We start from the raw sequence: 117,922 nt of genomic DNA, 5'->3' as shown, positions 1-117,922 counted from the left end.
AGAGAACACAGTCTTTATTCTCATATGTAGAGTTTAATTCTACTTCCTTGGCGGTGGGCCTTGGGATCCAGTTGTGGTCTTGGGGTCCAGTGGACTTGGGGTCTAGCTGGTAGAGGTCAGACATTTGAAAGTGCCAAACATCTCCAAATACAAGTGCAATGAAAGACGTGACAGGGAGTATAACCTCCCAAAAAAGGAAAAACATTGAGGACCAGAGTTGAAAGAAATATTCTCCGGACGTGAAGATGAGCAGAAGCCCAGGGGTGGAAAATGACGCTGTTGCAGGAACAACAGCAAAACACAGTCAAATGTGAAGCTGGGCTGGGCTGGAGATGCCAGGTCAGGCTTAATGTGGTTCTCCCCACGAAATGCACGGATGGTTGAAACTGAGAAACGTTAAATCGTTAAATGTTGCAATAAGAATGAAGGATATTTAATTTTCAAACTTTTATAGATAATAATTGTTCTTGATCCTTGTTTACAGGGTTTATTAATGAGCAGGGTGTGTCTATTCAGGGATTCCCATACAGTCTGAGAGAAAATCATAATTTGCATAAAGTAATTTTAGTTTCTGTAGTACAGAATTGCCTTTGTCTTCACAAACTTAACCCACAACCACAAACATCTATATCTTAAAACTAGTACCCCTTAAAGATGAGAAAATAAGTGGAACATGTCCAGATAATGTTAACAATACACAATTTGCTGAAAAGGTCTATTCAGAGGAACTATGGAAAATAAAATAACACAGATAAGATATCATTGGATAAAGAATTTGAACATTTTCTGCTGGTAATGTGGGACCATTTAGAGTGTTTTGTTCTTCTAAGACATTCACGCCCACTAACTGTATTTAGGAAATGGAGAGTGCATGAAATTATACTCTGCAGAGAGCCTGCAGGAAAGTCTGGTCCACCATGGATAATTCGTTTGCAAAAACACTCCAGATTAATTGCATACAAGAGCATTAACTAGCAATTTAGACATAAAGAGGGAAGAGAGATACTCCCATGGGGGAGAAGTGATCACTTCCTCCGTAAAGAGCCAGGCTCTTTAAAAGCAGGTTAAGTTCTTGATCAAAAACCCTATAGATCCTTAGCAATTTAACATTTTAAAATATAAAAATTTCATCAATGAAAAAGAATCATCTTCAGAAAAATTGAGAAAGGTAAATATAAACTATCAATATGTTGATATTCTCATTCAAGTTAATTCAGGATCAAGATTTAATAATTTCAAACAACTAAAATCATGAATAACTATGGTTGAAAAGATACTTATTATTTAAGATTGCATTATTTAAGCTAGATTTCTGATGTTCTGAATTAAAAAGTGAATGTGTTTGAAGCATTTGAAATATATAAATTTCTAATTTGCCCCATGTTAACAATAATAATAATAATAATGTTAAAACATTTTTCATTTTAAGAAATAACCTATTAAGAAATCTATGATGAAAGAATGGTGTATTACATTGAAATTAATTAAACACATTTTGCTATACTGATAATAAAGTAAATGTTGCCATTTTAAATAAAAGTATTTCTGTGAGAAGGAATCACCTTTTATTAGGGAAACTCCTTCTACTGGGGAATATGTGAAGCATTTATTTATTCCAAATTATATTTTACTGCAGAACAATATTTGGTTCAACTTTTTTGGCCCAAATGGACCACAAACAGGGAAGGATTTGGACACAGTATCTGACTACATTTGCTAAAATTTTTTTTTAATTGATTTTACTTTTCCCTAGGAACATTTGCTTTTGGCTTAAAATAATGAAACATGCCCAAATATTTTTAAAGTTAAAAATAGTTAAATATCAAAAATGTGTGTTTTTTAAAGCAATAAGATTTATTTTAATTCAGTAAATTAGAATGGGTATTGATAGAACATTATGACATTGAAAATAAAAGATTCGGCTTTTATTCTTGTAGGTTTCATTATTTTTCTCACTTCCGTTTCCACTTTTTCAAAAGCATCTATGGAGTAACATATTAGGGCAGAGCCTTGTGCTCTATACTTTACAGCATGAATAATGAATCCTTAAAGACAAGGGCAAAGAAGACAAGTATATAGTCAGTGGAACATTATGTGTGATGTTAGAGGTCAGATATTATATTATAGACCAGCTTGATTAGACAAAAAATTCACAGAAGTGGCCAACTAGTAGCTGAGTTGAGGTTTTGAATGGCAGAAATCGCTTATCTGCATTCTTGCTTCTCACACCATAATTTAAACAAAATATGTAGGCATACAGATCTTATTGGTATAATTAACAGATCTAGCATAAATCATTTAAGCATTTTATTTACTGAATTGCTTTTTTTTTTCCTGCAGATGAGTTTATAGCTCCTGGTTTCACAACAGATCTGCCAGAACCACAGAACACAAGTGTCAGAAAGTAACTAAACTTATTAAGACCAAAGCCCATGTCCCAATTCAATTACAAAAGAGGAAAATACAGCCAAGAAATGTAAATCCACAGAGAGAAAATAATTGGAAAATGACAGGAACAAACCTGACTATAGTGATGGAATTTGTCCTCCTGGGCTTCTCTGACATTCCCAGGTTCCACTGGCTGCTTTTTGGGGTATTCTCAGTCATCTCTTTGGTCATCCTGTTGGGGAATGGCATCATAGTTCTGGTAACAAGAGCAGATGTTGCTCTTCAGACGCCCATGTATTTTTTCCTCAGCAATCTTTCCTTCCTAGAGATCTGTTATGTGTCTGTCACTCTTCCCAGGATGCTCATGGACCTTTGGACCCAGACAGGAAGTATTTCTTTTTTCAGCTGTGCCACACAAATGTGCTTCTTCCTTATGCTGGGAGCCACGGAGTGTTTCCTGCTGGCTGTGATGGCCTATGACTGCTACGTGGCCATTTGTAACCCTCTGCACTATCCCCTCGTCATGAACCACAGGGCCTGTGTCCAGCTGGTGGTGGCCTCCTGGATCAGTGGAGCTCCAGTCCAGATAGGACAAACATGGCAGATTTTCTCTGTGTCCTTTTGTGGTTCTAATCAAATCAGTCACTTCTTCTGTGACATCCCCCCATTACTGAAGCTGGCCTGTGGAGACATCTTTGTGAATGAGATGGTGGTCTATCTATTTGCTGTGTTGTTTGTCACTGTTCCCTTTTTGTTGATACTTAGTTTCTATATGAGAATTATCTCCACCATCATGAAGCTGCCATCAAACACAGGGCGGATCAAAGCCTTTTCCATGTGCTCTTCCCACATCACAGTGGTAGTTTTGTTCTATGGATCAGCCACTGTTGCTTATTTAAAACCTAAATCTGATCAGTATGCAGGAATAGACAAACTGCTCTCTCTTTTCTACACCATTTTGACTCCATTATTCAATCCTATGATATATAGTCTGCGGAACAAAGATGTTAGAAAGGCAATGAGGAAATTTCTTCCCAAATTATCAGCATTGTGAGACATTTGAAATAACATAGAAATTATTCTTTTATGAATTTAATTTGTATGTAGACTTAATTGAAATCTACTTTTCTGTATTGTCCTCAATTTTTAAGTAAGCTAATGATGTGATTTCCTTTTTAGCAGAGCCTCATGTCCTCACATTTATGTCAATTGTGTTCATTTATTTAGCAATGTTTTGCTTTTAAAGATCAGTTTCCACCTCACTGTAAACTAGTAAATTGAGATGTGTAACTAACAAGATGATGTTTTATGCAGTATGTGCTATAATTGAAATTATTCCATTTTTCTCTTTTTTTGGATGACTTTCTAGACACTACCTGAACACCCTCTATTACAAAAACCAAAATATTCTTTGATGCTGCAGAGTCATTTTTGATTTCTTTATAGAAATAAAAGCCTAAATGCCTAAGGAAATAAGTATAGGAAGGATTAATATAAATGATCAATGTGTAATATAATGCATATTGCAGCACTATTTTTCTAAGCAAAAAAATGAAAAAATGAATGGACATATTGAGAAATATTTTAATAAAAATTGTACATAAATATAATAGAAAATTATGGAATCATTAAAAAAATCATGCTACACCTATATGATAATGGCCCCCAATACACTATTTCTTCTTTTACCCATGATTTTTTTGTTATTCCTTCCCACATGGACTCTTTTTTGAGGGGGGTAATTAGTTTAATTAATTAATTAATGGCAGTACTGGGGATTGAACCCAGGACTTTGCACACGATAAGCACGCACTCTACCACTGAGCTCTACCCTCCCTCCTTTCCACCCTGATTCTCAATTGAGCCAACCTTTGGCTGATGGAACATGAGTGGTCCTTAGATATAATCTTCATAAATGCTAATACTTAGGCTCTGTTTTCTGAGGCAATAAATAATGGATTTAAAGTCCATGCTCTGGATAAAATAAAAAATTGGAAGGTACAGGAGAAATTCACCCTCTCAAATGGCATGGTAATGACACCAGGAATTTGGACACAGATCTGTGGTCACTGAGCCAAAGACAGATTAATTTGCTGCAAATGTATTGATCCAGGGATGAAGCAGAGTTCTTTGATCTGGAGTCAGGTAACTACATGGAGTGTGGATTGAGGTTATGCAAGCTATGGTTTAGCTATGGATGAGGTGTGTTTGTTCAAGCCAGTAAAATATAATTATAATGCTACTTACAAATGTTAACTATGGGAGCCTATCCAGTTTTAGTTATATGGGGATGAAAAATAACACTGTACATTTTAATATACAGAGTTACATGGCTATATGCCCATGTGTTTGTGTTTAAATAAACCCAGTATTTGTATATTGGAGTCCTAATCCCCTTACCTGAGAATTTAACTATTTGAAGAGAGGGTTTTTGAGGAGGTAATTAAATAAAAATTATATCTTTAAGCAACTATTAAATACTATATATAAAAATAGATTAAAAAAACAAAAGTCTTCTATTTAATATCTGGAACTATATTCAATATCTTGTAATAATCTTTACTGAAAAAATATGAAAATGAATATATGTATGTATATGCATGACTGGGACATTGTGCTGTACACCAGATATTGACACATTGTAACTGATGGCATGTCAATTAATTTTTTTTTTAATTTTATCTTTAGGGTGGGTCTTAATTCAATATGGCTGTCAATCTTATAAGAAGAGGAGATTAGGATACAGATGCCCAGAGAGAAAAGATCACAGGGAAACAGAAAAAGAAGATGAGCATTTGCAAGCTGAGGAGAGAGGGCCCAGAAGAAATCAAGCCGGGACACACCTTGATTTCAAATGCTTAGCATCCAGAACAGTGAAAAAATAGATTTCTGTTGTTTAGCAACACAGTCTTATGTACTCTGTTGTGGTAATCCAGACAAAATAATATAACCAGTATCAGTAGGCACATGTGTGTGCATGTGTGTGTGTAAACTTAGTAAGAAGCGGATGGATGATTATTTTCTGCATGTGTACACACTGCACAGGTGCTGTGTTGACTATGATCTTTATTTATGAAATGTCTGAGAAGAAACACAAGGCACTAATATACCAAAAAAAATCTTGTATTATAATTTTTAACATGAGGACAATAATATCAGTCTTAATTTCTTTCAGTTTAGCATTTAGTGTGCAAATATACCTTAGTGACAAATGATTTTTTCCCCACTCTCTTCATCACCTCTTTGACATCTTTGTTCCTTAAACTATAAATGATGGGATTCAGCATGGGAATTACAATGGTATAAAAAGTCGATGCTATCATGTCATGGTCCAAGGAGTAGCTGGAACTCGGTCTCACGTACATGAAGAGGATGGTTCCATGGTAAATGGACACTGCAGTTAGGTGAGAGCCGCACGTAGAAAAGGCCTTCCTTCTCCCTTCGGCAGAGTGCACCCTCAGGATGGCCAGCAGAATGAAGCCATAGGAGATCAGGACCATCAGGATAGTGACTGTCTCAACAGAGCCCACGAAGGAGAAGAGTAGAAGCTGGTTTGCATGAGTGTCAGAGCAAGAAAGAGCGAGGAGAGGAGGGATGTCACAAAAGACATGTCTAATTTGATTGGACTCACAGAAGGACAGGCTAAATGTGGCCACTGTGTGCACAGAAGCATGCAAGATGCCACCAACATAGGAGGCAGTGATGAGTGGCAAATAGACCCTGGGTGCCATGTGCACTGAATACAGGAGGGGGTTGTAGATTGCAACGTAGCGATCATACGCCATTGCGGACAAGAGGAAGCATTCTGTGGTCCCTAAAGCAATAAAGAGAAACATCTGGGCTGCGCATCCAAGATACGAAATGGTTTTATCCTCTGACAAGAAGCTGACTAACATTTTTGGGGTGACAACTGAGGAATAGCAGGCATCCAAGAATGATAACACACTCAGAAAGCAGTACATAGGGTTGTGGAGCCGAGAATCCATAATAACCAACATAACCAGTCCCAAATTTCCTATCAGAGTAAAAAGATAGATTGCTAGAAATAGTAAAAATAGGAAAGCTTGCAGCTCACAATCATCTGTGAAGCCCATCAGTATAAACATGGAGACTTCAGTCATATTTTTTATTGGAATCCTGAATAAATCTAAATCTGATGGCAACCCTGGCATATTAGTTTTGATTTTTAAGTTCTAAAGGCAATCTGTGGTGAAAATAGGGTCGTCACACTAACATCCCCTTAGATGTAATTCTTAGAAAGACACAGTGAAATCCTTTGCAGTGAGGGAATAGACAGTGATGAGGAAGTTTTGAGTCCACACGGATGCATTACCCTGTAAAATAAATTAAAGAAATTTTTTCATTCCATTGTTGGTTAGATTTGTCATGTTAAAAATAACACTAATTTATATGGTTAAAATTCCAGTTTATTTTCTGTTAAATTTATTGCCTACTGTTTTCCTATTATATCATTTCAAAAAATCACAAAGGGAAATGAATATAGGAATTTTTAAATCAGAAAATAGTGGGTTAGAAATTATACATTGAGTGCTAACCCTAGATTTTCTATAGTTTATGCCTTTCCTTAATGTTCACAACTGGTAAAATGGACACAAACATACTTACATCACAAGATGGTGTTGAATTTAAATGGTAAATGTCAGTGTGGAAATTCATAAATTTCAAAGTACTTCCAGATGACTAAATGGGATAAGTTAGACTCGCTTTTCAACTTGTCATACAAGGCAGCCTTTTCCAACCAAACCATCTGATATCCTCTCTTCTGACTATTTTCCCATCTTGTTAGTATTTCTAAAACAGTGGTGAACAGAACAGCAGACGTTACTTTGCCGGTAAATACAGCTTGTTGGCCAAGAAATACAGCATTTTGTTGTTGCGGTGGTTTTGTGGTTTGTTTTTCTGCTTCCCTTCTTTGAAAGACATACCATTAAGTTTGTCCATTTTGTCTTCCACAATTCATTATACTCATCATGTTTGTCAGATTTTAACTACGTGCCAATGTAAAGCCTTTTTCAATGCACACAGTCTTTATCCCTGCAAAGTCCTTGCGTGTATTTTTGAGACATATTTCTGTCAAAAATAAATTATGGCCATTCATTTCATATATTAGAGTTGCATCTCGAGTTTCTATAATTACTGTAAAATAAATATCACCTGATAATATATAATAAGCTTTCAGAACATATTGCTAAAAGAATTGCACCTTTATGAAGCCACACTGTGGTGTTTTATTACTGCCATATTTCCCTACATGGTCAGAGTGCTGCTTATTCCCTGGAGTCTGAAGAAAGGAAAGTGCGTAACAAATACACAGCTTGTTCAAGAGTCACCAGTATCTGGACCTAAAGCCCCCCTCTTTGAAACATAATTTAATATTGCACCTACCATATTTAGGGGCATGATTTCAGCCTGGTGACTCTTGTTTTTCCTCTGAGTGTCACAGACCGAAATGCAATAAAGGAGTGAAAACCTGCCCTGCTTAGGACAGAGTTGAATTCAGTGACCTACAAATGATTTAGATTCCTAACATGAAACTATATTTTTGCTTTATTGAGGCTCCCATATATCAAGAAGAGAAGAAGCAAAACAACTATTAGAGTAAAAATAAAATTGTACGTCTTTATTTTCACAGAAACATCTTTCCAGATTTACACAGAAAATTTTCCTAGTGCAATAATAATTAGCTTTATAAGTGTGGGTTCTAATAAAAACGAACAAAGAACATGACTTAATCCTCACAGATTTCTAGAGTAAAATAATATCATTAACTTAAATAGTGACTTCTGTGTTAATTGAGACAACTCACACATTACTTATGAGAAATCACATACATGAAATTTTAGCTTAGTTTGAATGATTATGTTAATAAAATAACTTATAAAACCATCAATTAATAACATGCAAATGTGTGAATGTATAGTTTAGGTATCATGAATAATACACTTATGTTTTAAAATTTTCTTGTTTTCTCTCTTTCACCTCTGTCTGTCTATCTATCTATGTATCTTCATTTCTCTCTCTCTTTCTCTTTTGCTCTTTTTCAAGAATGCATGGATAGTATACAAAACTATTTACTAAAGACAGTCAGAGACAAAACAGGAATTAGGCAGATACCTAAAAGCACAGTGGAAAGAAAGATATTCCACAAGCACATTTTGAAAACTGCGCCAATAGTTGGTCTGCAAAAATAACCCATTAAAAAATACAGTAGATCATTGACCAACACAGGTTTGAGCTACATGGACACACTTATATGTGGATTTTTTTTAACAAATATGTTGGAAAATTTTTTGAAGATTTGGAACAATTTGAAGAAAAATCTTGCAGGAAAACTGTGCAGCCTAGAAATATTGAAAAATTAAGGATTAATTAGGTATGTCATGAATGCATAAAATATACATAGATACTAGGCTATCTTTACATAGGCCTAAGATGAGTGATGTTAACAATAAAATTAACAATGTGTTACTGTTTTATAACTTGCTTTCAAAGATTTACATTTCCTTACAGGATGCCTCTCCTTTTGTAAATGAAGATATTGCACACACCGTATCATCACAGGTGCGTTTTTTATTGTAACAATGTTTTCAGTACTTTATGATAAATATGACTGTAATATTCTATGCCATAAATATTTTATCATGATTCATATCTTACTGTATAGACTAGGCTACCAGGAAGCAATCGTATTGCTGGTTCTTCATTACCAATACATGAATCATTTTGCTTGTAAATAAATATTAATTTATTTTTCACATTATCTTAAATTTTTGACGTCTGATGTTATTAATAGATATAACATCTAGTTTTGTATCATATAAGGCACTATTGATGTAAGTATTGACAAATGAGTCTTATTGTAAACAGACAATGTAAACTTACAGTATTGATAACTACAGTACAGTTCAGTAAATGAGTTTTCTCTACCTTATGACTTTCTTAACATTTTCTTTTCTCTAGCTTACTTTATTGTAGGAATACAGTATACAATACATATAACTTATAAAATACATGTGTTAATCCAATTTTTATGTTATCATCTGGTCAACAGTGGGCTATTAGTCATTAAGTATTGGGGGAGTCAAAAATTATATGTGGATTTTTGACTGCATGCGAGTCAGCACCTCCAACTTCAGCATTGCTTAAAGGTTGACCATACATATTAATTGACATACACAGGAAATTTTCAGCTGGATTACACATCTAACCTTTATTTAAATTATGTGTCCAAGATCCAACAATTGTGGAAGATTAAGAACATTATAGTTGAAATCGAAAATAATACTAAAATCTCAGATTTAGTACAGAGTGACAATGTGACCTTGGAAAAGTAAACTTACCCTTTCAAACTAAAGAATAAATAAGATGGTGCAAATTTCCAGACATATCTTTTACAACTATATAAACATGGCATAGTCACAGAGGGCTTATTTATGAGATGTGTTGAATATGTTTTATTAAATCAAAGCATTAATTATGTGTGAAGAATGCATATATATGAAATATGACTTCCAAATTTGACTTAATTACAACAGATAAACAGGGAGCCATAAAAATCAAATTTTCATCAAAGCATTGGACAAAGAATGGGCCCAAACCAGAAGCTAAGTATTGCTTCTTTCAGTCACACATGTCTGCTATACAACATTAATATATATTAAAATGCCATTTTAATGAGATAAAGCCCACTAAATACCAGTATTTAGTGGTATCAGACATTTTTAAAATGCATCTATCTCAACGCATTCTGACTTTAGGCATGTCAGTAAAATATCAGTATGTTTACTTAAATCTCACTGATAATTTTGCCCAAAATAACTTTCTTATAACCCTCAGTATCTCCCCATTTGAGCAATTATCAACTTCACTGCAGGGAGCTGGAGGAATGATAAACAAGATGTGTGCAGTTTATCTCCTGCATCCAAGATGCTCCATTACAGACATTTCTTCAACTAATATTTAAGGTAATTAGAACTGATTGTGTTTTTCCCTAGCTGGTACCATTCTGAGAGAGAGAGTCTACCAAAACAAAGATATGCAGCCCATATTTCTAATAAAATATCATCATTCTGGAAAACCAAAATCAAATAAGCTTCTCCCTTCTCAAACAATCGGAAAACATACAGTCTAAACATCCACGTGAACAGTATTGCAAACGCTAATCTTGAGAAGAGTGAAAGCTGGTGTAGCAGCTACCGCGTGTTACTAAGTGGATACTAGATGTTAGAAATGCTGGGAACTTTATCTTACATAATCTACATAGCAACCTGCAAAATAACTAATTCAGCATCCTTTCATAGACAAGAAAACAAAGGACAGGTTAGACATGTAAGCTAATCAAGTTCACATAATAAGTTACTAGCAGAACCAAGATGCAGATTCAAGATCTGCTGTTGCCACACATTAAGCTCTTTCCATTTGACCATACTGCAGACTCACTGGGACATGCCATAATTTGGAAATGTTATCCCCTAGAAATAAGGCCAAATAACTTCTTTAAGTATTTGATATCATGGATAAAGCCACCAAGGTTAAGGACCAGGATATTAAAACCAACCGAATCAAACAAAAACCAGAGTTGACTTCTAGATCAGTCAGCTTTCTAATAAAATAAATTTAAAACATATTTGTTTTCTTCTAGGAGAACAAAAAAATCATGATTCCAAAATGGCATATATCCAATGGCTGGTTGATAGTTAATTTTCTCTCCATTTAATAATTTTCTTAATTTAAATTAGACTTTTATTTCTACCAGCCTCATTCTAACTATTATCTTCCATCAAGGAAAATTAAACCAATTTTCTAATTTATATCTTTATTTATCTAAATATATTGAGAGTGTCTCTTATTTGTTCTGCTATGTTCCATGGTGTTTCTGATTCAACTTTTAATTCAATTTGAGTTAACTAGAAACTTCTACACAGAATATTAAAGAATAGAATCTAGTTCAGAAAAGATTATAGTTTCTAGATTATTTTATAAGTGATGAAAAACCTTTCCTCTTACCTGTGGAAATAAACTACACACTCAATGACAGTGTGCTCTGAATATTAGGCATTTGGACCCTTATACTAGGTTTCTGAGATCTTCTTGAGGTCTCCAGGGATGTCTCCAGGAGAAAACACACTAATTCTCCTCTGGGACAGAAAATTACCAAGCTGTTTTTACTTTTTTCCCATACTAAATGAGCAAATGGCTCTGGAACAATAAACTCTTGTATCAAAATCATTACATAAATACACCAAAACCTCTGGTATAAAATAATCCTTCAGTGGAAAATGAATATGTACAGAGCTGGAAAATAAACCTGTGATAGAGGACAGGACATAATCCTGGCTCTGACCCTAAATACCTAGGTTCCATGAAACCTGTCACTTCCTGGTAATATAACCTGTTACTTCTCTCAAAATCCTTTATACATGTGCACAATGAAATTACATGAAAGCATGAGCTATGACAGAATTCATTATCATTTGATAAAGATTACTATAGTTACTTAAATTTTAAAGGGCTACATTTCTAAGTGGTTTGAGAAATAAACTGCTTAACGATGCAATCTAAATATATTAAACTGCAGTGGGAAGTTTAAAAGAAGAGACGAACATACACAAGATCTTACGGTAGCTCACAGAGAAAAAAATGTGACAATGAATATATATGTTTATGTATAACTGAAAAATTGTGCTCTACACTGGAATTTGACACAACATTGTAAAATGATTATAAATCAATAAAAATGTTAAAAAAATAAAAGAAGAGACGAGATATAAATGCATGACTTGGAAGATGACAGGAGACGGTATGGTACAGAGGTGACTTTATATTCTATGTAACAGAACACCTGACATTAGAGATTTGGCAGAGACAGATGCCAAACTTTTTGAGTTGCCCAGAACTTTATCTTTTCTTAGGGTTCCATATATACTCTATAGATTAGTACCTGGCAAAGTGCTTAAGACATTTTCAAAAGATTGTGAAAAAGGCATAGATGCCTCCAGTCTACATTCAGAGATTCTAAATTAGTAATTAGGAAATGTTGATCATAGACTCTGAGTGTTAAAGAAAAGAAAGGATTAAAGGTGGGAAAGAAAGGAAAGGAAAGGAAAGGAGAGGAGAGGAAAGGAGGGGAGAGGGAGGAGAGGAGAGCAAGATGGGAAGAAAGAAAGAAGAAAAGAAAAAAATAAAGAAGAAAATAAAAGAAAGAAAGAAAGAGAGAAAGAAAGAGAAAAAAGAGAAAGAAAGAGAGAGAGAGAAAAGGAAAGAAAGAAAGAAAGAAAGAAAGAAAGAGAGAAAGAAAGAAAAGATTTCTGTAGCCAGCCCAATTGTAAACAAAGGCTCTACTTATTAAATGCAGTCCCAAATGTAGCCCCAATTAAACGTAAACAAGCAGTTTTACAGAAACAGAAAATGTAATTATATTTCTTTTTTTTTGAAAATGCAAAAGAACTAAGGAATTCAAAACAATTTTGAAAGTAAAAAATAGTATTGGAGGACTCCCATAATTGAACTTCAAGATTTAACACATAGCTAAGACAATCAAGATATTACATCATTCTAAGTGAAGCCAGGAAAAATTGTAACTTGCGCTTTTCATACCAAAATCTGCTATTACCTCTTTAGCATTCTAGATTTGTAGTGATTATTACATTTTACTTATTAATTATTCACTTATAAAGCACTTCAAAAAGATACTATGACACTGGTGAGAAGATAGACATTTAAATCAATGAAACCAAATATTTGTAGTCTTCATATATGTAATCACAGACATATACACATATCCACATGATGTGGAGATAGACACACAGATAGTCACAGTTTCCTGCTTGTGTAAAAGGCACATAGGTGATGGGTTGAATATAATCTTCATTTTAAAATATCCAAGAATGACAGAAAGGCACTAATACACTAAAACAGTTTAAATATAACTTTTTTGATATAACAACAATAAACATTAGGCTTAAATTCTTTCAATTTAATATTTAGTGTGAAAAATATACTTTATTAACAAGCCAATTTTTCCCAAACACTCTCTTCATGGCCTCTTTGACATCTTTGTCCCTCAGACTGTAGATGATGGGATTCAGCACGGGAATCACGATACTGTAAAATACAGACACTATCATGTCAAGGTCCAACATGAGTTGGAACCCAGTCTCATGTACATGAAGAGAACTGTACTGTGAAAAATGGGCACTGCAGTTAGGTGAGAGGCACACATAGAAGAGGCTTTCCTTCTCCCTTCGGCAGAATGCACCCTCAGGATGGCCAGCAGAATGAAGCCATAGGAGATCAGGACCATCAGGATAGTGACTGTCTCAACAGAGCCCACGAAGGAGAAGAGGAGAAGCTGGTTTGTGCGAGTGTCAGAGCAAGAAAGAGCGAGGAGAGGGGGGATGTCACAAAAGGCGTGTCTAATTTGATTGGACGCACAGAGGACAGGCTAAATGTGGCCACTGTGTGCACAGAAGCATGCAAGATGCCACCAATATAGGAAGCAGTGATGAGTGGCAAATAGACCCTGGATGCCATGTGCACTGAATACAGGAGGGGGTTGTAGATTGCTACGTAGCGATCATCTGCTGTTGTGGCCAAGAGGAAGCATTCTGTGGTCCCTAAAGTAACAAAGAGAAATTTCTGTGCTGTGCATCCAAGATATGAATGATTTTATTCTCTGACAGGAAATTGACCAACATTTTGGGGGTGACAACTGAAGAATAGCAGGCATCCAAGAATGATAACACCCTCAGAAAACAGTACATAGGGTTGTGGGGCCGAGAATCCACAATAACCAACATAACCAGTCCCAAATTTCCTATCAGAGTAAAAAGATAGATTGCTAGAAATAGTAAAAATAGGAAAGCTTGCAGCTCACAATCATCTGTGAAGCCCACCAATATAAACATGGTGTCTTCAGTCACATTTTTCAACTGAATCCTGTGAAAATCTAAATCTGACAGTGACCCTGACAGTTTAGTTTTTATTTTTAAGTTCTAAAGGCAATGGGTAATGAAAATTAAGTCCCCCCCACCCCGTCATATCCTTTTAGGTATAATTCTTAGAAGAACATAGTGAAATCCTTTGCAGTGAGGGAATAGGCAGTGATGAAGAAGTTGAATCCAAGTGGATGCATTACCCTGTACAGATAAATTAAAGAATTTAATTCATTCAGTTGTTGGTTAAATTTGTCACATTAAAAATAGCGCTGATTTCTGTGGTTTAATTTCCAGTTTATTCTCTTTTAAATTTACTACCTCCTGTTTTCATATCACATCATCTTAACATTCATAAAGACAGGTGAATATAGGAATTTATAATCCAAAAATATTGTGGTAGAAAGTACACACTTGAATGCTAATTCTAGATTTTTCTACAGTATGCCTGAAGTCCACAACCAGTAAAATGGAAACAAATACACTCACCTCACAAGACTGTGCTGAATTTAAATGATAAAAATCAATGTGAAAATTATTTAACTGTAAAATATCCCCAGATTACTAAGAAATAGGATAAATTAGACTTACTTTTCAACTTGCCATTTGAGGCAGCCTTTTCCAACCAACCATTTTATGTTCTCTTTATGGTTAACCTCATTTTTTGGTACTTCTGGGTGTGGTAAACAGATTTTATTCTGGAAATAAATGCACTTAGTTTGCAAACAAAATCAGAACATTGCTTTCTTGTTTCTTTTCTTTTTTTTTGTATTAAAGTTCTATTTCTTGAAACATATAAAAATAAGTTATTAATGTTTGGCCACTGTAGTTTATTTCATTGTTACTGATTTTCATATTTTAACTTAACACCATTCAAGCTTTTGCCCTATACATATACTCATTATTTCTGCAAAATCCTTCAGTATATTTTGAGACACATTTCTGTCAAAAATATTTCATGGCTATTTATTTAATATATTATGGTTGCTTATGAAGTTACTCCAATTACTATAAAAATAGCTGTACCTTTGTATGGGGGGGCATATGACCAATGGCTGTTTGATAAATACTCTCTCCATTTAATAATTTTTCTAAAAATTTAATAAAGACATTTAGTTATACTACCCTTATTCTGATTGTTATCTTCCACCAAGGTAATTAAAACAATTTCTAATTTATAGCTCTACTGAGCTAAGTATGCAGTGAGTCTTTCCTACTTCCCCTACTGTGTTCCAGTAAAATTCCGCATCCAATCCTTAATTCAATTCTGAATTAACTAGAAATTTCTATCTCAGGGTTAAATGTTAAAGCATAGAATCTAGTTTGAGATTCAAGATCATAGCTTCTAAAATATTTTCCAAGTAATGAAAACCTTCCCACTTACCTGTGAAAATAATCTGCTCACTCAATTAAAGGATGATATGAGTATTAAGCATTTGGACTCATACCAGTTCCTCTGGCTCTTCTTGATGCATCCTCAGGGATGCCTCAAGGACAAAACACACCAATTCTCTTATGGGATAGAAAAGTAACAAAACAATTCCTTTTTCCTTGTTCTTTTTCTTTTTTGTGAAGAGAAAATGCATGATTCTGGAGCAATGCCCTTTAGCCTCTGGTATAAAATGATCTCTCAGTGGAAGAAGAATATGCATAGGACTGGAAAAGATACCTAATTAATGATAGAAAACATAGACCCAGCTCTGATACCTTGTGGCTATATGCCATAGGGCTGATGGTTTTACTTCTCTGAAATCCAGTTCCCCTCCTTGGGAATGTAACTTGCTTACTTCTCTCAAAATTTTGTAAACATTTAAATAATGAAATAATATGAAAGCATAAACTTTGACAGACTTCATTATCATTAAATAAAGATTACTGTAGATACTCAAATTTTAAAGTGCTACACTTCTAAGGGATATGAAAGATAGATTTAAAATGTTCATTGAGATCTTAATAGAGGAGATACATAAATACATTAATAAGAAGTATTTCAGGAGAGATGGTACAGTATGCAAATAACTGTACTATTTTATGTAGTAAACTTTAGACTATTAGAGATCCGGCAGAGATAGAGATCAAATTTCTAATTCATATAGGGTCTTATGTTTTCTTGGGGATTCCATGTACTAATTTATGGATCAGTACCTGGTTATGTACTTAAAGAAATTCTTTTAAGAACTGTGAAACATACATAGATGTTGTTCTTTACCCAGATAGTCTAAATTAGTAGTTAAGGAATGTTGACCATGGAATCTGAATGAGGAAAGGAGAAAAGAAAGAGAGAGAGAGAGAAAAGAAAGGAGAAAAGAAAGGAAAGAAGGAAGGAAAGAAGGAAGGAAGGGAGGGAGAAAAAAAGAAAGAAAAACATAAAAAGAAAAAAGATACTGGGCTGAAAATAATCCAGTGTCCTGCAGCTACTGAGCAGATTAACTGAGTACGTCCGTCACCTTCACTCACTCCCCACCATGCTGTTCTATGGGGGACTTCCCTACATGTCCTCAGTGGTTGTGGCACCAACAAGAAGCTAATTTTTCATCAGATCTCATGTTCAGCAGATATTCTACCATCCCCAACAAGTTCACTGGTGATTAGGGCTTGTTTTATTGAAAAATAAGATATCTTATTAATAATTTATGTCACTGTGGATATCTTGTTCCTTTCTCTCTACATTTTTTCTTCTTTTCAAAAAGACATCAGCTAATAAAAATCACTGTCTGGTAAGCCTTTGGAAAGTCATTTCTGAATGACCCTGGCTTATATTTGTAGAAGTATTCACCATTCAATGCCCAATGATGTTAACTTTTGTGATTCAAAATTAACTTATAATTAACCTAAGGGCCAATTAACAAACTAGCAGAGATGAATATGGCCCTTAGGAGAACTGGAGTCTGAAAAAGTTAGTTTTTTTTTTTTTTTTTGCATTTCTCTGTTCTGTTTCTCTTCCTTTCAGCCCAGTTCTCTGTAGAAAAGCTTTAACTATATGGTAGGATCATACTAGTGACACCCTTATAATTTTATATCTTATTCTTTACTATTGCAAAGCATCTGAATTCATTTTTGCTTTTTCAAAGACATAATATGATCTGGATTTAACTATTTTGCCCCAATACAGAATCAGCTTTTTTCCAAGATTTCTGGACTTAACCGTTCATTCTTTTGGTGAAGAATAGACACTAAGACCAATGTACGAGGTAAATTTGTTGTATTTTTCTGAGTCCTCCTGGTTGAGAAAGATGACATTTGAAACGAGAAACATTTTAGTCCTAAACAAATAAATAGCAAAAAGTTACTGTTAAGAAAGCCAAAAGTTTTTGTTGTTGTTTTTTTTTCCCTTCAGATGTTTTCCATTAAAATACTGTCAACTCATTTGGATTCATTTTCAATCAGGCAGGACTGGTAAATGATGAGTGTGGCTCTTTTTTTTTTTTTTTTAATCTTTCTCTCCTTTAACATAATACTTGCAAAAACTATTTAGTTTTGACATAACCTAAATTTATCCAGCTAGTTCTTTTGTTGTCTAGGCGAATACCAAGGCATCAGCAATATGATCCAAAAAGACAAAGATATAAATGCATTAATGCAATAATTTCGAGGAAAGCGTATTATTAAGTGAGAGTGACTAATGATCAAATGGCTATACATGGTGCCCATGGAGAGGAATGACAGAAAAAAACTTACAAAGAAAGTCAGTGTTGTAGTGGTTATGGAAGGTCTCTATTTCAGTTTTCTGTTGCATTAAAAATTAGCTTAGAATAATATCGTTTTACTCTGTCTCATAAATGTGTGCGTCAAGAATCCAGGCGCAGCATAGCTGAAGGATTATTTTGTTTCACGTGGCGTTGACTGTGGTCATTCGAGGGTATTTAGATGGTGACTGGTCTAACCTGGAACATATAAAATGATTTCTCATTTTTAAATGATATGGTTACAGCAGTGTGTTAAAGACAAAAATCCAGTTTTGTGTTGTTTCATCTTACTGGGAAAAATATAAAAATATATTATTAGATAATTTAATTGAAGTTAATAAAATAAATCAAGTTCAAAAATGTGAATGATATTGTATTTGCAATATTTGGGTGGTGTTTAATTAGTTCGGACTGTCAGTGATTGAAGGATATTTTCCCACCATGACTGGAAATAAATGCACCTCATTTATAGCACCAATGACTCTCATCTAGAAAACAGATTTTATTTATCATTAAGTTAACAAAATAAAGAATAAGAAAAAGAAAAAAGAAGAGAAGAAAAAATTAAATATATATATTATATAGCTATAACTTGCTTACTTCTTGAGTGCAGGTCAGGAAGTGGGGAATTAAGAGAAAGTAAAAATTTCTATACTTCCTATTATTGTCAGATGATATAATGTATTTATATATAAAGAGAAAGTGTATCACAGAATCTAAAAGTCTACTAAGTAGAATTATTTTTGTGTGCATTTTTTCAGCTTTTGTGTTCTGCATTCTGATGAGCCAAAGCTAGATCATCTTTCTTTGCTTCAAAGTTATAAAAATGTGTACTCTGAACTCTTTCATTATTTCACTTTCTAAAACATGTCAATGTGTGTATCATTAGAAGCAGTTCCTATTGTAATATGAGATATGAATACAAATCTGTATTTCTTTCTCTAAGTTTTCCCAGCTGTCCCAATTACACGTTTTTAAAATGCCCATATTTTGCCAATTTGGTATGTAGTTTCTATTATATGATAAATTTTCAATTCTATTAGAGTTTTCTTCTCAACATTGTATTTTATGGCATCAGATTTCTCTATTCATGCATGATGCTGTGCCTGTTAATTACAAGGCTGTAGAACTCCTCTTCAGCGTGGCTACTTCTTGGATATGCACCTGCTGGCCTCCCACTCCTGTAATGTGCTCTGTCACGTCTGTGAAGCCTCTCTCACCACCCACTCCTCATGCACCTCCCATGATCTCCTCCACATGGCTCCTGACGTTTTGCAATTACCTTCACAGTCATTCTCTGTTATCACAATACTATAGGAGTTCCACCGATTGGAAATAGTTTCTCTTTGTAATCATAAAACCTTAGATATCATTTTTCACTGAAGAACAGGAAGCGAATCCTATTTTTGCCATGAGAAACTGACACCAAGCCAAGATGCTTAAATAATCTAAACATTGGAAATAATGTTTTTCCCCCAGAGTTGAAGCACAGAAGGCACAGATGATTTTTCTAGCATCTTTCCCACTATCACAGTTGGGAAATTCAAATATTTTATTTCATCCTATATGGAATTTGGTGTTATTTCTACTTCAAAGTGTTTTCACACTGGAAATGAAATTGAGGAAGGATGACAAAATGCTGCATTAAAAAGAAGAATCTCCCCCCATTAACATTAACAGGGGCTCCAAAGTTAAGTTTTAAACTGGATATAATAACCCAACAGCTATCTCTCGGGTTTCCCTGGTGCACATGTAGAAATCAATAAAATATAAGATTTATAGACCAAAATATTATTTGTCATCAGGGCATTTACAGCTATTACACAGACATAATCTTGAATTTTGATTAAGGAATCTACTACAGAAGAGAATATTTAAAAAACGTTCAGGAAAGTGGGACAGGGGCTTAGTTTAATAGAACAGAGGATCGATAAGGAGTGTTCACAACAGAGTACGAATTGGACGTGTGTCAGTTTTAGATGGACTCCCATTACACTGCTCAGCAACCTGCTGACGTCCAAGAAGTAAAATGTGCTGAGCTCTCTGTTCCATGGAGAGGCTGAAGATGAAGTACTCTGGGTGGAGCGAGTGCTATCTGGGAGAGACAAAATAAGCCAAGTCACAGAGAGCCAAATGATGATTTTAATTGGAGACACAATGTGTCTGGTCAAAGAGATCCCATGGGGTAGATGTAACTATTTATTAAGAAGCCCTTTATTTTTGGAAAGAACAGAATATTTTAACGGTCAGCTGGATGTCTGATTAAATAAGTGATTTCACCTAAAGTTATATAAATGTTTAAACCTTCTACAGTGATTAAATAAATCAGCATTATTTCAAATAAGAATGGTAAATATGAACTAACTTATACTTTTACTAGTTTTAGTTCATGATTTTTAAAACATTTACTATTTAATGTATACAGCAAATGTGTCATATTAAAGGAGCTTCTATATATTTGTGATTCAATTAAGTATAATTTATATTTAAGCAAAAATATTAAATAATGATATTAAATTATTTTAAAATACTAAGAACTGGAATAACATATATTTTTGTAAGCATGATAAATAATGGAGAAAAACTTGATTTTGAGCCAAGAGACAGTAGCAAGCATTTTTTAATTAATTTTAATCTTGATAATGTTTTAATGTGATTTAATATGAAATAATCCAGTTACTATAATTACATCTTTTGGGACTACCGGGAACATTTAGTTTAAAGAAAACAAAAATAAATGTTTTAAATGAAAAATGTGTAGCATAATGAAAGAATTTTCAGTTCAATACTGCTTTTTAAATTAATTTTCAGAGTTTAACTTGCTGATTAATATTCAATGACAAATGTAAGTGAAATAGGTAGAGCAGAGATATTGATATGACCAACATAAAAGTAACTTTTTATTGTCACATCTCCCCTTAATCATCTGGATTTTTCCAGGATACAGAGATTGGAGTTTAAAAATAGCAGTCTTAGAACATTCAGATTTATTTTCCATGATTAATAAGGATTAATAAACATTTACAAGCTAGAGGTATAATATAGATAATTTTGTGAGGGCACACAGAATAAATATTTGCTTTTTCTACTTTGTTCACTATTGAGAATAAGATATGCATATCTTACGTGTTTCAGAGTATACGTGCATAATTTAACTATCAGAAAGTCGGACTTGTACAGAAAGAAATTATGTTTCCAAGTCAGTATATGCACGTAATAAGAGAGAAATTATGTAAATTAAATCCTGTTGTTCTTAAAAGTGATAAATATGACTGGATTAATTCTCATGTATTCTCTTCTCCTTTTTAAAAGGGGTGATTTCATTTAAATAGTGCCTACATCTTCAGTTCATTGCTGGATCGAATACTGTTTAGCTATGCTGTAATTTTAATAGACCTATACTGATCCTTAGTGGAAAGGAGTCACAGCCCTTACCATGACATTATACCTGTGCTAAACTGGTGGGCAATGTTCAGTCCCACCAAGATGGAGAGATAAAAACAGACTGGGGCAAACGTGAGCCAAGAGATTTGTAGGGGATCCAAGAGATGCCTTGGGTGAAATAAGGAAGAGGACACTCACACTAAGATCTCTGAAAGTGCAGGGCCAGCCCTGAGCATGACTGGGGGCCTCTTAAATTTTGATGTTCTGGGAACCTCACTCCCCTCACTCTAGACCTGGCCCTGATGAAAGGGAAGAATGGAAAAAAGTGATTACCAACAGGAGACTCAATGGTCCTTTAAATACAATTGTATTACTTAATGTGCTTTAACACTGATGACTACAAAGAATATATTATAACTGTAATTTTATTATACAACTCTAAATAATATATAATCAGTTTTACTTGATAGGTGATGATTTTATCAATATTACCCCATGCAATTCTCACAAAAGAGGAAGCAGCATTTAGAAAGTCTATATAATTGCTTAATGTCACATGTATAATAAATCAAAGAAATCGGGTACCTGTTGTTTCTAAAACAAGAAAAGGCACTGACTTCCCATCACAAACCTGTGTGCAATTGGTCCGATTATCCAACTTAAGCAATTTTCAGTATCCTTATCTTTAAAGAACAGAGAGGTTAGAAAAAGTTACTAGACACTAATGAACTCACCTACAAAGCAGAAACAGACTCACGGGCATAGTAAACAATCTTATGGTTTCCAGGGGAAAAAGGATGGGAAGGTATAAATTTGGGAGTTTGAAATTTGCAGATGTTGATCACTTTATGTAAAAATTGACAAAAAACAAATTTCTTCTGTATAGCACAGGGAACTATATTCAATATCTTGTAATGACATTTAATGAAAAATAATGTGACAATGAATATATGAAACTGGGACATTATGCTGTGCACCAGAAATTGACACATTGCAACTGACTGTACTTCAATTAAAAAAATATTACTAAGGAACTGTTTTTTGAGGATCAACAAAGATAGTGGTGGTGCACAGAGTACAACGGGTAAAACTAAAAGCTGACATCTTTTGTCCCTGTGCACCGCCACCCCTGCCACACACAGAGGAAATGAACACCCTCCAGTCTGTCCCTATTTTCCCAGTGTTGACCCAGTTTAATGTTTTCATCTTTGTTAATGTTCTCAAGTTTATTTTTCTGAATAAAACCCTCTTACACTTTCCACTTAGTGTCCTACCAAAAGATACTTAATTCTCATGGACAATAACCTTCCTAAAAAATATTTTAACTATCTTATAATATGAACTGAAAAATAGATACATTTGTGTTTAAGATCAAGTGATGAGAGATGAATGAGGATTGAAAAAGGAAGCTGAATATGAGTGAGAAAAGACATTTTCTGATACAGGGCTGCTGAATGGGAAACGCACAGAGAAGCACAACAGGATTGCCAAGAAGTTCAGTTAATTAAATGTAAGATCATAGGGCAAAGCTCTGGGTCTTCTTCACAGCTGCCAATGATGTTCCAGTGGCTGTGCTGAGTAGAGTATACTTTGTTTATCATGAGCTTTATTCAAAAAATATACGGGATGTCTCTAAAGGAACCTAAAGTGGAGCTTTTACAGTGATAATCAGTAGGGTCTAAACTGGGAAAGTGAGAAATACATAAATGGAATCATTCTTAAATTAGAAACAATTGCAGTGGTCATGAAAGCCAGTCTGGACACCTGTGACAATCCGAAGAATGAGCAATGTCGGGAAGGAACAGTGAAAAGCGCATGGTGCCTTTCATCTTTCCACAGATGCAACACCAGGGAAAAGCACAGCAGAAAATCTAACACATGGACTGAACTTCTTTTCTTGGACTTTTGCTGACGCTCCTCATCTCCAGTGTTTTTCTGTTGGGGTTGTTCTTAGTCATCTGTATCACTACCCTAACAGGCAATAGCACCGTAATTCTAATGACAAAAGTGGGTCCTGACGGCCAGATCCCCATGGAGTCTTTCCTTGGCAGTTTTCCTTCTTTAAAATGGCTATGGATTCCATTACACTTGTCACAATGCTCGTTAATCTTAGGGGTCAAAGGGAGCTTTTTTTTTTTTTTTTAGTTTAGTCATGTAAACCTTTGAGCCTTGGTGTCTTCATCTGTGACATAAAATAAGGATATTAACAGAATTCAAGAATATGTTATTGCAAACATTTTACTAACAGAATGGTAGCTCGTTAAAATCATTTTTCTTTTCCGTTTTCCCAGATACTATTTAAAGCCATAATACGCTAATCACCTTTAAAAAAATATCCTAGATTGTCTAAGTATATCTCAATATAGGAGAAAGTTGGGTCTCTGTAGTTTTCAGTAATTAATCACCTAAAATATATTTGCTCACATACACTCTAGTTAAAATAATATATCCTCTGCTTTTGATATTTTTGACAATTGTCTATTCCCCACCTTTTAAATAAGTTACAGTTTTCAACTTTGATTTTCATGTATTTTATCTTAGATATAATATTAAAATGATACTTTTGAAATAAAAATGATCAATGACACATAGCAAGAGATTTGAGAATTGATATCATCGATGTAATTCGTTCAATTGTGTCATTGTTAATTAAACAGCCAACAGGTCAAAAGCATTTTTCAAATCTCTGCTGCATGTTTGGATAAGACAAATAAGGATCTTGCATTATGATGATTCATGATCACGATATTTATTTTGATGGGTAAACGCAACCAGAATCATTTCAAATAAAGTGTATGCAGAAACAGTAAGAGCTACAGCTGCACATGGGGAAGGGCGAGCGTGCCGTATTCTTATTTCTTTTCCTTGGAAAGGATCTAATTGAAGAGTAGGAAAATACCTAAAAAATGCAATACAAAATTTGGTGGTGTCCTACACCTGAGAAAACTGGGATGCAAATCCTTCTGTCTCAGGATTCCGTTTGTTAACATGAGGAATAAAATGGACTAATTTTGTTCTACACACAAATACATGAAACATAAGAACACATAATTCTCAAACATATCATTTTCATTTAAAATCAAACCTAGAAGTAAATATTAACTAGGTGGATATATTTAGATTTTAGCATAAGTTCTTTATTAGATTTCAGTTGTATACTTTGAGTCCAGAATATAAAATACTAAACATGAATGGGAAATAGAAATCTTATGTACTAATTCCCCCTAAATCCCTTTAGTTTATAGAATTATAAAACAGGTTAAAAATATAAAGGACTAATTTTCTATTTTCACAGATGGAACACCTAAAAGACCCAGTGGGAGAAAATTTCACTTCAGTGATGGAATTTGTTCTTTTGGGATTTTCTGATATTCCCAATCTGCAAGTATTTCTTTTTGGGATGTTTTTGCTTGTCTATGTGATAACTCTGTTGGGAAATGGCATCATTATTCTCATAACCAAGGCTGACCAGGCTCTCCAGACTCCCATGTATTTTTTCCTCAGTAATTTTTCCTTCTTAGAAATCTGTTATGTATCAGTCACTCTTCCTAGAATGCTCCTAAACCTCTGGACTCAGAGAAGACACATTTCTTTGTTTGCCTGCGCAACACAAATGAGTTTTGTCCTTATGTTTGGAAACATAGAGTGCCTGCTTCTCACCGTGATGGCCTATGACCGCTACGTGGCCATTTGTAACCCCCTGCACTATCCCCTCGTCATGAACCCCAGGGCCTGTGTCCAGCTGGTGGCGGCCTGCTGGATCACGGGGGTTCTGGTTGAGATAGGGCAGACATGCCAGATTTTCTCTCTGCCCTTTTGTGGATCCAACCAAATCAATCACTTCTTCTGTGACATCCCCCCAATACTCAAGCTGGCCTGTGCGGACACTTTTCTGAATGAGATATTGGTCTTCACAGTCGCAGTCCTATTTGTTATGACCCCTTTCCTGTTGATTCTTGGTTCCTACAGTAAAATCACCTCCACCATCCTGAGGTTGCCATCGGCAACGGGGAGAGCAAAGGCCTTCTCCACCTGCTCGTCTCATGTCACGGTTGTGACTTTATTCTTTGGATCTGCAGTCATTGCATATTTACGACCCAAATCCAGAAATTCTTCCAATACAGACAAGTTTCTCTCTCTTTTCTATACCATTGTGACCCCGATGTTTAACCCCCTGATATACACTCTGAGAAATAAGGATGTCTTGATGGCTTTGAGAAAATTGCTTCCTTAATGTTGAATGCATTAGCTGTCTGACTTGAACTCATTTTCTGGTTTCCTATTTAATTCTGCCATTTGTATAATCAGAAATTAAGGTCTAGTTTGCTTTTTCTACATTACTGTAGATTTCTTATTTTTATTCATTTCAGACCTTATTGTTTTATGCTGCACTTTCTGATATGGAGATTATATCCACAAGGTGTTTTGCTGATAAGAAAGTACGTATTTAGCCCATCTCATATTCAGTTCACAAATTTACTGGTGATCTGTGACTTTTTATGGGAAAATGTTGTACTTCATACCTAGGAGTTGATGTCATAAACCTTTTCTCCCCCAACACAATAATGAATATTTATGATACATTCCTCTCTATATTACTGTCTTTCTCTTTTTTATTTTTATAATGTTTTTAGATAATAAAGATTGTAAAACTTTAAGAACATTTGCTAAATATTTATGTGCTTATAATTTTAGACATTTAAGCTTTCAGCAAATTCAATTTAATTCTTTATGATTTACAGAACACCTAAGTAAAGATTAAAAATAGGAAGTCCACATAGTGATAATTAAAAGTTTTGGATGCAGCAATCAGTTTTTTACCCTGTGCTTCTCTCTGAATTCTTCTTTGTAGATATGCTTTGTCGATAGAGCTAAATCATGGTCCTTGCATCTCAATAATTTTTACCTTAAAATTTATTAATGCAAAAAATGTGAATGCATATTTGCTTTTCAGAGATATAATGTGTATGAGATTGAACTATTTTGTCCCCATATAGATTCATCCATTCCCTAAATTTTCTTCACTTATTTTTTATTCTTTCGATGGAGTATATAATTTGAATTAAAATAGAAATGCTTAAGATATACAGTGCATTATTTTCCCAAGTTTCCTAGTATTCATATTTATTTATTAATATAGTTGTAATAAATATTTTAACACAGTATCTTTAAAAATTGATATCTGGTATAAAAGTAAGAGATTTTACACACAAACACACACACATCTGTGCTCCACACACCTGCACACATACATGAACACACGTATTGAAAATGATAAATACAAGTCTGATCAATGATATTATTATGGATATCCCAGAGCAAGTTTTTCTGTTATTTTTGTCTTTGTTTAACTGAAATTGTCTGTTCAGTACTATGAACCTGTGTTCTCCATGGTTCTCCTATTTATAGTGAATAAAGAACTCCTCCATTTTCAGCATCGCATGCTTATCTAATAAATTCTTCTCATATGCAAGAAACGGATCTCTTAAGAACTGTCATATGTCACCAGGACTTATGGTTAAAAAAGAACATGGCAGAAGAGTCACCTTTGGTAATTCATTTGATCAGAAGCAGAGGTAGCTCTGCTCACCGGCCTAAGGACACCCCTTTTTCCAAGCTGGTAGGGAAGTGCATGGCCACTGTCTACTTGGAAAAGAGAGCAAGAATGTGTATTAACAACCCTGATGACAAACCTAAGTAGAAAAATCTATTCTGGTCAAGAGTACAGAAAAGAATAAATTAATCACCAAGATTTTTAGGTAATATGCCCATTGGACATTTCAAAAAATTAATGGATATGATTGGATACAGGGGAAGACTAGCAGAAGGAGAAAGATACCAACAGAAATAATTGCAGGAAAGTTTTCTGCAGAAAATATTGAACACAGACCAGCCAATGAGTGAAATGCAGAGGAAATCACAGCGGGACAGAATCATGAGCACATAAATTATGAGTATTTTAAGCCAGTAATTTTGAGGATGGTTTTTAAGCCCAGCACTGGATAACTGATACAGAGGCTAGCTCTGAGAAGTGGGGTGCTGTCAAAATAAAAATCTAAAACACGTGGCCTTGTGACCTGGTTGCAGGAAGAGATGAGAAGAGCTGAGAGTAAACTGTTGGAGGCTAAATAAATTACGAACAAGCTGTTAAGTGATGGTGGAGAAGTGGAGTTTTTTCTGCTATAAGAAGCTGCATAAATGACTAAGCATTGCTTTATAACAGCCAAAAGCATACAGACAAACAAAGCATGCACATTGATGCCTGCAGGAACCTGGAAGAGATTACATGTTCCCAATGAATTTGTGAATCTGGCTAAGAAAAATTCCAGGAGAAATTTTTAAGTGTGAATTTAATTATTTTAGAGGGCTCTGACCAGGAATGAAAACAAAATAGATAAACTAAATAGAGGACAGTTTAACTGACCAGCAGAATTTAGAGAAAATATAGAAAAGCCAAGACTTGCTGGGTTATCAACAAAAATGTGGCATACCCTCACTCTTTAGGAAAAGGATTAAATCAAGTGTGATTCTGTGCTGACTCCTCTGAAATCCTTAAGGCAGTGCTATCTCAGATTAAAAAAAAAAAAGGCTGTCTACCAATTTCCGATATATTGTCCTACAGCTGCCTCATATGTGCAAAGTAAAGAGAATTACATGTTGAAATGATGTATGGAAGTGGCTGTCAGATGTACTAAACCCAAATAAGAATCAGAGGAACCCACAAAGAAAGTTTAACTCATGGAAGCACCACCATGTGAACTGAAAGAGACTAAGACCATTCAAACCAAGAAGAGGTTTTTTTTCAAAACCCCAAGTGTTTTCAAAACAGTCTTAAAACAAACAAAATCCATACACAAAACAGTATAATAGCTGCAATGATCCATACCCACTAAAAAATTACTAGATATGCCACAAAGAGGAAAACATGATCCACAACAAGAAAAGAATTCAGTCAATAGGAACAAAACCACCAATAAAAAGGAATAATGGGATTAGTACCCAAGGGCATATATGAAATATTTGTAACTCTGAACAATTTCTTAAAGAGAAACATAAGCTCTATAAACAAAGAAATACAAGAAAAAAGAATTTTAATCTTTTGGAGATGATATATCTAAAACTAAATATCTAAGTTTATCTAATATATCTAAAATGTATCTAAAATACCTGAAATTAACATTTTACAGTGAGATTAATATTACAGTAAACTCTGCAGGGGAAAGTTTTAGTAAACTTGAAAATAGAAATGGAATCCATTTAAAATAATATAAACAGAACTCTGGAAACTTTCAGGACAGTATCATAAGAGTTGATGTACACATTATTGGTATCTCAGAAGAAAGGATATGGGGCAGGCTTGAAAAGTATTTGAATCATAACAACCAAACATTTAAAAAAATGATGAAATAAATCATTTGGGCAGCTAGAAATAAAGAAATGTGACTTACATGGAAAAGAAAAAAAAAGCTAATGAAACTATAAACCCCCAAATTCAATAAAGTGAACAATCTGCAAGAAACATAACCATGCAATATTGTCAATAAAATATATTATAAACAAGTACTAAAAAACAATGATAAAAAATAGAAGTAGCCAGATGAAAAATATATTATGACAGTGGAATGGATTTGATTAATGCAGCTTTCAATTTAGAAACTGTTTAGGACAGAGAGAATGGATTACATCTTCAAAGAGCTGGACAAAATAACTGTCAGTCTAGAATGATTTATCTAATGAGATGATTCTGCAAAACAGAAAGTGAAATTAAAAACTAGAAACTTTTTCACACAAACTGAAGGGAAAAAATATATCAGTAGCAGATTTACAAACAAGAAATATTAAAGGAGTTTTTCAAGTGGAAGAAAACACAGGTGAAAATCAACACAAAGAATGAATCAATCTCAAAATGAAAATAAGAGAGTTGACTTGCACACCATTTTTCATCTATTTAAATGTTCTTTAAACAATAAATAGCAATTGAAAGCAAAAAGCAGTGTATCATGGTATTTATAAATGAATAAGAATAAATTGTAAGGCAATAATACAAAACAAAAGATAGGATTGTAGATATAGGAGTATTTCCTTTTCAGGATGTTACATTTTACATAATATGGTATAATTTCTTTAATGATAGTCTGTGGTGGGCAGGGCTTTATATCGTAAACTTTATACCTTCAGCTAAGAAATTAACAAGGAATATTAGATAAAAACAAATGGCGGAGGTACAGAAAATGCTAAAAACATGCAAATCATAAAAAAGGCATAATAAGAAGGGAAAACAATGAACAAAAAATATGTGTGAGAAAAAAACACAAATTAAATTTAAATCCAGCCATAGTTATAATACCACTATTGAAATATATAGCAACCCAATTAGTGTACAGCATGGTGACTATAGGTAACAATATAGTTAACACTACTGTACTGAATGTTTAAAAGCCCCTAACAGAGATCTTAAAAGTTCTCACTACAAGAAAAAATTATGTAAGTTTGGATGGTGATGGATGTTAACTAAACACCGAAAAGTAATATAATTCTCTACGTCAAATATATCTCAATTCAAAAAGACAGATATTGACCGTGTGAAAACCTGTCATTTTTTGATCTACAATACCAAGCAACAAAAGAATATGCATCCTTTCAAAGGAAACATTTACCAAGATAGACCAACCGCTGGTCCACAGAGATCTCAGTACTTAGAAATTATATACAGGGTATGTTCTCTGGCTACAATTGAGTTAAATACCAATTTCATTTTTTGGTGTTATATGTGATGAGGATGGAAAGACAAATGTATTTCTGAGTGTGATGGACATGTTCTCAATCTTGATAGTGTGATGGTTTCACTGCTGTACAAATATGCACAACTTACCCCATTACAAACTGTAAATACATACTTTTATTATGTTTCGATATGTATCAATGAAGTTGTTTAAATCTGTATTAAATTATTGAAATTGAAATACAAAACCTTTTAGTAAATAAACTAAGAGAATCTATTACTAGCACACACACACACATATATATATATATGATGTGCCTTTGAGGGTCATTATTCTGTGACAGCCAAGAGATTTGACAAAACAGTGAGTCAATTAATTACTAACTGCCTCATATGTTGCATTTCCATTCTGGAAGTATACATAAACATTAGCAAACTGTTCCATATCCTAAATCAAGTAAAAAGAAAAGTGCCTCCAGGAAATCTCTGTCCTGTTCTACGCGGGGTCACATTTACAATTGTAAGTAAAATCAGATGACTAACTTGGCAAGCTACCTGCTTCCCTTCAGTGTGGTAAGGAATGATAGAAAACAATGGAAACAACCTTAGGAAGAAAATAAAATCAGCTCACTAATTAGAAATTGTTTCTAGAGGTTAGAAAATCAATTAATGAGAAACAAAAAGAGAAAAAAGATAGAAGGAAACAAGCTTTCTATGGAGATTTGGTGTAAAGCTAACCGTCCTGTGTCGGCAAACAGTGATGGCGGGCTCCGGCAGCCCAGGGCAGTAGCAGGCATTTATTCACGCTTATCTTGAGAAGCCGAGGCAGGGAAATATGAATGTTGTTATAGAAACTTTTGCATTAATGTTGTTTAAATAAAAATAATTTCAATATTAAAATGAGTAGCCTTCATTCTATGAGAACCTAGATTTAGCCAAGAATCCCCCTCTCCAACATCTTAAATTTTTCAACAAGACTCCTTGGATCCAAGATCATGATTATATGTTTATTCTATTTCTGTGACATAATTAATCACGGTAGGCATTATCACTAGGCTTATAGAAGAGAAACTGATACAAAAGAACAGCTGAGATACTCAAGGATGCACAGATTATAATAAATTAGAAGCAAAAACTAGTTATCTTAATTCCTCAACTAACTCTGTTTCATTACACGGCCATGTGCTTGCCCAAGAGTTAAGGGACAGAACAGCACTTCCACAGCTATTGTATCTTCAACACCACTGTCGTTGTCGCCATGGGGAATGTATTTACCTCTTAATACACACAAAGAAATACAGGGGGTAGATTCAGATATTTACTATATATGCATAAAAACAAAGATGACACAGACATCATGCTAACCAGGTGTAATGTTAAAATATAAGCCCTTGAAAATAAAAATTCAAACTCATAAACAAAATGTTACAATTCAAATGTAACCTCTTACAAAGAGACACTAATCTGAAGGGCAAAAATACCTACAAATATAGTTAAACCTATAAAGTGACATAACTGTTAGATAAATGATATCGTCCACAGGCATTAATGATAATTTTAAGAAATAGAGGCTGAGTATCAAACCAAAACAGAATAGTGGGTGTTTAGTGCAGTGTTGATAAGTCCCCCAAGACATTTTTCCTATTAGGGTATTTATGGTGAATTAGTTCTTGATTTTATCCATACCATCTGGTAAATTTTCTTATAAATAAGAGAAAGACAAAATCTGCAAGATTAGTTACATTTATACTGATCTGACTACAGCTTGAGGGCAGGCAGTGGTAGGTTTTCAATGTGTATGTATTACGATTGGGGATGTCAATAACTGAGCGTGAATCTTCGCTTTGGCTTGTCTTCTTTCCCCTTCTAAATTTCCAATGCATTTCTTTAAGTGTAAAAAAAAAAAAGTCACAGATTTTTTTCACTGCAACTTTGTTAATTCAAGTAAGCTCTAGCAAAGATTCTAGGTAGGACATGCATTTTGGGAATCGGCATGAAGCACAGTAATAAAATGTATTTAAAGCAGGATGAGAGAGCTATGTCACATGTTTGATGTTCCATTTTCCTAGACTCTGGGAAGTGGAAAGAAAAGATACAGAAGTTCAGCTTCCCTTGGATACACAGGGGAACATTTTCTTCATTCACACTGAGAAAATGGGTGCAATCAAAGGTTTTCATTCTGTTTTTTAAGTTATTTTCACAATTAAACACATGATTTATAAGTTAGAATTGGGTTCACTCCCTCAGCACATATCTAGTATAAACCTACCATTAAAAGTGAATATTTCACAAATACAAATGAAAATGCCAGTGTAATATTTGCAAATAATTTGCCAGTTGTAAAGACAAACTATTTTCTACACATTTTAAAACAAAATTCTAGCAGTTAAAATTGTCTAAAATTTTTAAAGATGGATAAATTTATAATGTGCTGTGAAAAGGAGGATTTTTCATAAAGAATGAAAAGTTAATTTTTTCATTAAAGATGCAGTCACAAGTGACTCCAGGCAAGGAACCTAAAATCATAATAATTGTGAATAATTACACTCTCAGTAAATATGGGTAGAGTGAAATTAAATTATATTTTGTGATAGCTTTGAGACAGATTTATTAAAAAGTGACCTTTAAGATGCCCACACTGGCTTCTTAAGTAATAATTTTTTCAAAGCTGCAGTCACATCCTTGTTCCTAAGGCTGTATATCATGGGGTTCAACATTGGAGTCACAATAGTGTAGAAAACAGACAGAGTTTTGTCGCTTCCTGCAGAATGATTTGACTTGGGCCGTAAGTAGGTGATGGTCACAGAGCCAAAGAATAAAAGTACAACTATGAGATGGGAGGAGCAGGTGGAGAAGGCTTTGGACCGACCCGTGGCTGAGGGCAACTTGAGGATGGTAGAAATTATTTTGATATAAGACCCAAGAATCAGTAGAAAAGGAATCATAGCAAATAATACAGCAACTACATAGACACACATCTCATTGAGTGACGTGTCCCCACAGGCCAGCGTGATCAGTGGGGGGATGTCACAGAAAAAGTGGTTGATTTGGTTTGAACCACAGAAGGGCAGTGAGAACACCTGGCATGTCTGCCCTATCTGGACCGGAACTCCACTGAGCCAGGCGCCCACAGCCAACTGGACGTACATCTTGTGGTTCATGACCAGAGGATAGTGCAGAGGGCTGCAAATGGACACGTAGCGGTCATAAGCCATCACAGCCAGAAGAAATGCCTCTGTGGCCCCCAGTACAAGGAAGAAGCACATTTGCGTGGCACAGCTCAGCAAAGAAATGCTTCTGTCTTGAGTCCAAAGGTTCACCAGAATCCTGGGAAGAGTGACAGACACATAGCAGATTTCTAGAGAGGAAAAATTGGCCAGAAAAAAATACATGGGTGTCTGCAGAACAGAGTCTACCCTCGTGATTATGATGATAAGACCATTTCCTGTTAAGATGAATATGTAGACGAGAAAGAAAAGACCAAATAGAAGCCCTTGGAGGTTTGGAAGGTCAGAAAATCCCAAGAAAACAAACACCATGACTGAAGAGAAATTGCCTTCTGCTTTTTGGTGTCTGGGCAGCATCTGTGAAAATAAAGAACTTAATATGTAAAGTCACTTTATCTGCCTGAGTTGCAGTTTGCTAAATGATGAAAAGTGTACCCTGTGCTTTTGAAAGTCGCAGTCACTAAGAATGAACCCTATAGAAACATCTAAATTTGATGTTAAGCTGTGTCTTAAAAAACTGTTCATTCTTTCGCTAAAAATTACCCATCAGAAAACATTCCTATCAGGAATTACATCTGCTGTGAAATGGCTGTGTTTTCTTGCTACTGATAATGAAATAAGTGATTCTAGGTTTTGTTATTCAGATTTGTGACCGGAATTTCAGAGTCTAACTGGAATGGTGTTAATGAAAATAAATTGAAAATAAAAATCATGAAAATGTTTTAGCAATAAGTTTGACACTTTTGTTTGGAAGGACATTTCCCATCAATTATCCTTTTTATGTTATTTTAAAAAATCATTGCGTTTATTCACATTTTGATTTAAGCTGTCTCAAATATTTTTTGAGGCATCATGTAATTGCAATAAAAATAAGCTGGAAAAAGTGACTTTAGGGGGTGACCTTTGTGACTTTTTTGTGTTCTGATAGTTGTTATAGTGAGTTTATTTCAGTTGAAAGACGTCATAAAGTAACTCAGTCATGAGGATAGTTATCAGATCTCAGATACTGGTTTTGCATTTGAGTGTTAATTCCTGTAATAAATAGACAAGTTTTTGATTCAAGACATAGCGTCAAAGGAAGAGAAATCGCAAAGGGTTTTGGAGTCCAAGCAGAAGGCAATCCTTCCATCTCATTTTGCCCATTTCCACCCTCTTTTACTAAAGTCCTCTATAAATTGCACAGAAATCCTTGTTCTTTTATCAGGTTCTCCTAGACCATCCACGTCTTCCATGAGCTCTAATGTCTCCCAACACACTTTCCCTCTCATAAACACATTGTCTAAATATGTCTGTGATACCAACAGCACATAGTCGAACTCTGTAAGTGCCTGATTCACAAAGTGCTTGAATAATGGAAAGTTCTTCATACTGGTGCTTTTGATAGGATTATCCATATGGTGCTGAATAAAGCACGTACACAAATTCGAGGATCGGAGGATTCCATTGAAGCATGCAGCTTCTTGCAGGCAGCCTTATGTGGAGGAAAACAGGGAGACACTATTTGAAATCAGCTTGCAAACCATCAGTGCACGTGGTAAAAATGGGACGCTGATGAGTGACTGCAGTGATTCATTGTATTAGGAGAATCCACAGACACTATTTTATTTAATCCTCAAGGTGGTGCAGAAGCAATCCTGTCACCCTTTTACTTAGACATAAACTTCAACTTAAAAATGTTATATAAATCAACCAAGATCACAGCAAGTAAATGGCATGACTGAGATTATGTTTCGGGCTCAAAATCCAAGTTCCTTTTATTCCAATGGGTAATATCAATGGACTGTAGAATGTAACATTTGCATATTATATCCTTCCTGCGATCTAAGGCATATAAATCACTCAACAAGCATTTGATCTACGAATGGATAGCAATTTCCATTATTAACCAGGTGTACTGTCTACCCCAGTGATGACTGGCGTGGGAAATGCTATTCTCATTATTGTATTTTGTGTTCACCTCCGTCTCTCCACTCATACAATTAAGTCCTGCCTCAGTTTTTCTCAAATAGGTGAAGATTTTGGAAAAACACAACAGAATGAAGTAAAATTTAAAAGTAATTTAAAAATAAATTAGAAATTAATAATCTACAACTGACTGAGGCACTAATTTGCTCAAACAGGATTTGAGGCAATTTCCAAATAAGAAGTAATAAGTATTTTTTTTTTAATTTCCACATGTATTGTGAATAATAAATAGTAATTGCATGGTAAAGTTTTTGAAATCTAGGAAGTAGAATATTAAGCAATCTCTCTCCAGTTTCTGTTTACCTCCTTAAATATTATAGTTGTATGAAATATTTCCTTGAAATAAAAATATTGAGAATTTTCTCTAGGAATTTGGAATTTTTTTCATTGTACAAAGTGATTCTTCCCCACTCTAAAAATCACTGTTATTCACAGTCCTCTTTTTCAGAAGCCCTTCAGTGTAAACAGTAAACAGAAACTTGATTCCCATGTCCTTTTAACGGAGGCTTGTTTTCTGCAGTTGGACACTTTTCTCAGGGACACAGGACAGTTTCTCTCTTCCTTAGCTTATGACCTCAGGGCTCGAAATCCCCTTGGCTGAGGACAAAGACAATCAGTTATACTTGTAGTCTGATTTTGTTGTATTTCATTAGCCAGAGAAGTATAATGTCAAAGGATTTTTCAGTGCCCTAAACTTTTAGATTCCTTTTCAAGATAATGTCTCTTTAGAAATAATGATTTTATTGATGGTAGTGTGCAAACTCATTTTTTTAAAATAGCCAATTACTGCTTTCTTCAGTAAATCTTCTTGTAGTAAAATATTTTTCAAAACTGTCTCAATTATTTTAAATAACTTTTGCTACATTATAACTAACAATACATCTTAAAATTGTTTTAATCATTTATTTCAGGGATTTTCTACAGGAAAATGTAGATGTTGCCTGAAATATAGTTTAACATACCCAGTTTAACATATTATTCCATTAATATCCTGTAAATATTTGGACTTTTTGAACTTTGATGTTTAAAATATAATTAGCTGAGAAAACTAATCTAAAATGTAAACAATGACTAAAAAGTTCATGCTTACCTTCATGGACTGGAATGGAATGATCTCTTTCTTTGATACAGAGTCTTTTAAATGTTGCTCTTTTTTTATTCTTATTTGTTATTGAAGTATGGTTGATTTACAGTGTCAGTTTCATGTGTACAGCAAAGCGATTCAGCCATACACACACGCGCGCGCACACACACACAAACACACACACACACACACATACACACACATATAATTTTGTTCTGTTGAAATTTAGTTTTAAACTAGTTGAATACCAGGAGTTGCAAATACCTTTCTAAACAATGTTCTCCTTCAAAGCAAATAGTGCTCTGTAAGTAAAAGTATATGTCTTTCTGTCTTGTGGGAATTAGTTCTCTCTGTTAATCACTTTTTAATTGGACCAAGTCATTATACTTGCCATGCAGATATTTTGGAAAGCGACCAAAATTGTCTCTGGCCATGGCATTCCTTTTCAGGGATGCCTTACTCTACCACTTGCGCAGGCATTTCGTCTTTCGTGTGCTTTGTTCTTTTCCCTTATAGGTGTCACCAGTAAATAATCAAACGTCTTCAGCTAATTAGATATTCTGTAGAGCTTTGAATAATTTCTTTCACAATTAGAAATGAAGAAATGGAAATGGAAATTTTTAAGTAATATTATTTATAACGCCAATAAAAATTAAAATTTTATGAATATATCCAACAAAACATGTTATTTTAATTTGTAGGCTGAAGACCACCTATAATGATAAAAGATTTTAAAGAAGACCTAAATCATGGACATAAGTACTTTGTTCATAGATCAAAAGACTTAACACAGTAAAAATGTCAATACTCATGAAATTAGTATGTACATTTAATTCAATTTCAAATAAAGTCTTTGCAAAATTATTTATAGATACAAAAAATCTGATGCAAAAGTGTACATATAGTGACAATGTAACTAAAATAACCAAATAATGTTTTAGATAATTTTGGAGGAAACATACAATTAAATTTTAAGATCATGCACAACTACAGCACCAGAGAGAGTGTGGTTTTGGTAAAGGTTGACAAATAAATTAATGTAACAGGAAGTTCCAGTAACAGACCCACACGAGTGATCAACTGAATTCACTGATAGACTTATGAAGGTATAATTTACATAGCATAAAATTTACTTGTTTTTTCTGTAAAATTCAATAACTGTTGTGTAAACATAGCAACTTGTACACCCATCATTAAAATACAATTTAGAACATTTTTGTCACTCCCGAAGGAAGCCTAGAGTTGGCATAAAATCGATTCTCTTTTCTGTCCCCAGCACTGGGCAAGCACTAATCTCTTTCTATCTATATATTTGCATTTTGTGGACATTTCATGTAAAGTGAATTATACCATATTTATTGTTTTGCATCTGATTTCTTTCATTTGCATAGCATGTCTGAGGTTCCTTCATGTACAGTTATGTGTCTGTAGTTTATTAGTTTTTTTGTTGCTGTTGTTTGTTTTTTAATTGAAGTATAGTCAGTTACAATGTGTCAATTTCTGATGTACAGAATGATGTTTCAATCATACATATACATACATATATTTGTTTTCCTATTCTGTTTCATTATAGGTTACTACAAGATATTGAAATATAATTCCCTGTGCTATACAGAAGAAATTTGTTTTTTATCTATTTTATATATAGTATTTAGTATTTGCAAATTTCAAACTCCCAGTTTATCCCTTCCCACCTCCTTTCCCCTGATAACCATTTCTTTGACTATATCTATGAGTCTGTTTCTGTTTTGTAGATAAGTTCATTACTGTGTTCTTTTTTTTTTTTTTTTGATTCTACATGTGAATGATATGATATTTTTCTTTCTCTTTCTGGCTTACTTCACTTAGAATGACAATCCCCAGATCCATTCCTATTGCTGCAAATGGCATTATTTTATTCTTTTTTATGGCAGAGTAGTATTCCATTGTAATTCATTAGTTTTTGCTGGTGAATGGTATTCTACAGTATGGATATAGGATATAGCAATGAATTTATTTATTTGTCACTTGAGGGACATCTGGATCATTTCCAGTTTGGGGCTATTATTAGCAATGTTTTTATGAGTTTTCATTTACAAATTTTTAGTGGACGTAGGTCCTCATTCCCATCAGTAATGCATAAGAGTTCCTATTTCTCCACAGCTTCTCAACTCTTGCTATTTTCTGTCTTTTTTATTACAGCCATGCTAGTGGGTGTGAAGATAAATCTCATCGTGGTTTTAATTTGATTTTCCATAATGAGCTAATATTTTGATTATTTTTGTATATGCTTATGATATTTTGGTGTAATAGCTATACAAAATGCAAATAGCTATATTTGCATATTTTGATGGGGTTATTTTCCTTTACTATAGAGTTTAAAGGTTTCTTTACATGTGCATTCAAGACCTTTACCAAACATAATGATATGCAAATATATTCTCTGTCTGTGGCTTGTCTTTCATTTTCTGAATGGTTTTGTTTAGAATGCAACAGTCTTAAATTTTGATGAAGTCCAATTTAATGTTTATTTTGTTTTATGGATTGTGCTTTTGGTGTATATCTGAAATTCTTTGCTTTAAACCATGACCAGAAAGTTTCTCTCAATGTTTTCTTTTAAAAGTTTTATAATTTTAACTATTACATTTAGGTCTGTGATTAAGGTTGTATTAATTGTATTGTATTAATTTTCTGTATTTCATGAGAGGTGGTTTAAAAAATTACATTTTGCATATATATTACTTATCACCCCAGCACTGCTTGCTTGTTGACAATTTTTTTCTGTGTTAAATTTTCTTGGTAACTTTGTTAAAAATAAATTCACTGATAACATTTGCATCTTTTTCACAACATCTTCATTTTATATCTTAAATAATATATAATTATAAATTTTGGATTTTACATGCTTATATATCTTAATAATCACAAAATACAAAAAGAGATGGAGAGAATTTAGAGAAGGAGTGGTATGTCCATTGGGTTGTTGTACCAAACTCCCAGAGAGGCAGGCAGAAAGGTTAGTTCAATTAGTGACCTGGGGAAGGAGCTGATCCCAAGGGTAAGAACTGTTCCCTATTGAAGAGCACTAACTGTTATGACAATAGAACATATTTTAGAGGGCAGTCACCCTCTGTTTCAAATAAAAGTGAATTCACTGTCAAAAAAAAAAAAATAGCCAACAACAACTTTCTCATTTTCTCTCTGTCTTTTAACTCAATCAGTAAAGGTAAGCATTATATTTAATTTCAATCCAAACAAGTAAGCATTACTCATTTTTATCCAATACCAAATTTAGTTTGACATATGTCTGTATATATTTAGCACCAGCAAAAGGACACTCATTACAGAGAATTTTTAAAAGAATCCTTTGTTTTTATGATTGGTTAATTTCAAAACATGGCTCAGATAGTCTTTTTTATTTTTCTGATTACCAGAGTTATATTATCAAATGAGACATTTAAAAATACTTTGTAGTATAATGGACCAGTATACTAAAGATTACCAGCCTCTTCATCATCATCGCAATCATCTTAGGTGATTACTATGTGTTAAGCGTATATTTGAGTAGTTTACGTGTATTAAATCTGGGGATATCCCATAAAAATTAATTGCATGTAACTAAGGAGTAAGATAGTGAATGGACTTTATTAAAAAGGATTTGCATTCTCCTAATATCAAAGAGATCCTTTGTTAAAATAAAGTTCTATGGTAAATGAATCAGAATATATTAAAGAGATACTGATATATTTTCATCTTCATCTTTAGAGAATTCTCCTAAGGGAAAATGGCTTCTGGACTGCATTCACCAATTTTAGATTCCTCTTTATTATCTTCAACTTGATTTTATAAACTTGCTCTAAAGAGTATTAAACACATTGTGATGTAGATGCTATACTTGATATCATATCATAATTCCCACACCAAAGAAAATCATTATTTTCATCAAAAAATTCAGAAAAATAATCACAAATTATTTGAGTTAAAAACAAAAGTGGCTATGTTTAGCTAAATTATTTAGTGTTCCCCTTTCTGAGTTGTATACATAGAAGCTCCTGAACGATTCCAGAAGTCAGGGAGAGCAACGGATATGTTGCAAGATTTGAGGAAATTTTTATAGGCGAGATTGAGTTTGGAAGATAAGTACAATTTGGATAGGATTTGAAAAGCTGTATTTATTACTTTGCACATGGTTTTACACTGATAATTCCATTTAATATTCATAAAACATTTTTCCATTTGACAAACAAAAAGGGGGGGGCCAAATTTCAGCAAATGTAGCACACTGCAGTCTTGATATCAGGTTCTCTTTTCTTACTTTTTCTGGCTTTTTCTTTGGCACCTTGCTTTTAGTATGACTTTCAAATGTACTTCCCCATAGTAAGGAATATATAGAAAGAATCAAAGATTGAGAGAAAACTTTACCTGAAAAGCCCACGCAATAAAGAGAATAAAGGAGATGGCAGTTTCTGAAGGTAAATAGATCATCAGATGTAGGTGAATCACGCATGCCAGTCTAAAAAGATTGGAGATTCACTCAACAAACAATTTTAATCCGTGCCCAAGTACTACACTCTACATTGAATTAAACAGGTGACCAAAACATGGTTAATGTGTCAGGATGAGATGTTAAAAAAATAAGAAAAGAAGACATGATTGTGTATTCTACACATGATATCATATCTTGGTAATGTCACCTATCAGCCAGTAGTTTCTGACCATTTTAAAGACTAAGTTATAGCATTTTTACATTTCTTATGATCCCATTTTCATTGAAAAAAATTATATAATAAAAGGGACAAGGTTCAAATGCCTTTAGTACCTTAATATGCAGTCAGGAATGCTGTAGATGGTAAAGGAAACTATTATTTAATTTATTTTTCTTAATCACAGAGAATCCTCAGGATGTCCAAGTTTTGCATGAACTGTTGATTGTGCCCCACATGTGTCTACATTTTTGTAGCTGAAACATTGACCGTTGTCCTCACTTAACACCCCTAGACCTAGAATATGGTGCTAGATGTGTCTCTTCCTTGCAGGGGCTAGTCTCTATTGACTTCCAAATTAGTTAACACATAAATTGAAAGTTATGTACATCACACTGCAAACAATGAAGTAGTTTGCTACTTCCAAAAGAATGAGTGAAAAGAGTATAAATTCTACACACACAAACACACACACACAACACAGAAGGCATGCTTGATATATATGAGGAAGAAGCAGGACAGGAGATTCAAATTTTGGTAGGAACCCTCTCTTACACCTTGGGGGCTATTTCAAAGAAGCAATCAAGTTGATTCACTTGTAATTTATTCAAGAAGTTAGTAAATCCCATTTTGCGAAACAAATATATTACACAGTGCATAGAAAGATGGCTAGAGTCGCAAAAGAAGCATATAATTTATTTATAACAAAAAGTATATAGTGAAGATGGGCAATCTTACCCCACCACATTCACATGCCTGAACTCAAACACACACGTGCTAGAAAAAAGAACGAATGAATTAAATGGGTTTAGAAGAACAATAGCAATTACTGAGGATATTGGTAATTAAGAAAGTTCTCAGAGATGAGTTGCAATTGATGTGTTTCATACAATAAGTGGGTGAGGAGTGAACATGCTAGTTAGAATTGCTTTCTTGAACATAACTGCTTGATGAACATGCCTCTTACTTTTTGAGTGTTTCTGGACAGGAAGGTCACTTTAGAGTTTCTTTCTTCCTCCCCCAAAAAATCTGAGTAAAAATTCTGAGTGCTGATTTTATATGGAGAATGTCAAAGCTAAATAGGACTTTGGAAATACCACAGTTAAACAATAACTTTTAGAAATTAACTTTATCTCCCCTAAAACTACTTTAGATGGCTTACAAAATACTTGCTTGTGAAATCAGATTAATTAGTTTTGAATTAATCATTGTAAAAAGAGAATTGAGAGGTAAGGAGAAACACTTAGCTGAAAGTACGAAATGATTTTTATAATTTAACATAAACTCAGATACTGCAGTTGGAGCGTTCAAATGAATAGCACATTACAACCACATATCTTCAGAAACAAAGAAATACTATAATCTGTAGCAGAAGTAAAAGATTAAAGGGATTGTTTTTCTTATAGATAGATTTAATAATAACGAAAAATACACTTCACCACACTTTCAGAGGACCTGGAAGTATAGATTTGGTTTTTAGAGGGAGTTGAAAAATCAGAAGGCATCCCATCCTGTTTACAGATAGAAAAAGAAGAGCCAATGAAAGTGAAATAATGGTGCCTCTGATTAAATCATCCCCACAGATGAGATGTGAAGAAATGGAAGCAGAAGACAACATTTCCACAGTGACACAGTTTGTACTCGTGGGATTTTCTGACCTTCCCAACCTCCAAGGGTTACTGTTTGGGGTGTTCTTCATCATTTACATCATTGTCTTAGGTGGAAATGGCCTCATCATAGTAATAACTAGGATTGACACTGCACTACAGAAACCCATGTATTTTTTCCTGGCAAATTTTTCCTCCTTGGAAATCTGTTACGTGTCCGTCACTCTCCCTAGGATGCTGGTGAACCTTTGGACTCAGGATAGAGGCATTTCTGTGCTGGACTGTGCCACGCAAATGTGCTTCTTCCTTATGCTGGGAACCACTGAGTGTCTCCTGCTGGCCGTGATGGCCTATGACCGCTACGTGGCTGTTTGTAACCCTCTGCACTATGCCCTGGTCATGAACCAGAAGGTGTGCATCCGGCTGGCTGTTGGCTCCTGGATCAGTGGGGTCCCGGTGCAGATAGCGCAAACGTGTCAGATTTTCTCTCTGCATTTCTGTCATTCTAACCGCATTGACCACTTCTTCTGTGACATACCCCCCGTTCTGAAGCTGGCCTGCGGAGACACTTCTGCGCATGAGCTGTCCGTCTGTGTAGTGGTTCTGTTGGATGCTGTCGTCCCTTTTGTGTTGATACTTGGCTCTTACGGCAAAATCATTTCCGCCCTTCTGAGGCTGCCAACAGCCAGAGGTCGGGCCAAAGCCTTCTCCACGTGTTCTTCCCACCTGCTGGTGGTGCTTTTATTTTTTGGATCTGCAACCATAACCTACTTAAGGCCAAAATCGAGTCATTCTCCAGGAACAGACAAACTGCTCTCTCTCTTCTACACCATAGTGACCCCCATGTTTAATCCCATGATTTACACCCTGAGGAACACGGATGTGATTGCAGCACTGAGAAAATTGTTCCTCAAAAAATTCTGAGATGAGTTTAATTGTATATGTTTTAGCTCCTTGCCAAAAGGTTATCAGAGAAATGTTTTCAGTCTCTACCTTACCCCAGTAAGTTAGCCTCTTCCAGTTTGTAACATACTTGTAGACGCTTTAAAATACTAACCCACAATTTACTGTGCTTAGATACATGTGAGGCACATGAATCTCTCTTCAGTGCTCTATTCCTAAAGAATAATCTTGCTCTATAAATAAAAGAGCAATGCACATCACTTGTTTTATATAAAAACTAAAACCACAATTCAGTCGGTTGAGATTTTGGGGACTTAAAGATACTGGTAAATACACAGCATTATTCATCTAAGTAATTGCTTAAATCTTCACACTTGTATTCGTCAACATTCTTTGATTCTACAGCACAGAACCTGGCCAATAAAAGTTGAAAAATGAATGTTTGTAGGAGGGATTGAATGAGAGAATGGACAGCTGAACACTGCTGTGCCCTACCTCAGACTCCTGGAAAAATCCAGACACTTCAGAGGACCTGCAAACGTTGGGAGCAGATTTATTTAACCCACTGTACACTCGTGTGGCATTGCTCCAGTCGTAACACCGAAGGGAATGCGTCCACGCATTTAGTTCTCTTCCTAAGTGCGTGATAGTAGGGGGCGTTCTTAGTTTTCTCAACCTGTTTTGCACACATTTCTACTTTGCACACATTTCTACATTCTACTTAGTAATTTTGGCCCCAGAATAATTTGCTTTGAATTATTTCACCTCTTTCATCATTGCACTCCAAACAGCTAATCTTATGCCAATTTATAATTAAAAAAAAATCTGTTAACGTAAAGTGTAGAAACTTGTTAAAAGCTATTTTCTGAATTTTCCAAAGTCCACACAATTGCACTCCAGTAGTGTGCCTTCCCTAATCGATTCCTGTGTTTTTAATCCTCTTTAAGGGGTTTGAAAGTTTTAAACCTTTGAACTGATGTTATCAAGGACAGTAAACGTCTGTCAATATAATCACTAATGCCTGTCCTCTCAATTTCATTCTTAAATCAGCAACTGACCTGAAGAGATTATTTGGTGCATCTGCTGGCATTTCTTCTGACAGTTACACCACTCGGTAGTTTTAGTTGTAATTGTACACGTGTGCGTGTCGACGTTAGCTGTGTCATTTTGTCATAGGAAATGCTCCTGGTGCATGCAAGTTTTCATACTTTTTATGAGTGTGGCATCGCTGAACACTGTGGGAGTTCCCAGGGTGCTTTTCTTTGCCATGCGTGTATTCAACACACCTTCATCAGATGTATGAACTCTTGTGGGTCTAAACAGCTGTGAAGACAGACACCTTTCATTAGGATTGTGCAGGAATTTGATATACTCTGAGTAGCAATGACAGAGTAATAAGCAATGTCTTAGGATGACCTGTTGATATTTCAAAAAAAAGAGTCACATATTTCTGAAGTTTTGGCTTTCAGATATTTGTCCTCCAGTCAGATATTTGAGAGCAGTATTGTACAAATCTATTATATTTTAAAAAAATCTATTTTGCTGCTCCTATGTGATTTTGGCATCATAACGCATTGTTACATCTGCAGGCTCTATAGGTTTTCTTTACAACTTGGCTCACAAAGCCTGTGATCCTGCAGCGTTGTTTGCAACAGTATCCCGAAGTGGGGAAAGCGACTTCAAGAGCCTGTGAGTAACAATACCCCTATCAGCACTGATCTCTGGTTACGTCCCAACCATCTTCCCTTGAAGATTCATACAATTGTGATAACCAGTTCTTATAACTAAAATTTTATCGTTAAAATAAAGTCAGCTAGATATTTACAAACAGCCTTATTAGGAGGAATGAGTTGGCCCCTCGTCTTGACAGGTTTCAGTTTACTATTTTTCAAATGTAGCCCAAGTTTAACAGTATTGTGCAAATATCATCATAACATTGGTGACATAACTACATTTATTTTGTCTTAACATCATTTGCCATCATCGTCCGCGTGTCCCTCTCTCTGATCTGTGTTACCCACACGCATGAGAGTGTCTGTACCCAGCAAGTGACTCTGTTGGGGCCACAAAGACCCCCTGCCAATATTTAACTGAGATTATTTCCGCACATCCAGGCTGGCCCTGGAGGTGAAGTTGTCAAGGGAGCTTGGTTGGTGAATGAGGATAAAATGTATTCTTTAAATTGGCTCAGGAATAACATCACATTGATGCTTCCATTAATTGACAATACTTTAAATTTCTTTGTAAGTTACACATAGTAAATTTTAAACTTACATGCCAATTAAAATGCATTTTTTTTTGCAGCAACATGGATGGACCTGGAGACGGTCATTCTAAGTGAAGTAAGCCAGGAAGAGAAAGAAAAATACCATATGAGATCACTTATATGTGGAAACTAAAAAATAACAGACAAGCAAACTTATTCACAAAACAGAAACAGATTCACAGACATAGAAAACAAACTTATGGTTACCAGGAGGGAAAGGGGTGGGAAGGGATAAATTGGGAGTTTGAGATTTACAGCTATAACTAATATATATGAAATAGATAAACAACAAGTTTATACTGTATGGCACAGGGAACTATGTATCTTATATCTTCAATATCTTATAGTAACTGTTGGTTGTTGGTTTCATTATTATTGAGTTTATATGTGTATAATATATATGTGTGTGTGGGTGGGTGTAAAAGACACAGTGCTCCATTAGATATGACATGTGCAAATATTCTATCCCAGGCTACACCTTGTCTTTTGATACCTTCATGTCTTTAACAGAGAATGAGAATGGAGAGAAACTCCCAGACAACAGACTCAAAGAAATAAATTATCCCCAAAAAACCTGAGTGCACATGACAGCAGGTTTGTCCCCATCAGACATTCAGATGAGACCGCAGCCCCTCTGATGCTTTGATTGGTGTCTTGCAAAGCAGCCAGAATCCTAATCCATTGAAAATATAAAGAAACAAAGATGTGTTATCTTAGATCACCGAGCTTGCTGCAGGCGATTATGCAGGAATGTGTCCAGAACACAAATACTGTTACTTGTTAGGGAAACGCTGCTGGGATAAAAACCTAAAAAGGCAGGGGTGTCTTTGTAAGTGGGGTTTGAGGGAAGGCAAGAATTTTGAGGAGCTGGATAGGGAAAGTCTAAATCACCTGGAATGGACAGTGAGGGCTCGAAAGAATGAGAGGAATTTGTTCCTGGAAACTGGAGGGAGGGACAGTCTTGTTACACAGACGCAGCTTCATAAAATTCTCTCTTGCAGTTTTATGGAAAGCAGAGCTTGTGATAAAGTTGGTTATAGCGATAAGATTTCCCGGCAAAATGTTGAAAGGGTGCCTAGAATCTTCTTACTGCTTTGGGTAAAATGTAACAGGAGAAAAATTAAGGAAAGAACCGATAAACAAGGTTCCAGTGTTTGAAAAATTTGAAAATTTTCTGAAACCATCAGAAGGTAAAAGCAAACAAAAAATCCTAAATTTTAAAAATGGCTTCTGAGCACAGGGCATGGGACTGAAGACTTGTACAATTTGTTGTTAAAACCTGAGCCATTTCAAGGGATCACAGAAGTGTTATCTCACACAATTAGCACTTTCAGGACATCAAGGATGTGGCTCCCAGACCATATGAGTCAGTCCACGGAGCCCCTAGGAAATGTCCATGAGCTGCCCTTCCGTATCTCATCAGGAACCTCAGTAGAGCAGTTCTTACTTCAAAAGAAACCAGCGAGTGTAGCTTTGTCAAAGGGAGTGAAACACTATGACATCCATGGGTGGTCACAAAGTATTGGAGAAAGTCGTTTCAACTAAAGCGTTGTCAGCTTAGGCTGCAGAGGGCAGAGGGCAGGGAGATTACAAAACGGAAGAGACCATCACCCCAATATTCTCCTGGGAGAAAGTACGACTGATCAGCTGCCAGCGTGTCCTCCCTTTTATATACAAGGAAGTGTAATAAAGTCTGTCTCTATATTGATATTCAACTGCGGACAGCCTTTTTTTGGCTTTATAACAGGATATAAGCTTTATGTATACAATATTATATTTTGACATCTGAATACTGTGCAGTGTGCTCACCACAAAATTTAAGCTTGCTCTGTCACCAGAGTTCACCTGCTTGACCCACCATCCCCTCCTGATACCTCATCTTCTCTGGTAACGACTACTCTGTTCTCGCAGCCATGTGTTTGCTCCGGTTTGTTCATTTTGATTGATTGATTGATTTAATGTTGTGGGTCACAACGCAGCGGGCTGGTAACGTGGGTTGGTAAAGAATTAGCAGAAACTGAGAGGAGCTTAGGAAAGTTTAACAGTTAACGCTGATGTGGGTGACACTGGGCCACACAGGGGAGAGGTGCCTGTGTGAGTGCCGCGGGTGGGCGTGCAGGGTCTTTCACTAGGGGGAGGGCACTGTGCACACAAGGAGTAGGGGCTGCATGATCAGTTTGTGCACAGACACTTGACTGGTTGTAAGATCTGTCAGGGACTTCTCTGAACAACAGGTTTTAGCAGTTTGACAAGGGCAGGATGTGAGACCTGTCCGCGGGAAGGGCTGTCTCCTGGGGCGATGGGTTTTGTTAAGGTAAACACACATCACGAAGTTTTATATCCTGCAGAGATGCAGGTATGCAAAGAGCCCTGCAGTGGGGAGTGGGGTTAAGGTGTCGCTAGGCTCCAGGCACCCAGAGAGCCCAGGGGTGGGGGTTTATGACTCTAGAGGGTGGCAGCTGGCTCTGCAATTAATATTCCACATGTGAGTGAAATCATAAGTATTTGTCTTTCTCCATAACATCCTCAAGGTCCATCCTCCCTGCTCCCATTCCCCCCACATCTGAACAAGCCGCTCAGAAAGCCTGGCGCTTCCTACTCCAGTGTCAGTGGGAAGTTCAAACCACATGACCCCGGACCCACACGCAGGCACCCTCAACCCACCCTGGTACCCTAACCGCCATAAAAACACCGAGCCACTCTCCTTTCCTTGCTCTCTGGAAGAGTTTGTGGACCAGCTTTGGAGCTGCCCTACTGTCTCCAGAAAACCTTGTTATATGAGTAATATGGATTTTCACCGTTTCTTTGTGTGTGTGTGTGTGTGTGTCGGGGGGGGCGGTGGATTGTAACCGAGCAGGACCCTGTGGGGCCTTCTCAGGACAGCCTGCTCCCCCACAGCCTCTGCTGTAGCTCAGCTCTGAAGTACCCAAGTAACAGTATCTCATGTGTATTCCCTGAGTTTTTCAGATGCTAAAAAACCACCACCAAAGGGAAGAAATTAACTACTTTATGATCGAGAGCACATGGCCCCAGACCGTCTGGTGCCCAGGGGTTGATAGTGTGGATCACCCTCTTACCCCAACATCAACCCATCAGAGGACTGCGCACAAGCTGATCCTGTACCCTGCGATCGCTCCGCCTTATCTGGCCTTTACATGTGCTTTGTTGAAACTCTTTGGGTATTTGTGAGTTTTTTTGAACATGAGACACCGGCCCTATTTGCTTGGCTCTGCAATAAACCTTTCTCTCTGCCAAACTCTGACATTTCGCAGCAAAAAGTCAGCGGAAGGGTGGATTTCTCTCCCTTTACTTGAGCTGGGACATTCGTCTTTCCTTCCCTCAGTGACTGATGCTCCTTGGACTCTCTGCTTGGCCGCCATAATCTCACAATCTGATTCCTGTAATAAATCTCTCTCCAGACAGATAGATACCCATCTTTGTATTCATCTATCTGTTTATTCTGTTTCTCTAGAGAACTGTCGTGTACTTTCCAAATGTCCCATCTCCACACACCATCACACTGTGGATTAGGGTTTCAACGTAAGAATTTTGGAAAGACAATTCATTCCATCGCACCCACATGGTTAAAACAGTTAAAATGGCCCAAAGTAAAATAAAACAGAGATTGCAAGTGTTTAAACCCATCATGTAACACCTGTTTAGAGAAGGTGTGATGATCCCCACTGCTTCTCCATTTTGTAGCCCAAGTTGGTCAGCTCTTAAGTTTGAAAATAACGAATGACACTATACTGCCACGATCTTAAGGCCATGGTCCCACCCCGCAGGGTCTCCATGGACAGACAGCGTTACTGACATTACCCACCATTCAGTGAGCAACTGTTAAAGATGTCGCAGCTGTAGATTTAGATAATATGTTCTCTTCAGTGCCTATTCCAACAGCATCTCAGAGGCAGTTTGCCTTCCCCTCTGAAGAACTATAACGCATCTTTACTTGGCTGCTCGTGGGGAAAATCTCAGTAGCCCGGCCAGTGAAGGGCTTTATATACACTTTAAAGGTCCTAGTGGGTGGGTACTGAGACCTACCCGTCTTGTGGCTGCGCAAGACAAGCCTCATATGTAAGTTATTACGTATTATTAAACCTGTCACCCCCAACCCTGGAGCGATCTGCTTCTTTCCTCAGCCTGTCCTTGCCCTCCATGTACGAGGGCCGCTTTCAGAGTCTGCTGGGGAAATTCTCAAGTCTGCAAGCCAACCGGGTCTGATCAGGCCCCCCAAGATGGCTATTGTCTCGCTCTCTGTACGTGCCCTGCTCACCAGCCCCTGTTTCTCCTACACCTACTCACATGACTGACCTTCCCTCTTAATCCTAGAGCCTAATCAGTGAACACCTACATACTAGCCCCCGCCAGCCCTAACTAGTGATTGTTCTAATCTTTAGCTAGTTTATCAAAGGGCAGTGAGGGGCGCGCCCCTTGCTGGTTTCTCTGGTAACCAGGGAGCCAACCTGACCTCAGTTCCATCTCTAACTGGTGACCTCCTCTCCCCTGGTAGGGAAGATGCTGCCATGTCCTGCCTGCCTTCTGCCGTCCATAAAGGGTGTCGTTCCAGGACACCTTTGCCTGGGATGTGTAAGATCCCCTGTTCAATAAACCACTGATGCCTCTGTCAGCGTCAGTGGCTCTTTCTTCGGTCTTCAGGCTGGGCATTTGCAAGCCTTGCAGGCTTGTAACAAGAACAAACACAGACAAAGAAGATCATCAAAGGGACTGGGCTGTAACCCCGACCACAGTAAGACTGCACCGGCTCAGTCACATTCCTGAGGACTCTTTGGCAAACCGAAAATTTGTCCCATCCTTACAACTATAAAGAATCAATTATCGACCTTCTTCACACCCATAATATTAAAACAAAAATGATGTCTTACAGATATTTTGAGATCTGGAAGCAATGCATTTTGGGGGGGGAAGGGTAATTAGGTTTGTTTGTTTGTTTGTTATTTTTATTATTTTAAGTAGAGGTATGGGACCGAACCTGGGACAACTTCGTGCATGCTAAGCATGCATTCGACCCCAAGCTCCACCCTTCCACCTTGGAAGCAACGTATTCTTGATTTACAACTTTTACCTAAGCTAATCTATGCTGGTTCTCACAAAGGTTCTTACATTTAATTGGGTCTTCTAAAAGCAGCTTCTGAAATCTGTCCGAATTACAATACAATTGGCACTCCTGTTAGTGCCTCCCAGAGGAGGCCTCTTTTATTTTAGAAGCTTTAGCAACCTTCCCTCCTGTGTGCTAGAGTCTTTGGATCACCCATGATGGTTGTAAGTTGCCCCAGGGCTTCTGGTGCAAGAAATTGCCCTCCTCAGCTGCGTGCTACACAAGATTGGGGTGACAATCGCTGGATGCATAAAAGAATCTCCTGGAAACAGAGGCTCTCACTAACTTGATGATTACACAGTTGTCTCTGGTGCCATCTAGTGTCTGGAGGATGTAAGAACTCTAGGCAAACAGAACGCATTCGTACATTCTCAAGCAATCCCAATGCCGAAGAGCATTTCCTTAAGGCTGCTTCACGGTGAGCGTTGTAGGTTTTTTGGGGGAAGCAGCATATATTTTCCCGATGGCCCTGTGTGTCACACAGGTTAACTTTGGGGGCTGACAATTTCTACTCTGTGTGATGTTTGTAATTGATCTTTTCTCTCCGAGAAGTTCTCAGTTGGAGCCAAAAACTAATGTGAAATATCACATCAATCTGTCAACTAAAACAAAATCACACACGTGCGAACTGTGGGTTAAGCTTTATTTGGGGCAAAATGAGGATCTAGCCCGGGAGACAGCATCTCAGCTCTGAGGAACTGCTCTGAAGAGGCAGAGGGGACCCAGTACTACATATGATTTCAGTGAAGGGGGGCACGTGCAGTCAGACACACACTTAGGCCGCAGCTGGCTGCTCGTTATGGGGAGCAGGTGTCACTGTTAACGATTTTAGTGCTTTTCTAGATAGGAGGCAAGAATTTGGGCTCATAAAATCTCCTCCTGAAAATATCTAATTATCTGAAGGCCTGTTCAGCCAGTTTTCCCAGAGCGCAGAGCGCCTCATTCCTGACCTCCATCCTGAACTCCTTTCAGGGTGTGTTGGAGGTCAGCGGCTGCAGGGCCTCGTGATTAGATCCAAGCAGAGTCAGATGCTCTCAGGCATATTTAAAGTCCTCCCATCTTTTCAGAAGATGCTTATCTAAAGACCTTCCATTTTCTTAGACAGCACTTGCTGATACCAAACTCTGCAGAATCTTCCACTGGGCTTACCCCTCAATATCACTAAAAATATCAGTTTTCAGTACTACTAATAACAGGTAACATCTCTGAGCTTCCATGTGGTTTTTAAAATAATTTAAATAATAATAGTTACATTTTAAAATATCTGAACTATTTCCAAAGAACCTCCACAACAAAGGGGGTCTTGTGTAGAATTCCACATATCATTAAAAACAACCACAATATTAATGACCGTGAAAATTGCGTATTCAAACTAGTACTAACAGAGTTGCTATTATAATCATCAAAGTATTTTAAAAAGTAAATTACAATAGCAATAACCTGCTAATTGTTCCCTAGGAGTCCCTTGGAAATGAGTATGTTTAGAATCCTTCAATTATTAGGTCCCTAATGACATAAGAATGTATGTAAAAGCCCTTGGTTCTATTGGTGAAATTATTCATCTGGGTAATCTGGGTAACTGGAAGACAGTGCCTTCCTTGGTAAGTAGCTTCCGTGGTTACCAGACTGGCTTTAAGGTGCAAAGATAGGCTTTTGTGGATCTGGGAGAAAGAACCACTGATTTATGTCTAAATAATTAAGAAATCACATTTATCAGTTTCATATGCACAAAGAAATCTGTCTTGTGTCACTCTTTCTTACATGGCTTATGCAGGGATCAGAAACACTTTTTGTTTAAATAAGCTATTTTGCTACAGATGAGAAAACTGAAGCATGGCTGACTACCTGATATTTGGAATTAATTTATTTTCTATTTTAACATTGTTTTGGTCTATATTTGGGAAGAATTTAGTGAATCCAAGCATTTTGATGGGATCTTTTTGTTCGGTCTCTTCTAAAGCAAGAATGCAAGATTTGCTATCTTCTGTTTTTACCTTCAGGCTTCTCTTCCCACTCACATTTCTCTACATAGAATTCTCAGGCTCTCAGTGGATGCTCCGTGTACGTCCCCAAGAGTCATGCTCTATGTTTTCAGTAAATATGTGAGTCATTCCTTTCTTCCTTCAGCGACTCAGTCTCACAGTCGCCACATTATTAAGGCTCCAACCACTCTCCTATTACTGTCATGAGCTTTGACCTGAGACACACTTGAATCTGAATTACACCTGTCCACTACCAGCTGAATGACTTGGAGTGTCACTCTAAGCTTCCATGTTCTTATGCAAGATATGGAATTAACAGGAATCTAGCTTATGGTAGAGCAAATGCATCAGAAAGCTTTGGAGTCAGGAGCTTGGGTCCAATCCTGTTTTCAAAACATCTTGGCTCTCAAATTCTCTGTGCCTTAGTTCCTTCATCAGTAAACAAAAAATGATAGTGACACTACCTACATCATAATTTTGTTAGTTTGTGACCATTAAATGAATTATATGTAAAGTGTTTAGAATATTGCATTCCACATCATAATTATTATATAAATGGGAGCTGTTATTAATAAATCCTTGCCATGTGGTGCTAGGCATAAGCTAAGAATAAAAGAGGAGTGGAGCAACTGAAACTGAACTTTGCTGTTTGTCAATTATGTGTCAGTCTGTCTAAAGTGTGACAGCTTGGAAGGATGGATAGATAGACAAACAGACAGCTAGATAGACAACTTCTCTAATTTGACCCATAGAGCAATTATGTGAGATATTTATTTTCATTATTATAGTACAGATTAAAATACATACATATATTATATGTGTTATATATATTATAATACAGATATGGTATATATGGTCCTGTATAGTATAATACTATGTATTATGGTACAGGATACATATTTTATGTTACATGCAAAATGTATATTATATATGTTTTATATATATATATATAATTGTGCAAGGTCATGCAGCCCCTAGGTAGCCAACATGAGATTCTATCCAAATTCTTATTAACTCTAAAGTCAGGTCTTATTTTTTTCTAAATACCTTGATTGCTTTGAAACCAGGTAAAATAGGAATAAATTAACTACTCTCCCAGCGTAGGGCTGCATCTCACTCGCGCTCTCTGGGGCACTAACGTAAGACAGCACACTAGCCCTTCTGAATCTCTTAGGCTTCTCTGTGCCCCTGTCAGAGGGTGGTTCTAATGACTGGATAATATACCAACTGTGAGGTTCTTACCACTATCACTGTCGTAATAATATTTACATAAAGGAGAGGAGGACCCCACACCACTTTGCTCTGGCCCACCGGGGCAACACCAGCATGGCTCACTGGATGTTTTGCTTGTTCGATTTCTCTATTTTCAAGCCCATCCTTTGAGGTTAAGATAAAATTTCTTGTACTGCAAGCCAGATTCAAATTCCTCCTACTCTCAGAAAAATCCTGACACTGCAGCAGCAGGAATGGACAGAATTCTTAGACCCAACACCTTGAATCATACTAACGTGCAAATAACTGGCAGCTGAATATTTGTGTTTGCTCACGTATCTAATCAGTGAGGAGGCTACGCTGAGTGTTTTTTTTTTCAATTAGATGTTAACTTGTGACTAAGTTTGTACCCACCTTACTCAATCAACTAATATTCACTGAGTGTGTGCTAGAAGCCAAGAATTATAACAACTGCCAAGGAGAAAAACAGTTAATGACTTTAATTACCTTGACTTAGTATCTTGACAGGATTTATGGAATGACCCTAAACTCTACACGCAGCTGATGCTTACTGACATTTATTTTTATTTTATTCATTTCCCTTTTATTTAGCATTTATTAAAAAAATGAGCTGGAGTATATTTCATTACACCATTCCAACCACTCTGTCAAGAGTACAACACACACTACCATCTATTAAATCTTAGACAGAAGGAGCAAATTGCTCTATAGTTATCATTCCAAGGTGTATTGTATAAGTCAATTTATTTTAATTTTATAAATACATATACTCTTTTATTTTATTTTATATATATCTATATACTCTTCACACCATAAGTTCACTCATTAATTTATTATTTCCTTTAATCTTTTGGGCCAGCTATTGTGCCATATTTGGGGTACAAAAAGGTAAGAAAAAAATCAGATGTGACCTTTACATCTCTGTCCAATAGAAGATATAGTCATTAATCAAACAAATAAAATGAGATACAGCTACTAAATTCTGAAATATAGTTCCCAAAGTCTATATTTGGAAGGAAATCTGGGCTGGGGGATTCTTTATTTGATTGCCTATTTGTTTACTGAAATAATAAAACAACCTTATAACTACAATTGTTTTTTCTTTCCATCAATATAACATTTTAGGATGTTAGACTCCTCATAAAAAGGAAACAACAGAGAATATGGAATTTATAGATGGAAACTATACCTTGGTGACTGAGTTTATTCTCTTAGGCTTTCCAACTCGCCCTGAACTACAGATCGTGCTGTTTCTCCTGTTTCTGACTTTGTACTGCATGATTTTAATGGGGAACATTGGATTGATGACGTTAATCAGGATCGATCCGCACCTTCAAACCCCCATGTATTTTTTCCTTAGTAACCTCTCCTTTGCAGACCTTTGTTATTCCTCAGTCATTGTTCCCAAAATGCTGGTCAATTTCCTCTCCAAGAACAAATCCATTTCCTATCATGGCTGCGCACTGCAGTTTGATTTTTTCTGTGCTTTTGCGGATACAGAATCCTTTATCTTGGCTGCCATGGCGTATGATCGTTACGTCGCCATCTGTAACCCTTTACTGTACACGGTTGTGATGTCTCGGGGCATCTGTATATGGCTGATTGTCTTGTCATACTTCGGAGGCAACGTGAGTTCCCTGGTTCACACATCCTTTGCGTTTATTCTGAAATACTGTGATAAAAATGTCATTAATCATTTTTTCTGTGACCTCCCTCCCCTGCTGAAGTTATCCTGCACAGACACATCAGTTAATGAGTTGCTTCTCTCCACATATGGCAGCTCAGTGGAAATTATCTGTTTCATCATCATTGTCATCTCCTACTTTTTCATTCTTCTCTCCGTCTTAAAGATCCGTTCTTCCAGTGGGAGGAAGAAAACCTCCACCTGTGCCTCTCACCTGACTCCGATGACCATCTACCAGGGGACTCTCCTCTTCATTTACTCACGACCCAGCTACCTGTATTCTCCCAACACTGATAAAATTATCTCAGTGTTCTACACTATCATCATCCCAGTGCTGAATCCCTTGATTTAAAGTTTGAGAAATAAAGATGTAAAAGACGCTGCTAAAAAAGTCATCAGATCAAAGATAGATTCTTCGTGACAGAAAGCGTTCCAAGATTCACCCAAATCTCCAATTACAAACTCTAGGAACCTGCAAAACCTTGGCAGCACGTACATAACTTTTCACACAAGGCATTTTATCAAACACTTGTTTTTCACACAGCCAAATGTGTTCCATAGCCCAAGATATAAGAAAACATTTAAAAGTTTCAAGATTGTTTCAAAATAATAGTTGGACCACTGTCCAACTATTTGGAGTTTGGAGTTAATGCTAAAATGGGTTGTATTGTGTTGTCTTAAGGGATATAGTACATACCTCAGAAGTATGTGTGTGTGCGTGTGTGTGTGTGTGTTCATGTGTAAACTATGTCATTTACAAGGGTATATTACTGGATTAGGGTGGAAGCCAGATTCCTTTGGTTCATATGCTAGCCTTGTACCTAACTAGTGAGTTGTATTTTGAACAAGTTACTTAATTTTTCTCTGCCTCAATTAACTGATCTGTAAAATGGGGAGAATATTGTGCCTTCAGCATGGATTGCTGCATGTTTAAATGCTGAGGATAGTACCTGAACCATTTCAAGTACTTTATAGTTGTTAAATATATATATGTATATATTTAATTAAAGTGCATATAGCACAGTAAGATGGTGAGAGGCAGGGACATTAGGAAAGCTACAATACAAAGTCAAATACATTTTCTTAAGTGCAGTTTGAGAATATATTGAAAATCTATACCCAATCTACTCCAAAGTAATTTGGAAGCATTTCCTAAGTAGCAGCTTGAAAAAATATAGGTTAATTGCAAGGCAAAATATTTGTGTTCCTCCCTATCTTTTATTTTTAATATATTAAAATTACTGAAAGTGCAGAACATCCTTCTCTGACATCTCAGAAACATGATCAGCTACCTAATAAGTAACCTGTGTCTTCAGGGACAAATCAACTCACATGACACTGGGAGGCACCACATGGAGAACGTGCATTTGAAGACTGAACTTAGAGGACATATGTCATCACAAAACATATTTCCATAGCTGATGCTTTTTCTGTATATTATGTATTAAATTATTTAATTTCCATTTGTATATCTTTTATGGTGAGGTACCTGTTCAAGTCATTTCCCCATTTTTAGTTCCGTTGTGTTTCTATTATTTATGAGAATGCTTTGTATATTCTGGCTGCAAATTCTTTGTCAGGTATATGGTTTGCAAATAGTTTCTTCAGTTTAGCTAGCTAGCTAGCATCTATCTATATTACACAATAGTACATAGTAGTAATAATGATTTTATAAAATCATATAATGGTAATAAATGACTAGGGAAAACATTTCTCTCTGATTATCTTTTATTCATACTGCTTCAGTTATCTTTTGTGACACAAACACTATCCCAAAATGTCTTGGTTTAAATAATAAACACTGGGCTACAGTCTACCTTTCTCACGTTGACTGAGGAGGTCACATGGTCTGCAAGAGAGGCTGTGCTGTGCTGGACAGTCTCTACAATGGCACAGGCATAAAAACAGCTACAAGAGTTGATTCAACTGGTCCCCTTTCTCTGTCCGTTTAGTCTCGTGGCCATTCACATGGTCTACCCAGAAAATTAGTTGGAATTCTTACGTGGCAGTTCATGGCTTTCAGGAACTGTCTTCGTAAAAGCTAGACTCAGTGTATAATTTTCATACCAACCTCTGTGGTTATAGCCACTAAAGGCCAGTAGCAGTTCAAAGAAGGTATAAGTAGTCACTATCTAAGGAAAATGTGTTAAAAAGAAAAAAAGTGCCGCCATCTTTAATCAGCCAAACTATCATCAACCCGTTGCAGAACTCTATTTTATATGTTCCAGGTGTTTTAATGTATAGCTTCTTAATAGTTAGGTAAATTAATGACTGTGTGTGTGTGATCTGTTATTTTTTGCTGTGCACGTACTTAGCAAACCCACTGAAGGAAGCGGCATTTGAACGGCGTGCATACAGAAAGGAGAGTGAAGACACACTTAGCATCCAGGTCACTAGGTCCAGGACCTTCGGAAGTACGCAAATGAGACCAGATACCAAGATGATACCGAGGTTTGAGAAGTATGGAAAATGTATTGCCACCTCTTGGGAAGGATTTGGAGAGGGTATGGAAGTAAAACTTCCAGTATTTCTCAGTTTTGCAAAGAACTAATATAGGTAACAGCAAGTTAAAATTATTTTTAGAAAAAAAAAAAGCAGAACTCTGATTTTTTTAGAAAAAGTAATATCCATGCCAAAAATCGTAAATGAATCATCCTTGCACATATGAGCTATACCATTAGGGAAAATAAATCCCTCATTCCAGTGTATTTCCATTCTTTTCCCATCACCCTCCATTTCTAGTAGCTTTAAATGCTTAACAATAAATATTTAGCAAGAATTATCTTTGCAAATCTTTTGTGCTAGGGACCTTGGGGAAAACCAAAAATAGACATTGATACTCCTAAAGCCTTAAGTGTAGTAGAGATATTCTTTGATGAATAAAATAAACATAAGTCAAGAAAGAGCGCATGAAGTGTAGAGAATGTGATAGAATCATAAAGTCAGTGACATGTCCCTGGATGGGATGTGGCTGGAGGACGGGAGTAAGACAATGTTTGGTGGTGAAAATGGCCTTGAAAAAAGAATGGTTACAGCATCATTATTCGTCACATTCAAAAAGTAGAACCAACCCAAATGTTCATCCAATTGATGAATAGATCAAAAACAGTTCATAAGTAAAATATGTTTTCAGCCCTAAAATGAAAAAATTTTGACACATGGAACAATATGGATGAAACTTGAAAATATTATGCTGAGTCAAAGAAAGATGATGCACACAAAACCACACATGCTTTATGATTTTGCATGTATGAGACGTCTGGGATAGGGAAACACATAAAATAAGAATGTAAATTAGTGGTGACCAGGGGCTGAGAGAGGGGAGAAACAGGAGCGATTGCTAACCAGTATGGGTCCCTAACTGGAGTGATGAAAATGTTCTGGAATTGGATAGTCCTGATGGCTGTAAAACCTTGAAAACATACAAAAAAAAGTGTACATGTTCAAAGGATGAATTTTACAGCATATCTATTATATTAAAAAATAATAATACTGAAGGGTAATAATACTGATAAATATGGTGGTGAAGGAGAATGTTTCAAAAACAGAAGAAACAAAATAAATAATACTAAAGTGCTGGAAATGATGGAGCAAGGTTCTACTGGAATTTCATTTGATTTCTGCTTTGGCCAGAGAAGGAGATAATTGTGAAGCGTATTATAAAAATCATTTGCAGTTCCCCTTCCCTGTGATCATAATGGTTACCAGAATGAACCAGGAAAGCACAGCTTTTCCTAAAGTTGTCTCTGAAATCCTGGGGGAACATACAGAACCCGAAATATAATTAACGACATGTTTGTATAACAACAAACCATAAAGGCAGTAGCTTCAGGGACTGAAGTCCCAAAAGTAGCCGGTAAAATAAAATGCCACCCGCCCACTCTTCAGCGACCCAGACCTCCTCATCTCAGGTGGGTTCCTGAGTCTCTAGATTTAAATACTATAGGAGATGGGGGAAAAAAGCTTACCTTTTTAGAAAAAAAAAGTGAGAGATTTATAAATGAATCATTGATGCCTGCTTACTCCAGTTAACAAGCACTGCAATTGGAGAGTCACAAAGGACACCGTCTTCTCAGAACTGAAAGACTTCGATTTATTAGTATCCACAAAATCACATGGAAATAATTATTCTCATCTAGTTTACTGTGAAGACTTTGCTTCTGTTCTCACTGGGTAAGTATCAATGCAAGTTTAAGGGGTCTTGCTGTTGTTGTTTTAATTCAAAAGTCGTTGAGGTTCCACATTACAAATACCAACGTGTGAAAATCAGACCATCATGGGAACCATAGGCCCTGTTTATTAAAGTACAAAAATATACCCATCACCTAATATTCCGATTCTTGTACATCCACAGAGACATACACACGTGTAAGCATATAGCACACACATAAATACACACAATCACAAGCGTGAGAAGCCTATGTACTTCTTTTGTTTTTTAAATTTTATTATTGGGGGTAATTAGGTTTATTTACTTATTTTAATGGAGGTACCAGAGATTGAACCCAGGATCTCCTGCACGCTAAACACACGCTCTACCACTGAGCTAGACCCTCCCCTTATTTCAGAAGCATTTACTATCCATCGTCCCATTTTCGTTTAATAGCATAAAAGTGCTTTTAAAATCCAAAGACATGTAAAGGTACGTGCTAAACAAGGCTGTTTTCTCTTCTGTTTAGGTTTTCCTTCAACGAGTCGAGAGATTCTACCTTTGGCATCAGACAGTTCGCGCAAATAGGTAATGGGTATTGTGGCAAAACAGTAATAAATGTCTAGAGAAAAGGTTGGTAATTCTTATTTAATGTCTCACCAAATGCTGAACACAACATAAACCAAAACCAGGAAAGATCATTATTTTCATTATGATTAGTCAACGATACACTCATTGTCTCTGCATCTAACACCGGCACTCAAACCAATTACGTTTTTGAGAGACAAGAATATTGTGATCACTTTCTGTATGCATCTGAACATTTTCAAGCACAGAAGATGCTCAGAGCAGTGTCTTACAGCCTGATAGGTCTCATGCTGATGTCTCTTCCCTATTGTTTTGAAGAGAAGAAGAGAAACAAATTTATCCAAACCTACTCCATGAAATAAGGAAATTAAGACTCCGAGAAGGGCTTGTAGAAAGTAACACACCTCATGAATGACACGCATATTTAGATCACAGTTTCCCTACTGTCTACCCGGGACAGTTTTACTTAGCACGGACTAGACAGCAATGCCTCTTTAATGCACGGGTGTAGGACTGGGTAATTTTCTGTGTATGAAAAGACAATTACACGAAGAAGTCGTGTTCTACTTCACAATGTTGTGTGGATGTCTGGAAATGTTACACATACATGTATCATTTTCTTAGAATTTTCTCAAAAGCTTGGACAAGAACCTTGAAGAATGGATAGAGGGAATTGTTCATCCTTGACTGAATTCATTTTCTTGGGAATCGCTGACAACACTGAAAACAAAGTGACCCTATTCACCATGTTTCTACTTGTTTATCTCCTTAGTCTCCTGGCCAATCTTGGAATGATCATCCTAATTAGACTGGATTCCAAGCTGCACACACCCATGTACTTTTTCCTCAGCCACCTCTCTTTCTGTGACCTCTGCTATTCCACAGCAATTGGCCCCAAGATGCTGGTAGATCTTTTAGCCAAGAACAAATCCATCCCCTTCCTTGGCTGTGCCCTGCAGTTCTTGGTCTCCTGTACCTTTGCAGATTCTGAGTGCCTCCTGCTGGCCGTGATGGCCTATGACCGGTACAAGGCCATCAGCAACCCCCTGCTCTACACAGTCAGCATGTCCGGCAGCGTGTGCTCCCTGCTCGTGGCGGGGGTGTACCTGGTGGGGATGGCGGATGCTTTGATACACACGACATTAGCCTTCCGCTTATGTTTCTGTGGCTCAAATGAGATTAACCATTTCTTCTGTGATGTTCCTCCTCTCCTATTGCTATCCTGCTCAGATACACAGGTCAATGAGTTAGTGATATTCACCGTTTTTGGCTTCATTGAACTGAGTACCATTTCAGGAGTCCTTGTCTCTTACTGTTACATTATCCTATCAGTGTTGAAGATCCACTCTGCTGAGGGGAGGCGCAAAGCTTTCTCCACCTGCACCTCCCACCTAACTGCTGTGGCCATTTTCCAGGGGACTATGCTCTTCACATATTTCCGGCCAAGTTCTTCCTACTCTCTGGATCAAGACAAAATGATCTCATTGTTTTACACCCTAGTGATTCCCATGTTAAACCCTCTGATTTACAGCCTACGGAACAAGGATGTAAAAGAGGCCTTGAAAAAACTGAAAACTGAAAGGTGGTTTTAAAGGTGTATATTATATACACACAGACACATTGTTTGCTGTTTTTGTAAAACCAAGTTGCATGATACAAAGCGAAGATGTCTTAAATACTTTAGATTAATGAATATTTGTTATGAAGCCCAATTTTAAGAAATGTTACAGTTCCCAAACAGAGCGTGCTTCATTATGTGTCCACAATTTACAGAAAGCCCCTCTTCTGTTTTTAAAACTTTTCAGGAGTTCGTTTATTTTGCCCAAAGTTCATTGTTCATTCTTTTATTCAAACAACTTTTCTATCATCCAAATATTTATTGTGTGTTTATTGAGAGATTTTTAAATAGTTAGGTCCTTTGAATGTTATGGTACACAATGGAATTCCTGAACTAATGAATATAAACTAGTGCTAAGAATCAGCGTTAACTAAACAGCCAAATAATTCATAATACGTCTCAAATTCATCATAAAATAAAAAAATACATGAGAGCTATAAATCCAAAGTAAAATTTCAAAAATTAGAAAAAAAAAGACCCCTTTGGGTAGAGATATTCAAGCTCAAATCTAAAACGATTTCAAATTTGAAGTGAAAAGAATGCTAGTAGGCAGAGGATGTGCCAGTGAGGAAGGTCCTGAGTGGACAAGCCCAGGTCTTCTAGAAGCAGAGGCTCCACGTTTGCCACAACACGGGAGGACGCTGAAGTCATTATGTTAAGTGAAGTAAGTCAGACAGAGAAAGGTAAGCACTCTAGGATCTCATATATATGTTGAATCTAAAAAGATTAGACTCATAGGAATAGAGTGTAGGTTGGTGGTTGCCGGGGGCTTGAAGGTGGAGGAAACAGGAGATGTTCAAATTGCATGAACTTTTTATTATATGGTCAATAAGCTGCAGTCATTTAATAGCCAGGTGACTCCACACTGCATTGTAAACTTGGAATTCACTAACAGTAGATCTTAAACGTTCTCATCACACACACACTAAAAATGGTAACACTGTGAAGTAAAAAATGTGTTAAGTAACCTTACTGTGGGAATCATTTCATAATGTATGCATTTATCACATCATCACATTGTATAAGTTATAGACTATTTGTCAATTTTATGTGAGTAAAGCCAGGAAAAAAGAAGAAAGGCATAAAAGTTGAAGTTAGAAGGACCAATGGAAGGCCCCTGGCAAAGTTCCTCTTTGTGTGTCATTATCAACTATTAATTCTTCTGTCACTTCCTCCAAGATAATTGCCTTCCCTTCTTTCCGTTTCTCAGCCCTGGTTGAATGTCCCTCTTTGTCTCTTTGTGTTTCACAATCATCAACTTAAAGTATTATTTAAATCACCCTTTCTGTGAGAATTCTTTGCTAAAGGGCTGAGCGTTCCACCTCTGTATCCAAAACATGGCATGTTGTCTGGGAAAAATGAGAAAATAATCAAATTTAGAATAAATTAAATACACCAGATAATATTCTTAAGTGTTAGTTATAACTCATGAACACAATGTTAACGGAGTGATGGTATCCCTTAAAGTTATATGTTTATATATTTCTGTATATAATACAGTGTGTATATGTGTGTGTGTGTGTGTATACACAACACTTTTTGGGATTGTACATGAAGTGGTGGAGACACTAACATAATGGATCTATAAAGATATGCATATCAATTACACCACGAGTAAAGAGATGTATGATTTTGGAATTTGACTATTTCATCAGACTTTGATCTTGTTTCCGGAAGGCTAAAGCACTGAACCTGGTTTGCTGAGAAAGTGTGGACGTGGCCATATATTTGAAAAATCATATAAAACTGAAGGACATTCTTAATCGTCCACCACAATTGTGAAAGCTAAAAGCCACTGATGGTTTTAGGTTTTCCAGCTGCCACTGTGAAATATCTCTTTGTGAAAGTATTTTTCAATGAAAGCAAAGCCTAAGAAAGTCCTCTGTCATTCAGGGTGGCGTCAGCGAGGTGCTATGTCATGTTAGGAAAAGATCTCATGGTAGGAAAAGCCTACAAATAATTCTTATTTTATATAAAAGTTGTTTTAAGTCTCACTCCAGCATATTTCATCAATTCTCCCAAACTCTTTAGGAATTGGGGCTTATGAGCAACTATAACATGGCAGAAGAACATTGTCTGAAACATACTGAAGTCCAAGCAAAATAGGCTGTGAAGAGATTGCCATGAATTTAAAGATTATAACATGTTATTCAAGTAACCATTTCCATCATATAAATGACATTTATTACATCTAAAGACCGATTTGATCTAAATATTGGCCCGTTTTATTACATCAAGTTGTAAGCTGCAAATAACCAATTATGGAAGTATTTTTAAATAATTCATAGCTCAAATAAAAGTTTGAGCAGGTATGTGTAATAACTTCTCTATCTTGGGATTCTATAAAACAGGAAAACCACACTAAAGACTTGGATGCTTTCTAACCTGCCTACTTCACTCCTCATTAGTGTACTTTCTTCTCAGTGTCTCCACATCCCATACTTCTCATACACCCACCCCTGTCTGATGGCAAATATTGTCCAAATGCAACATCACCAATGACCTTGTGTAGTGGGTTCATACTGCAGGCAAGTTCCTATATCCTGACCTCTTCCTACATCAGAGCCATTGAAATACTTAAGAATAAATGTGGCATAACAATGGTAGATGTGAGTCCATGTCTAAGGCAGAGAACAGAAAGATACAGTCAGGTGATAGGTATGTGGTCAGTATAACTAGTTTTGTGAAAACTAGAGTAGCAATGATGTTCAATAACCCGCTAAGTAGGACTTCTGTGCTAAAGTCAGAGACAGCAACTTTTAACCTCCCCCCATCTCTCTCTTGAGGACCGTGCTGGGAACCAGGTAGCACGGCCACTCTAAATTTAACTCATCCCTCTTCCTTTCTATCCCTCAGATCCCCTATGAGAAATGGACTTCACCTAGATTACCTGTGAGGTCCTTTCCCACTGGTGCAATCTGTCTCTGTAAAATATGACTTGATAGCTCTGTAAATCCATCCAAAAGGATTTGAAAAATTAAAAAAAAAAGAATCACTTCACCTTCAAAGAAAAAATTATCCTGTACATCTAGGCTGTTTTACCCTGAAATAGTGGTGACATGAAACCATCTAGATAGTATGATTCAAATAGTCAAACACCCTCAAACATGGTCTTTTTGAGGGGCTGATTTTCAAATTCAGAATCTCATATACTCATCACAGAAAAGGATATCCAACTTTATTAGCTTTCAGTAAATAAAAATTAAATAAAAAGCTAACAGTAAGAAAAGTAGTATCTAAAAAACAATGAGATATAAATAATTGAATTATCAGTTGTTGGTGACAATGTGAAACAACCATGGCTTTTACACTTTAACACTAGAATGAGACTGTCACTGCTCTTTGTAAAACTCTAAGCTGAGTTCACTAGAGCTGGACATATAATTACCCTCTGACTCAAAAGTGCCATTGTTAGAATTAAACACAAGAGAATTGAACGAATATGACCTCCCAAAGACATGCACAAACATATCCTCCATTGCATTATTTGCAGTAATACAGACCCAAAAACTCAGATTTTTCCAACACATTAGATCACGATTCAACAAAGTTTTCCTATGTGTTAAATGGCATATATGTTAGGGTTCTTAGCCTATATACTCTGTCACATCCACTGTGGCTTGCCCTGTGTCACAAAAGCAGTCATGAATATTATGTAAACAAACAGTGTGTCCCAGCTCCAGGAAAGTTTAAGGGCCGATTTTACTGATCACTTTTCTGAATTAAATAACTATATGTTGTTTGTACCTAGGAAATCTACAGAACAATGAGGATGGATAGACTACTTTGACGTACAAAAGTACAGAGAAATTTCACAGCAATAATACTGAGTAAAAGAAATCATATATAAAAGTGTAAAAGATGTATAATTTTTCTACTATATAATTAAAAAACATCAACTAATGTTATCACGTTGGGCATCCATTTGTGATGGGTGCAGGAATAATTTGAGAGGCTAGTCATGATCTTTTTTGGTTTGGCTCTAGATGCAGGATTCTTTCATTTCTAAAAATTAATGTTTTTAGATGAAAGTTTTCTGTATGTGTATTACACTCAAAAAAGGATTTCTATAAACAAAGTATATTCACCACCAGATTGTAAGCAACTGTTAATTTTTGTTTTTTTAACCTAACAGTTTCTTGTACAAAATAAGTGTTGGTTACATATTTGGGAAATTGATGTAGTGCATCGTTTCATGGAGTGTCTCAGCACATAATTAACCTCTGTGTTACTATTAGTGCTGCCGTTTGTAGAACAACACCGTCATTGTCCAGCCACTGATGCTCCTAGTCATTGTCCCAGCAGCAGGGAGACATAAGGAACTCTGGTGCCCCAACACGCAGTGAACTCTGTGTCACAAGACTCCGAGCTTTAGGAACAGAAAACTAGATTCTGAGGAAGGTACTTTTCTGGGTAGACATTTGCCAACACAAAATTGTTTTAGTGTCACCAGGGACACCAGGAAAATACTAAACACAATTTCTTTTTCTCACTTACTGTATCTGAGGAATACATTTTTTCCCTAAGGCATGTTTTTCAATTATTTAAGATCTATATTTTTTTTATGAAAATGCAATCCCACTGGGAGGTACTTTAGGTTCTTCAACTTAAAATAATAATGAGACTCACAGACATAGAAAACAAACGTACGGTTACCATGGGGAAAAGGGGGTGAGGAGGGATAAATTGGGAGTTTGGGATTTGCAGATACTGACTGGTATATATAAAATAGATAAACAATAAGTTTCTTCTGTATACCACAGGGAACTATAGTCAATATCTTGTAGTAACTTACAATGAAAAGGAATATGAAAAGGAATATATGTATGTACATGTATGACTGAAACGTTATGCTGTACACCAGAAGTTGACACAACCTAGTAAACTGACTATGCTTCAATTAAAGAAAAATGTCCTTAAAAAAAATAATGTAGCTGAAACTCAAGTTTAAAGTTTTGGGTGGGGGTGGATTGAAGGGATGTTAGTCTGCTTGGCCTTGGAGAGCAGCTCTGTCACAAAGCTAGAGCCTGGTTCTGGCTGAACAAAATGTAACCCAAGCGCAGAGGGTGTCTGCATCCCAGAAGGCAGAGAAGTGCATTAGGGAAAAATTAAAATGGACGGTAATAGAGTTGGGTGACCCGGAACACTTCTACCTACGCTCAATATCTGTAGAAAGGTAAATAAAGTCAGTGAAACTCTTCGGTAGCACAAACGCATCAGTGTATCAGTTTCCTCATTCTAACTGGTGGAAAATTATTAGCAATGATTTGTACAGTTTGAGCTTTGCCTCAATAATATTTCCACTGGAAGACATTTGGCATTTTAGTTTTGGAATCATCACACCAAGAGCGCAATGACATATAAAAAAGGCACATAAAATTGTCACTAAGAATTATTTTCCCCAAATTAAAAATGTACTAATTATATGAATTATAACTCGATGACTTTCCTAGTTTTATAGAAAAAAAAAGATAAGAAAAAAACAAGAAACAAATAAGAGAAACAAATAGAAAAGCAAAACAAGCAAATAAGAAGAAAACCTGTGTCTGTTAAATCCTAAATTAGAATTCAGATGAAGTGGGAAAATTAGGTATGATTGGGTATTTTTTACTTTGGTTCATTTAACAGATGTTGTCACTTCATTCTCATTTCCCTAATAACTAAGGATGCTGTACAAATCCTTACTGTTTATACACCTTCTTGGTGAGAGTATTTGTTTAATTCCTTTGCTCAATGTTTGTTAGGTTCTCTATTTTCTTATAATTGATGAATGTTCTTCATATATTTTAGGTACAAGTTCTTTGACAATTATACAGAGTTATAGATTTCAAATATTCTCTTCATTACATGGATACACACACACACACACACACACACACACACACACACACACACATTAGTATAAAATAAATATCTGTAAACATAGTTTCTATCCAATTTATTTACCACAGTGATACAGTTATCTCTTGCTACACAAATAGTATTTCAAAACTACATAATTTAAAATAATGACCACTGACTCATTACTTTGTTCTTCTTCATACTGACTGAGGTGACAAGGAAGTATTCAGTGGAAAGATGGGCTAGGTTGTAAGGTCTCTCATAACTGACACAGGAGGAAAATGGCCAGAGAGATGGACTCAGATTCTCCCCTCCTCACTCCCTGGAATCTCAGAACCTGTCATATGGCGTATTCCCATGGTTGGATTTCCTACATGGTAGCTCATGGTTTTCAGATACTGGCTTCTTCAAGGCTAGACAGACTCGGAAGTGACTTAACAATGGTTCTTCCAATTTCTGTTGGTCAAAATAGTTAAGTATGGCAAGCAATCAAAGGCAGGATAAATAAGCACTTCATCTCTAAGGAGAATGTGTACAAAGTGTAGAGTTATCATGAGCCCATTGTAGAACTCTATAATATCTAATACCAGACTTATTTAGTAACATTTTAATATTTTAATTAAATCCGTGAACATGAACACAATCTCTTTTTAGTTTTGTTGTGCATATACTTACAAAGCCAGTGAAAGAAGCAACACTTGAACAGCGCACGTATAGAAGGGAGAGTGATAGACGTTTTAATCACTCAGGTCACGGTGAAGGAGGATTTGCTCTGAGACCTTGGGAAGTAGCCCGATCCCACCAGGTAGCAAGATGGCAGAGCAAAATTTAAGGGGTTTGGAGAAATTCATTGCTTATATGTAGGGGAGGATTTGGGGAAAACATAAAGGTGAAACTATGGTCTTTCTCAATTTTGCATCGAACTAACATGGATAACAGTAAACAGATTCTTTTAAGAAAAAATGAAACTCTGCTGATTCAGAAAAATCATCATCAATAGACAACCTTTTGAATGAATCATCTTTGCACATAATAAGTTATATCAGTAAAAAAAATTCCCAAACCAAGTATATTTCCATCCTTTGTCCATCAATCTCCACGTCAGTAGCCAGAAATATTTAACAATAAATGTTTAGAAAGCACTACTGCTGCTGAAAGATCAGCCCCGGTCCCTGACGAGCCAAATAACTCAGAGACAAGGTCTTAGAGCTTAGAAGAGAAGAGGCAGCCTTATTTCTTTGCCGGGCAAAGGGGCCTCACAGCAGGTTAGTGCCTTCAAAACCGTGAACCCACCTCGGGGATGGGGTGGGGTGATTATACAGCCATAGCTTAAACAAAGATAACAGAAAACAAAATCATGTTTCTTGTCACAAGATTTCTTGGCTTCAGGACATTTTCAGGCAACAGATCTATAGAGACTGGTGGTTGCAATTCCTCCAATCTTTTCATTTCACAAACCCTTGCAGCATGTTTCTTTGTTGACAAATTAGCCTATTTTGCAGGGTTACATTTCCATGACCTTCTTCCTGGAGAACGACTCAGAAGCCAAACAGGACTATAAATTTTAATTGCTAGAGTAAAGTAAAAATAACTAATAACTTTAAATCTTTAAAACTTTAAAACTTAAAAAAATAACTTTAAGAATAACTTTAAAACTTTAAAAAAAAAATCAGTGACTTTAGCTTTAACAATGGGCCTGGGGCTGGGAGCAGTCTCCTGTCGGTCAGGTTTGCTGAGCATTCTAAGACCAAGTATCAAGCATAAAGCCAAGAATTTGTTAGCCTAAGTGTGGCCATTTCATTACTCCTCCTTCACTACCTCTTCAAATCCTTGTTCGAAGGAGTTCAGGAAATACAAAAAAACAGAAAACAAAAACCAAACACACAAAAAACATTGTTTTTATTCCTTAGGCTTTAAATGTAGTAGAAAAATTCCTATAGGAATAAAATAAATGTAATTCAGAAAAGAGTGCATTATTTAGAAAATATAAAGGAGTCACAAAGTCAGTGAAATCTCTGTGGATGATTTGTGGTTGGAGGATGAGAACAGGAGGATGTGAGGCGAGGAAAGCAGCCTTGAAAGGCAGCACTGACAAGCGTGTTACCACGTCATCACGTTCATAATAGCTAAAGAGTCTAAACACGTCCAGTGTCCATCCAACTGAAGGATGAGTCAACAAATGTGATATAACAATGAAATGAACTAGTATCGTGCCAGATAATGAAACTAAATTCTGACACATGGAACAACATCGATGAATTTTGGAAATATTTTCCTCAACGGAAAAAGTCTGATGGGGAAACACACACACACACACACACACACACACACACACACGGCATGATTCTGCTTGTACGAGATGGCCAGAGTACATGAACACATAGAATTAGTGGTTGTTTGGGGCTAGGACAGAGGGAGAAGGAGCGAGAGGTACTGGTATGGGTTTCTCACTGGAGAGATGAAAATGTTCTGTATTTAGATAGTGTTGATGGCTGAACAGCCTGGAAAATAAATTAAAATACAAAGAACTGCATGCATTAAAAGGGTGGATTGTATGTTATACATATTATATTTCAATGAAAAAGAAAATACGATCAAAGTATAACATTAGTCCTAAAGGAGGTAATGCAGGGGAATGTTTCAAAACCACAATGAACAAGCCAAAGGCGCTGGAAAAGGTTAAGGAGGGATCTACTTGAGTGTCACTACGTTTCCTCTTTGACTAGAGAAGGAAGAGATGGCTTCAGGGCAACTGGGAAGCAGACCGTAAAAATAATTAGCAGTTTTCTTCCCACCATAGATCAACTGTTGACAACAGTGAAGCATTAAAGCTCAGCCTTTGCGAAGCTGTTTCTGGGTTCACAGGGGACACCCAGCAGCAGCAATATAATTACTGAAGTGTTTACACAACACCAACGCCTGAGGGCAGCAGTGTCTACAGAGACTGAAGTCCCAGTGTACCTGCTACAACAAAGTGCCACCTGCCTGTTGCTCAGCTGCCCAGACCTCCTCATCTCAGGTAGGATTTGAGGTCCTCAGCTAAAGAAAATAGGAGAAAAACTTAACTTTTTGAGAAAAAGTCAAAGAGATTTGTAAATGACAACTTATATGCTTGCTCACTCAATTAAATGAACTCTGCCTTTAACTGCTAGAAATGATATTTATTTCTCAGAATGGGAAGAATCTGTCTGAGCTAGTTAATAGCCATAATATAACATCTGATTTGATTTTGCTGTTGGTTCACAGGAAAGATTTTATTGCTTTTATCTTCAGACAAGGATATACATCAGTTTAAGGTGAGTTTTGTTTTGCTTTGTTTTGTTTAAAATGTAAGGTAGGTACCACAAGAAAAATGAAGCTGTGCAAATGCATATGCCATATTTACTTAGGTCTAAAAGCCCATTACTTATATTCTACTCTTATATACATTTAAAAAAATACACATGTAAACACATGACCCACACATAATTACACACATATACAAGCGAGTGAAGTCTGTGTATCTTAGAAGCATTTACTGTCCCTAATCTCATTTCCACTTTATAATAGTAAAGCCCATTTAAAAACCCAAGTGTATGTGTTAAATTGCATTGTTTTCAATTCCTTTTAGTTCTTTTCCTCTACTGATCAAGAGACTCATCCTTTGACAATCACTCCACCAAAAAGATTATGAATATGATGGCAAAGCAATAAAACATTTCTAGAAAGAGTTGATAATACTTATTTCATGTCTCACTGACTAGTAAACACAACATAAGTTAAAACCAGAAACATAATTCTTTTCATTATTAGCAGTCAGGGATATGTGCATTAATTCTGGAATTAATACAAATACTCTCAAGACAATCTTTGAGAAAGAAAAAAAAACTCATCAATTTTGGTATCCATGTGAATATTTTCAAGCATGGAAAACGTTAGTCTTATATCTTATAGCTCAGTATCTCTGATACTGGTGTCTCTTCCGTATTATTTTGGAGAGAAGGAGAGAGGTAAATTCACCCAGTCTACTCCCTGAGACAAGCAGACACAGAGCTTGTGGAGAGTAACATATCTCATGGATGATGTCTAGATTTATCTCAAAGTTTCTCCAGCATCCATCCCAGACCCTTTCACTTAGTGTGGACTAGACAGTGATGTCTCTTTAAAGCGTGGGTACATGACTGGATAATAGTCTGAGTATAAAAAGACAATTTACATAAAGAAGTTGTGTCCTACCTTACAATAGTGTGTGGATGTCCAGAAATGTTACACATGTATCTATCATTTTCTCAGAATTTTCTCAAAAGCTTGGACAAGAACCTTGAAGAATGGATAGAGGGAATTGCTTGTCCTTGACTGAATTCATTTTCTTGGGAATCACTCATAACACTGAGAACAAAGTGATCCTATTCACCATGTTTCTACTTGTTTATCTCCTTAGTCTCTTGGCCAATCTTGGAATGATCATCCTAATTAGACTGGATTCCAAGCTGCACACACCCATGTACTTTTTCCTCAGCCACCTCTCTTTCTGTGACCTCTGCTATTCCACAGCAATTGGACCCAAGATGCTGGTGGAGGTATTCGCCAAGAACAAATCAATCCCCTTCGTTGGCTGTGCCCTGCAGTTCTTGGTCTTCTGCATCTTTGCAGATTCTGAGTGCCTCCTGCTGGCCGTGATGGCCTATGACCGGTACAAGGCCATCAGCAACCCCCTGCTCTACACAGTCAGCATGTCCGGCAGCCTGTGCTCCCTGCTCGTGGCGGGGGTGTACCTGGTGGGGATGGCGGATGCTTTGATACACACGACGTTAGCCTTCCGCTTATGTTTCTGTGGCTCAAATGAGATTAACCATTTCTTCTGTGATTTACCTCCTCTCTTCCTCCTTTCCTGCTCTGATATACAGGTTAATGAATTAGTGTAATTCACCATTTTTGGCTTCATTGAACTGAGTACCATTTCAGGAGTCCTTGTCTCTTACTGTTATATCATCCTAGCAGTGCTGAGGATGCGCTCAGCTGAGGGGAGGCTCAAAGCTTTCTCCACCTGCTCCTCCCACCTAACTGCTGTGGCCATTTTCCAGGGGACTCTGCTCTTCATGTATTTCCGGCCGAGCTCTTCCTACTCTCTGGATCAAGACAAAATGATCTCATTGTTTTACACCCTAGTGATTCCCATGTTAAACCCTCTGATTTATAGTCTCCGGAACAAGGATGTAAAAGAGGCTCTGAAAAACCTGAAAAATGAAAGGTGGTTTTAAAGGTGTGAATTATACACACATATTGTTTGTTGTTTTTGTAAAATCATATTGCATGATACAAAGTGAGGTTGTCTTAGATACTTTAGATTAATGAATATTTGTTATAAAGCCCAATTTTAAGAAATGTTACAGTTCCCAAACAGAGCGTTCTTCATTATATGTCTACAATTTAAATAAGACACTTCCTCTTCATTGAAAACTTTTCAGGAGTTTGGTAATTTTGCTAAAATTCATTGTTCATTCTTTCATTCAAACAATATTTCAATTACCCAAATACATATTGTGGGTTTACTAGGAGATCTTTGAACTTTAGGTCCTTTATAGTCTATGATACACAATGCAGTTCTCATCCTAATGAATAAAAGATAGTGCTAATAACAAGCATTAATTAACTAAACAGCCAAATAAGTCATAATAAGTCTTGAAGTCATCATGAAATTAAAAAAAACGAACAAACGTGAGAGCTGTGAATCCAAAGTAAAATTTCTAAAACTAATGAAAAAGAACAGAATTTTTGGATAGAGATATTCAATCTTAAATCTAAAGAAGTTTGAAACTGGGACATAAAAGCATAGTAGGCGTTGGATCTGACAATTAGGCAAGTCCTGAGTCAGATAAGCCCAAGTCTTTCAGGAAGAAAGAGACCACATTTGCCCCAACAGGGAGGAGCCGTGGGCACTGTGCTAAATGAAGTACGTCAGACAGAGGAAGAGAAGCACTGTACGGCCTCATGTATCATTTGAATCTAATACAGACTCAGAGAGAGTGCACACACTTCCTGTTATATGCTTAATATGTTCCGGTGATCTAATGGACATGTGACTCTAGTTAACAACGATTTATTAAAATTTGCTAAGAGTAGATCTTCAATGTTCTCATCACACACACACTAAAAAGGGTAACTATGTGAAGTAAAAAAAATGTGCTAAGTAATCTTATTGTGGAAATCATTTCATAATGTATACATTTATCACATCATCACACTGTATATCTTATAGACCATTTGTCAATTTTATGTGAATAAAGCCAGAAACAAACGAAGAAAGGCTTCAAAGTTGAGGTTAGAAGGGCCAATGGGAGGCTCCTGGTAAATTCCTCTTTGCGTGTAATTACCGACTGTTAATTCTTCTGTCACTTCCCCCAAGATAATTGCCTTCCCTTCTTTCCCCTTCTCAGCCCTGGTTGAATGTCCCTCTTTGTCTCTTTCTGTTTCACAAACAACCATCTACTTAAAGCATTGTATCAGCCTTTTTGTGAGCATGCTTTGCTAAAGGGCTGAGCATTCCATCCCTGTTTCCAAAACACTGCATGTTGTCTGGGAAACAATGGGAAAATAATCAAATACAGAATAAACTAAAAACACCAGATAATACTTTCGAGTGATTGTAACTCATGAACACAATATTAATAGAGTGATGGTATACCTTAAAGTTACATGTGTGTATATATATATATATATATATATATATATATTTTATATATATATTTTATATAATACAGTGTATAAATAGTATGCATATACACAACAGTTTTTGGGATTGTACATAAAGTAATGGAGACTCTAAAATAAAGGATCTGTAAAGATATGCATATTAATTACAAACGAGTAAAGAGGTGTGTATTTTTGGTATTTGACTATTTGATCAGAATTTAATCTTATTTCCTGAAGGCTAAAGCACTCAATCTGTTTGTTGAGAAAGTGTGGATGTGGCCATATATTTGAAAAATCACGTAAGACTGAAGGACATTAATTACCCATCACAATTGTAAAAGCTAAAAGCCACTGAAGGCCTTAGGTTTTCCAGCTGCCACTGTGAAACGTCCGTACGTGGAAATATTTTGTAATGAGAATAAAGCCTAAGAAAGTCCTGTGTCATTCAGGGTGGTATTTGTGAGACACTGTGACATACTTGGGAAAGATTTTATGGTGGAAAAAAACTACAAAGAATTCTTGTTTTAGATAAAAGTTGTTAAAAGTCTCTCTCCGGCACATTTCATCAATTCTCCCAAACTCTTTAGGAATTGGGGCTTATGAGCAACTATAACATGGCAGAAGAACACTGTCTGAAACATACTAAAGTCCAAGCAAAATAGGCTGTGAAGAGATTGCCATGAATTTAAAGATTATAACACATTGTTCAATTAACCATTTCCATCATATAAATGACATTTACTACAACTAAAGACCGATTTGATCTAAATATTGGCCCATTTTGTTGCATCTAGTTGTAAGCTGCAAAAAGCCAGTTATGGAAGTATTTTTAAGGAATTCATAACTCAAATAAAAGTTTGAGCAGGTATGTGTAATAACTACTCTATCTTGGGATTCTACAAAACAGGAAATCCACACTGAAGACTTGGATGCTTTCTAACCTGCCTACTTCACTCCTCATTAGTATACTTTCTTCTCAGTGTCTCCACATCCCATCCTTCTCATACACCCACCCCTGTCTGATGGCAAATATTGTCCAAATGCAACATCACCAATGACCTTGTGTAGTGGGTTCATACTACAGGCAAGTTCCTATATCCTGACCTCTTCCTACATCCTTACCATTGAAATACTTAAGTATAAATACAGCATAACAATGGTAGATGTGAGTCTATATCTAAGGCAGAGAACAGAGTGATATAACAAGGTTAATAGGCTGTATATCTATTTTTGTAGAAAACAGAGTAGCAAGGATTTTCAATAACCCACTAAGTAGGAAGTTCTGTGCTAAAGTCAGAGACAGCGACATTTAACCTCCCTGGACATCTCTCTCTTTAGAACCGTGCTGGGAACCAGGTAGCACGGCCACTCTAAATTTAACTCATCCCTCTTCCTTTCTATCCCTTGGATTCCCCCAAGTGAAATAGAAACTTGTCAACCAGATTGTCTGTTTCCTTCCAGCTGACACAATCTGTCCCTATAAAATATGACTCCTGCTGTGTAAATCCATCCAGACATTGGAAACGGTGTGAAAAAGGTTAAAAAAAAAGAGTCACTTCATTCTCAAAAAACACAATGTGCTTTCATCTAGGCTGTGTTAACCTGAGCCAGTGATGCCACGAAGCCATCTCGATAGTGTGAGCTTCAGAAAGCCAATCTCCCTTAAACATGATCCTTTTGAGTGGCCTATTATTCAAATTCAGAATCTTACAAACTCTCATAGAGATGAATTATCAACCTTATTAGCACTGCAAGAAAGAAAAATAAAATGTTACCAGTACATAAAAGTATGGCAGGTTGTAAATAACTGAATTATCAGTTGTTGGTGACAATGTGGAACAACCATGGCTTTTACTCTTTAACACTAGAATGATATTTGTCACTGCACTTTGTAAAAGTCTAAGCTGACTTCACTAGAGCTGGACATATAAATACCCTTTGACTCAAAAATCCCATTGTTAGAATTAAACGCAAGAGAATAGAATGAATATGACCACTCAAAGACATGCACAAACATATCTTCCATTGCATTATTTGCAGTAATACAGACCTAAAAACAACTCAGACTTTTTCAACACATTAGATCAAGACTTGACAAACTTTTCCTTAATGTGTTAAATGGCATATATGTTAGGGTTTTTAGCTTATAAACTGTCACATCCACTGCAGTTTGCCCTGTATCACAAAAGCAATTATGAGTATTATGTAAACAAATGGTGTGTCCCAGCTCCAGGACAGTTTATGGGCCACTATTACTGATCACATCTCTAAATTAAATAACTACATGTTAAGTTTGTACCTAGGAAATCTACTGAATGATAAGGATGAAGGAACTACTTTGACATACAAGAGTATAGAGAAATTTCAGAAAAGAAATTTGAGCGAAAGAAGTCATACACAAAAATATAAAAGATGTATGATTTTACTACAATATATCTCAAAAATGTACAAACTAACACATCATATTGGACATCCATTTGAGATGGGTGTGGGAATAATTTCTGAGATGATCGTAATCGTCTTCCCTTGGTCCGGTTCTGGGTGCAGGAATCTTTTCATTCACGAAAATTTTCTTGTAGTGTACTTTTACAGATGAAGGGTTTCTGTATGTGTATTACACTCAAAAAAGGATTTCTAAAAACTAAGTATATTCACTATTGGGGTGTAAGCAACTGTCAATTTTTTTTTAATCTAATAGTTTCCTGTACCAGATTAAGTATTGATTATATATTTGTGAAATTGGTGTAGTGCTTCATTTCATAGAGTGTCTCAGTACATAGTTAACCTCTGTGTTACTAGAAGTGTTGCCTTGCTTGTGAAACTGTTAATACTGTCTTTATCCATCCACTGACACCCCTAGTCATTGTCCCAGCAGCAGGGAGACATAAGGAACTCTGGTGCCCCAACATGCACGGAACTTGTGTCACAAGACTCCAGGCTTTAGGAACAGAAAACTAGACTCTGAGGAAGGTACTTTTCTGGGTATAGACATTTGCCTACACAGAATTCTTTTAGTGTCACCAGGGACACCAGGAAAACCCTAAGCATTTATATTTTTTCCTCATTTGTTTATATTTGAGGAATACATTTTCTCCTTAAGACATGTTTTTCAATTATTCAGTTTTTTTATTTTTAATGAAAACACAAATCCCACTGGGAGATACTTCAGGTTATTCAAATTAAAATAATAATGTAGTTACCCAACTCAAGTTTGAATTTTTGGATGAGGGTAGATTGAAGGGATGTTAGCCCACACGGTCTTGAGGAGAAGCACTGTTAAAAAGGGAAAGCTAGGTTCCGGCTGAACAAAATGCAACTCAATGGATTTCTGAGTCTCAGAAGACAGAGAAGTCCATGAGGGAAAAATAACTTTGGATGGGAATAGAATTAGGTGACCAAGGATAATTCTACATACACCAAATTTGTACCAGAGAGATAATGATAGTGAAAGTTTGTTGTAACACAAATGCATCAGTTTCTCGATTTTAACTGGCGGAAACTTACTATCAGTGGGTTATGTATTTTGAGCTTTGCCTCAACAATATCACCATAGGAGTACATTTATTTTAGTTTTGGGAAGGTCACTGGGATGATCACATCAAGAATGGTGATGATATGCAAAAAGACATTGAAAATTGTCATTGACAATCATTTAGACAAAATTAAAAATGTAATGTTATATTAATTTTAGCTTGATGAGTTTCCTAGTTTTATAGAAAAAAGGTAGGAAAAAACAAGAAACAAATAAAAGAAATAATCAGAAAAATAACCCAAACAAATAAGAAGAAAACCTGTGTCCCTGTTAAATCCAAAGCAGATACAGATGAAACAGGAAATTATGTATAGTAACTTTTTAATTTTAGTTCATTTAACAGATGTTGTCACTTTACTGTCATTATCCAAATAACTAAGGATGCTGTGCAAATTTCTACACATCAACTTACTGTTTATACATCTTCTTGGTGAGAGTATTTGTTTAATTACTTTGTATAATTTTTATTAAGTAGTTTATTTTCTTATAATTGATGAGAGCTCCTCATATAGTTGGGGGACAAGATATATGGTTTTCAAATATTTTCTTCACTCTTTGGATTATATACGTAACAGTTAAAAAACAAAAACAAAAACAAAAAAATCCTTCTGAACATAGTTTCTCTGATGTATTTACCTACACTGTTCCAGTTTTCTCTTGCTACATAAATAGTGCTCTAAAACTACATAACTTAAAATAATGACCCCTGACTCAGTAATTTTTCACTTCCTCACGTGGACTGAGGTAAAGTACTCAGTGGAAAGATGGGCTCGACTGTCAGGCGACTCAGGTCTGGCACAGGACGAGGGTAGGTAGACAGATGGACTCAGATTCTCCCCTTCTCCCTCCATGGAATCTCAGAACTCATCACATGATATGTGTTCCGATGGTTAGCTGGATTTCCTACATGGTAGCACATGGCTTTCAGACACTGTCTTCTTCAAAGCTAGATAGACTCAGAAGGGACTTAATAATGGTTCTGCCAATTTCTGTTGGTCAAAGCAGGTAAAGTATGGCAAATATTCAAGGGAGGAGAAATAGGCACTGTCTCTCTAAGGAAAAATGTGTAAATAGCGTACAGTTATCTTTAAGCTGCCCTGTCATTAGCCCATTGTAGAGCTCTGTAATTACTAATTTCAGATTGGCTTATTCCAGCTTTTAATATTCTAATTAAATTTATGAGCATGAGCACAATCCTTTTTAGTTTGGTTGTGCATATACTTACAAAGCCAGTGAAAGAAGCAATACTTGAACAGTGCACATATAGAAGGGAGAGTGACAGACATTTTAATCTTTTAGGTCATGGTGAAGGAGGATTTGCTCTGAGGTCTTGGGGAGTAGCCCAGTTTCACCAGATACCAAGATGGCAGACCGAAGTTTGAGGAGTGTGGAGAATTCCACTGCTAGCTGTTGGGAAGATTAGAAGACACAAAACGGTGTTTCTAATGTTTCTTGATTTTGTATAGAACTAACACGGATAACGGCAAACAAAATATTTTGAGGAAAAAAATGGAACTCTGATGATTTAGAAAAATCCTCATCCATGCAGTTTTTTAAATGAGTCATCTATGCACATATGAGCTATCTCCATAGAAAAATCCCCAAATTGAGTACATTCTATTCTTTGTACATCATTCTCCTTTTTAGTAGACAGAAATACTTAACAATAAATATTTATAAAGCACTACCTTTTCAAAGCTTGTACCAAGGAGGCCTGCAATGTAGTAAAGAGATTCTGAGATGAAAAAAATAAACATAATTAAGAAAAGATTGCATTATTTAGAGAATGAGAGGGAGTCACAAAGTAAATGAAATGTTTATGGATGGTGTATGGTGGAAGGATGGGAATGAGATGACGTTTGGTGATGAAATGTAACGTTGAAATGAATGTTATAGCATGATTATTTAAAGCAGCTAAAGAGTAGAAACAACCCAGAGTTCATCCCAGTGAATCAATAAAATGTGCTATATCCATAAAATGAAAGGTTATTGCACCATTTAATGGAACAAAATTCTGGTATATGCAACAACACAAAGGAAAGTTGATAACAGTTTACTGAATAGAAGCAGCCTGATTGGGAAAAATAAACAAACAAAAAACAAACAAACAAACAAACCCCAAAAAACAACCAAACAAAACCCTTCTATTGCATGATTCTGTTTATGTGCAATGGCTAGAATAGGAAACCACATAGAATCAGAATGTGGGTGAGTAGCTGTTAGGGCTGGGCTGGGGGAGATGGGGAGAGGGAAGGAGAATTTTTCAAAAACACAGTGAATGATCCAAAGGAGCTGGGAAGATTATGTCTGAGTGCCATTAGGTGTCTTCTTTGAGTTGAGAAGGAGATAGTCTCAGGGTCACAGTGAAACATACCATAAAAACAAACTGCAGTTTCCCCACTATAAATAAATTGGTGACAATAGTGAAGCATAAAAGCTCGGCCTTGGATAAGTTGTTCTGAATTCACAGGGGACTATCCAGAAGCAGAAATATAATTAATGAAGTGTTTACACAGCACCAAAGCCTGAGGGCAGCAGTGTCTTCAGAGATTTAAGTCCCACTCTACCTGCTACAATAAAGTTCCACCTGCCTGTTGCTGGCCTACCCAGACCTCCTCATCTCAGGTAGGATTCAAGGTCCTATTTTAAAGAATATAGGAGAAAAAAAAACTAATTTCTTGAGGAAGAAAATTGGTAAATGATGAATTTTTTGCCGGATTACTCATTAATACCTGCACATAATGGCTCAAAATATTTCCTTCTCAGAACAGGAACATCCACCATCTAACCTTTTACTTATTATTTTGTTGTTGGTTCACAGGAAAGCTTTCATTCCTTGTATCATTGGGTAAGTATGTCCGTGAATTAAGGTGTGTTTTGTTTTGTTTTATTGAAAAAATGAATGAGGGAACCACATTAAAAATACAAATGTGCAAATTCATATTTGAACCATATGCCGTATTTACTTAGGTCGAAGGAAAATTTCCATTGCTTGCGTTCTATCCTTACATACATCAAGAATAAATGGACGTGCAAACAGGGCACACAGATAAATGCAAATGTACATAAGAGGAAGAAATCTGTGAATTTTAACATCATTTATTGTCGCTCATCTCATTTCATTTTATAGTATAAAAGGCCAGTGACAATTAAAGTGAAGTAAATGTATGCTATAAATTCTATTGTTTTCAATTCCTTTTAGCTCTTTTTCTTCCACTGGTCAAGAGACTCGCCTCTGACAACGACCACTCCACAAAGAGGCAATGAATATGGTGGCAGAGCAATAATACATTTTGAGGAAACAAGTCAATAATACTAATTTCCTGCCTCAACAAATAATAAACACAGCATAAACTAAAACTAGCAATAAAATAAATTTTTATTATTGCTAGTCAGTGGTGTAGTCTCTGTTTCTGGAGCTAAGACACAGACTTTTAAACCAATTGTGTGTGTGTGTGTGTTGAAATATATAAAAATTGTTGTCCCTTTTTGTATTCCAGTAAGTATTTTCAAGCATGGACAATGTTTAGTCCTATACCTTATAGCCCAGTATCTCTAACATTAGTGTCTTTTCCATATTATTTTGAAGAGGTGAAGAGACGTAAATTCATTCAAATCTCCTCCCTGAGATAAAGAAAATAAGACATGACATCTAGACGTCCAGATTTAGATCAGAGTTTCTCAGCTGTCTGTCCCAGACACTTTCACTTAGTGTGGAATAGACAGTGATGCCTCTTTAAAGAGTGGGTACATGACTAGATAATTTTCTGAGCATGAAAAGACAATTTACACAAAGAAGTTGTGTTCTACTTTACAATATTGTGTGGATGTCCAGAAGTATTACACATACATCTTTCATTTTTGTATAGCTTTCTCAAAAGCTTGGACAAGAACCTTGAAGAATGGATAGAGGGAATTGCTCGTCCTTGACTGAATTCATCTTCTTGGGAATCACTCATAACACTGAGAACAAAGTGACCCTGTTCTCCATGCTTCTACTTGTTTATCTCATTAACCTTGGGGCCAATCTTGGAATGATCACCCTAATTAGACTGGATTCCAAGCTGCACACACCCATGTACTTTTTCCTCAGCCACCTCTCTTTCTGTGACCTCGGCTATTCCACAGCAGTTGGCCCCAAGATGCTGGTGGACATATTTGCCAAGAACAGATCAATCCCCTTCCTTGGATGTGCCCTGCAGTTCTTGGTCTTCTGTACCTGTGCAGATTGTGAGTGCCTCCTGCTGGCCGTGATGGCCTATGACCGGTACAAGGCCATCAGCAACCCCCTGCTCTACACAGTCAGCATGTCCGGCAGCGTGTGCTCCCTGCTCGTGGCGGGGGTGTACCTGGTGGGGATGGCGGATGCTTTGATACACACGACGTTAGCCTTCCGCTTATGTTTCTGTGGCTCAAATGAGATTAACCATTTCTTCTGTGATGTTCCTCCTCTCCTATTGCTGTCTTGCTCAGATACACACGTCAATGAGTTTGTGATATTCACCGTTTTTGGCTTCATTGAACTGAGTACCATTTCAGGAGTCCTTGTCTCTTACTGTTACATTATCCTATCAGTGTTGAAGATCCACTCTGCTGAGGGGAGGTGCAAAGCTTTCTCCACCTGCACCTCCCACCTAACTGCTGTGGCCATTTTCCAGGGGACTCTGCTCTTCACATATTTCCGGCCAAGTTCTTCCTACTCTCTGGATCAAGACAAAATGATCTCATTGTTTTACACCCTTGTGATTCCCATGTTAAACCCTCTGATTTATAGCCTACGGAACAAGGATGTGAAAGAGGCCTTAGAAAAATTGAAAAATAAAATATGGCTTTAAATATTCACATTAGGCATATTCTTACACACGTACACCCACACACACATAGTGGTTTCTGTTTCATTAAAATTATACAATATGCTAATGAGAAATATACTTTTCTCAAATTCTTAAATACAGTAGTATTTGCATTAAATTCCCATCTTAAGTATACTGCTGTTCCCCACAAACGTCCTACTTCATTATGTGCCCAGAATTTACAGATGGCACTTCTAAGTGAAAACATTTCTTTTTTATTATGCTCATTTTTTTCAGTTTTTACTCAAATGTTTTTTCAATTACACTAAGATTTATTGTGCATTTTTGAGTGACCTTTGAGCATTTAGGTCCTTTGTGGACCACAATGCATCTTGTAGTTTCTACACTAATGAATAAAAGCTAGTATTAGTAATGTATTAACCAGACATTCAAGTAATTCATAATAAGCCTCAAATTCATCATGTAATAAACAATTGAGGGCTATAAAGCCAAAACACAGTATCCAAAACTAGTGTAAAAGGAAGGCATATTTGGATAGAGAATTTCAATCTCAAATCTAAAAGAGATTCAAGTAGAGAGAAGAAAGGATACCAGGCAAAAGGTCTGACAACTAGACAAGACTTGAGTTGGACAAGACCATGTCTTAAAGGTAAAGATGTCCTGTTTGCCATGACATGGAAGAACTGTGAGGGCAATATGTTAAGTGAGCTAATTCATACAGAGAAAGACAAGTGCTGTATTCTCACATATTTGTAGAATCCAAAAAGGTCAAACTCATAGAAACAAAGAGTAGATTGGTGGTTGCTAGGGGCTTAACTATGGGCGAAATGGGTGATTTTGATCAAAGTGTACAAGCTTTCTCTCATTTTATGAGTAAGTTATGAGGACCTAATATACATCCATGCCTCTAGTTAACAATGCTGTATTCTACACTTGAAATTTGCTGAGAGAGTAGATCTCAACTGTCCACACCATGCACACATTAGAAGTGCTACCTCTGTGAGGTGATGAATGTGTTAACTAACCTTATTGGGGTAATCATTTCACTATATAAACATATATAACATCATCGCATTGTATACTGTATAATTTTACATGCTACTTGCCAATTATGTTTGAATAAAGCTAGACAAAAAAGAAGAAGAAAAGAAGTCTAAAGGTTAGATTATACAGAACAATGAAACGAGCCTTGGTAAATTACAGCACTGTGCTGTCATCATCAACTATCAGTTCTTCTGTCATTTTCTTCAAGAGAATTTTCTTCCCTTCTTCCTCATCCTCAGCCCTGGTAAAATGCTCCTCTTCGTCTCTTTGTGGCTCACAAATACTCATCTACATAAAGCACTATTTTACATCACCCTGTTTGTGAGAATTCTTTGCTAAAGGATTGAGCTTTCCATCCTTTTACCCAAAGCATTGCATGTTGTCTGGGATACAATGGGAAGATAAACAAATGCATAATAAACTAAAAATACCAGATAATATTTTTGAGTGTTAATTTTTTTGAGTGTTAATCTTAGTAACTTAAAATTAACTGAGCATTTGGTAAGTACCTTAAGATATATACACACACACACACACACACATATACATATATGTATATACACACACATACATACATATACATATATATACATATATATACGTATATATATATATGTTTGTATATATACATACTGCATTCACATACACAACAGTTTCTTGGAAGGCACATAAAATTGTTATGGACACTAAGATAGTGGATCTATAAAGACATGTATATTAATTACTCTAAAAGTAAAAGCTATAAATTCTTGATATCTATTTCATCTGCCTTTGATCTTGTTCCCTGAAGGCTAAAGCACTGAAGCAGTTTGCTGAGAAAGTGTGGTATGGCCATATATTTGAAATACCATTAAGGATTGAAGGATACTCTTAATTAAAAATTAAGAGCCACTGATGGTCTTAAATGTTCTAGCTACCATTATAAGATGACCTTATGTGAAAATACTTCAGAATGGAAGTTAACCTACAAACATCCTCTGTTATTCAAGGTGGTACTTGTGAAACACTGTAGCATGTTAGGAAAAGTTCTCACAGTAGAAAAAAAAAAACCTGCAGAGAATTCTTGTTTTAGATAACAGGTTTAAAGATTTCTACTCCTATTCTATTCCTAGCATTTTTTATCAATTCACCCAAACTTTGTATTGTTGCATATGATCAGCAGAAAACAGTGGCTAAAATATATTAAAGTTAGGCAAGACAAGGTGTCAGTGGATTGCCATGAATTAAGTGATTAATAAACACATTGTCTAATTAATCCATTGATGTGTGTATGATAGATACTTATTCCAACATCTAAAGACTGAGTTGATAAAAATATTGGCTCATTTTATTGGATCTGGTGGATGTGCTATAACAAAAGGAAATTTAAGCTCATTAAATTGAAGACCAAAAATCAAACTGACTGATTTAGTTAATCGTAGGCTTCCTCTCATAGAATGGGAGAGGTTGAATGAGAAATTATGGAATTTTTTATGGAATTCGTAACTTAGGAAGTTTGGGCAATGTTGCAATGTTGCATAATGACTCTTCTTTCTTGACATTCTACAGAAAAGGGGAACACTACATCAAAGGACTTCAATGTATTTTAGCCTGTCTACTTCAATCTTCTTCATTCTTTTCCCTTTCAGTCTCTTCATATCACATCCCTCTCACATATCCATCAGAAAACTTCCTTGTCCAAATACAGATTTATCAATGACAGTGTGTAGTGAGTTAACACCATAGTCAAATTCCTATGTCTTGACCTCCTCCTTCATCCTTGCCACTGAGATACTTAAGCATAAATATGACAAAATAATGTTAGATTTGGGTACATGTCCAACACAGAGGACAGACAGATACATACTGGTCATAGGCTGTGTAAGTGCATTCGTTATAGATAGAACAGTAATGGTATTCAATAACTCAGTAAGTAGGAAGTTCTGCGTTAAAGCCAGAAGCAGCGTTTTTTCATCTCCCTGGACATCTCTCTCTTTAGAACCATGCTGTGAACCAGGTAGCACGGCCACTCTAAATTTAACTCAGCACTCTTCCTTCATATCCCTCAGACCCCCACTATGTGAACAGGACTCCAATTAGATACCTCTAATCTAGTTCTATCCAGCTGATACAATCTGTCCCTATAAAATATGACAGCTGCCATGTAAATCCATCCCCAGTGTTGGACAGGATTATGACTCATCTACAGAATGGTGAAATATAAACAATTTAAATATCAACTAATGGTGAAGATGTGGAACAACTGTGGCTTTTACACTGACAGTAGAATGAAAATTGGTAAAACTCCATGGCTCAGTCTACTACAGCTGGACATATAAATGCCCTGTGATCCTAAAATACCATTCCGGCTAGAGCCAGGTTCTGACTGAACAAAATGCAACCCAAGCCCAGAGGATGTCTGCATCCCAGAAGACAGGCTGCTCCTCAAGGCCACTAGACCAACATCCCTTCAATCTGCCTCCACCCAAAAGTTTGAACCTGTCGTATATATGGATATAAGATTTCAAATAGTTTCTTCACATATATATGTGTAAATATTTCTCTCCCGATATATTTACATGGCAGCTCATAGCTTTCAGAGACTCTCTTCTTAAAGAAAAGACTCCAAAGTGACTTTTTGCCAATTTCAATTGATCAAGCAATTTAAGTACTACAAAAATTCAAAGGGAAGATGTATAGGTACTTTATTTCTAAGGAAAATATGTAAAAACCTGTATAGCCATCTTTAATCTGCCCAAACTATCATCAGTCCATTAGAAAACTCTGTTATTTCTAATTCCAGATTATTTTATTAGTAATTTTAAAATATTTTAATTAAATATATGAGTTGTGTTGTAATCTAGTTTCATTTTTGGTGTAGTCATACCTACCAAAGCAATCAAATGAAGCAGGACTTAAGCAACACACATGGGAAAGGAGAGTAACAGACATTTTAATCCTTCAGGTTATTGTGAAAGTAGAATTTATTCTGAGACCTTGGGAAATGGGCCAATCACATCAGATGCTAAGATGGTAGACCAAAGTCCAAAGAGTGTGGAGAATTCCATTGCTATCTGCTGGGGAGGATTTAGGGAGGACATGAAATCTAATGGTACAGCCACTAAGGAAAACAGTATGGAGTTTCCTCAAAAAATTAAAAATACAACTACTATATGGTCCAGCAATTCCACTCCTCGGTATATACCTGAAGCATACAAAAACAATAATTCCAAAAGATATATGCACTCTAATGCTCACAGAGCATTATTTGCAATAGCTGAAATATGGAATCAACCTATGTGCCCATAACAGATGAATAGATAAAGAAGAGGTGGTATATGTATGCAATGGAACGTTACTCAACCCTACAAAAGATTGAAATTTGCCATTTACAATGACATGAATGGCCCTGGAGAGTATTATGCTTAGTGAAATAAGTTACACTGAGAAAGACAAATACTTTATACTTTCCCCTATATGTGGAATCTAAGAAATAACACAAATGAATGAATATAAAGGAACAGAAATAGCCTGACAGATAGAACAAATTAGTGGTTACCAGTGATGGGAATGATGGGGGAGAGGCAAGACTAAAGGGGATTAAGAGGTACAAAATAATAAGTATAAACTAAATAAAATGCAAGGATGTAATACATGACACAGGGTTATAGCCAATATTTTATAATAAGTTTATTCTGAGTATAATCTCTAAAAATATAGAATCATTAATCTGTACACCTGTAACTAGTATAATATTGTAATTCAATTATACTTCAATGAAAAAAGAAACTTCCAGTATTTCTCAATGTACAAATCTTGTACTGATAATAGCAAACACATTATTTTAAGAAAATAAAAATCAAACTCTGCTTATTTAGAAAAATCATCAAAAATACAAAAAAATTTTAAATGAATCATCCTTGCACATATGAACAATAGCATTAGGAAAATTCCCAAACCCAGTGCATTTCTATTCTTTGTACATCATTCCCCACTTTAATAGACAGAAATACTTAGTAACTATCTAGAAAGTGATTATCTTTGCAAATTCTATTAGCAATTTTAGGAAATACAAAAAATGGTACAGAACTTTTCCTAAAGTCTTAAATGTAGTAGACACATTCTTAGACAAATAAAATAAACATAATGGAGAAACAGTACACTGTGTAGAGAATGTGGTGAAGTCACAATTTCAGTGAAATGTTCTGGATGTTACATGGACGGGGAATGAGAACAAGACAATGCTTGGTGATGAAGGCTGCCCTGGAAGGTAGCATTAACAGGAATGTTACAGCATCATTATTCACAACAGCCAGAAAGTAGAAACAACCCAGTGTTCATCCAAATGAAGAGTGGATCCATAAAATGTGCTATATCCACAAAATAAAATATTATTCAGCCATATAATAAAACAGAATTCTAACACATGCAACAACATGGATGAACCTTTAACACATCTTACTGAAGAAAAAAAGCCTGGCAGGAAAAACTCATATGGCATGGTTCTGTTTATATGAGATGTCCAGAAGAGGAAATCACACAGAATCCAGAAGCAAATTAGTGGTTGCCAGGGCTGGATGGGGGGGGGTGGGGGGGGGTTGGGCGTTGGAGGGAAAGCTGACAGGCGGTAAGTATGGGTTTCTTACTGGAGTGATAAAAATGTTCTGGAATTAGACAGTGCTAATGGCTGAACAACCTTGAAAATATATTAAAATCCAAAGGACTGTATACACTAAAAGGGTTTTATGGCATATGTATTATATTTCAATATAAGAGAAAATATGATCAAAAAGATACTAATGTTCCTAAATAAGGGAGTGAAGGAGAATGTTTCAAAGACTCAATGAACAATGGGAAGGAGTGGGAAATTGCTCCCCCAACAGGTAAAGAGCAAAGACTCCAATTCTTGTCATACCTGAAAGATAAAATTACAATCGGGCGACAGTGTGTTGTGTAGCAGAAGATTTTAAAAGATTTATTTAGAAAAGAAAAAAGGGCACCTCCAAGAATGGGAGGCGGGCTGACCCAAGGGAGGAAAAGCGGAGGGTTTTGTCTCCCCTTTCTCTTATACCCTCGGTTAGAGGTGGTCTTTTGATTGATTGATTGATGGCTCTTGTCCCTGGAGTGCTTAGTCATGTTTGGTCCCCTTTGCGCATGTCCTTACTCATGGTGCACACAGAAGACCCCATGGTGGGGGGGTTGCTAAACTGCAATGTTAATTATAATACACTGACCATTGGGTCAAGTCTAGTTAAGTCCTTTCTGCTACTGCACAGTCGTGGCTGTCAGATTCTAACCAATTTCTTGCTGGCGCTCATTTAGAAGAAGTAAAGTCCATTTATGCTGGAGATGGGCATAATGTCATCTTCTGGACCCTCTTCCCTCTCCTCCACTTGTACACCCAGTGCCCCCACTTATCTAACTACCTAAAAAAATGATTAAAGAGGGATCTATTTGAGTTTCATTAGATTTCCTCTGACTTGGGGAAAGAGTTTCAAGGTCACTGTGAAACATACCATTAAAATAATCTGCAGTTTTCTTCCCACTGGAGATAAGTTTGGTGATAATAATGAAGCCATTTAAGCTCACCCTTTCCTAAAGTTGCTTCTGAATTCACAGGGGAATATAGAAAAGTAGAAACATAATTAATGATGTTTTGCATAACATGAATGCCTACGAGCAGTAGCAGAGATTTAAACCCCAATGTACCTGGTAAAACAAAAGGCCGTCTGCTATTGCTCAGCTACCCAAGACTTCCTCATCTCAGGTAGGTTTCAAGGTCCTAATTTAAAGAATATAAGTCACATAGAATACTAACCTGTGGTTGCCGGGGGGAGGGTGGTGGGAAGGGACAGACTGGGAGTTCAAAATTTGTAGATACTGACAGGCATACGTAGAAAAGATAAACAAGACTATACTGTAGAGCACAGGGAAATATATACAAGATCTTGTGGTAGCTCCAGTGAAAAAGAATGTGACAATGAATATATATGTTCATGTAAAATCGAAAATTTGTGCTCTACACTGGAAATTGACACAACGTTGTAAACTGACTATAACTCAATTAAAAAAAAAACTGTCAAAGTCACTAAAAACAAAGAAAGTTTGAGAAACTGTCACAGCGAACAGGAGCCTAAGGAGACATGATTCCTAAATGTAATGTGGTGTCCTGGATGAGATCTTGGACTAAAGAAGAGAAAAGGTAAAAACTAACAAAATCTAAATTAAGTATGGGCTTTAGTTGATGATAATGAGTTAATATTAGTTCATTAATTGCAATATGTCATACTAATGTAAGAGGTTAATAATAGGAGACACTGGGTATGGGGCATATGTCAACCTCTGTACCATCCTTGTATATTTTTTGTAAATCTAAAACTGTTCTAATAAATAAAGTTTATTTTAAAATATCACACACACACAAAATTATAAGTCAAAAAAACTTACCTTTTTGGGGAAAAAAGAAATTTGTAAATAAAATATTTTATGTCTGTTTATTTAGTTAAATAAGCTCTGTAATTTCATGCCCCAAAATGATATTTTCTTCTGGAAGAATCTGTCTGCACTTGGTGGTATCCATGACACAACTTTTATGTTCATTTATTTTGATGTTGGTTCCAGGGAAGACTTCACTCCTCTTATCGTTAGAGAAGCAGACATGCAAATTTAAGGGGTTTCCTTTTTTGGTTTTATTTAAAAGATAATGTAGGTACCACATTAAAAATTAAAATGTGCAAATTCATCTTCATGGCCACGTTTACTTCTAAAGAAAAAGTTTCTTAACCACATTCTATTCTCATGTACACCTGAAACATATCGTAAATATGCAAACACATGGCACACACATGACACACACATGCATAAGGGAGAGCGACCACGTGTGTGTCAGAAGCACTCATTGTTCTTCATCCTGCTTCAGTTTTTTAATATAAAACTCCATTTAAAATCCAAAGAGATGCAAACGCATGTATTAAATCTGTTGTTTTCACTTCCTTTTAGCATTTTGCTTTGACTGTTTGAGACCCCTCCTTTGGCATCAGATACTCTACAAACAGGTAATGAATAGTGTGGCAAAGCCATAACAAATTTCTAGAGAAAGGTCGATGTTACTTATTCCATATCTCACTAAATCCTAAACAGCATGATCGATAACATAATTGTTTTAATTGTTATTAGTGTGTTATATGCTAATAGATTCTAAGACTAATACACAAATATTTCAAATCATTTTTTTTGAGGAACACAATAATTGGCATCATTTTTTTCTGTATCCATGGAATTTTTTCAAGCATAGTAAATATTCGGTCCTGTATCTTACATAGCCTGGTGTCTCTAACACTGATGTTTCTTCCACATTGTTCTGAAGATGTAATGAGATATCAATTTACCCACATATCTTTCTTGAAACAAGAAAGGTAAAGCTCAGGTAAGTTAAAGAGCTTGTAGAAAGTAACATAGGTCATGAAGAGCATCTGGATTTAGATGGAAGTGTCTCACACTATCCATCCCAAATACCTTTTATTATTGCTGTGCAGATAGCAATGCTTCTTGAAAAAGTGATTATTGACCAAGTACTTTCCTGAGTGTAAAAAGAAAATGGCAGAAGTGAACCATGTTCTTCCTTACAGATACTGCGTGGATGTACAGACGTGATATACGTGCGTGTGTCATTGTCTTGATCATTTCCTCAAAAGTTGAGACAGGAACATTTTAGAAGAATGGAAAGAGGAAACTGCTCCTCCTTCACTGAATTCATATTTTTGGGAATTACTGATAACCCTGGGATTAAAACGACCCTTTGTGTCACGTTCTTTGTTGTGTATCTCATTAATCTCCTGGCCAATCTTGGAATGATCATCCTAATTAGACTGGATTCCAAGCTGCACACACCCATGTACTTTTTCCTCAGCCACCTCTCTTTCTGTGACCTCTGCTATTCCACAGCAATTGGCCCCAAGATACTGGTAGATCTTTTAGCCAAGAACAAATCCATCCCCTTCCTTGGCTGTGCCCTGCAGTTCTTGGTCTTCTGCATCTTTGCAGATTCTGAGTGCCTCCTGCTGGCCGTGATGGCCTATGACCGGTACAAGGCCATCAGCAACCCCCTGCTCTACACAGTCAGCATGTCCGGCAGCGTGTGCTCCCTGCTCGTGGCGGGGGTGTACCTGGTGGGGATGGCGGATGCTTTGATACACACGACGTTAGCCTTCCGCTTATGTTTCTGTGGCTCAAATGAGATTAACCATTTCTTCTGTGATGTTCCTCCTCTCCTATTGCTGTCTTGCTCAGATACACACGTCAATGAGTTGGTGATATTCACCGTTTTTGGCTTCATTGAACTGAGTACCATTTCAGGAGTCCTTGTCTCTTACTGTTACATTATCCTATCAGTGCTGAAGATCCACTCTGCTGAGGGGAGGCGCAAAGCTTTCTCCACCTGCACCTCCCACCTAACTGCTGTGGCCATTTTCCAGGGGACTCTGCTCTTCACGTATTTCCGGCCAAGTTCTTCCTACTCTCTGGATCAAGACAAAATGATCTCATTGTTTTACACCCTAGTGATTCCCATGTTAAACCCTCTGATTTACAGCCTACGGAACAAAGATGTGATAGAGGCCCTGAAAAAACTGAAACTTAAAAGATGATTTTAAATATATTACACTCACAAATACACCCACACAATGTAGTTTTTGTATTTGTAAAATTGCTTTGTATAATACAAGAGAAACGATCTTGTCTAAAATATTTTAATAGATAAAATGAATATTTATTCTAAAGCCTGATCTTAAGAAATGTTGCAGTTCCCCAAATATGGCGTACTTTATTATTTGTCCAGAATTTGAATGGCACTCCCTCTTTGTAGAAAACTTTTGACTTTTCTAATTTTGTCCAATGTTTTGTTCATTTTTTTCATTCAAACATTAATTTGTTATACTTAAATTGATTGTGTATTTACTAAGTGAAATTTGAGCATTTAAGTGCATTTTATTCCCTGGTACATCAAGTAGTTTCCTTACTAATGAATCTTATTACCTTTTTGAAGGAACTGAGGTTAATTAAATAGGCATCAAATAATTCATACTGATCCCAACATCATCATGAAGTAAAAACGAGGGGCATTGAATCCAAAGACAACGTCCAGAACTAGTGTGAAGGAAAGGCTTTATTGGGTGGGGATTTTGAGTTTCAAATATTAAAAAAAGATGCATATTTGGAGAGGAAACAAGGGTAAGGAGAAGATCTGACAATAAAGAGGTACTGAGGTGATGAAGCCCATAATCATAGAAGTAAAGAAGTTTTGGGGAAGAAAAACTTTTACTTCTGCCCTTCAGGTTTCTTCTGGTTGGTCTAAAAATTAAATTGATATTAAACAGATTAACCAGAGAAAAAAATCCAAATTTAATTATATCCATAAGGAGAATCCACATAACATGAGAGATTCCAAAGACAGGTAAAATGGTGTATATATGTTATCGTAAACAAAAGAGAAAGGGCTGTGGGTCTGGAATTCAAAGGGAAGGAAAGCAGTTCACAAGAAGATGAAAAGAGCAAATGTTTGGTGAACAACTGTGTCCTTGGCTGTACAGAATCAATGAGACACAGACATTTTAACCAGCTGTTTTTAGGTTCCTCCCTGTCTACCACACATTGTTCATATTACACTGTCGTTATCTGTGGTAATAGTCCACTTCCTGAAACAGGTCCTTTCTCTAAATTCTTTTAGGCAGTTAAGGAGGGGGTAAAAACCAAGAACTTTCTGGGTCTTCTGTTTCTTCTTTTCTTCTTTTTTTTTTTACAGTTCGACTGCACATACACATTATATTGCACGTAAATTCGTATATACAGTATACTGCACATTTTTTTAGTTTACATATACGTACTTGAGTCTTCTGTTTCTTAAAAATATTCAGCCTAAAATAATCCTCATGTCAAAGAGACATTTTGGGGTGGCACATTTTGATCCCCTACAAAATTATATTCACCAAAACATGGGTGAACCTTGAGAGCATTTTGCTAAGTGAAGTAAGTCAGACAGAGAAAGACAAATGCTCTATGTTCTCCTTTATATGTAGAATCTAAAAAAGTTGAACTCAAAGAAACAGAGTAGAAGAGTAGCTACCAGGGATGGAGGAGAGGGAAGAACTGAATGGTGATGTTGATCAAATGATACAAACTTTCTGTTGTAACATGAATGGTTTCTGGGGATCTAATGTACAACATGGTGACTCTAGTTGACAACACCATACTGTATAGTTGAAATTTGCTAAGGAAGTAGATCTAAATCTTTTCAGCACAACAGAAAAATGGTAACTATGTAAAATAACATCTATTTATTAACCTTCTAGTGGTAATCTTTGATAAATTATACATATATCAAAATATGCATTGTGCACCTTAAAGAAACCCAGTATTGTCAATTATATCTCAATAAAGATGGGGGAAAAAAAAGAAGAAAAAGTATCCAATTGGTTAGGTTATAAAGAGCAATGGAAAGCGCCTTGGAAAAACATAGCATTGTGCTTTAATTATCAGCAATCAACTTCTCTAAAAGATATATAAATTTTTGTATATAAGTTTACCCTCTTTCCACTAAAGTAATGTTTAAAAAAGCAAAGGAGGTATGAGTAATTGTATATAAACCAGAAGATGAATGAAATAAATGAATACACATCAGTAGAAAGAAATACAATGCCTCTGTTAAGGACATTTTATATGTAAATGTGTTTATTGAGGTATTGTTTTATTTAAAAATGTAATAGTATATCCAAGAAAATATTGTTGTTTCTCTATTGCTACATATAGGCATTGTGATTTGAGTTTGATATCCCTATCTTTATGTAGAATCTTTAATTGTCATGAGAAGTTAAGTGGGTGTGTGTGTGTTGTGAAAATGTATGTATTGTCTGTTATGGAATTAAAACAATGTACCTACACTGGGATTAGTAAAGCATAAATAATAAATGTTGGTTGAGTGGTAACCATAGACTATTTTTAACCAGGTATAAGACTGGGCATTGAGGAAGACAGGAACAAAAGAATAATGGGGAAAAATCTATATTTCTATCTCAATAACCCTACTTATTTGAAATATCTGATGATAAACCATATGATTAAACTTGTCATCACTTATTTCTGAGTACCAAATGTTGAAAAACCCAGGGACCAGACACAGACAGCGATATAAATTCTAAGTAATGCTGGAGACAACATTGCCTGGGTAGATAGAACCACATCCAGGAGAAACATCACAAGTTTAGTCACAGGTACTAATAATTTTGGGTGTGATTTTCTCATTTTTTATTTTATTTTTCCTTAGTTATTTTCTTCTTTTCATGAGCATAATAAATTTCACCTTTAGTAAACAAAATTGTATCATGTGTTGTGGAGAAAATCTTAAATATTTACACATTTTTAGCACAGAGTGTATCTGGGTAGACTTTAGAAATGTAAGCGCTAAGTGCCACTGAGCCAAAATGATACATCCTCTTCTGATTTAGAATCAAAAAGAAAGAACACTGTATTGGTTATTTTCTATGCAAATACATTTTATCCAGTTAAAAATGGATATGTATTATTTTTTATAATAAAGGCATAAAGTCAAAATAAGGGTTTCACAGTGTTACTATACTTAATGCATTTTTACAAAGTTTAAAACCAATCACCATAGGTTAAATTATAATTATAAATGACATTTGATTTTAATTCAGAATTTATTTATTTGTCTATTTCCTGAAGAGTGTCTTTGTGGTATGGACAATATAGGAATGGCTATAAAAATTCCCCCTGCCAATTAAGAAAAAATTTTTTAAACTTTTTTTATTGAATTACAGTCATTTTACAATGTTGTGTCAAACCTGCCAATTATTAAGCAGAATTAAAATAATACTGCAATAGTTATGTACACAAATCACATACCAATGAATACATGCATTCAACTCAGTTTCTCCATCTCAATCCAACATATGTGTCCATGCATGTTGGAACACACATTCACACAAATGTACATAAGATAAATGAACATATGCACTTGCATTCATATTGTTCCTGGCAAGCAAAGGACACGGCTTACTGACATTATTTATCTCCCAATACCAAATGATAAAATTGCCAAGCTGTATACACATCCATGTAGCAGAAGTAATTTTCTCTCCAGCCTTTCCTCAAGCTGTTAGTTTATTACTTGAATATAAGGTATCTGAGCAGCTCTTGTGGTGTCACCATTAGCTATAGAGAGTTCATAAAGTGATTGTTTTTTTTAAACATTTTTTATTGAGTTATAGTCATTTTGCAATGTTGTGTCAAATTCCAGTGTAGAGCACAATTTTTCAGTTATACATGAACTTACATATATTCATTGTCACATTTTTTTTCTCTGTGAGCTGCCACAAGATCTTGTGTATATTTCCCTGTGCTCTACAGGATAATCTTATTTATCTATTCTACGTATGCCTGTCAGCAGCTACAAATTTTGAAATCCAAGTCTGTCGCTTCCCACTCCCTCCCCCTTGGCACCCACAAGTTTGTATTCTATGTCTATGAGTCTGTTTCTGTTTTGTATTTATGTTCTTTTTTTTAGATTCCACATATGAGCAATCTCATATGGCATTTTCTTTCTCTTTCTGGCTTACTTCACTTAGAATGACATTCTCCAGGAACATCCGTGATGCTGCAAATGGGGTTATGTTGTCTGTTTTTATGGCTGAATAGTATTTCATTGTATAAATATACCACTGCTTCTTTATCCAGTCATCTGTTGATGGACATTTAGGCTGTTTCCCTGTCTTGGCTATTGTAAATAGTGCTGCTATGAACATTGGGTGCAGGTATCTTTTTGAAGTAGGGTTCCTTCTGGAGCGGGGTTCCTGGGTCATAAAGTAAGTCTATTCCCAGTCTTTTGAGGAATCTCCATATTGTTTTCCAAAGTGGCTGCACCAACCTGCATTCCCACCGGCAGTGCAGGAGGGTTCCCTTTTCTCCACAGCCTCTCCAGTATTTGTCATTTGTGGACTTTTGAATGACGGCCATTCTGACTGGTGTGAGGTGATACCTCCTTGTAGTTATGATTTGCATTTCTCTGATAATTAGTGATATTGAGCATTTTTTCATGTGCCTATTGATCATTTGTATGTCTTCCTTGGAGAACTGCTTGTTGAGGTCTAGGACACTTATAAGCATCATCAATTCTTATTTATAAAAAGTCTTTTTGCTTCGCTAAACAGAGAGAAATCTGTAAGACTAATCATCATCAGTTTCAATACACGTGAATCAAAAATTGTTCTAAAAGTGAAGATACAGTGCAGGTATTAAATCAGCACATTTTTCTCGTTTTTATTTCCAAAGATTGTTAATGGAATCGAGATATTCTCACAAACTACACCTATGTTCACAATTAATGCAGTTTAAGAATTGATTTTAGATACTGTTTTTTGAATCTGTCGGCCTTTCATGCATTGCTTTTGACATTCCTTCATATCCTTTTTGTACTAGAAATATTCCTAAACGACGTGGTGAAAATGAAAGTTGCAAAAATAAACAAAACAAAGAGTAAGAAAAAGACGTGAATTACTTAGTGCGGTGGCGGGAGGGGGTCTTTTTGTATTTCATTGGGCTTCTGCTTTGACTAGATGCCAAAGGTGCAGATTCAGTGTAACTGCAGCTAAAAATAAAAAAGTCATTTGTGATTTTCTTCCTGTTAGATCAATGTGTTAACAATAGTGAGAAAATAAAGCTCAGTTTTTGCTAAAGTTGTCTCTGTATTCACTGGGGAAAATACAGAAAAGAAAATATAATTAATCATATGTTAGCTTCCGTTGAGCCAGAGGCAGAAGCCTCAGAGATTTAAATCCCAAATGCTACCTGGTGAAATAAAATGCCATCTGCTTATTGTTTAGCCACCAGTAGCAAGGACAGAAAGAACTGCTCATCTCAGGTACGTTCCTGACTATCCAAATTTAAGAATATAGGAGAAAAATTTTACATTAAAAAATGAGAGACTTGTAAATTAATCATATGATGTCTGCTTATTCAGTTTAATAAACTCATCAATTTAATGGTCAAAAAATAATATTTTCTTCTCAGACCTGGAAGAATCTATCCCAACTTATTTGTAGCCATAAAATATTGTTTTAATTATTTTCTTTTAATATAGGTTCACAGGAGAGTCTGTACTCTTTTATCACTGGGGAAGTATTTATATGAATTTACATAAAAAATTTTTTTCAAATATAATTTAGGTACCACTTTATAAATAACAATATGTGCAAACTTAACTGTCTCTACACTACATGCCAGATATACTTAAATAAAAAAATAATCATCACCTCCATTCTTATTCTTATATATCAACAGAGACACACATTCATACAAACATGACTTACGCAAATACACACACACACACACACACACACACAAACAAGGAGGAGACTATATACATCAGAAGCATTTATTGTCCCTCAACCCATTTTCATATTTTGAACATAACAGTCCACTTAAAATCAAAGAGATGCGGCTGTGTGCATTAAATTCTGTTGTTTTCACTTCTTTTTATCACTTTTCTTTGACTACTCAAGAGATTCATTCTCTGGCCCTAGATTACTCCCCAAATAGGTAATGAGAATTGTGTCAAAGCAACAATACATTTCTAGAGTAAAGGCCAATAAATCTATTTCATCTTTCACCAAATAGTAAAGATAACTTAGACCAGGACCAGTAATATAATATCCTTTATTATTATTATTATTATTTATTTATTCAGTATTATTATTAGTCAGTGATGTGCTCACGGTTTCTAGAACCAAGAGAAAAGCATTTTAAACCATTGTTTATTTGAGCTGTGTCTTTTGAGAAACATAACAATGCAAAACATTTTTTTGTGTCCATGTGATTATTTTCAAATATAGAAAATGTTTAGTCCTGTATCTTACAGCCTGGTCTCTCTAACATTGGTGTTTTTACCATGGTATTTTTGAATACAGAATAAGATGTTAATTTATTGAATTATGCTTACAAAGATAAAAAAGCTAAAACCCAGAAAAATGAAAAACTCATAGAAAATTATATACATCATGATGGCATGCAGATTTAGATTAAAAGTTTTTTTTTAATGTTGATCACAATTTTTGCTTGTTTTAATTGTCAAGCAGACAGCAATGCTCCTTCAAAGAGTGGGCACTTGGCTGGGTAATTTTCTGAGTATAAAAAGATAGTTACAGAAAGAAATTGTGTTCTACTTTGTAGAAATTTTGCAGATGTCCAGATACTCCTCTATCCTTTTCTTGATTATTTTGTCAAAAATTCAGACAAGAAAAAAGAAAGAATGAGAAAAGAAAATTGCTCCGTGACTGAATTCATTTTCTTGGGAATCACCAGCAGCCTGAGCATGAAGGTGACCCTGTTCTCCTTGCTGCTACTTGTGTATCTCATTAATCTCCTGGCCAATCTCGGAATGATCTCCCTAATTAGACTGGATTCCCAGCTGCACACACCCATGTACTTTTTCCTCAGCCACCTCTCTTTCTGTGATCTCTGCTGTTCCACAGTAATTGGCCCCAAGATGCTGGTGGACATATTTGCCAAAAAAAAATCCATCCCCTTCCTTGGCTGTGCTCTGCAGTTCTTTGTCTTCAGTACCTGTGCAGATTGTGAGAGTCTCCTGCTGGCTGTGATGGCCTATGACCGGTACAAGGCCATCAGCAACCCGCTGCTCTACACAGTCAGCATGTCCGGCAGCGTGTGCTCCCTGCTCGTGGCGGGGGTGTACCTGGTGGGGATGGCGGATTCTTTGATGCACACGACATTAGCCTTCCGCTTGTGTTTCTGTGGCTCAAATGAGATTAACCATTTCTTCTGTGATTTACCTCCTCTCTTCCTCCTTTCCTGCTCTGGAATACAGGTTAATGAATTGGTATTATTCACCATTTTTGGCTTCATTGAACTGAGTACCATTTCAGGAGTCCTTGTCTCTTACTTTTATATTATCCTGTCAGTGTTGAAGATCCACTCTGCTGAGGGGAGGCTCAAAGCTTTCTCCACCTGCACCTCCCACTTAACTGCCGTGGCCATTTTCCAGGGAACTATGGTCTTCACGTATTTCCGGCCGAGCTCTTTCTACTCTCTGGATCAAGACAAAATGACCTCACTGTTTTACACCCTTGTGATTCCCATGTTAAACCCTCTGATTTACAGCCTACGGAACAAGGATGTGAAAGAGGCCCTTGAAAAATTGAAAATTAAATTGAAAAATTGAAAAATGAACGATGGTTTTTAATATTTATGTTATACATATACCCATATATAACAATTTTTATAAAATTATATAATACATGAGAAACATGATGTTCTCAGCAACAATACTAAAGCTCCGTCATAAGAAAATGTTTCAGTTTCTCAAACTTACGCTTCATTATGTGCCTTGAACTTATCTATGAAACTCCCTCTTCCCGTAAAACTTCCTGACTCTTCTAATTTTGTCATATTTTATTTGTTAATATGTTCATTCAAATATTATCATTTCACATACATTAAGGTTTGTGAGTGTTCACTTTTTTTTTTGCATTTAAGTGCTTTGCATTTCATGAAGAATCCAGTAGTTTGTGCACTAGTGAATCCTAAAGCCTAGAGGAATAAACAAACATTGATTAGGCAGACAAATAATTCCTAATAAGAAAAAAAAACAGAAATACAAAACAGGAACAGACTCATAGACATAGAATACAAACTTGTGGTTGCCAAGGGGGCGGGAGGTGGGTAGGGACAGACTGAGACTTCAAAATGCAAAATAGAGAAGCAAGATTATACTGTATAGTACAGGGAAATATATACAAGATCTTGTGGTAGCTCACAGCAAAAAAGAATGTGACAGTGAATATATGCATGTTCATGTGTAACTGAAAAATTGTGCTCTACACTGGAATTTGACACAACATTGTAAAATGACTATAACTCAATAAAAAATGTAAACAAAAAAAGTCCTAATGAGGTTCAAAACTCCCATTTAGTAGAAAAAGACTTCAGGTTAAAAATCTAGAAACAAATGTCAAAATCTAGTGTGCAGAAAAAAAGGCTTTTTTGGATAGAAGTATTTACTCTCAGATCTAAGAAGTGTTAAGATGGGGAAGTAAAGGATTCTAGGCAGATGGTCTGACAGTTACAGAGGTCTTGAGAGGAACAGTTTTATACCTTTTTAGAATTAAGAAATTCAACATGGATAGGTGATAGACAGTAACATAAAGTGCCTTGGTGAATTACATCATTTGCTGGAATTATTAGCTATCAGCGCCTCCCTCTTCTCAGCTCTGATTAAATGTCCCTTTTTTGGTTCACATAGAACCATCTTCTTCAGTCATTCTTTTTCATATAACCTTGTTTATTACATCATTGCCTACAATATGAGACTGTGAGCAATCTTTGCTCAAGGACTGAAAATTCATTCCTATTATCCCAAACACTTACATAGTCTGGGACAAACAATGGAAAAAAAGAAAGATGAAAGGAAGGAAGGAAGGAAGGAAGGAAGGAAGGAAGGAAGGAAGGAAGGAAGGAAGGAAGGGAGGGAGGAAGGGAGGAAGGAAGGAAGGGAGGAAAGAAAGAAAGAAAGAAAGAAAGAAAGAAAGAAAGAAAGAAAGAGAGAGAGAAAGAAAGAAAGAAAGAAAGAGAGAGAGAGAGAGAAAGAAAGAAAGAAAGAAAGAAAGAAAGAAAGAAAGAAAGAGAGAGAGAGAGAGAAAGAAAGAAAGAGAGAGAGAAAGAAAGAAAGAAAGAAAGAAAGAAAGAAAGAAAGAAAGAAAAGAAAGAAAGAAAAGAAAGAAAGAAAGAAAGAAAGAAAGAAAGAAAGAAAGAAAGAAAGAAAGAAAGAAGGAAGGAAAGAAAGAAAAAGAGATAGAAAGAAAAAGAAGAAAGAAAGGGAGGGAGGGAGGAAAACAGTAGACAACATTTTTGAGGTGTTTAGACATCAGTCACTAACAAAAATTAACTGAAGATATGGTATGTGGCTTGAATATATACACTTTATAAATTTTTAGAAAGAACATAAAATTGTTGTGGCTAGTAAGATATTGATCTACAAAGACATACGTATTACACTAGAGTAAAGAGCACTGATCTGTATACATTCTTAATATTTATCTATTTCATGTGTCTCTGCTCTGGATTCTGCTGTTTAAATCACTGGATCAGCGTGCCGAGACAACACGGATATGGCTATATATTTTAAAGACCATGTAAAACTTGTATAATTAGTCATTACAATCATAGAAGTTAAAAGCCACCACATATAGATTTTCTGGCTGTCATTGTAAAATGCCTTTGTGCAAAAACATTTCAGAATAGAATTGAAGCCCAAGAAGATTCTCTGGCTTTCAAAGGGGCATTTGTGGGACGTTGTGACCTCACACATAGTGGTATCACATTGGGAAAAAAAATCTATGAAGTATTTTTTTAATAAAAGGTTTTAGGGGTTTTCACTTGCACCCTGTTTTCTCACTTTACACATGGTAACATGATAGAAACATGGTAGGAAATTTTTTTTTGGAAATATGTTGTCCAAGAAAAACGGGGGATCAGCGATTGCTGCTGGTTTAGAGGATATAAACATATTATCTGATTACATCTCTCCTCCTTTTGATCGCTATATGTTACAGCATCTGAACACTGACTTGATCTACATATTGGCTGTGTTATGAAATCTAGTAGATGTGAACTAAAGGCAAGGAAATTTTAAACCCTATAAATAAAATTTCAAAAATAGAATTGACTGATTCAGTTTATTTTGGGCTTCCCACCCCGATTCACCAGGCACCCCCTGGAAGGAGCTGGTAAACATAGATGCACCCCAGCTTTTGTGGCTGCCCTGAGGGATGTGTCCCCAGATCATCTGACTCTGATAGCCAACGGGACTTCCACTCAGGAATGCCACAGAAGGTTGAAAGCATGTCAAGCACCTTTTCCAACCACAGTGAAATAAACTAGAAAACAGAGGAGTAAACTGGAAAAATTCACAAATATGTGGAGGTTAAACAACATGTCCCTGATTAACCAATAGGTCAGAGAACAAATCAAAAGAGAATTCAAAAGCTATCTTGAGGCAAATAAAAATAGAAACATGGCGTACCAACCATCAGGGGATGGAACAAAAGCAGCTCTAAGAAGAATGTTTACAGTGAGAAATGCTTACATAATGGGAAAAAATCAGACAACTTTATACTTCAAGGGACTAGAAAATACTAGTCCGGCATGTAAATAATAATTATGTGGTAAAGCAGTTATATATCCCTAGAAAAAATGTGTATATATATTTACTGAAGTGTGGCCAGTCTACAATGCTGTGTCAATTTCTGGTGTACGGCACAATGCTTCAGTCATATAGGAACATACATATATTCATTTTCATATTTATTTTTCACTGTAAGTTACTACAAGGCACTGAATATAGTTACCCGTGCTATACAGTATAAACTTGTTGTTTATCTATCTTATGTATATTAGTTAGTATCTGCAAATCTCGAGCTCCCAATTTATCCCTAGAAAAAAATTTATTGAAATGTATCTCATGTCACAAAAAATACTAAAAAAGATGTAGACCAAGAATAGTGATATCATACTGTTCATTATTTTTAAATCTGAGAAATGTTCATTGTTTCTGAATTTAATACAGTGTCTTAAACAACTCATGATTCTTAAAGAACTCAGCAAGTGTAATCATTTTCATGCCCAAATGGGTATTTATTTTACAAGAATATGATGTATATATTCCAGCTTTGTCTCTAGGTTAAGTGTTGCTTTCATACCATATTGACCTGCAGTGATCTTTTGGTTCATGACTGATTACTGAGATAAAGTGGTGAAGGTTCACACACTCCGCAGACCTCATGGATAATGTCCAAATTTAGAGCCAAGCTTACTCAAACTTCTGTTCCAGGCACTTTAACTTTTGTCAACAACGTAACAATGAAACTTGTCTGGGCTATTTTGTGAGAATAAATCGCACAAAAATATAATGTACTGTAATAAATTCTTTCTGATTTACAGATTATATGTTTCTAAATCTCAAGAGATGTTAAAACTTTCACATTTTCTTGGTCATTTCTGTAGCATGTTAGAAGAAGAATAAAGAATATGTGGAGAAAATGAATCTTCTTTAAGTGAATTCCTTCTCTTGGGAATTAGTAATAACCCTGGAATCAAAGTGACGCTATTTACATTTCTAGTTGCCTGTGTCATTATTGTTAGTGAAAAATACAATGTCCAAGTAAGACATCATCAATGTCTATGTGTAATATCCACGTATAATCCAATATTACAGGTCAGTTACTTCATCTTAGTTCCGTCCACCTGCCCAGTCAATGGCCTCCCTAAACATGAGCATAGCCAGTGGTGACACATTAGGGTATATGTACAATTAGCCACATACAAAAAAAAAAACCCTACTGTTCTTCACTCTTTTAATAAGTGTGTGACTCTTTCAAAAAACAATGACAACAATATGGTGTTGGAATATTCCCTCAACTCACCATAACTGTGGCTTTCAACACATCATTTTCCCTTTTTTGGCTTCACTTTCCACTCCACCAAAAGAGGGATTTGAACTGGATAATCTTTATTGTACATTGTAGCTACCACATACTGTATCTATGTTGATTTGATTTTATCAATGAATAATGCACAAACCTACATTTGAGGAGATAAAAGAGAATAACAGATGGGTGGGAATTTATTTATACCAAAGGACTGCATTACATTTCTAGGCCAATTTGACCCAAAATGGAAGTGGTAATGATGATAGAAAAAATAGTTCAGGCTGCATGAGCCTTAATGCCATCAAGATGTATCTGTTTTGCATTTTGATTTTAAAGGACACTTCATAAAAATGGATATCCACATTTTTCAGTCATCAGGGAAATCATGTAATCTACATAATGGCTGAAATTAAAATGACAGACAACATGGAGCACTGGTTAGGATGTGAAATAGCCAGAACACTCACTCACTGAAAATGTGATAGTGGAAGCATGCGTTTCTATAATTCTTTGGAAAACAGTATGGCGATATTTACTAAATTTAAACTTTAAACACACACGGGTGCACACACGTTTGAATCCTAGTTTTATACACAAGATAAATGACTGCATCTCTAACAAAAGACATGTACAAGAATATTCACACTAACATTATTAGTAATACAAAAAAGGGGGGAATATCCTCAACTGCCTATCAACATTAAAGTAGATAAATAAATAATGATACATTTGTACAAAGGTTTACTATTCAACAAGAAGCATGAATGTCCTGAAATTCAAGCAACAGCAGGGATGGTTTGCACAGGTATGCTGTTGAGTGAAACAGTACATTCTATAAGCATCCACTTTTGTGTGGTTCAAAAAAATACAAAACTAATCAATCATAATAAAAGTCAAGAAAGTGTCTACTTCTTGGCGGTAAGAGATCAGCAATTTAGGGAGGGACATATAGAAGGTTTTGTTGATTCGGGAAATTTTGTATTTTTTGGTCTGGGTCCTGACTACAAGGCTAATTTTTTTGAAAATGTGTGTGTGTTAATTTAAGGATTCTCTGCATGTACATCATGCATCAGAAACATTTTCCAAAAGCAAATGTTCACCATTAGATTACAAGCGACTTCAGAATTTTGTTAATATAAACTATTATCTTTAGATATTCTTTATACATAAAAGTGTATATTTTTAGAAAATGAACAGTGTGACTTTCATATTTAGTTAGTGAATAATGATCTCTTTTGTTATTGAAAATGCAAAAATATCTTATTTGACTCATGAGCACTCAATAATTTTTCCAGCAACACGGAGTCTTAATGAACTTGTTTGCCTTGGTGCCAATTATCAGGCCCAGAACTCAGGGCCACACAATTATTTTCTAAAGGTAGGTGTTCATAAGTAGACAGTTACCTATAAAGTGTTCCATGTAGAGGCACAGTGGCACAGGGGAAATCATACAGACATAGATTTTTTTCTCCCTTGCTTGTTTCTGATGTATTAAATTCCAACTATGTGATTCTCTCCTGTGATGTAAGAAAGCCAACTTCAAGTCAAACTAAAACCCTTTAGGAAGTTAATTATCCATTTTTTTAAAAAAAATAATAATACAGCTACTGCAGCTCATTCCCCCATAACGGAGGAAAGTCACCCTAAACGGTCTGCAGGGGCAGTCATGTTTAGGAAGCTAAATTTAGGTGCTGTCTCAGCACAGTGAAACCCAAAGAGATTTGTCATCCTTGGAGACAGAGAAGCACCTGATGCAAAAATGAGTTTGAAAAGGAGTCAGAATAAAGTTACCAAGGAAACCCCATCCTTCAAACATGCAGCGAGAGACGCAGTTAACGGCAGGAAAGCCCTTGGGTGACACAAACTTATCAGCACCTTCAGTTCAATACGTGTCAAATTATTATAATTACTTAGTTTGAGTTTGGTCTCAACAATGTCACTTATAACAGTCAATTAAGTATATTTGTAAAGAAATTGTCACTCAAATAATTACTCTAATTAGTCATCACTCTAATTAACTGCAATTAGGCAACAATTAATATATCACAAAGGCACCCTTTACCACATATCAAGAAGACTTTATTTTAATGATTTTGGCCAACAGTGTGTTCTAGCTTTATAAGATCTTGAAAAAAATCTAGGTCTCTGTGTAGCTCCCAGTGAGGTTTCAGAAGAAACAAATTCCCTGGAGTATTTGTAAATACACTCTAGCTTAATACTCATCCCTTCATCAATTACTTTGTGCACATTCAAAATTTGACTTTACCTCTTTTCCTGGTAAAGAAATAAATTAACTGCAGTAAGGCAGAACCCACAGTAGGAAAACATTATTGTGTATTTCATTCAGGAGTAGAAATTAACAGATACATAGGAAGTTGTGCTTGTCAGCATCCTGAAATGATTCATGTATTTTAAAGTATCACTCAGAATGTGGCCAAAAAAATAGTGTATCCCCTAAAACTGCCATGTTGCACAACTTCAGGGGCAACATTTTACTTATTTCCTTGTCCTCACTGGATTTGGGTGATACAGCATTTATTTGATACATTTATACATTGGAATATAATTACCACCATATCTTTAGCTGACACCCACATCAGTCACATGATTATTGTCCATTTCTTGTGATGAGGACATTTAAGATCTAGTCTCTTAGCAACTTTAAGGTATATAATACAGTATTGTAACTAATCACAAAGCTGTGTGTTAGATCTCCAGAGCTAAATTCATCTTACAACTGCAAGTTTGTACACTTTAACCAATAGCTCCTCAATCCCTCCACCCCCAGCCCCTGGCAACCACCATGCTATACTCTGTTTCTGTGAGACTGGCACACAGAAGTTTTTTCAGAAACCTTGCCTTTTTTTTTTAACTGTATCCCAACACATTTTTTATAGACCATCCTTGTACTTATCAACTATATTAGTAGAAAGAGCCTTCAAAGGCTGTTTATTTCTATTTTTTTTGAACATCTACCAGTGTTATCACCAGAGATAGGGGACATCTCTATCCAAACAACATTATCAAGTATTAATGTTAAAATACTTAATAACACTCATTTACTGAGTTGTTACTCATGGAAATCTTATGCTAAGGATGGCTGAAATGTACCAAGACATGGACAGTCATACCTCGGAGATACCGCAGGTTGAGTTCCAGACCACCATGATAAAGTGAATATTCCAACAAAGAGAAGCAGGCAATTTCTGGTTTCCAAGTACGTATGAAAGTTACATTTACACCATACTGCAGTCTATTCAGTATGCAATAACACTAGCTCTAAAAAAAAAAAAGTAATACTATAATTAAAAAATACTTTATTGATAAAAAAAAGCATTTGAGCTTTCAATGAGTGGTATTAATAACATCAAAAATCACCAATCACAGATCACCATTACAAATATATTAATGATGAAACAGTTTGGAAATTGTGACAGTTAGCAAAATGTGACACAGAGCCATGAAGTGAGCAAATTCTGCTGGACACGCAGCGCTAACATACTTGCCTGACGCAGGGCTGCCACAAGCCGCAATTTGTAAAAAACCACAATTATCTGCAAAGCACAATAAAACGAGGTATGCCTGTGAATGAATGAAGTCCATTGTTCAAAAAAAAAAAAAAGAGTGTGCTGTGTGTGATGAATGTTTTACAGTTGAAGGAGAACAGAATATACCCCTCCAAAATATGCCACTTTGGCTTAATAATTATTTTTAATTCAAATTACTTATAAAACAGCTGGTGGAAAAGGGACCCCCTGACCCTCCTCCGTGTCTCTGAAGGCAGGAAATCAATGTCCTGTGTGACACTTCCCCTCCCTGTGCCAGAAAGGTAGAAGGCATTCATAGCACCAGAAACAGGGAATTAAGGGCCGAGAAGGCTGCGTAACCAAACCTTGTTACTACTTTACTGGTACTAACCAGCGTAATCCCGTTTGTCCCATCAATTCATCAAACTTTAATGTTTTCTTGTCTAAAAGGAATAAAAGCTGCCTGCTTTGGGCACATTGCATGTCATTCTTTTTATGAGACCCCTATATGTAGAAAATTAAATTCATTTTTCTCCTGTTACTTTGTCTTATGTCAATGTAATTATTAGGCTAGTGAGAGAACTAGAAGGAAAGAAGGGAACGTTTTCTGTACCTACATAATCAAACAAATCATTGAAATAAGGGTGATTGACATATACTCAGGGGAAAGACTCAGACAATGACTAATGGTCAAATCGGTATGTAAGATGATCAAATCTCAGAATGAGAAGTGAAGTTTCAGAAATGGAGGAAGTTGGATGAACAATGAAAAGGAGAAGAAAGTCATTAGCACAGAATCTAGCTTCACTGGAGGAGAGATTTATGGTAGCCATGAAGCATGACATTAAACTCTGGTAAATTTCTGACATCGATTTGGTGAAAAGAATAAAGAATTAAAAGTCAGCCTTTGCTCAAGTCACTGCAGCAGTCACAAGAGAAAATACAGAAACAGAAACCTAATTCCTCGTGTTCTCACAACACAAAAATGCAAGGGTGGAGGCTCTAGAGATTTAAGTCCCAACAGTCACTAGACAGAAATAAAATGCGATCTGCCTACTGTACACGGACTGGAGAAAAAGGACAGAACGCCTCGCTCATTTCAGGTAGGTTTCTAAACGGCTAAATTTAAAGCATATGGGAAATATGGTAAACCTCACTTTGATGGAAAAGTGAGGAATCAAGTATTGGGGATGTGTAAACGAATCATTTTATACCTGCTTACTTAGTTAGCTAAATACCACAATCTCGTAACCAAATACAATGTCAACTTCTGAAATTCCTCTCCAGAAATTTGCTATGAACCAGACCACCCAGCGCCACTCTGAGTCACTGTAGCGTTTAACAACTCCCGCTTCCCTGCTAGACTTCAGCCCCTTCTCTGTAAAAGATAACCTGTCTCTACGTATCTGTGATCTACTTTTGTGCAAACCTGCCCCCACAACTGGAGGTATTAAACACATAAAATTTTTAAAAACACTGAAAACAGAGCTCTTTCATCACCACACAAAAGAATTGCTTAGTATCTCAAGGCCGATTTGACCTGAAATGGCAATAATAATGGTATTATATGTAATAATAATAATAATGATAATGACATATGTTATAATATGTTATAATAATAATTATATATTATATATTATAACAATAATATAATATATGTTATTATAATAATGTCGTAAATAATGAGGAAATGAGCTGTAGAAGACCGAATACTCTTAAACCCAACACCTTTTTTTAAAACATTTTTTTATTGAGTTATAGCCATTTTACTCAACACCTTTAACTGACCCCAATTTGACACCCAGACTTTAGTAGACTTGTCATAGAAATGCGTATACACCTTTTTTCTGTATGCAGGTAAATAAAACTGTAAAACTCAGTCAGATTGTAGACAATGGCAGCATTTCATTCTTTTTCACTCTTTAGCAGATCCTGGTACGCAGTGTTTTTCAATATATTCTTGTAAAATTAGTAAAGCATATAATTTTCATAGATTTATGAGTTTTCAGATAGAAATGAGTATGTTTTATATTACTGAAAAGCACTGTTTTACTTATAGAACAGAGATGTTTAGCAAGCCAAGCAATGTTGTCTTGTTTTAGGCAACAGGGACCTAGTAAACCTAGGTTTCCTGCGTTCCATTATTACGCACTGAATTTATAGGATAATGGTCCATGCCCCTGGGCCAGACAACCATTTTCTGGAAGGAGGCGAGCGAAAACAAACCGTTGCCTGCTTAGTGTTAGGTTTAGGAGCACCAATGAGACCAGAAAAAAACACATAGACACAGATTAATTCTAGTGTCTTAAATGCTACCTTATGTCTTCCCCTTAGCTATTCTCTGTTAACATACCAGCTTTGGGGAAGTAATGTATGATCTGATTTTTTAGTAATACATGACTACCCACACTCCAAATTTAATGGTGAGTGGGAGAGCAATTACGTGGTCCATGAGATTGCAGTCTGCGCCCTGCTAACAAGGACAGCCTGGGGGACTTAGCGCCCCTCGGGATGCGGAAGCACCCGAGGGAAATGTGAGTGTGGGAGGCACCGGAAGGCGGTCACCAAGGATGACTTTGTCTCCCTCAAATACGCACCAGAGAAGAAGGGAATGTCAGTACAGTTCTGGGCACCACAAGTCTATCATTCTGTGATGATTTCCTGATGGAAAATGACCAGCAATTTCTTAGGTAATTTCAGAGTTGCCGCAACAATGTCTCCCACAGGAGGACATTAGGTATTTTACTATTGGGAACATCGCTCAAAAAATAACAATGCGTTAGAAAAAGACGTTAAAACTGTCACTGGAATCACTTTTCCAAAAATTTAAAATATGCTAATTTCATCAAATTTTGCCTGAAGAGTATTCTAACTTTATAGAAAGCAGAAAGAAAGTCCATAACAACAAACAATACAAACTAGTCTACAGAAGCAGCTGCAAACCTGCGTTTCTGTCTACTCAAAGCTAATCTTTGGGGGAAAAAAAATGAAACTACCTGAAATATTACAATGCATAAACTGCATGCCCTGCACACTTTTTCTTGTGTTTTGTTTTACACAAATTTTACATTTACAGGTCTGTGGCAGTTAAATTAACTGCAGTGAGATAAAAGATGCGCAGCTAATGTACATGGTTATTGTACATTTGGGGGAACATTTATCCACTGTGTTCATTTAAAGAACACACAGCAACCTATGCTTGTACGTGTAGCGCAATGATTTACATATAATAAAATATTTTCGATAAATGGACGACACAGTGATTATCCCCCTGACATCAAGGGATTCCAGCTTGTTCGGTTTCTATCTGATTCCGGAGACTTTCCAGGGAGGCTGGTCCTCCACGTCATCTTCTCTTCACACTGACATTTACTATGGTCCAGCGTCCAGGTGACATGAGTAAAGCAGATCGCCTCCCAACGCGACCATCCTTCCTATTTGCTCCCCTCTGCCATCAGCCAATCAAAGTTGGGATCCCACCTTGGTTTAGAAGTGGGACTTGAATGTCTCTTGATTCCCTAAGAAATCTCAGAGTCTATGGGTTATTAATTTTATGAGTTTTCAAAGTCACTTTAACATAAAAATACCGCAACAGTCTATGAGACTTTTTAGGAGAGTTGTATTGTAGGATTCCTGAATACAGTTCAGTAAACAAATCTGTCGACAGATTTGTTTACTGAACTGTATTCAGGAATCCGTTGTGAGCAACTTCGACAGGTCAAAGAAACAATGTCTACAGGACTACAGAAGTTTAGTTATCATCTCTGGGTTTCAGTTTCTCTATCATAGGGTGAGGTTGTCAGAAACAACTCAGGACTTATGTGATAACATAAAATACATGATATATGAGGTGATAATTAAATATGAGTTGGTAAAAAGGCCCAAATTGCCTCTATTTAAAATCAAATCTCTTTGCATTTAAAAGCCATTGCTTAGAGTTATTTTAAAGAAAGACCAGATAAATTGTGTATGTATAATTTTACTCATATCAAGATTTTTATGATATAAAAATTGTATATTAATCAGATGCTCATCAGCAAAGGACAGAATGAATAAATGCATGAGCATCAGTAGAAAGACTACATTGGCTACATTCATAATATCTATATGTATAAAATATGTTTGTTCTGATGTCAGTTTTGTTTAAAATGTTAAAATGTCATAACTTAGAAGATAAAATTTCTTATTCCTAAGATCTGTATGATTATGATTATTTTCTTGCTGTTTTTACGAAAAATGTTTTATCTGTAAATGCATTTCATGGGCTAGAGTTTGTGCATGTGTATCCACGTAAGTGTGAGTATGAGTGTGAATGACCGTGGCTTTGTTTTCTAAATTATGGAATTAAAACAAAATGTCTGTATAGAGATTTTTGAGCTGAAAACAAGGACCACTCATTGACCGGACTCATTTTGCTATTGTTAAATAAGTATAATTGGGCAGGAAGGTAGAGAGGACAAAAGTAATATTTTCTGAGTTCTTTTTTTTTTTCTTAGTCACCCAGCCTGTAAGAGATAACAGATGATAGACATACTATTATATTTGTCACTTATTCCCCAGAGACCAAGTACTCAACACCAGGGAGCAGACGCAGAGGTGGTTATATAGGGTCCAGCTCAGTCAGGAGGTGATGCTGGGTCTCCCTGCAGAGACAGCTGCTTGTAACAAGGAAGTCAGGGGTTCTGGTTCAGATACTATCATCTCTTTCTTGTTTTTCAGACTCAAGTTTTAGTTTCTTTTATCTCTCATTTTTTTTAACTGAAAGCATATTACAAAGTCAAAGTAGGATATGAAATATTATACAAACTTTTATTTCAATTACATTTTTCAATCTATTTCATTAAAATACATATATACACAGATAGCAGGGACTATAAATAAGAGCAACTATGTGATGGTCAGACATTTTATATTCTTTTAAATGTCTTACCTGTACTTTTATACATTTTTTAAGTTTTCATTTTTAAAGGAAAAAATTTTTTTAAATAATGTATCTACATAGATTTTTAGGGGGGCATGGCATTTTTTTATGGACTTATAGTCAGTTTACAATGTGTCAGTTTCATACAGCACAATTCTTCAGTCTTACATGAATATACACATATTCATTTTCATATTACTTTTCACTGTGAGCTACTATAAGATATTGAATATATTTCCCTGTGCTGTACAGTGTAAACTTGTTTATCTATTTTATATACACCAGTCAGTATCTGCAAATCTCAAACTCCCGGTTTATCCCTTCCCACTCCCTGCCCCTCGGATGGATAGATATTTAAATGAATTTAAGTTGAGGGTTTGGAGACCCGCACTTTGAACTCTAGACCATTTTCAGATGGTCATTTTCAGTTCTTCATCTGTCTTCAGCTTCACTTGAATATTCTCAAAGAACAGAGGAGGACATGAATGACGTTAATAACATCATTAGTTGAGGAGAATATAACAGTGGGGCAAAGAATTCAAGAAACACCAACTTATTTAAGCTAGGAAGAGGCAGATTTCAGCAACATTCACGAGAAATCATGATCAAAAGAAACAATAAAACAACGTTCAATTTCTGGGGAATTGGGATGGGGTGGGGTTCAGGTGTGGCTCTGGACCCATGAGTACTCTTACGAAGCGTCTTATACATCTGATCTGCTGGTGAACAGATCCTGTGGGTGCCAGTCCACCATGGCAGAAGGACTCAAGTACCAACCACACTGCCTTTCCTGCCTGTGTGTCACCTGTGCTTCTAGTAACCCTTACACTAGGTCCCGTTGATTCTTCAGAAATTCTCCTGAGCGACAGCCAGTGTCAGGGGGAATGTGGTCAGCCCTGGCGTATTTCTGCCCGTGCTCTCCAGAATATTGCTCATGCTTCGCCTTCTTTAGCTCCCTCCCTGCTCCAGTGGGTCCTGAATCACAGAATCTCTCTATCCTTTGTTGACTGATACTGGACCTGAGGAGGTTAATGGGGAAGTGGGGGCATGTTATATCCAGGTAATTGGCAAAGCAAAAGTGTTGTCAGAAGACATGGGTTATCTGGACCAATTAATTTAAGAACTGTTGTCTCAATGCTGAGGACATTAATTTCTTGATATGAGATAGAAGTAGCAAAAATTATCATAAATGCAATGAGGTTGGTGTGTAAATAGCATGACTTAATTTAGATAGAAGTATGCCACAGATGGTCAGTGCTAGACAATTACCATTATCATTACCATTGATTGTTTTACACTAAACTGGATGTAGTTTCAGGCAGCCAGGGTATTTCATGCAGCCCTAGTATTATCTCTTTTCCTAGTTATTGAGATAGAGAAAGAACCAGCAGTTTAGCTGTGAAGATAGTAAGATGATGTTAACCCTCCACTTCCACCACCTCCATTTCCTCTACCCCAACCAGGGGTTCCCAGATCTGAGTCATGGCTGTGGAGAACTGCTCTGTGTCTGCTGACTTCACGTTCCTAGGACTTTCTGGCAGAAGAGACGTGCAGCAGGGGCTCTTCGTGCTCTTCCTGCTGGTTTACGGCATCACCGTGATGGCCAACCTAGGGATGATCCTGCTGATCAAGGTGGACCCCAGACTCCACACGCCCATGTATTATTTCCTGAGCAACCTGTCCTTCTGTGACATCTGCTACTCCTCCAATGTCTCTCCCAGGATGCTGGCTGATTTCCTATCTGAGCAAAAGAGGATTCCATACAATTTGTGTGCCATCCAGATGTTTTTCTTTGGAGCCCTTGCAGACGTGGAATGTCTCATGTTGGCTGTCATGGCTTATGACCGCTATGTAGCCATCTGCAACCCACTTCTGTACACAGTCACCATGTCCAGGAGAATCTGTACCCAACTTGTGGCTGTCGCCTACATTGTAGGCTTGGTGGATTCGGCAATCCACACCTGTTTAACATTTCACTTGTCTTTCTGCCAGTCTAATATCATCAATCACTTTTTCTGTGACATCCCACCCTTGCTAGCCCTCTCCTCCTCAGACACATCCACCAATGAGATCATGATGTTCACTTTTATTGGCTGTGTTGTGGGCTGCAGCATCATCACCGTCCTCCTCTCCTACGGCTACATCATAACCACCATCCTTAGGATGAACTCGGCACAGGGGAGGCGCAAGGCCTTCTCTACGTGTGCCTCCCACTTGACGGCGGTGGCCGTGTTCCACGGCACCCTCCTGTTCATGTACTTCCGACCCAGCTCCAGTTACTCCATGGACACGGACAAAGTGGCCTCTGTTTTCTACACGGTTGTCATACCCATGCTAAACCCGCTGATCTACAGCCTAAGGAACAAGGATGTGAAAGGTGCCCTGAAAAAAGCAATCAGCCCTGAATTATGCTCTGGGTGATACAATGTTTTCACCTTAAAGTATTTATTTAGAGATTCTGAGAGTGAAATGGCAGGTTTTTGACACAGATTCTTACAGTCTCACCAATAGACTTTCTAGATATTTTCCATTACTTATTTTTTTTGTGCCTAAACTGAGTATGGGGGTCAGTGATTTTTTTTTTTTAATCTTAATCTTTTCTCAAAACTAAGGAGGAGCAGCCATAGCTTTGTTTTTCTGTTTGGCACAGAAGGCCTGTGCACGTGTCCGCTCACCCTGTGCGTGTTCCTTCACGACACTCAGAACTGCACGAGTAAGAAATAAATAAATCAGAATAAATGAAAAGCAAAACATCATGCCCCCAATTCCAAGTTCCGTAAGTGCGAGGCCCCTGCTTATCTTGTTCACTAGTATTTCTCATTTGTTGTTTAAAATGCTTGATGTCAGTATGCCATTCAGAGATATTTAGTGAATAAATCAACATGCCCCTTGCAAACTGATGCAAAAGGAAACATTGTCTATTTTTGAAATAAAATAATTCCCTTTATCCTATTTTATCCCAGAACATCCATCCTAGACAAAATCCCTCTATGCTTCTGTCTTTTGGCTTAGGCTGAGTAAGTACCAGCGGCAGGGGTTGTTGGATGTAGGGAGTTTCTTGGATCCTCTGTTTCTCATCATTCTGCCCAAGTTGCATCAGCAGGCAACCCCAGGATCAGCAGCTCAGCATTTAGATTGCACCTCACAGTCTTCGCATCAGCCTGTGGAAGTTCCTTTTCGCCCTCACTCCAGAGAACAGACACGGTGCTGCTGACACCAGCCCAGAAGCTGCGTGAATGACAGTTGAAGGTTATGTACCTAGACCTTCTCTAAAAGCCACTAGAAATGAAGATTCCATCTTCTTTGGTGTGTTAATAGCACTGTACTTATTAAAATTTAAAAAAAATGAAATGCACAATTGATATACTTTGAGTTGTATAGGAATAGTTATTAACAAAAATATATATTCAAAGGGAAAAAGAAGTCATATTTACATTCATATTCTGTTTGTGAATAATTGTATTCACTCTCTGTGTATCTGTCAAATAAATGGGAACAGTATTCTAAACACAATTTTAATAGTGGTCATTTCCTAGTAGCTGGATATCAAGTAACCTTCACTATACGTAATTAACTTACGTTAATTGCTTATGCTGTTCTCACTGTAATAAATTAGTGATTAATCCATTTCTGACAAACACAGCACTAGATCAGGTTGTCAAAACTATACTTTTTATTTTATGTTGTCAACAAAGGAACATGGAGGCAGTCTTTCCTGGTTCTAGGAGGACAGCGAAATGAGTTATACATGGTTTTCAATGTTGCTTCTTAATTATATACATGCCTTTAGACATAATATGTGCTGAATGTTATGTACTTCAAAACATTTTGAAAATGAAACAACACATAAAACATGCAGTTTTTAGCATGAGGAGAAATCCTGTCTTTCTGTTAACTCTCAGGTGAGGTTTCTGAATAAACAGGAAATTATCTGGAGTCCTCAAGAGAATAAACTTGTGACACAGGAAAATGGGACACAGAAGAATGGCCACTTTCCAGGTCCCAGGAGAGTCCCTGGGATGCACCCTAACAAGTGAGGGTCCTTGGCTTCATTCAGGAAATAATTCAGAGCGAGCCATAGTTGAGTAAAAGTAGATTATGTGGCTGGAGAAAGAAAATTACACAAGTTAATGGAAAAAAAAAAGAGCATTTAGCATAGCGATTGAAAAATTGTTATATTCCTAAGTGAGAAAATGAAGGAGGTTTGTTTCAGAAACAAAAGAACAGGATAGAAATACTTAAGGATAAACAATAATTAGATACAATAATTTTTATTTAATAAATGCATTAATTTCAAAAAGTTTACAGAAGAAATAATAGCAGGTGAAATTACTAAGTGGAGGGGCCATCTGAGTTTCGTCAGATGTCTGATTTGACTGGAGGAAGGGGGTGTAGACTATGAGTAACAATGAATCATGCTTTACACAGCATTTTCCCTTCCTGATGTTAATCAATTTGGTGCAAGTGTGAAGAATTAAAAGTTCAGCCTTTGCTGGAGTTACTACAAGAGTCACAGGGGAAAATACCAAACTAGAAATCTAATTAATCATGTTTGCGTAACACAGAAGTGTGAGGTCAGAGGCTTTAGAAATTTAAGTCCCAAAGGTCACTACATAAAAATAAAATGTGATCTGTCTAAATCCATCTACGGGAGCCAAGAACAGAGAGCTCTGCTCATCACAGGTACGTTTCTGAGCTGTCAAATGTAAAGAGTGAAAAATAAAACCTTTACATTTTGAAAAATAAGGAATCAAATATTTAGAAAATTGCAAGTGAAGATTTTATTGACTTCCTTTGGGTAGTCATCTGCAACCTAGTGGCAAAAATTACATTTCTCATC

The 117,922-nt window shown here is 36.2% G+C and overlaps 11 protein-coding genes and 2 pseudogenes across 14 annotated transcripts; 10 read left to right on the top strand and 3 right to left on the bottom strand.

Moving 5' to 3' along the window:
* The first annotated feature begins 2,467 nt into the window (after positions 1-2,467).
* Positions 2,468-3,442, top strand: LOC102545500 (olfactory receptor 10AG1-like). The gene has a single exon (XM_015247772.1). The coding sequence runs from the start codon at positions 2,507-2,509 to the stop codon at positions 3,440-3,442; it is 936 nt and encodes a 311-aa protein (XP_015103258.1). The 5' UTR covers positions 2,468-2,506.
* A 2,122-nt stretch (positions 3,443-5,564) lies between these two features.
* Positions 5,565-6,575, bottom strand: LOC102545243 (olfactory receptor 5T17-like). The gene has a single exon (XM_015247771.3). It carries the CDS (start codon positions 6,558-6,560, stop codon positions 5,565-5,567), a length of 996 nt encoding a protein of 331 aa, XP_015103257.2. The 5' UTR covers positions 6,561-6,575.
* A 6,816-nt stretch (positions 6,576-13,391) lies between these two features.
* LOC102544982 (olfactory receptor 5T9-like) lies at positions 13,392-14,315 on the bottom strand (annotated as a pseudogene).
* A 10,392-nt stretch (positions 14,316-24,707) lies between these two features.
* On the top strand, positions 24,708-25,646 carry LOC102544714 (olfactory receptor 10AG1-like). The gene has a single exon (XM_006214135.1). It carries the CDS (start codon positions 24,708-24,710, stop codon positions 25,644-25,646), a length of 939 nt encoding a protein of 312 aa, XP_006214197.1.
* Positions 25,647-32,758: 7,112 nt separating this feature from the next.
* LOC102544449 (olfactory receptor 10AG1-like) lies at positions 32,759-33,697 on the bottom strand. The gene has a single exon (XM_006214134.4). It carries the CDS (start codon positions 33,671-33,673, stop codon positions 32,759-32,761), a length of 915 nt encoding a protein of 304 aa, XP_006214196.3. The 5' UTR covers positions 33,674-33,697.
* Positions 33,698-42,675: 8,978 nt separating this feature from the next.
* Positions 42,676-43,623, top strand: LOC102544180 (olfactory receptor 10AG1-like). Its single transcript, XM_006214133.2, has one exon. The coding sequence runs from the start codon at positions 42,676-42,678 to the stop codon at positions 43,621-43,623; it is 948 nt and encodes a 315-aa protein (XP_006214195.2).
* A 7,743-nt stretch (positions 43,624-51,366) lies between these two features.
* On the top strand, positions 51,367-56,271 carry OR5I1 (olfactory receptor family 5 subfamily I member 1). Of its 4 annotated transcripts, XM_072970822.1 has the most exons (3): positions 51,367-51,405; positions 55,703-55,830; positions 56,053-56,271. In XM_072970822.1, exons 1-3 carry the CDS (start codon positions 51,372-51,374, stop codon positions 56,236-56,238), a joined length of 348 nt encoding a protein of 115 aa, XP_072826923.1. In that variant the 5' UTR covers positions 51,367-51,371; the 3' UTR covers positions 56,239-56,271. The 4 variants fall into 4 exon arrangements, 2 of the variants coding, with proteins under 2 accessions (XP_072826923.1, XP_072826922.1); XR_012077075.1 differs by lacking the exons at positions 51,367-51,405; positions 56,053-56,271 and adding an exon at positions 52,527-52,588 and having other exon boundaries at positions 55,703-55,791; XR_012077076.1 differs by lacking the exons at positions 51,367-51,405; positions 55,703-55,830 and adding an exon at positions 52,552-52,588 and having other exon boundaries at positions 56,053-56,138.
* Positions 56,272-61,283: 5,012 nt separating this feature from the next.
* On the top strand, positions 61,284-62,216 carry LOC102543917 (olfactory receptor 5W2-like). The gene has a single exon (XM_072970820.1). The coding sequence runs from the start codon at positions 61,284-61,286 to the stop codon at positions 62,214-62,216; it is 933 nt and encodes a 310-aa protein (XP_072826921.1).
* A 10,174-nt stretch (positions 62,217-72,390) lies between these two features.
* LOC102541010 (olfactory receptor 5W2-like) lies at positions 72,391-73,323 on the top strand (annotated as a pseudogene).
* An 8,866-nt stretch (positions 73,324-82,189) lies between these two features.
* LOC102541256 (olfactory receptor 5W2-like) lies at positions 82,190-83,122 on the top strand. Its single transcript, XM_015247817.3, has one exon. It carries the CDS (start codon positions 82,190-82,192, stop codon positions 83,120-83,122), a length of 933 nt encoding a protein of 310 aa, XP_015103303.3.
* An 8,720-nt stretch (positions 83,123-91,842) lies between these two features.
* Positions 91,843-92,769, top strand: LOC140699045 (olfactory receptor 5W2-like). Its single transcript, XM_072970819.1, has one exon. The coding sequence runs from the start codon at positions 91,843-91,845 to the stop codon at positions 92,767-92,769; it is 927 nt and encodes a 308-aa protein (XP_072826920.1).
* Positions 92,770-99,440: 6,671 nt separating this feature from the next.
* Positions 99,441-100,370, top strand: LOC140699044 (olfactory receptor 5W2-like). Its single transcript, XM_072970818.1, has 2 exons — positions 99,441-100,134; positions 100,267-100,370. The coding sequence occupies exons 1-2, from the start codon at positions 99,441-99,443 to the stop codon at positions 100,368-100,370; spliced, it is 798 nt and encodes a 265-aa protein (XP_072826919.1).
* Positions 100,371-114,564: 14,194 nt separating this feature from the next.
* On the top strand, positions 114,565-115,503 carry LOC102543669 (olfactory receptor-like protein OLF2). The gene has a single exon (XM_006214131.2). The coding sequence runs from the start codon at positions 114,565-114,567 to the stop codon at positions 115,501-115,503; it is 939 nt and encodes a 312-aa protein (XP_006214193.2).
* Positions 115,504-117,922: the final 2,419 nt, after the last annotated feature.

Source organism: Vicugna pacos, chromosome 10 (assembly GCF_048564905.1).
Source record: "Vicugna pacos chromosome 10, VicPac4, whole genome shotgun sequence".
In the NCBI taxonomy this organism is placed as follows: domain Eukaryota; kingdom Metazoa; phylum Chordata; class Mammalia; order Artiodactyla; family Camelidae; genus Vicugna; species Vicugna pacos.
The sequence above is the reverse complement of the archived record's forward strand: the minus strand, read 5'-3'. Positions and strand labels throughout refer to the sequence as shown.

Bases quoted from the DNA above. Each gene is read 5' to 3' on its own strand.
- LOC102543669 (XM_006214131.2), top strand. From the start codon at position 114,565: ATGGCTGTGGAGAACTGCTCTGTGTCTGCTGACTTCACGTTCCTAGGA.
- LOC102544180 (XM_006214133.2), top strand. From the start codon at position 42,676: ATGAGATGTGAAGAAATGGAAGCAGAAGACAACATTTCCACAGTGACA.
- LOC102545500 (XM_015247772.1), top strand. From the start codon at position 2,507: ATGACAGGAACAAACCTGACTATAGTGATGGAATTTGTCCTCCTGGGC.
- LOC102544449 (XM_006214134.4), bottom strand. From the start codon at position 33,673: ATGGTGTTTGTTTTCTTGGGATTTTCTGACCTTCCAAACCTCCAAGGG.
- OR5I1 (XM_072970821.1), top strand. From the start codon at position 55,366: ATGGAATTTATAGATGGAAACTATACCTTGGTGACTGAGTTTATTCTC. The intron at 55,831-56,052 runs GTGAGTTCCCTG...TCCGTCTTAAAG, and splicing joins TGTCATACTTCGGAGGCAAC to ATCCGTTCTTCCAGTGGGAG.
- LOC102543917 (XM_072970820.1), top strand. From the start codon at position 61,284: ATGGATAGAGGGAATTGTTCATCCTTGACTGAATTCATTTTCTTGGGA.
- LOC102544714 (XM_006214135.1), top strand. From the start codon at position 24,708: ATGGAACACCTAAAAGACCCAGTGGGAGAAAATTTCACTTCAGTGATG.
- LOC102545243 (XM_015247771.3), bottom strand. From the start codon at position 6,560: ATGCCAGGGTTGCCATCAGATTTAGATTTATTCAGGATTCCAATAAAA.
- LOC140699044 (XM_072970818.1), top strand. From the start codon at position 99,441: ATGAGAAAAGAAAATTGCTCCGTGACTGAATTCATTTTCTTGGGAATC. The intron at 100,135-100,266 runs GGAGGCTCAAAG...TGACCTCACTGT, and splicing joins GAAGATCCACTCTGCTGAGG to TTTACACCCTTGTGATTCCC.
- LOC102541256 (XM_015247817.3), top strand. From the start codon at position 82,190: ATGGATAGAGGGAATTGCTCGTCCTTGACTGAATTCATCTTCTTGGGA.
- LOC140699045 (XM_072970819.1), top strand. From the start codon at position 91,843: ATGGAAAGAGGAAACTGCTCCTCCTTCACTGAATTCATATTTTTGGGA.